Source organism: Glycine soja, chromosome 13, assembly GCF_004193775.1.
Source record: "Glycine soja cultivar W05 chromosome 13, ASM419377v2, whole genome shotgun sequence".
NCBI classification, from domain to species: Eukaryota; Viridiplantae; Streptophyta; class Magnoliopsida; order Fabales; family Fabaceae; genus Glycine; species Glycine soja.
The window spans coordinates 31,398,561-31,522,529 of record NC_041014.1 but is presented as its reverse complement, the minus strand read 5'-3'; the positions used below and the strand labels follow the sequence as shown (position 1 = coordinate 31,522,529).

Genomic DNA, 123,969 nt, shown 5'->3' with positions numbered 1-123,969 from the left:
AGGGTTTATGGTTCCTGGTGTAGGGTTTTGGGTTTTGGGGTTATGGTTTAGGGTTTATGGTTTAGGGTTTAGGAAGAAATTTGGGTGTTTTATCTTTGGATACAAAATTAACGCAATTAGAGGCGTTTTTTGGGAAAATTGTAGGAGTTTATGGTTACTTGACAAATTGGACTTTATGGGTACTGGACTAATTAGGATTTAGTGTTACTTAACTAATTTGGGTTTATGGTATTTCAAAAATTAGATTTTAGGTTTACTTTACTAGTTATGGTTTAGGAGTATTTGACAGATAAGGGTTTAGGGTTACTTGACTGGTTGGTGTTTAATGGGTATTTGATTAAATAGGGTTTAGGGTTTCTTTACAAATAAGATTTCAGGATTTAGGGTTTAGGGTTTAGGATTTCATGTTTAGAGTTTAGGGTTTAAGGCTTTAGGGTTTAGGAAAAAATTTGGGTTAAGGGTTACTTGACTGACTGGTGTTTAATGGGTATTTGACAAAATAGGGTTTAGGGTTTCCTTTCAAGTAAGATTTCAGGGTTTAGAGTTTAGGGTTTAGGGGTTAGGGTTTAGGATTTAGTGTTTTGGGTTTAGGGTTTAAGGTATAGGAAGAAATTTCGGTGTTTGATCATTGAACGCAATATTTAGGTAGTTAGAGGCGTTTTTAGTGTTTAGGGTCTAGGGTTTATGGTTTAAAGTTTGGGGGTTCGGGATTAGAGTTTAGGGTTTAAGGTCTCAGGTGTAGGGTTTAGGGTTTTTGGGTTTTGGGTTTACGGTTTAGGGTTTAGGAAGAAGTTTGGGTGTTTTATCTTTGGACACAAAATTAAGGCAATTAGAGGCGTTTTTTGGGAAAGTACTGAGGCCAAATGATGTTTTTTACTCGCATTTTGTACGGTTTGAAAGTCATAGGATCCAAAAAAAATTATATTGTGCACCAGTTTCATGGTGTAAATCCTCCAAATAGAAGCACGGAATAAATAAAACTGATTTGAATCCTTGCAACTATGGTTAAGTGCCTACGTTCTGTATTTTTTTAAAATTATTTTGAACACATTAATGATATTTGTGACTCTCTTTTTCTATGGTTTGAACGTCAAAGAAAGCAAGAAAAGTTATATCATGCACCAATTCCATGGAATAACACCTCAAAATAGAAGCACAAAATAAAAAAAAACAATGATTTGAACCTTGCAACTATGGTTAAGTACCCTTGTTTTGTATTTTTTTAAAATTATGTCGAATACATTGATGATATTGGTGACCTTCTTTTCCTATGATTTGAACATCATAGAATAAAAAAAAATTATATCATGCACCAGTTTTATGGAATAACAACTCAAAATAGAAGCACAAAATAAAAAAAAAAATATGATTTGAACCCTTGCAACTATGGTTAAGTACCCGAGTTCTGCATTTTTTTAAAATTATGTCGAACACAATAATGATATTTGTGACTCGATTTTTCTATGGTTTGAACGTCAAAGAAAGCAAGAAAAATTATATCGTGCAGCAGTTCCATGGAATAACAGCTCAAAATAGAAGCACAAAATCAAAAAAACTATGATTTGAACCCTTGTAACTATGGTTAAGTACATATATTCTATATTTTTTTAAAATTATGTCGAATACATTAATGATATTGGTGAGCTTCCTTTTCTATGATTTGAACCTCATAGAATCCAAAAAAAAATTATATCATGCACCAGTTCCATGGAATAACACCGCAAAATAGAAGCACAAAATAAAAAAAAAAAACAATGATTTGAACCCTTGCAACTATGGTTAAGTACCCATGTTATGCATTTTTTTTAAATTATGTTGAACACATTAATGATATTTGTGACTCGATTTTTCTATGGTTTGAACGTCAAAAAATCTAAAAAAAATTATATCGTGCACCAGTTCCATGGAGTAACACCTCAAAATAGAAGCACAAAATCAAGAAAACTATGATTTGAACTCTTGCAACGATGGTTAAGTACCCATGTTCTGTATTTTTTTAAAAATTATGTCGAACACATTAATGATATTTGTTACTCACTTTTTATATGGTTTGAACGTCAAAGAATTCAAAAAAAATTATATCGTGCAGCAGTTCCATGGAATAACACCTCAAAATAAATAAAAAACTATAATTTGAACCCTTGCATCAATGGTTAAGTACCCATGTTTTGCTTTTTTTTAAAAATTATGTCGAACACATTAATGATATTTGTGACTCGCTTTTTCTATGGTTTGAACGTCATAGAATCTAAAAAAAATTATATCGTGCACCAATTTCGTGAAAAATCACCTCAAAATAGAAGTACAAAATAAAAAAAACTATGATTTGACGAGCAACAACATGACTACTAAAGAACCCATAATAAGAGATAATGTTAGCGACTTCAGTGATGATGAGCAACAACATGATTTTGATGAACATGGTGAACCAAGCAATTATGCGTTTTATTTGTATTGTGTGTATTATATTAATGTATTAATTATGTTATTTTTAATTTTTATTGATAGATTATTTAAACTTTAAATAAAAAACATTTAAAGTAACCTATATTAAAAATATATATATAACATGTTTTAAATAATAAAACATTAAAATAAAATAATAACATATCAAATAAAATCACAAAAAATATACTAATAAAATCAACTTAATATTATTTATTATATATTTAAATATATTTTTTAAATTTTTTATTTAAAATAAAAATAAAACCATAAAAATATTAAATTTAAAAGAAAAAACAGATTTACGAAAAGAAAAAAAATAGGTTAACATAACAAAAACATGTTTACAAATAGTAAAAAAGCATTTAAAAAATTTAACAAAAAGAAAAAAAAATAGTTTTACAGATTTTTAAAGTTGTAAAACAAAATATGACTTTCGTTTTAAAAAAATGACTTTAAAATCGTAAAAAAATAACATTTGCACTGAAATCGTACATATTTTTACGACTTCAATTAAAAAAATAACAAGTCGTAACAGGTGTTACTACGTTAGAAGTCCTAACACCTTTTTCGACTTACCCCGTTTAGGATAATTTTTTAAAATATATTTCCGATTGGAAAATTGAAATTTTTTTTTACCCGTAATTGATAAAAAAAACCCATAAATAGACTCTTTTTCTCCTATTTTTACCTAATGTCAATACTATATAAGATGTTCAATTTTATAATTATGTTGATAGTTTTCTTTTTTTTATATATATAGATAGTGAGTAAAAGGTAAATGTAATAATCTTCTATTCTTACCAATATCAATAATATAATGTTCAATCTTATAATTATGTAGGGGTTTTTTTATATATAGAGAATGAGAGTTTGGTTTTATATCCGTTAGAATATCAATAATATAATGTCCTTTGACGGTTTTCTTTTATATATAGGGAGTGAGAGTTTGGTTTTATATCCGTTAGCATTGGAGGAGGGACTTGAGAAACTGAAGGAGGCTCTCCAAATCTTGAATTCTCCTTCCCCTTCTTCCCAGCTGGATTCCTTAGGTTTCAGGTGGCGCTCCCTCCCAGTCCTAAGACCTTCACTTTGTTTTGCTCCCAACCCCACTCCTCCTCGGTCTTTCCTCTCATTTATGTTTCCAAGAACGACGCCGACTCTAAATCACTCTATGTCAATTTGGATGATAATGTGAGTCACCAGAAAGAAAGGTTCTTTTTGGTTTTTCATACCTCAGGTAAAGGTTCAACAATCTTATTGCCATTACTTTAATAACTTTAAATACTAATTCTTTAGCCGCTCCCAGATTGAGTTAGATGAGCTGGAAAGTGTTTCCATTCTGTCAATGACCCTTGCATGGGATGAATTTTCCTTCTCTACTTTTCAAGAAGCCCATTATTCGCTTCAAGATTCTCTAGACCAGGTGCCTGACATGCCTTTTTGATATCTTTTCTGTTTTTGTTGTTTTATTTACCATCATTCCCTGCTTCTATCATTTTTCATGTAATTTGGAATATTTAACGTTAAATGGTCAATTCTTTTTTGTATCTTTTACACCTTTGTGAATAAAAAAAGGGAATCTTTCATTACGGTTTGGTTGGGCCTTTCTCTTTGTTTCCTATAATCTAGAGGATCCGTATCTTCTTCTTGGGTTCTGAAAAAATAAAAACATCAACTCCCTCCTGTATTTATGCTTGATGTTATTTCCTACGGTGTGGGTTATGTGTCATGTCTGGTATACGATTGACACATGTAAATCCAAATGCACTAGAGCTGCCCTCAAAAAACTCAATTTGGTAGAAGATAGATCTATTCCAAGGGTACAAGCTCATTTCTTTCCTAAGAATATGTAAGTTTTACTTGCAACTAGTTGTTACTTCCCTGAATTCCTTGTCCAAAAGTCAATGATGAATGTAACCATGGTTTTCTTGAACTGAGAAGCGTATTGGGTCAACATTTTGTCTGAGTTAGTGTGTAAAGCAAAAGAACTAGTGCAAGCATACAAGCTTCAAAATGTAGTTAAGACTGCAGACAACTTCTGTTCATGTTTGAAGCTTGATAGAAACACAGATGTTAGCTATAGTAATATGAGGAAGGCTGCTTCTTGAGAAGATTTGACTGACAACTATTTATTCTATCCAAAAGCTGTAGATCTTCAGTACAAGGATTTAAGGCATTTTCAGTGGCATTGGGAAAAGGGGGAGCTTGTCATTGTCAGCAATGTGCTTGAATGTACATCTGGTTTAAGCTGGGAATCGCTTGTCATGTGGCGTGCATTACGTCATGTAACTAATACCAAGCATGGCCAACATTTGGCGAAGAAAACAATTGATTGCTTAGATTGGACTGAGGTTTGCTTAATTTCCCAATCTTTAACTTTATTGACCATGGAGAGCTTTTTACACAAATTTCATTCTTCACCTTCATTCTCATGAAGATTATGTTTAATTGTTTAATGTTGGTACTTATTTTAACTGGAACCACTGCAGTTATGGCATTTGGAGAATTATTTAATATTAGCAATTTTTATGTTGTTGAATTTCCTACATGTTTCCTGAATTCAGTAACTCCACCTTTTCTGGATTGAGACTTGAGAGTTATTTCAGTGCATTTAATATTGTCAGTTATTGAATTCCATAGAGTCATCAGAACAGAATGTCCTTGAAATATTTTATGAAGTACTGAAAAATTACAATTTTTTGGTGGATGGTTCCACTTTAAGAAACAGTTTGTAGATGTTCTGCTATCTGGGTCATAAAGAGATACCGGCCTAAGGTGGAATGTTGGTAAACAAAACGCACATTAGGGTGATAATTAGAAATCATTTTTCTGAGTGTAGTTTTTATATTAGTCTCAAATTTTAAGCCCTTGTTTCATGCTTTATGCTGTCTCTCCATCATTCTCAAGAAATATGGCTAGTGTGATCAATTTATCCTGCTACCATCATCATCATATTCATCTTCTTAGTCCTAGGTTTTGCTCCTTATCTTATCATCTTAGAAAATTTTATCTCAATGTTTGGCTGTTTCTTGTCCCTGCCCCATTTTGCTGTTTTTGCTTTGCCTGCCCAGACCTTTCTTGTTGCCCTTGCATCCTTTGGTATGTTTGTCTAGTTCTTAGACTTGCAGCATCTAGCTGATGTTGGGTAAAATGTACTTTTTAGTTTTTTTAGATTGTTGAAAATGTTATTTTCGATTTGTACTCATTCTGTTTTTCTGTTTAGTAATCAGACTAGAGTAAATCATATCTGCTTTATTTTACTGATTTAGTAATTCTTTACTGCTTTTACTGGACTTGTTTATTCAGTTGCTGCTGATTTCTGCATTTCTCTTTTGAGGTATCGGTGAAATGCAGGGGGAAATTAATATCCACCAACTTTTTACTGGCTATACAAATGGTCGTAGGGATTGGCTTGCTTGGCCACAGATATTGAAATTAAAAGATTGGCCTCCTTCTAATTTATTTGAGGAACAATTGCCTCGTCATTGTGCTGAGTTCATATCTTCCTTACCCTTCAAGGAATATACTGATCCTCACAAAGGTTCTCTTAACCTTGCTGTGAAGTTGCCTAATGGTTCTCTAAAGCCAGACCTGGGGCCAAAAACATATATTGCTTATGGATTTCCTCAGGAGCTTGGACGTGGTGATTCAGTGACTAAGCTCCATTGTGATATGTCTGATGCAGTATGCTCTATTTGCTTATTTCTTTCCTGGGCTGTTATTTTCAAGGATTTCTTCTAAATTATTTGAACTTTTTAAATAGATTTCATATTGGATGGTGTATAGTTTGTAGGATGTATAAAGTGTTGTCTTTGATAAGCCATTGCATTTCTCTGTTCTGTTTCTTATGAGTAGTTTGTGGCTTCAGTTCCATGTCAGTTTTTAAGTTCTGTGCATTGTCTTCAATTCATAAACTCTCATTTGATTCTATATTTGACGAGTTATTTCCCTGGTTGTTATAATGATTGACTGATAATTAGAAAAACTACTCTTGTTATGATAGTAGAATCATCACATTAGTATGTTTAAGGACTTGAAATGAATGATGCCTTTGGCTTAGAGAAGGCTTTAATTTGCGTATATATACTTATGTCAGTTGCATAGATTTTCCTGATCAAACATTTGTTAGTGTTTTGTATATTTTGCTGTATGTGGCCCTGAGTGCATGCTTATCAATGAAGGAAATGAAGCATTTTTTTTTTAATAATTTGGCTGTTTTAGGTAAATGTGTTGACTCATATTGCAGAAGTGAAACTGGATTCTGATCAACTTACTGTCATTGAGAAGTTGAAGCAAAAGCATCTCGAGCAAGAGAAAAGGGAGCTACTTGGTGATGATCAGGATGGAGAAACTAATGTTGACATGCTTAATAATTCATCTTCTACAATAAATGCTTTGGACAGGCAAAGTAGTGTTGAAGTCATGGAACAAGAAGGTGGATTATGTGATGGGAAAGAAGTTGATCAGTTTCATCAACCGTCTGGTAGTAATGAGGTTGCCATTGCTAATGAGGATGGCATTTCATATGGATCAGAGCTCCTAGAGGTTGACAAAGTAAAAATAAATCAAGGTGATTTGTTGTTTGGGGGGGGGGGGTGCTTCAGATGGTGCTCTCTGGGATATTTTTTGGAGACAGGATGTCCCTAAGTTGCAGGAATATCTGAAGAAGCATTTCAGAGTGTTTAGGTATGTCCATTGTTGTCCTTTAAAGCAGGTAAATTAGTAAAATGATTCAGTAATCTGTCTGAGTACTCCTTATCAACCTGAGTCTTTTATAACAAATATTTTCACCTTTAGGTTAAAATTTTTTATATTTTTAAATTTTAATATTTGGAGCTTTGCACCCTTATAACAATGACATTCTCCCATTCCCTTATTTTATTCTGATAAAAATTTCAGTAAATATGCATGTCATAAAGGATTGGGTGAAGGATCAAGCTGCTAATAAATAGTTATTTAGAAAATAAAAAAAATGTTTCTTTGCTTATTTTATTATGTGGTAATGAGCTTTTCATTAATATGACAATAGATGCCATGCAATTGCAACTGTGTTCGTTCTTTAAACAAAGGCTGGGAATAGCATTATAGTGCAATTACCAGTCCAAAATATTCATTAATTTTTCAAATAAATATGTTTTATAATTTGCAAAGTGAGAGAGTACAACTGGGAAATTGAGTGTATCCGACTAGACCGAGTTTCCCAGTTCTTATTGGTTCAGTGTTGGGTTGATTACATGGCACCGGGTTAGATGCATATCCGATTTGATATGTGACCCGAACCGGTGCTATGCCCGGGTTCCGGTTTAACCGGTTGGACTGGCTGGTCCAGTCTGAGTTTTATAACACTGCACACAAGATCCCTTTGGTCTTGAATCACAGACAGTACACTGCCCACTTACCTTGTACTGAAATTCAACATTTTATTAAAAGAACGAAGACAGCACGTTTGAACTCTATTCATGTTACATTAGGTAAAGTTTATGAATTGTTTTTACTCTTTTTATTACAGCTCTAACAAAAAAACTAATTCAAATTCAATTTATAATATTTTTTTTTTTTGCAGGATGATTGACTTTTGGATGTATAGGTCTTTACGCCTTTATCTTATTCTGCAATGACTCTGTGAGAGAGGAAGAATAAAAGGGAATGGAAGTTTGGAAAATTTTAGACTAGAAGAAAGCCAACTTAGAGTTGAGCTTTTTAAGAACAAATTCTATCTCAAAATCAATTATAAGATGAACAAGATTTTTAAAATTTAAATAACCAAATGGTCTAGATCTAAAAATAAGCTCTATTTCACCTAGATATCTAGCTTTGATGGTTGCCGAACACCTTAGATTTTGGGAAATTTAATTCATGTACCATAGAAAAAAGAAGAAAATTATTCATTTGCCAGGTTATTTCTAGTTGTTATGTTTATCTGTTGTATTTGTCTGAAGTTTGTCCTTGTTATGTTTGTCTCTTGTATTATCAGTTGGATCATGCCAATGAATTACCAAACTCCCTGAAAGAAAGTGCCAATATTAACACTGTTTGGGGATCGCTTATTGTTGAAGAATGCACAAGACTTGGTTTGATGGTGAGATGATCTGATAAATATTACATATGCACCAATATTAATGCATGATTCTGATTTATTCTTTTGTTTAGTATTTGTGTATTGCTCCTGATCTAGACCTTCCCCTGTTGCTGTTTCTGCTGCAAGTCACAAATTAATCACATGTATTTCATGCTTCGATGAGCGTTCACTTGCATATCATGCTGTTGGATATGGAAGAGGATCTCACATTCCAGCAGTAGCCATTACATCATCAGGCACTGCAGTTTCCAACCTTCTTCCTGCTGTATGTTTCATTATTTTCATGAATTTATTTTAGGGTAAAATACATTTTTGGTCCCCCTATAATGCTCAATCTGCAATTTTGGTCTCCTAGATACTTTTATTTTTCACTCAATGTTTGACCATGGATAATCAATTAACGGTCAACTAACAGAAGAACCAAAATCGCTGATTTTGAAAAATAGGGGGACCAAAATTGCGGATTGAGCATTATAGGGGACCAATAGTGTATTTTAGCCTTTATTTTATTTTGAATGTGTGATGATTTATTAATTTCATTCCTGTGACTTGGTTTGTTGTCATTCTGTATGCTGTTGCTAATACATGCATTATTGGAGTTCAATTGGTTGCTTTGCTGGCTCTTTTTTTGCACTTAGTTTTTACTTTTATTTCCATCAACTTGATTTGTAGTTTTCTCTTAGAGTTTAATTCCCCTCAAGGTTTGAATTGTATTTGCTTTTAGAGTTTAATTCAAATTCACTAACTATGATAATAATCTGATCATAAATTATCGATTATGATAAGAGTATTGATTTTTATAATAATTATTTAAAAATCGTATCTAAAATAATTTTTTAGAATAAATAATACATAGTAAATAATTTATGCACTGAAATTTTATAAAAACTTTTTACACTTTTATTTAATTATAAATTATCATATATAATAAGTCTGTTAACTTTTATAATAATTAATTTAATAATTTTTTATATGTCATCATTTCTAGTTAGTTGATTGAAAGTGTAAAAAACTTTTACACTATTATTTAATCACAAACTGTCATATGTGTGATAAACTTATTGATATTCATGATAATTATTATTAAAGTTATATGATAAATATTTCTAGTTGATTGATAATATAATTTTCTTGCACAAACAATGCACATGCCAATTAATTAACTCAATATTAAATTAATTTACAATTTTTTTTTACATTTGACAGTATATCAAAATAAAACTTAATGCACGTTGGTTTTATATTTTGTTATATTGTGTTCGTGTATTTTTTTATTTTTTTTTATACAGTGTTCATGTATTCAATATACTTAAAAATGAAACACTTTCATGCATTCAAGTGTACCCAACAAAATTCCAACACTATATTTTGGAGAAATATGGTTTCAATGTGTATTCTTTTTTAAATTTGTAAGAAGAATTTATTACTGTTTATGGTTAATATGGGCTGATATATATTTTTCCTGTAGGGACTGCAACCTAATCTACTAACTACTACTGAACTCTAATGTAGGTCAAGTCTGATCTGGCTAAAAATATCCAATCATTAGAACCAAACTCTAAATGTTATGTCTTGTAATGAGTGATTCTCTTACACTCTGAAGTATAACAATTTTACCTTATAAGAAGCCCATTCAATCATTAGAACCAAACTCTAAATGTTATGTCTTGTAATGAGTGATTCTCTTACACTCTGAAGTATAACAATTTTACCTTATAAGAAGCCCATTATTCGCTTCAAGATTCTCTAGACCAGGTGTCTGACATGCCTTTTTGATATCTTTTCTGTTTTGTTGTTTTATTTACCATCATTCCCTGCTTCTATCATTTTTCATGTAATTTGGAATATTTAAAGTTAAATGGTCAATTCTTTTTTGTATCAGTTTTTACACCTTTGTGAATGAAAAAAGGGAATCTTTCATTATGGTTTGGTTGGGCCTTTCTCTTTGTTTCCTATAATCTAGAGGATCCTTATCTTCTTCTTGGGTTCTGAAAAAATAAAAACATCTACTCCCTCCTGTATTTATGCTTGATGTTATTTCCTACGGTGTGGGTTATGTGTCATGTCTGGTCTACGATTGACACATGGAAATCCAAATGCACTAGAGCTGCCCTCAAAAAACTCAATTTGGTAGAAGATAGATCTATTCCAAGGGTACAAGCTCATTTCTTTCCTAAGAATATGTAAGTTTTACTTGCAACTAGTTGTTACTTCCCTGAATGCCAATATTTGTTTGACATGTTTCTTTAGTTGATATTTGTCTTTTGCATTTTCTTTTCCTTGGGTCTGGTTAAATGTTAATGCTCAAAAGGCTATTTTCGTTATTGTTGTATTTTTTTTGTATTATATGCTAATATTTTAAGATTTAAATACAATGCAGTGCAAACTATATTTGGGCCAAGCCCATATACTTTCAATAGTCTAATTCTAACTCAATCCATAATAACTCTTTAACATTGTTCCCAAATCCCAAGTTTGAGCATAAATATTAATCATGCCTAGCTTGTTACAAATGAAATAACAGTGTTTTCCGGTCACAACCTTTGTGAACAGATCTGTTAGTTGGTCACTTGCCCTTATGTGGGAGGTAGATATAAGATTTTGTTGAACCTTCTCTCTGATAAAATGACAATTTATATGCTTATTCCTCTCATGAAAAACTGTTGTTGAAAGACAGAAAAACAAATACAACAGACGTTGGAACTGTGTCTTAACTACACAACAAAGTCTGCTTTATACAGTATGATTGCAATAAATATAATTATAGGAGATTTTATTCTTATATACATGATTTGATATGCCTATAAATCACATTCTAATCAAACGTGCCTATAATTACAAAGATCCTAATTAAATAAGGGAACAAATCATAAAAAAATATAAAAAGAAGAATGATTCTTAAGAGATCATCTAGGATATTCTAAAAATAGGGGGACTGAATGTCTTGATTTGGAAGAGGAATAAATTATTCAAGTTTGTTAAGATACAAATAATATTTTTGATCTCTTTAGGTGACTAACAAAATGTGCAGGTTGTGGAGGCAAGTCAAGATTTTGTGCCACTTATTTTGAGGCAAGTCAAAATGTGCAGTGGCTTTTAATATTTTAGAAAACTTAATGACCTTGGTTCAAATCCTATTTTGTGTTGTCGTCGACGATTTTAGACTTCTAGTTTTGAATATATATACCCTAGGGTATTATTGTATACTACTGATGCTGTGTATTTGATACAGAAAATCGAAAAGAAAAATTGGATTCGAGGCCAGCACCTCCAGACAAGGTAAGAGTGGAAGGTAAGCTTAAGTTTTCATATCTCCATTGTGCCTTACAATTGCTTTATTTATACTAATTCCTTGGTAACATAATTTGACATTTTGTGCAAAGGTATATCTAAGGAATTATTGGCTAACAATTTATGGGTAAGCTTGTCTCCCTAAGGCAGGACCATCAACCATCTAGCAATTCTTCATTCCAGGTCAGCTTCCTTTCTCCCTTTCTTTCTTATACATAGTCTTATGGTGTACCCCTGGCCATCTTTGATTTTCCTTTTATCTGCACCCCTGGCTTCTGTATTTGGACCTCTGGTTTGTGTTCTCTGTTAACTGCCCCTTGTTCCTCAGCTTTTGTACCAGTATTCCGTATGGTGGTATAAAAATTAGAACAAAGGGAGCATAATGTTGTTTGTTCTTATTATGTTGTAGTTTTGAATTGTATAATGGTTTTTTTTAAGAGTGTCTATTATGCTAATGAAAAAGGATACGTTCACTGCACATTCAAAATTCATTTATGTTAATCACTAAATATGCATTATAATATTCATAATTAAATTCCTATGCTGCCATATAGTGCTCATCCAAAGTGATGGATGATGCTTTATTTCTAGCTTGGTCTTGGTTAAAAGCTAGAGAGAAAGATTTCAACACTCTTTTTAACCACTGGTCTACCAATCTTTCGGAGTCTTTTGGTTGAGTTGGGTTGGGTTTCCTGTATCTTCTGTGGTGTGGGGTCTTGGTTGGGTTCTTCTCTTTTTTGGAGGGCGGCACCATAGGTGTCTTGTATTTGTTCATCTTTCATCCGTACCTCTGGTACTGATATGTTTATATTAATACTATATATTTTCTGCCTTCCAAAAAAAAAAATTCATAATTAAATTGTGCCTTCCTCAATGTGGGAAAGAGGAAGGGAAAATTAATCACAATGTGGGAGGATGAAGTGGGGCCAGAATATGTAATGGTAATGGTCAGCAGACAAGTTATTTAGGAGAGACAAGATTCAACAAAGGCTGGAAAAGAGGAAGGGAAAATTAATCACAATGTGGGAGGATGAATTTGTGCGATGTAGCCAGTTTCCTTCTTTGATCCTTAAGGACAAGGCTGTAGCTCCAAGAAAGGGCCATGTTAGGACACATGGTTGAGTCATGGAGTAGACAACATAAGAGTTGGTCAGGAAATAGACAGATCAGGAAGCTGGTTAGCAGGAGTTAGTGAGTAATGATGAGTTGGAACTAGTTAGTTAGACTTGGGCATTGTTGAGAGCAGGCCAGCCAGTCATTGTGAGTGGTGCCCTAACATAAATTAATTCACTTATTATTGATAGATCCTTCACTTAATTTTCTACTCTCTTTTTGAAATTTGAAAAGAAGGAATGATTGTTTTCTATCCTCCTCCATTTCCGTCCAACCAAGCACACTGTAAGTGGAATGCATTATTATAACACATCTTTATTTGCCAAAAAGTCTTGATGCAGAAAAATGACAATATAGTACATACCATACAGCTATATGCAACATCACACATTTGGTTACCAAGGGTAGACAATTCCCAGTCTAGTATTCCAATTACTTGATCCTGCAGCAGAATGAAAACTTATCAGGCATAAGAACTGGCTTCTAAGATGCCAATGAATTATTATAAGTCCTAAATGCTAAATGTGTGTCTTGACACTGTCCAAACTCCAGAGTAAACTATACATGGCATTGAGAACATAAAGTTCTGTTTTTTTTTTTTTTTGATCCATAGGAATTGAACTCAGATACAGGAGGGGGTATACAACAAGTCACGCACATTGCTCAACCAACTGAACTAGATCCGTTAGTATTTCTGTTTTTAAATTACAGCAGTTATGATACTCTAATTTTGAGCATGACCAGATCAAAATGCTATGCATTAATAGTAGAACAAAGAAAAATACTTTTCAGCCAATGGAACTTTAGGAAAGTGTAAAATTTTATTATATGCACCTGCCATGATTGTTACTTTATGGACATGGGTCAGACACTTTATGGACCTGTCATGACTGTTACTTTCTTCTCCTGGAATGCACGTTTGCAGGGTATGTTCAATTCTTTTTGCATAATATTTATCATGTTTTGATTTGCTTGGCCTTGTATTTCAGATTGTGATGCTAACAAGTCTGAATTGCAACACAAAAAGGCTAAAGATTAGGGATGTTAATAATGTAATGATATAATTGATGAAGTTGGGGGGTGGGGAGCCTTTGTGTCTACAACTTTTTGGCTGCCTGTTTTTTTGTCTGTATTGGATTAGCCTTTGTGTTGCACCTTACCATAGTATTTGGCTGGAGAGGAGAGGTCTTTTAAAGAATAGCTTGTTTGGTTCAATGTTTGGTGGGGAAGGGGAAGTGAAGGGGCTATCATCCATCCCCTCATTATTTACTCCCTTTCATTATTTGAGGATTTGGGTGGACAGAAAAATACTTAAATCGTTTAGACTGTGAAGGAGCTAATTTTCTGACATTCCAAGGGAAATATGAAAAATAAAATGTTGCATAGAAACCAAACCTCTTCCAGCATTCAGGAAAACTTGAAAAGCTCATCTTCTTGCATGACTATGGTCCTCAAAGTAGTCATGCATATCTCAGGGAACACCAGTTTGTTTACATAAGATGGCATCTTTGTTTGACCACCCCAACTATAGTTGCAAACTTTGTCAACTTTGCCCTTGTTATTTTCTCCACTGTTTTGGGTGCCTATTGGAAACTATCCATTATCCAGCAAAGTTTTGGGTAAAAGACATCTCATTTCAGCCTTCTGTAAACATAAAACAAAGAAACAGAAAGTGTAATTACAGAAGGATGAAATTTCAGTATACATAACCAGTCTTCCTTTTGTGTTTTCTTCAGGGTGACTGTATTTCCTGGGAATCTCACTTTTGATATCTTAATCATAGCAAAGCTCAAGGCTTACAATCTCTCCTAGAATATGTCAATCTTTCATTTGTCACAGTTAGGAGAATTTGGATTCTGGACCTTTCTAGTGGTTTCTCTAATTTGGATTCTTTCATGTCTTAACTCATTTTCCTAATTGAGAAAAGTTCACCATTGATAAATTTATTTGAAAATTCGAAGTTCCTTTTATGGAGAAGGCTTTTGCTTGGACTGAGGGATTGAATGGAATCAATAGTAGTGATTCTTGCATGATCAAATCTGATGTAGTTATATTTTTAATTTTACATTGTTTGATTGCTAATCTTTTGTAGAATAGCTATGAAGCATGGATACCTCTTTTGTTCAAAGTGTTGCCATGTTGGGCAAATTCATCTGAGGAAACACCTGTTTTGTCACCTTTAGTCCCAGTTTCATTATTGGGTAGTTCAAAAGGTGAAGACCAGAAGCAGAAAGTTGTTACTAAGCAAGTAAAAGTTCAAGCGGTATTAAAGGCAATAAAACATGTTTGAGATGCCTTATCACTGATCGTGATTGATTGCTTTTGGTTTTCAAGTTGGTTTTCTTACATTAAGGGCATGCTTGATAAACCTGAAAAGTTATACATTGAATGTATTATGTTTGAAAAAATTCTAATTTTAAGTGTTGACAAGTGCAGCAAAGAAAACCTATAGCATTTTGTATATCAAACATGACAACCAAAGTTTCCTATAACACTGCACTAAATTTTAATTTATTTTATTTTATCTTATTTCCTGTTTGTGACTCTTTGATATGTGAAATCACAAGGAGCTCTAACTAATCCAACTCAAGTTAGGTGGACCCATTTAAGGGGATAAAACTTTCCTAGTGCCTAATTTTTCTATTAACAAAGCTCAAACTTAATACCTTATTTAAATGAAACTAATCTTTTTTTCTTTTGCACGGCAAAAATCATAATATATTATAAATAAAATTCAGTACTAGATGTACTGAAATATACAACAAGAAAAAGCATAGGCATTTGTCACTTGGAACTAATCTTGTCACTTGGAATAATAGATGTTAACTTTTGGTGTTATCTTGATAGAGCATTTATTTTATTTAATTTTAACTTGCTAATCACATTTCTAGTATGCATGCTAAAGTGAACATAAGTATCATCACAAGTATGTTCAGCTTAGCAATAACATAAATATTGAAAAATTACAATGTTTTGTTACATTTATGTGGTGCCACTGCCTAGCTACTTGCTAAGAAACTTCTGTGTTTTAACCAACATGTTATTTTGCAGAAAAGTTGGCATCTAATTTTTTAGCCATTGAAATGCCTTCCCTGGTTTGCTGTGGAAAATGTCTTAATTTATGGTTTAAGAAGGATCTGATTAATATATGACTAGTTGCACTTTTTACATACCTTGTTTTCTATGGTATTTTAGAGTCCAAAGAAGGTCAACTTGGTTGCTGCTCTGGTTCGTGGTATGCTTGTTAAAGATGCATTGATGCAGTTGGAATTGACAATAAAACGAGCAGCAAAAACTGTATATCAGGTAGTAACACTAGGTATTTTCATTGTCACCTCATTCGACAAGCTTGCAAAATCTATAATTTTAATTGCTTTCAAAGTTCCTCTGTGAATGCATCAGGTTTTGGTAAAAAAAAATAATTTAACTCATTCTTTGCCCCCTCCCCTAGCTCTTTTACTTTTTGTCATTGATCTCAAGGACCAGGTTTTCAATGAGGTTATATAATTTTTTACATGGGACAATGTCATGACAGTGAGTAAGAAGGAATTGCAAATTCATTTCCTTATTATATTTAATTTTCTAATTTCATGATTTTTTCCTACGTATAACACCAATATCAAATTCTCTAGGATTCTTGCTCTTCCATGCTTTATGGTGGTATTTAACATAACCATTTTTTGATAATTTAGTATTTTTCTGTACGATTTTATGGTGACAATAACATTTTTTGTTTCATGATTGACATTGGAAGCAAGCTGCGGGATACAATCAAATCTTTTGGATGTGTGCAGGGAATTCTGATCTCAAATTGTCCACGGCTATGCAGCGAAATTCTTGACAAGTTGAACCACCCTTTTCTACCTGCATTATCTATATGCTTCCTTCCAGGTTTGTAACTCGAATACTACTTTAAAATAAGTAACAGAATGATTAGTATTGATCAATTAGAATAACTGGTAGGAACATTAGGATCTCTTTAGCGATGACAGAGTTCCAATATGTCACATCACAACCTTTTTATCATAGATATCCTTGTTTTATAGATAATGATTTCACAAATTATATTGTCTTGAGCTGGACTATTGCCTTTATTTCCTATTACATTTAATTCTGAAGCTAAAGAGTAGCAAGGATTTTCACGTGGCTCCTTTACTATTTAATTTACTAAATTTGTTAAATATTTCAAACCTGCAGACCAAAACTCACGTTTGTTTGATTACTAATTATTGTCCTGGAGGAGAACTATTCCTGCTTCTTGATCGGCAATTCTGAGTTACCCAATTCCGAGGAGAACTATGTCCTGAAAGAGGAATGCCGAGCTTCAATTCTGAGTTACCCAATTCCAATTCATGGTAAATTTTGTCTTTGCAATAGTTCTTGGATTAGGGTTAGCATATGTGGAGAAATCTTGTTTATTTGTTCAATCATTTTCTTTACTTTCTGCTGAATTTTCGTTGTGAATGCTTTGTTTTACTTATTAGTTGCTCACTCGTGTGGTACATAAGATGTTTGTTGTGGTTTTACATTGAGATGTTTTTATTAGCCCTTTAATGATGTTGGATGATACAAAGAATATTTATAACATTGTGATATTTGTGGTTGCTTGGTTTTCTTTATTTATGAATAAGAATAAAATACTAAAAGGGTGATACTTAGAATTTTTTTTTTTTTTGTCAGCAAAAAAAGAAAAAAAAATAAAAAAAAAAAAAAATATATATATATATATATATATATATATATATATATATATATATATACAGAGGTACTGTGATTACAATAAAATCCAGATAAATGGTTCCCAAGCCAGACTAGACAGTTGACAGCAGTCTTGCTGGGAACCAAACTAGACAGCTTGGTTATACAACTATCAATACACTATGACTGCTACCCTTGTCTAAAAATGAAAGCCTCTCTAAGGTTAGATGACCACTGATTGTAATGAGATATAAAATCTTTCTCATAGTTTCTGAGCCACGTCCAAAGTAAAAATAGGGAGTCCTCCATTAGTTTGTTTCCGTTGAAAGTCCCACTTGAAAATATAATCTTGTTCCTCAGCTGCCATACAGACCATGTAAGAGCCACCCACCAGGACCTCCATCTAGAATATTTATAACATTGTTGTATTTATGAACAGGGTTGAGGATGTTGCAAGAGTCTGGGATCCTTGCTGACCAGTACCCAGGGTTGAGGATGTTACCAAGAGTCGAAGACCGTTGCTGCTAGAATGTATGCAGCTTTTCTTTGTAAATGAATTTGAGCTAGTTGTAAGATTGTCACAATAGTTTTCTTAGCTATAGGAATTTGTTGGTTTTGAGCCAATTGATGACCAATCATAATCTTCCAGGCTGAGAGGTAGTTGATTTGTTGTCTCTTTTGATGTGTAGGTCAAGGTAAAGAGAAATGTTGTTAGTTAGTATCCTTTTAAGGTAAAAAAAAAAAGGAAGATTTTACGTATAAGCGGAGCTGCACAAAGGTACGTAGCATTTATGATTTAACTGTTTGTTGGGTTGACTTGGTTTTCTTCAGTTTTGTAGAAGGTACTAAGATGTAGGCATGCTAGATCCTTATTGCTTGACTGTTGACTGTCCAAGCATTCTGGTAATACTGATTTGATATGGCTTATACTTATTTCAAGCTTTCTGGTAATACTCATTTCATAACGGCACTTAAAATTTTTTCAGTTGGATGGAAAGGCTACTTGTGTTTTACTGATTTCATATGGCTTATACTCATTTCATATGAAATTAACAAATATCTAGAAATTTTGTTAATGAAAGTCCGATGACATTTTAAATCCAATGTACATCATTCCACAGGAGACAAAGCTATTGATATAAGGAGTAAGCACTACATAGTATAACCTAGGATACAAAGCTATTGATATTAGGAGTAAGCACTACACATTGTGCTATGAGGAGCACTTCATGGAACAAGAAAGAATTGCAATAAAATTCCATTCTTAGCATGTAAGTCACTTTTCTGATCCATTCTATGTTAGTATCACATCACAACGTAGTCTGTAATACAGATGAATAGGAAAGCAGGTAACTTAATTTCCCAAATGCTAGAGAGTTGGAAAATTTAGGGCTGGCTCACCTTTGTCTAGGAAGAAAATGGCATTCTTACTTTTAAGTATGCAAGATGTTATACATAAATAATAACTCCAAAGAAATACCTTTAAGATCTCAATGTTTGTTAATTCATTCGCCCTGTCGCTAAGCAATCTTAGCATCTGAATAAACCTCTCAGCGTACAGATTCACCATTAGCTGGAATATGTCGTATCTGCCTGAATTAGAACAAATAAAACATGTACATAAAGAAACCCTCTACCAATAAACACTTGTTTAGATTAAGTGAAATGTGTAGTTTGACTCAGATAGGCTCAAGCATGGGTTTAGAAGAAATTTCAATTGTTGAAATGTATAGTAAGTCGTTCATCTAGAGACAACATAACAAAGTCACAAATTTATGCTGAAGAGGTCATTTAAGTCTGCAATATTGATAAATGAATGATAACAAATTCTCTCCCCAAATCATTTCTAAGAGATTTAAAGAGGATTAGGTGATTGAAAAGCGTAGTAAATTCAGTTTCAGATGGCAAGTTTTCAAAATTTCATGACTCCTGACTGTGTGAACTGTGACTCCATTTTGTATAGTGCGTACTTAAGGTAAGGTTCATAATTTTTTATAATATTTGTAGATGGGGTGATTCTTTTAATTATTTGTGAAAAAATAAATCAAAAGTCTAAGAAGAGATTACTTTGTCTATCCTAGTAATTATTTGTGAAAAAATATTCTTGTTATAGCCTTTCTCTCAATTCCCTTGCTCAAAATATGAACAAAACAATACAGATGAGTTGTGTAACTTTATAAGTCATCGGTATTTGAATTTTAAAGTTCTTCAGTTTCTTATTAGTTGTTACATGTCTGGAACCGGCACAGTGGGCATAAGGATCTGAAATCTGGTGTAACTAAATTAGAGTATTCTTCATCCATCTAGTTTAGCTTGAAGTTGGAAGTAACTTCCAAAGGCACCAGGGTAGAGACAAATTTGCATCAATGCATGGCATCTAGCATAAGTACTTCTCTATACAGTTTACTGTTTTGCATCAATGCATGACATCTAGCACAAGTAAACTTCTCTATACAGTTACTGTGTTGTATACTCTTTCTCAGTGCATGAAGGCAAAAATTGGAATTTACTGTTTCTTGCTTTATTTCATCTGTAGATGAGGACACCACATCTATAAATTGAAGTTCTTGCAGAGTTATATGCAAACCAATGAGGTTGTGAGGACCATTGTTATATGAAAGTTGAGGTAAGGATTTTTTGCATATTTCTTTCTGTTCTTTATTTTTTGGGTTTTTCTCATACATAGTAGTATGAAGAATGATATCATGTGAATTCATGTCCTGGTCTTCAACCTTCGTATATAGTGATTTATTCACCCTCTCCTCCAGTTCTTAGTTTGCTTATTGAAATAGAAGGTGCTACTATCATGTTGGGGTGTTGCATAATCATGAACCAGAACCATGATATAATCCATGAGTGCATGGTCTCCAACATCGTGCAACAACTACAACCATGACATAATCATGTGAATTCCTGTCTTGGGCTGTTTTCTCCCTCTATAATTACTTAAGCATAGTGTTTTTTTTTTGGAAGGCAGAAAATATAGTATATTTTATTAATCAAAGAAACAGCAGCACCAGAGGTACTGCTGGTGACTTATACATAAGTGCAAGGCACCTTATACCACCCTCCAATACATGATTAAAAAACCAAACAATGACCCTACCGGATAGTATCCTGACCTTTACTTTATGGGATCTGTAGTAGCATTAAAGTTGTAGTGTTCAGAATTTGTGCAGGCTTTCAAGTAGAGGTTTTTTCTTGATCATTGGGGATAGATCACAATAAGTAGATATGAAGTTCATGAAACTTGGAACAAGGCCAGATACTTTCTACAGTGAACAAGCTACCAGGTATTTATTTGATCTTTGGCCCAAGAGTGGTACAAAACCTATTAAAATGAGTATTTTTTAGATATAAGGACTAAAATGTATAGATACAGAGACAAAATAAATAAGGAATTGAGGGGAAATAAATGTTCAATGTGTTCTTTTTTTTTTTTCTTTTTTACTTTACAAATCTCCTAAAGCACCATGTACTATGTTATTTCTTCATTTCCATATCTGAACATTCAGAACCTACTCGCAGATGATATGGAGGAGAGAGAGCCGCTAAAATTCCCGACAAAATATAACATTCAAACGGGCAAGAGGTGGCTGATTCAGGGTAGCCAGTCAAGGGATTCATTGGTGTTAATTTAAGTATCATTTTAATCATTTTTAGATTTTTAGATTCTTAAAAGGGAGTATAGATGTTTTGTGTTTTACATTTTTAGTACAATTAATGTGTAAGCCTGACTGAGTAAGGCTTTGTTTGTTATTGTTCTTGTTGTTGTTTGTCGTGAGTGATCCGTGTTTGGTAGATTGATGAATTTCAGTTGCCTGCTGATCTGTGTAGTTAATGTCATCCGGTAAGATAAATAAAAGTTGTGTTGTTGTGTGTGGTAGAGTAATTGGTGTAAGTGATTTTTGTGGTGAAAGTTTTGTAGCTCTGGCTAGTGTACATACTTTTTGTTTTAGTTTCTGAATTTTGAAGTGTGACCAGGTGGTTTAAGTGAACTTGTGTAAGTGATGTTTTGGGGCAAGTGTTCCTGAATTCTAAACGCTAGTTTAGTATTGAGTTTGAGGAATGAATACTGGTTTAAGTGCATGTTTTATGTCTCACCTTGTGCCTGTTTTAAACCATTTATTGACTACTTATTTTGTTCTCCAGATTGTTTAGGTAGGCGGTTGGGACCGAGGCTTCTTGGGAGGGCTGATGATTCAGGGGTAAATAACAAGTTGGTCAATGCTTTATTATTTTGGTTGTCTGTGCAAGATTTACATACAGAACTACTTCATACCAGGATCCTGTTGTAGAGGTAAATTAGTTATTACCCTTACATACATAACTATAGTTATTGATTATTATTTTGGTAAAACGTATTTGGCCGCCGTTCATGTTGTAATCATCCTTGAAGGCCAAACTGAACCCTAGCCTTCTCATCTTGTAAGCTTTATTTTTTCCTCTCTCTTTGATTTTTCTATGTGTTTCGTTTTCCCCTCTCTTTGCTACCTCTGTGGTTGGAGATACAACATTCTTGCAGTGTTCAGTTAGTAGCTTCTGAATTCTGATATTGATCACTTGCAGTGTTCATGTTGCCTCTGTAGTTTTAGAGATATTTGTTATTATGCATAATTTATTTTTCTTTAAATTCATCAGATCTATCTTCTTTCCCTCACTCCTATGTTGGAAATAGAAGTCCTGTAAAGCTGTTTAATCTGTTTGCATGCTCCTGATTATGAGATGTATACTGAAATTATAACCTAGATTAACTATGAACGTGCTGATATAATCATCTTGAAATTGAAGATGACCATAGCAAGTTGTAATTCATTGTGATCAAGGATCATGTGAATGATTTGAATATTTCCTCTACTTCCAGTGAGCCCTGATTGTCTTCTCCAGCAAAGCTCAACTGTAGAAGATTCAATTTCTTTCAAATTTTCTGATGGTATAACTGAATCAGTTCCATGCTCATACACTGAATTTGCCAAGCGACTGGTGTTGCCGCAGTATAAAAATTTACCTGACACAGTGGTAAGCATCATTCTTTCTTTTCAACATCAGCTTTCAACTTTTTATCATAATTCTTATCTTTGGTTGTTGATGATTAGGACTAATATTATGACCAGTTTTTTTGGTTACTGGTGAAACTGTGGACTACTTTAAGAATTTGAATGACCTGCTAATATAATATGTATTGTAAGACATTTTTATGAAGGATTTGTTGATCCTTGTTTCGTTTTTAACTAATGGAGCAGGTTAAAGAGTTCCATAGAAGAGATGGTTTTGAGGTAGCAAGTGCTGACAAGATGGCTAAGTCATGCATGGTTTATTTTGAAATGCATCTATCCCTAAGGAAAAAAATAATTACAAAAGCTTTTCATGGTAGTTATAGTATCTACAAGGAAACTTTTTGTAACCAGGTCTATTGCCTTTTTGTTTGAGTAACTGGACATGCAGGTACGATAATTGGTAATGAAGATATCGATAGTATTAGGTGGCTAGGTTCTGCATGGAGACGTCTCAAGGTAATCAGATTATTTTCAAGTCTTTAGATTTAGTCACTTAAACATGAAGACTTGTCAATTAGAAGCTCAAACCTAGGATTGGTTTGTTCTATACTTGTTTCTGATTCTGTTTTGCGTTGTACTAGTTCTGAGAATTTCTTAGTAGTTTGGTTTTAACTTTACCGAGGCAGCTACTTTGTTGTTGAATTTGTTGTTTGTTTTGTGTTAGGGGTTTTAAGGTTTTCATGTTTTGTTGAGGTGCAGGGGAATTGATGATGTGGTGGTGAGAATGATGTATGGGGAGTACAACTACCAGGAGGATTGTTGTTGTTGAAGATGACAAGGGAGCTGAAAGGGGAATGTCGAGCTTCAATTTTGAGTTACCCAATTCCAATTCATGGTAAATTTTGTCTTTGCAATAGTTCTTGGATTAGGGTTTGCATATGTGGAGAAATCTTGTTCATTTGTTCAATCATTTTCTTTACTTTCTGCTGAATTTTCGTTGTGAATGCTTTGTTTTACTTATTAGTTGCTCACTCGTGTGGTACATAAGATGTTTGTTGTGGTTTTACATTGAGATGTTTTTATTAGCCCTTTAATGATGTTGGATGATACTTAGAATATTTATAACATTGTGATATTTGTGGTTGCTTGGTTTTCTTTATTTATGAACCAAAATATGTCGTATTTAAGAAACATGGAGAAGGATTTCACCATTCATTTTAATTGATGGTCAAGTCAAATTCGACAAGGATTTTTGTATTAGTAGGGGGTAGCTTTTCTTGGATTTCTAGCAGTTGTTCTACTTATTAGCCATATTTTGGTTCCTAATCAAACTGTAGCAGTTTCACTAAGGAACCATGTGTATGGTATTCTACTTATGTACATAGTACCTCTAGTACTTGTATCTATTCAGATATATAACTATTTTTGCTGATAAAAAAAAAAAACAAGAGTCTGGGATCCTTGCTGACCAGTGACCAGGGTTGAGGATGTTACCAAGAGTCGAAGACTGTTGCTGCTAGAATGTATGCAGCTTTTCTTTGTAAATGAATTTGAGCTAGTTGTAAGATTGTCACAATAGTTTTCTTAGCTGTAGGAATTTGTTGGTTTTGAGCCAATTGATGACCAATCATAATCTTCCAGGCTGAGAGGTAGTTGATTTGTTGTCTCTTTTGATGTGTAGGTCAAGGTAAAGAGAAAAGTTAGTTAGTATCCATTTAAGGTAAAAAAAAAAAAGGAAGATTTTACGTATAAGCGGAGCTGCACAAAGGTACGTAGCATTTATGATTTAACTGTTTGTTGGGTTGACTTGGTTTTCTTCAGTTTTATAGAAGGTACTAAGAGGTAGGCATGCTAGATCCTTATTGCTTGACTGTTGACTGTCCAAGCATTCTGGTAATACTAATTTCATATGGCTTATACTCATTTCAAGCTTTCTGGTAATACTCATTTCATAACGGCACTTAAAATTTTTTCAATTGGATGGAAAGGCTACTTGTGTTTTACTGATTTCATATGGCTTATACTCATTTCATATGAAATTAACAAATATCTAGAAATTTTGTTAATGAAAGTCCGATGACATTTTAAATCCAATGTACATCATTCTACAGGAGACAAAGCTATTGATATAAGGAGTAAGCACTACATAGTATAACCTAGGATACAAAGCTATTGATATAAGGAGTAAGCACTACACATTGTGCTATGAGGAGCACTTCATGGAACAAGAAAGAATTGCAATAAAATTCCATTCTTAGCATGTTAGTCACTTTTTTGATCCATTCTATGTTAGTATCACATCACAACGTAGTCTGTAATACAAATGAATAGGAAAGCAGGTAACTTTTTTTTTATCAGGAAAGATAACGTACGTGTGTGTGCGTGTGTGTGTGTGTGTGTGTGTGTGTGTGTGTGTGTGTGTGTGTGTGTGTGTGTGTGTGTGTGTGTGTGTGTGTGTGTGTGTGTGTGTGTGTGTGTGTGTGTGTGTGTGTGTGTGTGTGTGTGTGTGTGTGTGTGTGTGTGTGTGTGTGTGTGTGTGTGTGTGTGTGTGTGTGTGTGTGTGTGTGTGTGTGTGTGTGTGTGTGTGTGTGTGTGTGTGTGTGTGTGTACGGGAGTGCGAAATCCTTCTCGAAATTCTTCATCCACGTCCAAAGTGTAAAAATAGGCTCCTCCAGAACCTTATTGCCATCAAAAATGCCATTTGAAAAGATTATTTTATTCTGATGCTGCCACACCGACCATGTGAAGGCCAGCCACTAGCACCGCCATCTATTATCACCTTTTCAGTTAGGCACACATGTCGCATGCTGGGAGAAGTGTTGCCAAGGTTTATGTGGGAAAGCTCCAAGAGTGTTAGCCCAAGACATGGATTCCCACCATAGGGGAAGAATTCTATCACAGAGAAAAAATAAATGTGCTTCATTCTCCTCTGATCTTCCGCAGAATGAGCATAATATGTCATTAAGTGCCACCTGTCTCCTCCTCAAGTTTGACTTTGTTTGTAATCTTTCTTTTAGTAGCCTCCATGCAAAGGTAGTAATTTTAGGTGGGACCTTAATCTTCCAGAGTTCCTCAAACACCCGCACATTATCCCCCTCCACATCCTCACCTTGTAACACACCATAGGCACTTCTAACTGAATATTGTCCGCTTGATTCTGGTTTCCAAATCCACTCATCCCTGCAGTGAGGCAGGATACGTATTCCAGCAACATCAGTTAGAAAGCAATCAGCCATGGCCAACTCACTATCAAAAAGGTGTCTTCTCCACTTAAAATTCCACTCCCACTCATTGTCCGCCTGTTGTCCCATCTGCTGCATAGTATGGTTCTGCTGACAGGAAATTAAATACAGTTTGGAATATTTTGCTAAAAGTGTTGCCTCCTTGACCCCAGTTGTCCTCCCAAAAGTTGACTTTATTTTCGTTCCCCACCTTACATGCTATGTTTTCCTGTAAAACAGTTTGGTGTTGGGGATGATGAAGTGCTAATTTTAGATCTGCCCACCATAAGGATGTGTTATTGTCGCTTGTTGCTGCATCAAGACCCCTCCACCCTCCATATTTTGAATCCAGAATCTTTGCCCATAGTTCTCCATTGTGATGGAATAAATTCCATTTTTATTTGGCAAGCAATGCAAGGTTAAATTTGGTGATTTGTCTTTAGGGAGGCATACCGTTTCCCACTTCACCCACGCAATCTCCCCACAGAAAATTTCTCTGTATGCGAATTAGTTTTTCCACCACCCTTCTAGGGATCTTGAAAAATGACAAAAAATAAGTTGGAATTGAAGTTAGGATCGACTGAATAAGAGTGACTCTCCCCCCCCCCCCAAGGATATATTTCTCTGTTTCCACTTTGCTAGTCTCCTCTCACACTTTTGAATGATCAAATCCCACGTCTGACACTTCCTCGAGTTTGCCCCTATAGTTATACCCAGGTAAACAAAAGGAATAGTCAATAAGCTACAATTCAAGAAATTTGCTGCATTTTGCTTCCACGATTCAGGCATGCCAATAGCTTCGAAGTTGCTTTTAGCAAAATTTATTTTAAGGCCAGATACCATTTCAAAAGCTCTCAATATGGCCTTGATTGCTTTAATGTTCTCCACTGACGCCTCCACAAAGAAAATGGTATCGTCCGCATACTGTAAAATGTTAACATCCACTTTATCTTTTCCCACTGAACCTGTGTATAGTCTTCTATCAATAACTTCCCTCATCAATCCTTTTAGCCTTCTGCTACAATGTTGAAGAGAAACGGCGCAAGGGGATCACCTTGCCTTAGTCCTCTAGTGGGTGTAAACTCCTTCATTGGGCTCCCATTCACTAGTATCGAGATGGACGCAGAGGTTAAACAACCTTCAATCCACCGAATCCATCTATGGCAAAAACCCATTCTTCTCATCATGTAGAATAAGAAATTCCATGAAATCGAATCATACGCCTTTTCATAATCTACCTTGAACACCATGCAAGGCTTTTTCCTCCTCCTAGCTTCCTCAACTACCTCGTTTGCAATTAGGACACCATGTAGTAAGTGTTTACCTTCAATGAATGCAAACTGTCTACCATCTATAATGGATGACATCACCTTCTTTATTCTTTTAGCTAAGAGCTTGCTGACAATCTTGTAAGTACAACCTATTAATGAAATAAGTTTGACAACTCTTGTGGGTCACCTTAGGGATCAAAGCTATGAATGATGCATTACCTCCCTTGGGAAAGATCCCGTTTATGTGGAATTCATCAAGGAAACGAAGGACGTCAGGCTTGATGATTTTCCAAAATTTCTTAATGAACTTGAAATTAAGACCGTCCGAACCAGGACTTTTATCACTTCCACATTCCCAAACAGCCTCTCTCACCTCCTCCTCCCTAAAACTCCCTGTCAATATGTCGTTCTGTTGTTGATTTAGTGTCTGAAACCTAATTCCCTCAAGAGTGAGTCTGATAAGCACTGGTTCATGAAATCTTTTTTGAAAGAAATCTTTGACTACCTCCTTCACCTTTTGGGGTTCATCCACCCATCCACCTTCACTCATGATGCCTTTCAGTAAATTATGTCTGCGAGAGGCATTCATCATTAGATGAAAATACCTTGAGTTGCAGTCGCCTTCTTTAATCCATCTAGAGCGAGCTTTTTGCCTTAGTAAGGACTCGTGTGAGTGGTTAACCACCCACAAATTTGCCTGTAGCTGCCTTCTAACCCTTGTCTCCTGGGATGAAAGTTGTGTATCCATTGTCATCTCTTCAAATCTGTTCAATTCATCTTGGATCCGCTTGACCTTCTTGAATGTGTCCCCAAATTTCTCCCTATTCCATACCTTTGAGTAAAGAGTGTAATTCAAAGGACGTGTGTCCTACTAACTCTTTTCCAAAGCAGGTTTCTTCTTTGTTGCTAGATTTTGAAGATGTCTTTCCCAAAGAAGTACCTCAAGGTCTACCTCCTCTTAGGGGCATTGAGCATGAAATTGATCTCAGTCCAGGAGCTTCATTGCCTAATAGGCCAGCCTATCGGAGCAATCCCCAAGAAACCAAGGAGATTCAAAAGCAAGTTGAAGACTTGATGTAAAAGGGGTGGGTTAATGAAAGCTTGAGTCCATGTGCAGTTCTAGTCATTCTAGTCCCTAAGCAATATGGAACTTTGAGGAGGTGGAGAGATTATAGAGCCATCAATAACATCACGGTAAAGTATAGACATCTCATTCCTAGGTTAGATGACTTATTGGATGAATTGTATGGTGCTTGTGTCTTCTCCAAAATTGACTTGAAAAGTGGATATCATCAAATTAGAATTAGAGAAGGAGATGAGTGGAAAACAACCTTTAAAACTAAATATGGGTTGTAAGAATGGTTGGTTATGCCCTTTGGGTTAACCAATACTTCTAGTACCTTCATGAGATTAATGTATCATGTGTTGAGGAAATTTATAGGAAAGTTTGTTATGGTCTATTTTGATGATATTCTTATATATAGCAAATCTTATGATGGCCATGTTGCATTTGAAGTGTGTTTTGGAAGCACTTAGGTGTGAGAAATTGTATACTAACATGGACAAATGTGTTCTATATGGACCATGTCATTTTTCTTGGATTTATTGCTAGCTCACAAGGAGTGCAGGTTGATCCATCGAAGGTGAAAGCCATTCAAGATTGGCCAACCCCCAAAAATATAAGTGAGGTAAGGAGCTTTCATGGCTTAGCAAGTTTCTATAGAAGGTTTGTTAGAATTTTTTGCACTTTGGCTACACCTCTAAATGAAATTGTTAAGAAAAATGTTGTTTTTGAATGGGGTGATCAACAAGAGAAGGCTTTTATTGCTTTGAAAGAAAAGTTAACTAATGCTCATGTTCTTGCTTTGCCTAATTTTGCTAAATTCTTTGAGCTTGAATGTGATGCATCTGGGGTAGGCATAGGGGTTATGTTGATGCAAAAGAGGCATCCCATTGCATATTTCAGTGAGAAACTGAATGGGACTGCTCTTAGTTATTCTACATATGATAAGGAATTGTATGCCTTAATTAGAGCTTTGCATACTGGGCAGCATTATCTCTTGCCCAAGGAATTTGTTATTCATAGGGATCATGAGTTTTGAAATACTTGAATGGACAAGGAAAGCTGAACAAGAGGCATGCCAAGTGGGTCGAATTTCTTGAGCAATTCCCCTATGTGATCAGGCACAAAAAAGGTAAGAATAATATGGTCTTTGATGCATTCTCCTGCATGTATGCATTATTGTCTACCCTTGAAACTAAGTTCCTTAGTTTTGATTGCATTAAGGAATTGTATGACCATGATGCTGACTTTTCTGATATATATCAAACATGTTCACATACTGCATCTAATTGGTATTTTAGGCATAAGGGACAAAAGACTTTGTGCCAAAGGGTTTAGTTAGGGACTTACTTATTAGAGAGGCACATGAAAAGGGCTTAATGGGGCACTTTCAAGTACAAAATACATATGACATCTTGCATGAGCATTTCTATTGGCCTCACATGAAGCATGATGTGCATAAGTTTTGTAATAAATATCTTGTTTTCAAGAAAGCTAAACCCAAGGTCATGCCACATGGTTTGTATACTCCATTGCTAGTTCTTGAACATCCTTGGATTGACATTTCAATGGATTTTGTTCTAGGTTTGCCTCGGCCTAAGGGAGGAAAGGACTCGATTTTTGTGGTGGTTGACAGGTTATCTAAGATGGCTTACTTCATAGCCTACAAGAAGGTAGATGACGTTTTTCATGTTGTTGATTTGTTCTTCAAAGAGGTGGTAAGAATGCATGGTTTACCTAGGTGTACTATAAGTGGCCGAGATTCCAAAATTTCTTAATCATTTTTGGTGGACTTTGTGGGGGTAAGACTAGAACTAAATTGTTGTTTTCAACTACATGTCATCCCCAAACTGATGGGCAAACTAAGGTGGTCAATAGAACTCTTTCTACTCTTCTTGGAGCCATCATTAAGAAAAATCTTAGGACTTGAGAAGAGTGTTTACCACATGTTGAATTTGCTTTTGATAGGGTTGTACATAGTACTACTCAGATGTCACCCTTTGAAATTATTTACAGTTTTAATCCTTTGACTCCTTTGGATTTGTTGCCTTTACCTAACATTTCTCAATTTAAAGATAAGTTTGGGCAGGTTAAAGCAGAATATGTCAAGAAGTTGCATGAGAAAACCAAGGCCCAAATTGAGAAGAAAATAGAAAGGTATACAAAGTATGCAAACAAAGGAAGGAAAAAGGTAACATTTGAACCAGGTGCCTCGGTATGGGTGCATTTAAGGAAAGAGCGGTTCCTTTCTCGAAGGAAGTCAAATCATATGATTAAGTTGATTTGAGAGCAAATGCTTTTCAAGAATGAGGGAATGATGAGGACATCAAAGACCAGATCCAAGCCCAAAAGGAAGCCCAAGGCATAGGAGGGCGCATCACAAGAGCAAGAGCAAACAAGACCCAAGAAGCATTGCAACATATAGTGGCTAATATGAGGGCAAACAATAGTATGAGGGGACCCAACATCTAAAGGCCTGCCTACCTGGGTTGCTAGTCACATGTATTGCTTGCTTGGAGTGAGAACAAAAGACAATTATTAACTAAGGCATTTAATAAAAAATAATAATAATAATAAAGTGCTTGTAGTTAGTTTTGAGACTTGGACCTCAAGCTTAATTATGTCTCACTTAACCACTAAGGCATTTTAGTTATGCTTCAATGTTGATATTTTATGTTTCTTTTATTTTCTACCAAGTACATGGGAACTGATTTGTATAAATCAATTGTGAAGTGAATGGATAGGGGCTTTTGGCTGGTTTTATCATTAAAGGGAGAGAATTGTCTCTGCTAGGGTTCTTCCTTGAACCATTTGATCTTATCAAGAATTGCTCAATTCTTGTGGCGATCCTTAAAACTTATTAGACATCATTATTTGTGGCGACTATCTTATTCTTCCTTTCGCATTTTTTGTGTCCTTGTTTAATTTCCGCAATGCTAATTCTGTAATTCAATCCAAATTTTTTATTTGCATATCTCTCATTTTACTTAAACTTTTTCAGTATTTTTTGTGCTTAAATTGCATTTCAAAACGTCCTTTTTCACCTCGATTTGGAATCGTCACAATCTGAGTTTTGTAGGTTGAGAAACGAATAAAAAGTAAAATATGTTTCTGGCTTAATTGGTGTGCAAATTCCATCCTAGAATTAATCTGAATTGAAGCAAGGCAAGGGGGATTCACATCACAAGAGGACACTACGGAGGTTGGCGGCTAACTTCCTTTTGAATGGGGACGTGCTATACAAAAGAAACCATGATATGGTGTTACTCCGGTGCGTGGATTCAAGTGAAGTTGAGCAATTACTAAGGGAGCTGCATGAAGGCTCATTTGGCACCCATGCCAATAGGCATGCCATGGCTCGAAAGATTCTAAGGGCTGGATATTTTTGGCTCACGATGGAGAATGATTTTTGTATTCATGTAAGGAAATGTCAGAAGTGTCAAGCTTTTGCAGATAATGTTAAGGCTCTGCTAGTTCTGTTGGGCGTGTTGTCCGCACCATGATCGTTTTCAATGTGGAGCATGGATGTGATTGGGGCTATTGAGCCCAAAGCTTCAAATAGGCATCATTTCATCCTAGTCGTTATTGATTACTTCACTAAGTGGGTGGAATATTTGTTGCGATTTGTTGTTGAATATTTCCAAGGGCTTATTAGGATTTTCATGTTTATGCTATTATTGTAAAAAACAATCGCAACGTTAATAATATGGATGAATTTGATGTCGTCACCTCTTATTCTCTCATGATCATATTTTTGCATGTTTATTTAACTTTCACGGGAATATGAATGTACGTTGTTTGTTTGTTTGCTCGTGTGACCTGTGCTTCAGAGTTGATTTTCAAGTATGCCCAATAAAAAAATTGTGCATTCTACACACTTGGTTGGGGTGTCATGAGCAACAAGTAAAATTGACTAAACATTTGATTGACTATATTTCAAATAAATAAATAATAAGCACAGACATTCATGCATCCTCATTTTATCTTTCTTAAAAAAATGTGAAAAGCTTAGTCAATTGGCTTAATCTGTCAATTGAAAATCCTTCAAATATTTCCTGTCTTTGAAAATTCTCTTTCGAGAATCTGCATATTTTCTTTCATTTCTTCTTTTCTTTCATTTCTTCTTATTCTCTCACGATCATATTTTTGCATATTTATTTAACTTTCACGAGAATATGAATGTATGTTGTTTGTTTGTTTGCTCATGTGACCTGTGCTTCAGAGTTGATTTTTAAGTATGCCCAATAAAAAATTTGCGCATTCTACACACTTGGTGGGGGTGTCGTGAGCGACAAGTAAAATTGACTAAACATTTGATTGACTATATTTCAAATAAATAAATAATAAGCACAGACATTCATGCATCCTCATTTTATCTTTCTTAAAAAAATGTGAAAAGCTTAGTCAATTGGCTTAATCTGTCAATTGAAAATCCTTCAAATATTTCCTGTCTTTGAAAATTCTCTTTCGAGAATCTGCATATTTTCTTTCATTTCTTCTTTTCTTTCATTTCTTCTTATTCTCTCACGATCATATTTTTGCATATTTATTTAACTTTCACGAGAATATGAATGTATGTTGTTTGTTTGTTTGCTCATGTGACCTGTGCTTCAGAGTTGATTTTTAAGTATGCCCAATAAAAAATTTGCGCATTCTACACACTTGGTGGGGGTGTCGTGAGCGACAAGTAAAATTGACTAAACATTTGATTGACTATATTTCAAATAAATAAATAATAAGCACAGACATTCATGCATCCTCATTTTATCTTTCTTAAAAAAAATGTGAAAAGCTTAGTCAATTGGTTTAATCTGTCAATTGAAAATCCTTCAAATATTTCTTGTCTTTGAAAATTCTCTTTCGAGAATCTGCATATTTTCTCTCATTTCTTCTTACTACCAGGACATGACAAACGATAGCAGCAGATACCTCTCTGAACCCTACGTTGGGGCAATGGTAGGCACCATGCATGAGCTTTCAAGCGAACTTAGGGGGCAGATATAAGGTTTTCACCTAGTAGGTTGAAAACCCAAAAGGGCGGCTTAGGCAAAAGTTAAGGTAAATAAAAAAAAAAAAGAGAAAAACAATCAAGAGCATGTTATCAGAGGTTTTGTCCCAAAATCAAAACTGTAAGAATCTCTAGTTAAGATTTGAAATGACACATGGTCGTGTTTCTTCATCCCAAACACTAATTTATCCCTTGTTGTCCCCTCCGAGCCAAAGTATAATTGTTTTCTAAAAAAAACCTAAGTAGGAACCACTGCTAAAATGGCGGGAAGAGCAATGAAAACAACACATGCATGAGGTTTACTAAGCTTTAGGTTGGGCAACAATGAAATAAAAAAAGAAAATAAAAAAAATCTGCTAAAGGCGAGTGAAGCAAAAAAAAGACAAAAGTCCTCCTAATTTTACAAGGAAGGTGCAAAAGTGCAATAAGGATTAATGTGTAAGACAAATGGAGTAAAGACCAGCCCAAAAAGTTGAAATGAATAAAAGTACAAGCAAGGCTTTCAAGGTTCTTACTCAATATCACACTTAAACACTCTTTGAGCCTCTCTAATCCTTTCTTTCATAACCCTCTTACCCGCTGACCACGTTATAAGCCCAATAAAGCCCATGTGGATCAAGGAATGATTAATTTTGCTTTTGAGTTTGGATTTTGGAATGGAACTTGCACACGCTTGTGATTGTTAAAAAAATAAAAATAAAAAGTATAAAAAAATCCTCGACGTTTTCACTTACACATTTAAGAAGAAAAGTCATTCGACTGGGAGCTTTTGGAAGATGCCCAAAGACAATTGTGATAGTAGGGTACATCTAACATTAGTCGCTCAAGCATACTCCTTAGGGCTCCTTTTGAATCCAAGGGTAGCCTTTGTTATATAATTTCTTTTGGGATCAACCCATATCATCAAGTTTCAATGGGATTGACAAACTCATGGCAGCCCTCTATGATCTTAAATCAGAAAGTTTAACTTGGTCATATACCAAAGCATAACAATCCATGACCATCCTTCAATGGTGCACGCGATCAGTACCAAAGCCTTATATTTCCTTGTTGTGCAAAATAACCAAAGTTTTTAAACAAAAAAGGAAAGGCGTGAACCTTAGGATCAATATTTCAGTTCATTGACTAAATGTCAAATGACTCCATTACCGTCATCCAAATTGTCAAGTGATCAAATCAAACAAAACATACACTATGAAGGAGTCTCTGAAGAGATTTACAAAAAAATAGGATGAGGTTGCATGAATTATCACATTTTTAGAAAGAGACAGTCAATTTGTGTTTTTCACAACAACAAAAAGAAGTGTAATAAGAGAGAAAGAATGTCATGAGCATTGCACAGTTTTCATGATTTGAAACCTTTTGCATTACATTGTTGGGTACAAAGCCTACATTTACTGCATTTCAGGGAGAAGGTTGCATGCCTATTTTCATTCATTAGAAGGCGTTCTAAAACTCATATGCTTCATATCAGGCTATAAGAGCATAGATTTCTCCTTATATGCCAGTTTCCAAAATCCAATGTCCTATCTTTTGAGTTTGGGATGAATGGCCCTCTTAAAGAGTCAACCTTTTGTTTTCTTATAAGGTTGAGCCCTTGGGTACTAGTACCTATTGGTATGTTTCACAGGACTCAATATCCTTTGTTTCATCTTTTCATAGGACTCAGCGTCCTCACCTTTATGTTTCACAGGAGTCAACGTCCTTTGCTTTTTGTTTTATAGCACTCAACGTCCTCGTCTTTAAGTTTCACAGGACTCAACGTCTTTTGCTATATGTTTCATAGGACTCAACGTCCTCTGTCTTTATGTTTTATAGGACTCAACGTCCTCTATCTTTATGTTTTCATAGGACTCAACATCCTCTATCTTTATATTTTCATAGGACTCAACGTACTTTGTCTTTATGTCTCATAGGACTCAACGTCCTCTGTCTTTATGTCTCATAGGACTCAACATCCTTTGTCTTTATGTTTTCATAGGACTCAACGTCCTCTGTTTTATGTTTCATAGAACTCAATCTCCTTTGCTTTATGTTTCATAGAACTCAATGTCCTCTATCTTTATGTTTTCATAGGACTCAATGTCCTCTGTCTTTATGTTTGATAGGACTCAATGTACTCTGTCTTTATGTTTTGTAGGACTCAATATCCTCTGTCTATATGTTTTCATAGGACTCGACTTCTTATGTCTTTATGTTTCATAGGACTCAAAGTCCCCTATCTTTATGTCTCGTAGGACTCAACATCCTCTATCTTTATGTTTTCATAAAACTTAACATCCTCTGTTATATGTTTCATAGAACTCAAAGTCCAATGCTTTTTGTTTCATGACACTTGTTTCCTTGCCTTGTCGCTGAACTCAAAGTTCTTTATTTTGTTGGTACACCAAATTCCTTTGTCCAAAGATTCTTCATTCTCATGTTGTGATCTTTCGAAGAATCATGCGAACAGAATTAGTGTTTTCATCTTTACTTATCTTTTACTTTCGATAAAATATAAGTAAAGAAGAGCAATTGTCAGACCTTAATTCAGTCCAAGCCAAAAAAAAGAGAGAAAAAAATAATTAAAAAATAGAGAGAGAGAGAGAGAGAGAGAGAATTTATAAAAAGAAGACAAAAAGAAAAAAGAGAAAACGTGTAGAAAAAACAAACAAAAATAAAGAAGAAAAAAAGAACATTAAAAAAACTAAAAAAAGGAACAACAACAAAAAGAAGAAAAAAAGAAAAAAAAAGAAGAAAACGTTTAAAAAAAGAAAAGAAACAAAAAATATACATTGTGACCTATTGGGCTCTCAAAGAGAGCCTACTGGTCAAGAAAGGCAGCACAATGCATAAAAGCGTAAAAGAGGAAGGTCTCTACACTAATTGCAGATATAGCAACACAGATCCCGAAATGAGAAAAGAGACCAACGAAGAAGCAACATTTGGCAACACCCTCGAAGAAGGGAGAAGGGTCTCCAGGTATCCCTTATTCCCTCACTGTCTCATCTTCTTTTCTCCTTTTCTCTCTCCTTGGCTCCCTCTTTCTTCTTCTCCTTCGTTCTTTTCATTCTTATCTAGTTCATTTCTCCTCTTCTTTTCACCTTCGTAGGTTTCTCTTTGATTCGTTTCATCTCGTCGGAGGGTGCTATGGCCACCGACGAGATGCATATAGGTTGGCATTGTTAATTTCCTTGTGCTCTATTTTATTTAGTTATTAGTGGTCCGCGTTTCCTCCATCGTTATCCTTTTGTTCGCGATTCATTCCTTCGTCGCCCCAACACCGTCGTGCTGTTGTCGTCCCCATGGCGACCTCACGCTACTAAGGCCTACACCGGTAGTGCTAGGGAAGCTTACCACCCTCTGTGGTGGCTTTCGCCTCCTTCTGCGATGTTTTGGGGTGAGACACCCTAGGTTTTTCCAACCCTGTTGGCTAATGGCATGTTGTCTAATGCCTGGTTGGGCCCTAGGTGTGGCGTCCCTAAATTAATGACTGGTTTAATAGTAATAATTTAAATAACAAAAACCATGGTAAATTTTTTTTCTTCTTTTTCTTTTTCATTTCTTTCTCTTTTCACCATAACTAGGTTTAGAAGGAAAATCCTCACTATAGAGTCCTGAATGGTCAGTTCACAACTCTATTCGGAGTCATTTCTTTCTTACCGCTCATAATCTCTAAACTATTTTGTTGTTTCAAAAGGAAGAATGTACCAGCCATTACTTTAGGTCGTCACGTGAAAATAAAAGAATAAAATACGGTCGATAAACTCTTTTACAAATAAAGTTGCTAATGCTTTCTTTTCAAATAACAAGATCGATCATAACTGCATTCATCATTTAAAGCTGTCCAAAATATGGGAGTTTTACAAAATACATAGTGTCATCCAGAGCAAAGGTGTCCATAGTGGTGGCTTCAGCCACATGTATACAATCATCAAATTCCTATACATCAGATCTACCCATACGAAAACAAAAGAGTAAACCTAACAGTCAGTCCTAGATACACCCACCCTCAAAAGTATACAAACTAATCCAAAAAGCTGTCCACTAGGATGAAGAGCCTCCGCTGATCGCCATCTCCCCCGGGCCACTATCCTCCATAGAGTCTGCCTCAGATGCCGACATGACTTCCTCGGGAGAATCCACCTCAAGAAGTGGATCCTCATCACCCTCTAAAAAGTCAAGGGCATCCACAGCAGGCTCAGGAGGTAGCTCCTCCAGATCCTCCTCGGGGTCTTCCTCGGATGACGTTACATCGATCACTTGGACGGGCTCCACTAGACGATATAGTGTAGGCGTGGGTAGTATCCACTCCATAATGCGCTGAAGCGTCCGTGCAGGTTCATCTGGATGCACCAAAGAAGTAACCGTAAATCGAATGGTGCCCCGAAATCGGCACCTCGTGTTGCCTTCGAGGGTCTCCCAAGCTCCCTCTAGGCACTCCATCTCCACTCGATCATGGATTAGTTGCGCCGCCATCACGATCTACAAGGAAGAAAAGAAAGGGGTAGACTCTTTCACAAGAATCTAACTATGTCGCCGCACAATACGTTTCATAACCACTACATGCAATTAAAAGGAGTATCTTAAGGCTTTTCATCTCTGGTAATTGATTACACAGCCTTGGTAATCGATTACCAGAGGCTAAACTCGAATTACATAGCCTCAGGACATGAAATATGCAAAAATGCACTGTGTAATCGATTACACATGCCTGGTAATCGATTACCAGTGACCCATCCCTCTGTGTAATCGATTACACAGGCTGGTAATCGATTACCAGAGGCCTCCACAATGTTCCAGTCCCCTTTCTAAGCCTGGTAATCGATTACACCCCCTTGGTAATCGATTACCAGAAGCCCTCATGGCTTCCTGACCTCATTTTCAAGCCTGGTAATCGATTACCCTGGTAATCGATTACACCCCTTGGTAATCGATTACCAGAGACCATCTTAGCCTCCTGTCTTCATTTTTAAGCCTTGTAATCGATTACCCACCCTTGGTAATCGATTACCAGAGGCCACAACCCATATATCACACAAAGTTCACAGCTGGCCAGCCACCACAAGCCTCCTTGCTTTGTGGTCTTTGTTCCTTTTATCTGTTGACTGCCAGGAGCTCGCCTGTTTAGGTACATCACAGGTTCTCACTGACTGACTATGCCCGGGTTAGGTCGGGATTGGTCAAGCTTGGTTTTGGGCAATAGCACCCCACCTGACGTCCCCAAGGTCCCCTGACCCCCGCGACATATCTCCAGGTACCACTCTGTGGTCAACGAATAAAAGCAGGAAGTTTCACCCTTCTACAATTCCTCATCTCAAGCTTGTAGGATTATGGGGTACCCATCACATGTGGTACTAGGTGGCGGTCGGGCGATGGTGCACAACAAGTTTTCCACATCCACAAAGCGCGCATAAACCCACCATCCCCTGTTGCCCACCTCCATCTGAGCTCACGTACTCCCACGTAGCCCATATCCTCGTTTCTCTCAACACCGGGTCCCCATCAATCCTCCCAAGCTTCCACAACATCCAAGCAAAACAACATTCAAACAGCACAAATTACCACAGCCAAGAAAATAGAGCAAGGCAGAAAACTCTGCTCAAAACACCAACCAAAATCACAGCTTTTCTCACTTAAAGACCCCAGTAACAATTCCTTCGATCCAATTCGTTAACCGTTGGATCGACTCCAAAATTTTACTGGAAGTCTATAGTACATAAGCCTACATTTTGACCGTTGGGATCTACTGGCAAACATCCAGAACTCATTCTGTACTACTCTTTCCACAGCCAACCACACACAAGCATTTTTCTGTACAAAGCCAAAATCCTGTTGCACCTATTTTGACAGCAAAATTCTGCATAAGTGCAGATTTCGAAAATCACACTTCCCCTCATCCAATCTTGCCCAAATCAATTCCTACAAGTCCCAAATCATGTATCAATCATGTCTAAACCAAAGTCAAGCTTTAAAGCACAACAACACAGAATCTAGGTGTCCAACACCCCTCAATTCAATGGGTTTTCTAGGTTTGAGAAGTGAAATTGAGAATGAGGTAAATTTGAAGCAAACTCTCACCTCACACAAGTCCATAACATCAATCTAAACTTGCTCAAACTGAATTTACACCTAAAATTCCACCGAATCAAAATTTGACTCTTCAACACCCAATTTTGCCCTAGAAATGGCTCTTGGTTCACTTTGGTCATTTGTTTTTCCCTCTAGCACAGTCCAAGCTTTCTCATAAGTCCTAAATGACATTTCAAGCTAGGATTAACTCACTTTAACCTCCATTTACCACAGAGTTCAGACTTAACCTTCCAACTCTCAAAGCCTCACTCTTTTTCCACTCATAACATCACATTCTCACTTTCTAACCCTAGGTTAACTCTACCCTTCTCCTCTATCAGTTTTCCATAAGCAATTTCAGCATATAAACATCACAAACATCATCACAAAAACCCTAAAACAGAATGGGTATGTCTAACTCATCCAAACATGGCAAGTTCAACAAGCTTTCAACAAGAGTCTTCACAAATAATCATCACACAGCAGAAACCTAGCAAGACTACCCATCATATCTCCCAAAACCCCATACCCACGAAATTCAAGAGAGAAATAAGTCCACCCAAACCTGAAATTTCGAAGTCCCACTCGTAGACACGCACTTCACGACCCCGAAAATGCTCTCCTTTCACGATTTGGGGCAGAAATGATGGCCAAAGGTTGAAGCTTTGTTTGGAGCTTCAATGGAGAATGAAGAAGAAGAAAGCTACGTGAGAGAGGGAGAGAAAAGGCTTCTGAATTTTTCTGCTTTGGCTGAGTGAGGAGAGAGAAAAGCTTTTTGGTTTTAAATAAAAGGGTTTTCTCTTTTTCTATTATTTTATTCAAGCTATGCCACATGTCACCATTTGAGTGGAGCAAAAAGGGTCCACTTTCTCTTTTGATGGTGACTCATACTCAGCCACAAAAAGTAAGAAAATCTGACCTTTGAAACGCTAAAATCCTGCCTCGGTTTGCGTGCCGTTTCTCTGGTTCCAGTTCCTCGTGTTTCTCAGCGTCCGTCGGGGCCAGTTTTCGAAAGTACGCAATATATATATCAAAACGCTCAGAATAAAACCCCGAGCATGGTTCAGAGGTTGGTTTCGTTAAATTCTAAGTCGCACGCAAAACGATGATTTTTAAACTAATTAATTAAGAATTAACCCATAACCTCCCAGTTATGGATTTCTCTTCCTTAATTAGCCTAACCCGCATATCTTGCCCCCACTATTCCTACTTCTACCAAGAACATATAGGCATATACATTGAATAATACTTATATATATATAATCATTCAAAATACATTGTTTCCGAAAACTCCGGGTAGAAATTTCTAGGATGTTACACTAGGGTTTAGTGGTACTTGACCAATTAGGGTTTAGTGTTATTTGACAAATTAGGGTTTAGTGTTACTTGACAAATTAGGGTTTATGGGTACTTGACCAATTAGGGTTTAGGGGTATTTGACAAATTATGGTTTATGGTTACTTGACAAATTAGGGTTTAGGGGTGTATGACTAATTAGGGTTTATGTGCACTTGACTAATTAGGGTTTGGTGTTACTTGACCAATTAGGGTTTAGGGTTATTTGACAAATTCGGGTTATTTGACTAATTAGGGTTTAAGGGTATTTGACAAATTAGGGTTTAGTGTTACTTGACAGATTAGGGTTTGTGGGTATTTGACTATTTAGGGTTTATGGGTACTTAACTAATTAGGGTTTAGTGTTACTTGACCGATTAGGGTTTAAGGTGTTATGAAAAATTAGGGTTACTTGACTAATTAGGGTTTATTGGTGTTTGACAAATTAGGATTTAGGGGTACTTGACTAATTAGGGTTTAGTGGTACTTGACCAATTAGGGTTTAGTGTTATTTGACAAATTAGGTTTTAGGGTTTAGTGTTACTTGACAAATTAGGGTTTAGGGTTACTTCACAAATTAGGGTTTAGGGGTATTTCACTAAGTAGGATTTATGGGTACTTTACCTATTAGGGTTTAGTGTTAATTGACCAATTACAGTTAAGGATTATTTGACAAATTAGGGTGACTTGACTAATTAGGGTTTAGGGGTATTTGAAAAATTAGGGTTTAGTGTTATTTGATAAATTAGGGTGTATGAGTACTTGACCAATTAGGGTTTAGTGTTACTTCACCAATTTGGATTTAGGGTTATTTGACAAATTTCGCTTACTTGACTAATTTGGATTAGGGGTATTTGACAAATTAGGGTTTAGTGTTACTTGACCAATTAGGGTTTAGGGGGTTTTGACAAATTAGGGTTGTAACGACCCGCCTCGTCACCATTCTAAACCGTGAAAATTTCAATTTTTAAATGAAAACTCTATTAATTTGCTTATGAAAAGTGAAAGTAAATTTTTCACGATATACATTCATCAAACAACGCACAATTACTATATATATATATATATATATATATATATGTATATATATAGTAACTCAATACACATTGTCCTTATAAGGGAAAGTAAATTAGCTACACAAACAATTAGGGTTTAGGGGTACTTAACACAAAAATCAAATAACCATAATTAGTAAGAAAATATTAACAAATATCATAAGCATACACAACATCCATTAGTCCAACAAACATTCAATAAGTAGTCATCATCCATCCATAATTCCAATCAATCATGCTCAGTATGATGCATGCACCTGACCTCAACTCTCAAATTCTTTGTGGTACCACTCATCAAGGAAATAACCTAAACGTGTCCACACGACACTCTCACTTAGAAAAACTAAGCAGCAAGTGTCGAGGTCACCCTGTTGTGCACAAGCAACTCCTCCCCCCCCCCCCCATGGTGATCAGCCTAAGTCTCAAGGGAGTTTCAAACCAAATGACATGCCTCCAAGTACAAGTATTTCCCCTCATGAGAAACTACAAGTACTTATTGACCAATTTTATACTATTTTCATGCAATATGAAGTATGAAACATAGGCACCATCAATGCACTGATCATGGATAATTAAAGATTCTAAGTCGTCCCCCTCCAGAGATAATTAAAACTCTTTAATCACTCTATTTCCCCCACTAGGGATATACAACATGGTTACTACACCCCCATGTACATACACATCACACATTATCACAATGACATTTTCAACATCAACAACATCTCATTTCAATGTCATTATCAATATCAACATCATCTCATCTCAATGTCATTCTCAACACCAACATCATTTCATCTCAATGAGATTATCAACAACAACAACAACATCTCATATCAGCATAATCATCAATAACAACATCGTCTCAGATCAACATAATCATCAATAACAACATCGTCTTATATCAATATTATCATAAACACCAACATCGTCTCGTATCAATTATTATCAATATCATCTTCAATAACAACATCATTCTCTGTCAGCATTATCATAAACGTCAACGTCACCTCATATCAATTAATATCATCAATAACAATATCATCAATAAATCGCATTCCGCATATACATACATATATAGTTCATGCCTAGGATTCACACTCTCCAAGTCTTCAAACAACACAAGTCTAATAAAAATAATAATGTCATTTATCAATAACAGACTATCACATCCCATTAGTCAAAAACATTGTTTTTCTTGAAAACCAGCATGCAACAGGGACATGCATACATCCCCATAGTTAGGTTTCCTGACCCTAACTATGGTATCAAAAGCCATAAATTATAATAAACTTCTCTCACCTATCGTGAGCTCTACGTCAGTTCCTTTTTGCGTCACTCGGAGACCTCTCTCATTCACATTTGTCAGTTCAAAAGCAAGGTTCTATATACACAATTGAAGGAAATTTAGTATATATTTCAAAAACAAGGTTAATAACAGCATTCGAGGTTAGTTACCCCTATCAAAACATAAAGGGCTAAGGGGTGTTTCGGATTCTACTAAAAGGAGACATCATTTTGAAATTTTGATCACGCCAATGTGACTGGGGTTCAGTGAAGGTCACGAAAATAACCTCAATTTTATAAAAAGATAACTTTTACGACGTATCATTTTCAAGGATATTTCAAAGGAACTGTAAAAATATCATATTACAATGCCCAAAATACAAGAGACGCTAAGAGAAGCTCAAACTAACTAGGAGAAAGGCTTAAAAGTCAAGATTACCTCAGAGAAGCTACAAAAGAAAGGATTTGAGGAATTTTTCTCCACCGAATCCTTGAGGTGGATTCTGAGGATTCTGCTCTGATTAAAACGTTTCTCTCAGTGTCGTGGTTCGACAACAAGCAACGATGGCTCATGGTGGCCACCGGTGGTCGTGGGTGGTTTAGAAGAAGGTTTTAGGATTTAGGTGGGCATTTGGAGAGAGAAGAATGAAAAATCGTGTTTTTCAGGCTGAAGAACATATTTATAATCTGCAGATCTCGCTTAGCGAGCTCGTCTCGTTAAGCGAGAGTCCACTTTTGGCGCTAAGTGCGACATTTCGTGCTTACAGCAATTCCTCTCAGGTTAGGATTTATGCTGAGCGCGACAGATTATGCTGAGCATAATTCCTCTTGCACTAAGCGCGACAATTCTTACTCTGCGCAATTAAGTATCTGGTTGGAATTGCGCTTAGCGCGCTTCTTGTAGTAATCGAGAAGTCACAAAATGTTATTTTGAAAATACCAATGGTCAGACTGTGAAGACATGTGTTAGGAACCTAAAGTAAGAACTTGATGACGATCCAATGGTTAACATTTCTAGGATCATAGTTTTACCATAACAGATTTAGGTAAAATTTGAAATTTCATAATTTCAACTTAGGTCAGTAAAACTCCACACAACTCAACATCCACATCAAGCAAATCACACATGACCAATTCAAACCATTCCTCAAATCATTCAAGTCAATCATATAATCAAATAACACGATAAATATATTTAAACATTGATTTATAATTAGCAAAATTTCAAGGTGTTACAAGGGTTACCTGACTAGTTATGGTTTATGGGTATTTGACAAATTAGGGTTTATGGGTACTTGAAAAATTAGGGTTTAGTGGTACTTGACCAATTAGGGTTTAGTGTTATTTGACAAATTTGGGTTTAGGTTTATTTCAAAAATTAGGGTTTAGGGTTACTTGACAAATTAGGGTTTAGGGTTGCTTGACTAATTAGGGCTTATGTGTACTTGACCTATTAGGGTTTAGTGTTACTTGACCAATTAGGGTTAAAGGTTATATGACAAATTACGGTTACTTGATGAATTAGGATTTAGGGGTTTTTGACAAAATATGGTTAGTTAACAAATTAGGGTTTAGGGGTATCTGACTAATTATGATTTATGTGTACTTTATAATTAGGGTTTAGTGTTACTTGACCAATTAGGGTTTAGGGTTATTTGACAAATTCTGTTTACTTGACTAATTAGGTTTTGAGTTATCTGACAAATTAAGGTTTAGGATTACTTGACAAATTAGAGTTTATGGATATCTGACTAATTAGGATTGATGAACACTTGACTAATTAGGGTTTAGTGTTACTTGATCAATTCAGGTTTAGGGTTATTTAACAAATTTGGGTTACTTGATTAATTAGGATTTATGGGTATTTGACAAATTAGGGTTTAGTGTTACTTGACAAATTAGCGTTTAGGGTTATTTGACTATGTAGGGTTTATCTGTACTTGACTAATTAGGATTTAGTGTTACTTGACCAATTAGGGTTTATGATTTTTTGACAAATTATGATTACATGACTAATTAGTGTTGAGGGGTATTTGAATAATTAGGGTTTAGGGGTATTTGACTAATTAGGGTTTATGGGTACTTGACAAGTTAGGGTTTGGTGGTACTTGACCAATTAGGGTTTAGTTTTATTTGACAAATTAGGGTTTATGGTTGCTTGACAAATTAGGGTTTAGAGGTATTTGACTAATTGGGATTTATGGGTACTTGACCTATTAGGGTTTGGTGTTGCTTGCCCAATTAGGGTTAAGGGTTATTTGACAAATTATGGTTATTTGACTAATTACTTTACTGATTAGGGTTTATGTGTATTTGACTAATTAGGGTTTACAGGTACTTGACTAATTAGGGTTTAGTGTTACTTGCCCAATTCAAGTTTAGAGTTATTTGACAAATTCATGTTACTTGACTAATTAGTGTTTATGTGTATTTGACAAATTAGGGTTTAGTGTTACTTGGCAAATTAGCATTTAGGAGTATTTTACTATTAAGGGTTTATTTGTACTTGACTAATTAGGGTTTAGTGTTACTTGACCAATTAAGGATTACGGTTTTTTGACAAATTAGGGTTACAAGACTAATTAGCATTTAGGGGTATTTGAATAATTAGGGTTTTGGGGTTTATGACTAATTAGGGTTTATTGTTGCTTGAACAATGAGGGTTTATGACTATTTGACAAATTTGGGCTTAGGGTTACTTGACTAATTAGGTTTTAGGGGTATTTGATAGATTAGGGTTTAGGGTTACTTGGCAAATTAGGGTTTAGGGGTATTTGACTAATTAGGGTGTATGGGTACTTGACTAATCAGGGTTTAGTGGTACTTGACCAATTCGGGTTTAGGGTTATTTTGACAAATTTGGGTTACTTGACTAGTTAGGGTTTATGAGTATTTGACAAATTAGGATTTATGGTTACTTGAAAAATTATGGTTTAGGGTATTCGACAATTTAGGGTTTAGGTGTACTTGACAAATTAGGGTTTAGTGTTATTTGACAAATTTGGGTTTAGATTATTTTGAAAATAATGGTTTAGGGTTACTTGACAAATTAGGGTAGCTTGACCAAATTACGATTCAGGGTTGCTTAACAATTTAGGTTTTAGGGGTATTTGACTAATTGGTGTTTATGGGTACTTGACCTATTAGGGTTTAGTTTTACTTGACCAATCAGGGTTAAGGGTTATTTAACAAATTATGGTTACTTGACTAATTAGGGTTTATGGGTATTTTACAAATTATGGTTTAGTGTTACTTGACAAATAGGGTTTATGGGTACTTTACTAGTTACGCTTTAGTGATACTTGACCAATTAGGGTTTATGGTTATTTGACAAATTAGGGTTTAAGGTTACTTGACAAAGTAGGGTTTATGGGCATTTGACTAGTTAGGGTTTATGTGCACTTGACTAATTAGGGTTTATGGGTTTTTGATAAATTAGGGTTTAGGGTTACTTGACAAATTATGGTGTAGGTTTAGGGGTTTTTGACAAATTAGGGGTATTTGACTAATTAGGGTTTATGTGTACTTTACAATTAGGGTTTAGTGTTACTTGACCAATTCATGTTTAGGGTTATTTGGCAAATTTGGGTTACTTTACTAATTTAGGTTTTGCATATTTGACAAATTAAGGTTTTGTGTTACTTGACAAATTAGCATTTAGGGGTATTTGACTATTTAGGGTTTGTGTACTTGACTAATTAGGGTTTATGAGTACTTGGCTAATCAGGGTTTATTGTTGCTTGAACAATGAGGGTTTAAGGCTATTCTAGATATTAAGGTTTATGGGAATTTGATAGACTAGGGTTTAGGATTGCTTGGCAAATTAGGGTTTTTGTTACTTGACCGATTATGGTTTAGGGTTATTTGACAACTTTGGGTTACTTGACTAATTAAGTTTTAGGAGTTCTTGACAAATTAGGGTTTGGGGTTACTTGACAAAATAAGGTTTAGTGTATTTGATTATTTAGGGTTTATGAGTATTTGACTAATTAGGGTTTAGTTTTGCTTGACGAATTAGGGTTTAGTTTGTTTTGACAAATTAGAGTTACTTCACTAATTAGGGTTTAGGTGCATTTGACAAATTAGGGTTTATCGTTACTTGACAAATTAGGGTTTTGTGTTATTTGACTAATTAGGGTTTATGTGTACTTGACTAATTAGGATTTAGTGTTACTTGATCATTTAGGGTTTATGGTTACTTGACTAATGAGGGTTTAGGGGTATTTGATAAATTACGGTTTAGGGTTACTTGGCAAATTAGGGTTTATGAGTATTTGATTAATTAGGATTTAGTGTTACTTGACCAATTAGGGTTTAGGGTTATGTAACAAATTCTGATTACTTGGCTAATTAGGGTTTAGGGGTATTTGACAAATTAGAGTTTAGGGTTACTTAACAAATTATGATTTAGCGTATTTCAATATATTTGAAAAAAAAAACAGAAACTGTTAACACATACACCTTCTTTCATTTTGGGCTAGCGCATTTTTTTAGGTCTAAAATAAACTAGAAACAACTATTTGCAATCTTTTTATTAACACATGCACCTTCTTTCATATTGGGTCTATTCCTTTTTCACGTACTCTAAAAATAATAAAAATCACTATTTACACCCATTTTTAAGGCATGCCCCCTTTTTAACGCATGCACCATCTTTGATGTTGGGCCTAGCTCGTCTGAAATAAAATGAAAACCTCTATTTACACCCTTTTCTTTAACACATGGACATTTCATTTTGGGCCTAGCCCATTTTCCTGAAATTTATAATCAAATGGAAACAACTATTTGAATCCTTTTTTTAACACATGCACCCCCTAAATAAAATGAAAGCCTCTATTTACACTCCTTAATTTAACACATGCACCTTTCACTTTGGGCCTAGCCCATTTTTCTAAAATCTAAAATAAAATGCAAACCACTATTTGAACCCTTTTTTAAACACATGCACCTTCTGTGATTTTGGGCCTAGCCCACTTAAATAAATTGAAAACTACTATCTATATCTCTTTTTTTTCACACATGCCCGTCTTTTATGTTGGGCCTATTTGAAATAAAATGAAAACCTCTATTTACACCCTTTCATTAACACATGCACCTTTCGTTTTGGGTCTAGCCCATTTTTCTAAAATCTAAAATAAAATACAAACCACTATTTGAACTCTTTTTTAAAACACATGCACCTTCTATCATTTTTGACCTAGCCCGTTCTGAAGAGAAATAAATTGAAAACAACTATCTGCACCCTTTTTTTTAACACTTGGACCCTCTTTTATGTTGGGCCTAGCTCATTTGAAGTAAAATGAACACCTCTACTTGCACCCCTTTCTTTAACACATGCACCTTTCATTTTGGACCTCGCCCATTTTTCTGAAATATGAAATAAAATGCAAACCACTATTTGAACCTTTTTTTTAAACACATGCACCTTTTGTCATTTTGGGTCTAGACCATTCTTTTGAAGTCTGAAATAAATTGTAAACAAATGTCTGCACCCTTTTAATAACACATGCACCCTCTTTTATGTTGGGCCTAGCTCGTCTAAAATAAAATAAAAACCTTTATTTACACTCTTTTCTTTAACACATGCACTTTTCATTTTGGGCTTAGCCCATTTATCTGAATCTGGATGAAAATAAAAACCACTACTTACACTGTCATTTTCAACACATGCACCTTCTTTTGTTTTGGGCCTAGTCCATACTTTTTATCAAGTCTGAAATAAAATAAAATTGATGGTTACATCTACCTCCTTTATATATGCACGCATGCCACTTAGGACGGTGCCTAGGCCCGCCATGTCAGCATTCCGTCAGTGTTGAGTACGTTAAAGTCAACCCTTTGACTTTGACAAAAATAAAAGGACAAAAAATAATAATAAAAATAATTATAAATATTAGCAGACAACTCTTTATTTTATTTTTTTATTGTCTCTATCGTTTATTTTATTCTTCAATGTGATTTTCTTTTTATCATTGCCTTGCTAGTTTAATTAATATTGTATTGTAAATATCTCGCTATTCATCTTATTTTCCCCACGTATCAATCCTGCATCCTTAATTACTAAGTGTACTCCCCACTTCTATTATATCTCTTTCTATTGCCACTCTATACATTTGATTTCCTATCACTATGTCAATTTTTTTATTTATTTTTGCAAATCTGCATTAGCATTCTTTAGTACATGCTTATGCTCTGTGCACTTCATGCTGAGTCTCTAACTTGCTTAATGGTATTTCAATAACATGTGAGCAAATTTTGTAAATTTTGTGAATGACATGTTAGGTCTCCGATTTGCTTGAGTTCACAAAGTTTACCACAAAAATGATTTTTTTCCCAAAATGGTAACATTCTCAAATAAATGATTACTCGATTCTTCTTTTTCATGTTACACGCACTTCGAGCTAGGTCCCAAACTTGTTTAGCGGTATTTCAATAAAGTATGAGAAAATTTTGTAAATGTCTTGTTGAGTCTCCAACTTGCTTGATTTCACAAAATTTACCACAAAACCAAAATCTTTCAAAAAAAATAATAAAATAAATAAAATCAACCCAACACACAACCTCTTTTTCTACAAAGAATTACGTAAGTCTGATTTTCTCATTGCACCTGGGGATACGTAGGAGCGAGGACAAATCCCTTGTCGACAAAAAATAACTAAAAAGAAATAAAATTCCCTTTTGTTTCTAAAAAAATTCGATTTCCTTTTCTAAATAAAAGAAAATATAACAAAATATAATTCATGTTTTTAAGGGATGATAAATAATTAAAAGTCACATCACTCAATTAAAGACTGTTATTTTCATGATGGACGCCCAGGGTGCTATCACCTTCACCCTGCGTAAACAAATCCTGAATCCTCTTTTTCCAATTATAGACCATTCCTTGTCTTTGTGGTTTTCATGACGGTTTCCTTAAATAAACGTTGGTGGTGACTTCCCAAGTTTTCCATTTTTGGAAAACAATTTATCTTATCTTTTTTACTTCGTTGTCCTGTCGTGGCCAATGTTGGAACAATGGGTATTTGACTAATTAGGGTTTAGTGTTACTTGACCAATTAGGGTTTAGGGTTACTTGACTAATAAGGGTTTAAGGATATTTGACAACCATGTCAGCAAATATGGCCAGCATGCATCGCTAAAAAGTAGCTGGTGCATTACATAACCCGAATGACATTTGTCTATAGGCAAAGACACCAAAAGGCCAGCAAAACAATCTTCTCTTGATCCTTGGGATCCACTATGATCTCATTGTATCCTGAATATCCATCCAAGAAACAATAGAAGAATTGTCCTGCTAGCCGCTTCAACATCTGATTCATGAATGATAGAGGAAAGTGATCCTTCCTTGTGGCATTATTGAGCTTGTGATAATCTATGCACATCCTTCATCTAGTAACTGTTCAAGTTGGGATGAGGTCATTCTTTTCATTGTGGACCACAGTCATCTTGCCTTTCTTGGGTACCACTTCAACTGGACTCACCCAAGCACTGTCAGAAATGGGATATATTAAGTCCAGCCTCAAGTAGCTTGAGGACTTCTTTCCACACTTCTTCTTTCATAGATGGATTGAGTCTCCTTTGTAGTTGTCTCACTAGTCTATAGTCATCCTCCATCATGATCTTGTGCATGCAGTAGAAAGGACTGATTCATGTTAGATAAGAGATATGTCACCCAACAACTGCCTTGTGCTTTTTGAGTGCTTCTATCAATCGTGCTTCTTCATTTGAGGATAAGTCATTATTGATCACTATTGACTTGGCTTTATCTTTTTCCAGAAACACATACTTCAGGTGAGTAGGTAAGGCTATCAACTCCACCTTGGGCTTCTCTGCTGGGTTGTTTTTCTTCAATTCTTCAAAGGCATACTCCCCTAAGGGAATCTCCTTTAATCAGTATAAGTCCTCTAGACAGGCTCTGAGATCCTTCTCCTCCTCATTGGTTAGGCAATCAACAACATTTATCAAGGCCTTTTCCAATGGGGAATGAGTAGTCAGGGTACTGCATAGCGAGGTCAGCTTCTCGCTCAATTTCCTCAACCTTGAAGCAAGCTTTACAATCACTTGGATTTTATCGCCTCAAACAAGTTGAAGGTTACTTTCTGGTCTTTCACACTCATCTCTAAGTTGTCACTCCCCATGTCCACCACTCATTTTGCAATAAGCATAAATGGTTAGCCCAATATCGAGGGGATATTAGAATCTTCATCTATGTCCATGATCACAAAGTCCACTAGAAAGGTGAATTGGCGAACCTTAACCAAGACATCTTCAACTACACCATATGGTTTGGTAATGGAACGGTCTGCTAGTTGAAGAGTCATTTTGGTAGGAGCAATTCTCAGATTCCCAATTCTCTGATACATAAAAAAGGCATTAAATTGATGCTAGCCCCTAGATCAATAAGTGCTTTACCCACTGGCACATCCCCAATGGAGCATGGGATGGTTACATTTCCTAGGTCTTTGAATTTTTGTGGTAGAATCCTTTGGATTACAACACTGCAATTTCCTTACACCATGATGCTTTCATTGTTGATGTATTTCCCTTTTTTTGTGAGGAGGTCCTTCATAAATTTGGTATACAAGGGTATCTGTTGTAAGGCCTCTCCAAAAGGAATGGTGATCTCCAGCTTCTTAAAGATGTCAAGAAAATGAGCAAAATAATGTTCCTTCTCTTTTTTTGACGGTACTAAGGGATATGGGGCTTCCTTCACTGAGATTGATGGTATCTCCTTTTTAGCCTCTTGAGCCAACTGACTTTTGGTCTTAGAGATTAAGACCTCATCACCACTCTTATTTCTCTCGTTTTTTTCTTTTTCATTTTTTTGAATTTTTCTCTCTTTATTTACATCCTATTCTCTCTTTCTATCCTCTCTTTCCTCATCACTCACATCCTCCAATATTCCCCCAGCTCTCTTCTCCTTCTCAACACTCTTCTTCCTCTGGCTTCTAGTGAGAACTACCTTGCATTCCTCCTTGGGATTCTTCTTAGTGTTGACCGCAAAATTGCACATGGACTTTTCAACTAATTGCTTATCTAATTGGCCCACTTGTACCTCCAGGTTTTTGATAGTTGACTCAGTGCTCTTGTGATTTGACAAAGAGACTTGCATAAACTAAGTCAAGGTGTCTTCTAGCTTCGTGGTCCTCTCATATGGACTTGGCCCTTGATTGGGAGGCCTATTAGATGAACCTTCTTGATCTTTGTTGAAGTTATTCCCTAGATGAGATCTCCAACCTTGACCTTGATAGAAATTTCCTCTCTGCTGGTACCTTGAATGCCCTCCACGATTGAACCCTTGATGATTTGGATTGGCCATATAGTTGACCTCTTTAGATGTATCATCTCGAGCCTAAATTATCAACTATTTTTTTATTACAAATTATTTTGTGATTAATTAGTTACGAATTATTTGCTAACATTTTTGTAGTTAATTATAATTGATAGCATTACTCATATTTTGATGGTAAAGACTAAAAGGAAATTAAAATATAAAATATAGAAACTACCACTTTCAAACCATAGGAATTAAAAGAGAATTAAAATGCAAATGGTAACACTAAAAAAACCATTTTCAAATGACATGACTAAAGAGAATTAAAATGTAAATTTTAGAGACTAAAAAAACCACTTTCAAACTATAAAAACTAAAAAAGTATAAACCATGAAATTATAGAAATCAGATTAATCATTAAAAAAAATGATTTATACTAGACTTATCAGAAAAAAAAGACTTATTAAATTACTTTCTACTTAATTATATGTTACATTTTATTCTTAATATTTATTTTAAAACTAAAAACCCTAAGTAAGTTCAGTTTTTTTATTTATTTATAATTTTACAATAAAAATAAATTTGAAAAAATAAACTATATAAAATTTATTTTTAATTAAATTAAAACTTCATGGTAAATATAATTTATTATCGAAATACTTTTTCCCTCCTGATCGAAACAAGCACTCGGTGGGATCAGTGGTGCAATCTGAATCAGATTCGGAATTTTCGAATGGAATGGGGCGCATTTGTGGTTGGTTTGTGCAGGAGCAAAAGCAAAAGCAAGTAAACGTATCATAAACCCGCGTCCCATTCTTAATCCTCCTAGGTCGGAGTCTTAGTCTGACACAACACAAACAGATCGACCGTACGGCATCATTTACAGCCAAACCCTAATTCAATTTCACTGAAGCCTTCATACCATATTCCAGATATGTGGACAAATGTTTTCAAAATCGTAGGGTTTTCTACTTCTCACTTTTTTTTTGGGTGATTACTTTTATGCTGCGACTTAATATGATTAATTTCGTTTTACCCCTTTTCTTATCTCGTAAGCTGACTTTGTACTGTACTCATCTCATGAATAAGTTAGTGCAAACATGTTTAAGGACTAAAAGTATTGTAAATTATCGCATACTTAGTCGATACAAGGTGTTTATTTTAGAAGTAAGTTTGGTTTGTGAAAGCATATAATTTTAACAAGACATCTTTGAGCACGTTCTATCTTCCCTATTTGATCGAATACTGGAATTGTGGTTTTTCCAATAAGCATCATAAGGGTTGACTGGATAATTTTTTAACTATACTATACCTGCACTGTTGCTCTGTGCTGAAACACAAATGTTTACATGTTTCAATCCCCCTTCCTTAGTGGATGACTAGTTTCAATATCTGCCTGCACATGCTTATAATTATGTTTGGTGTTGCAGTAGGGTACTCTAGCCAAGGGTTACCTGTATCACCCTAATTGCCTGGACTAGTGAATCACCTGATCTGAAACTCAACTTATCTATAAGGCTTTCTTTTTCCTTTTTATCCCCATTAGTAGAACAAGATGATAAGGCTCTTTTGAAAGCTAGGCTAACTAATTTTTTTTGTTAGTTGCTTGATCATATCAATCAGTGGCATGGATGGACATCAACCTGAGCTTTAGCACCTTTTTTCATAAAAGAGCGCAAAATAACCAAGACTTAAAACTTGCTGCTCTTGTGAGAGAGATATCAAATAAAAAGAAAATGACCTGCTAGTCTATTTAGAGATCTCAAGGTCAAATCTCCCTTTTCCAAGGGCAACATCATTAAAATGGGAACACCAAGTTAAAGCTCAAAGATGCGTTTTGGTTACTTTTACCAATTACCACAAATTAATATATCCCTAGCTGCTTCACTTCTGTTATGAATTGCTTGTATGTCTTCATATATGTGTCTATATTGTTGGAAAATTGTACAGGGAAGTCTGCATCAGATATCTTGGTTTCAGTTTCTTCCTCATGAACCTGACCTGAACCCTCTACCTGACAAAAGGTTAGATTGAATACTTTTTCTTTATATTTTGTTTGCTGGTTTAATAATACTGAGGCTTCCTCCTGTTCAAACAGTGTAAAAGTGGACCAAAAGGATGCCGCAATGTTACTGGTGCTTTCATCACATCTGCAACTTCAGAAGGAGGGGTTTCTCAGCACATGGACCAATTCCTTTGTTGGACCTTGGGATCCATCCCAGGGATTGCATAATCCAGGTAGACTGTTGACTTAGTGGTTTTGTTATCATTTGCAATTATGTGTCTTCTTACAAGGAAAGGGTGGAAATGGTTACCCATTTTCTAGTTGCCTAAGACTTTGTTTGGGGTGGGAGAGAAAGTAAGAAGAAAGAAAATAAAAGGAAAGAAAATGAACAGGAAAAATATTGTTCTTTTTATTGTCTTGATACAATTTATTGTACTGTTATATGTCTGACTATATTCTATAGTAGTGAATGTTGGGCTTTAAAGGGACAACAAGAGAAAAAGGTGAGAGTCACAAAAATGAGAATAATGTTAAGATGGATGTGTAGCCATAAGGAAGGATGGGATATGAAATGATTGTAATTGTATACAAAGAGATGTTGATGTAGCACCGATTGAGGAAAAGGTGACAAAATCAGTTAAGGTGATTTGGACATGTACCAAGAAGATTACTAGAAGCACTAGTGAGGATGATTGCATGGTTTTTATTTCAGTAAAAAGGAGAGAGAGACCAAGAAGGACATTAGAGGAAGTTGTTAAGAGGGATCTTATGATAAATGATATCTTTGAGGATTTGGTCTTTAATTGAGCTGGATGGTGTCATGTGATCCATGTAGCTGACCTAGCTTAGTGGCACAAGGCATTGTTGTTGTTGTTTTTATTGTTCTGATGTAAACAAAAAGGAGAGAAATGTGACAAGAAATCAATGTTGTTAATGGCAGATGGCGGTTCATGGCGGAAAGCCAAAAATCCGCCATAAAATATGGCTAATGGCGAAACCGAAAATGGCGGACGTCATGCCGGACAAAAAAAAATCTATGTATATATATATATATATATATTTATTTATTTATATATACATATAAATGAGGGCGAGCCCTGATGCAGCGGTAAAGTTGTGCCTTGGTGACTTGTTGGTCATGGGTTCGAATCCGGAAACAGCCTCTTTGCATATGCAAGGGTAAGGCTGCGTACAATATCCCTCCCCCATACCTTCGCATAGCGAAGAGCCTCTGGGCAATGGGGTACGAAGTTTTATATATACATATAAATATTAACAAAACAATAGTTAAAAAATAAATATAAATAAAAAATTAAAAAAACAATGGATTGCATTCAAATAAACTATAAAAGTTTCATGAGTTCACACAATAACCAAGTACCAACACCAAATAAACTCATTCAAGAGTTCAAAATAACAAAATGGTAAAAGCATAATGCAAAGTGCAAAGTAAAGGTTGAGGCTCTGATCATCTTCTCCAATCCCAACATAATCATCTTCGTTGTTATCATAAGGTAGTGGAGCATCTCCCAATCCATCTTCTCCATCGACGCCTCAAAATTAACCATGATTTCTTCTTCTTCAGATTCAAGTTCAATATCCTCAAACTCTAGATCCTCATCATTTTCCTGGACTGTTTTTTGCTTCCTTGATGAAGATCCAACAACCATTGCCCGTTTTTTAGAAGTGCGGGCAGCAGCAGTAGTAGGACTAATAGCAGCACTTGTTGGTTGCTTTCTTTCCCTTTTTTTCCGCCTAGTATACATCCTACACTCTCCAACCCCCGAAGTCTCATACACAGTTGCCCAATTTAGTGCATCATCATCTTCAAATACCAAATCATTTTCAGCATCATTATCATCATCTTCATCCATCTCTCCCATGAGCCATTCATTGCACACATCAATATCATTAAGAGAAATTGGATCAATTTCATCTCTTGCATTATATCTTTGCTTCAATTGTTGGTTGTATTTGACAAACACCAAATCATGCAACCTCTTGTGCTCAAGCCTATTTCTTTTTTTTGGAATGAATCTACAACATAACAAATAAATGTTGATCTCAATCTCAAATACACTCCAAATAAAACTTGACCATCAAAATTAAATAAAAATTAAAAAGCATAGTTAGAGTTTTGTCACAATTACTTGCTCAAATACACTCCAATTTCATTCACATCTTGAAGCACTGCAAGTCAAACTCAAAATTTTAATAGCTAGCTTCTACAAATTTGGAGTTTATGACCCAAACATTCGTCACCAATATGCTGCAACACCAACCAAGAGCATAACTTAGAATTCTGAATTATAACATTAATACGTAAAAAATAGTAATATAGTATTTGTATTTGTTATTTGGTAAAAGTTTCTTACTAGGAGAATGGGTTTTCCTTTGAGCCATTGCAAAGTCAGAACCAAAGTGTTTAGCACCAATCTTGTAAAGATGCAACTCAGTTAGAATTTTTTGTTGCACATCACATCGTGGAACCAACTTCTTAATACAATCAAACAATCCATTGGTGACCTCAAAATCAAACTTCAAATCAGTGTTGTCATAAAAGAACTCTAGATTTAAGAAGTGGGCATCTGCATGCAATGACCTATGAAGTTGACAATTCCATCTTTTATCAATGATTGCAAACACATCTTTGTACTTGCTTTCATTGTTGTTGAAAGACTTGATAATTGTTTCTTTTGCCTTGTCCATTGCTTCATAAATATAGCCCATGGCTGGTTTCCTTTCACCATTCATAAGACGAAACACTTTGACAAGTGGAGTCATGACTTTAAGAGTGTAAACCACACTATTCCAAAAAGAAGGCACGAGCACTACCTTTGCTGCTTCTTTCCCCTTAGGCTCCTTAGATAACTTGTTTAAGATCCATTCATCAGAAATAAACATCTTTCTAATATTAGCTTTCTCTTTGTGGAGCCTTTCCAAGGTTAGATAAGAAGTGACAAATCTAGTAATAGCATGTCTCACCAATTCCCTGTTGTTTGTACAATTTCTCAACAAGCTTAAGGTACTAGAATGGGCATAGATAAACCCAACTAGATTAATTGCCCTTCTAATTGTCTTCCTTATCAAGGGAAGCTTCCCAATGTCTTCAAGCATTAAATCAATACAATGAGCTGCACAAGGAGTCCAATAAATGTTTCCTTTTGTCCTCTAACAACTTACCTGCTAAAACATAGTTGCTCCCATTATCAGTTACAACTTGAACAACGTTCTCTTCCCCAACTTCCTCCACAATAGCATCAAGCAACTCAAAAAGCTTTTCACCTGTCTTTACAAAATCAGAGTCATCAACAGACTTCAAAAACATTGTACCAACTTGAGAGTTAATAAAAAACTAATGATGCATCTTTGTTTCCAATCAGTCCATGCATCGGACATAATAGTACAACCATACTTGACCCATTGCTCCTTGTGGCCTTTCATCAAATTTTCAGTGTATTCAACTTCCTTCTTCAGGAGTGGAACTCTGATGTCATGATAGCTTGGAATAGGAAAATGTGGCCCATATTGACCAATGGCTGCAACCATATTCTCAAAGTTTTTCAATTTAATGAGGTTGAATGACAAACCAGCTTGGTACCAAAAGCGAGCAATATATTGATGCACCTTCAATACTTCATTCTTATCCACTGACTCTCTTATGTTCATTTGCCTCAACATTTCTATTTTTCTCCGATTGATTGCATTTTCTAGATTCTTACAAAATCTGTCCATTGGTCCTTTTTTAGTTCCACACTTTGTCTTTGCAGCTAAAGCAGTAGCATTGCAAGAGTCCGCAAACTCATCTTCACTTTCATCACATCCAATTGGTTCACCAAATTCAAAATCTCTAATATTTGCCACATTACCATTGCCAGAACTACTGTAAGTGGTCCCACTTTTTTCCACTTTTTTTTGTTAGCCATATATTCCTTTAGCTCTTAAACTACATTTGGTGAAGTTTTCTTGCAAGATGCAATGTTACCCGACTTCCCAATCAAGTGTTCTTTGGCTCTGGTTATTCCTCCCTTTGTGATTTTTCCACAGTAATTATAAACAATGGTGTTTGTATCCCCTTCCATAAGTGGATGACAATACTTCCAACCAGGGTTTGTCTTATTTTTCCTTGTTGCAGTTGCAACATTAGATGATGGTTGTTGAAGTTAAGGACTACATTGTTGAAGGGTTTGAGACACACATTACATTAGAGAAGTGCTGAGTTACTTTTCTCAGCCACACATTGTATATATTTATATAAATCAGAAAGAGTACAATAAGAAAGAAGAAAAGACAGGTTCGGACTAGGGAACCTGCTCCTACTTAGGCTTTTCAGAATCCACACTAAAAACAGCCTTTTCTAAACCTGTCAAGACTATTCTTACAAAGATACAACTAGTACACAATACAACTGTCTACATACAGCTGTCTACAAAATATAATACTTTAACAATTTTCAGCCATTTAGAAGAGGGCTGAACAGAAAAAAAAAAGCAGAACCAAAAATAAAAAAGGGTGTCAAACAGAAAAAAAACCAAAAAAAAAACAGAACCACGTTGCTGTCGCAGACTGTAGCCGTTGCCGTCGCCGTCCGTTCGTCTTGTGCGTGGTGCTCGCTTGCGTGGCGCGCTGGTGCGGGGCGCCGTCGTCGCTGGTGCGTGGTGCTAGTGCTGTCGTCGCACTGGAGTTTGCCGTCGCCGTCATCACTCGTGTCGTCGTCGCGCTGGAGTTCGCGTGGTGCCGCTGGTCGCACTGGAGTTCGCATGTTGCTGTTCGTGCTTGCGTTGCTCATCCCATTTTCATGCGAAAATCGGGTTAGGGTGTTGGGTCGGGTCACCCCAACACGACCCAATCTGTGTTGCAAAAATTTCAAAAAAAAAAGGTGTCTTCTGCCATAACCGCCATTCCGCCACCACTGTTAAGGTTATGGCGGCCGCCATATGAAACCCGCAACGCCACCGCTATTTGGTGGCATTTTCCCAAAAACCCGTGATGCCATACCGCCATGGCGCCGTCATAACCGCAATTTAACAACACTGCAAGAAATAATGTATTCATGTTAAATACTTAAATGACATTTAAACCTTACAATGTAACAAAATATAAATATAAATGAAATAAGGATGTACCTGTGATTTTGCTACTTTTCTTCTGGTTCAATGTGTTTTCTTTTCCTATTATGAGGTGAAAATGTTTAACATGGGATTCACCCATATTTTTTCTTTGTTTCATGCTTTCTAGCATTCTAAGCAGAAGAAAATGCATTAAAAATCATTTTTCTCATTATGTTTCCTTTCTTCAACTTTTCAATTGTTCCAAATGATATTTCTTCCTTCTATACTGAACATGAAGACGAAAAGATTAAGCTGTGGCTTTTTCTTCCGGGCCGTCATTCATCAGTTGTTGAGACTGCTCAGACAGCAGTATCTGGATTAAGAGGTATTGTAGATATAACTAAACCTTTGTAATGGTTATATACAGTCCCTTCATCAAAGGTTATGGGATTGGAGTTTTCCCACTTTTGTGTTTCCTGATTATATCTTCACGTTGGTTTTTTTTTTTTTATTTCATTGAAGTTGTTGCTTCTGGGCTTTGGTTGGCTCCTGGGGATTCAGAAGAGGTTGCAGCTGCTCTCTCTCAGGCTTTAAGGAATTGTGTAGAAAGGTTTTTTTTCTCTCTCTAAACTCTTGTAAGTGAAATTAATATTGTTCATATCTTGCCATTTTATCTTATTGAATTTGGCAGAGCTTTGTTTGGGCTTTATTACATGAGATTTGGAGATGTATTTTCAAAGTTTCATCAATTTCAAAGAGAAGAACTTTTCAGGTATGATTTTGCTATATTTAGATTTGTTAGAGTGTATAGTAATACTTGATGGAGTGCCTGTGCGATGCATGGGACAATATTATTATAAAAAATATTCGATAATATTTTTTAATATAATATAATTTATAAAATATGAATGAAATCATTTCATAATTACTTGAATATGAAAATTAATAATAAAATTTGTTTTAGAAAAGTTGTGTTTTATATAATCTTAGAAATTATATACTTGTAATCATAATAAAACAAAATCTAAATATTGATCTCACAAAAAGTAAAATGCTTGAAATTCCTAAAAAATAGAATTAATGCTTTACAAAACAGACCAATAATTGAAACTAAATCATTTAGAGAGAGAAGAGAAAGAGTAAGAGAATTCTGTTATTGGGGAAATTCAACCCAATTGAAACTGATTACAAACCTTGCATGGTCTTCAAAGTGGATTATGAGAAGACATATGACTCTGTTAGTTGGAATTTCCTGATTTATATGATGAGGCGTATGGGCTTTTGCACCAAATGGATTAGGTGGATGGAGGGATGTCTAAAGTCAGCAACAGTTTCGGTGCTGGTCAATGGTAGCCCTTTAGCAGAATTCTTGCCTCAGAGAGGGCTAAGGCAAGGAGACCCACTATCACCTCTACTTTTTAACATAGTTGCGGAGGCTTTGAATGGTATTATGAATCAGGCGCTAGAGAAGGGGCTGTTTAAGGGATTTTTGTGTGGCAAGAACAAGGTGGAAATTTGTCTCCTTCAATATGTGGATGATACTATTTTCTTTGGAGAAGCAACAATGGCAAATGTCAGAGCTATCAAAGCAATGTTGAGGGTTTTTGAGCTAGCATCGGGGCTCAAAATCAATTTTGCTAAAAGTGGATTTGGTGCTTTCGGGGCAATGGAGTCATGGCAGAGCGAGGCAGCTGATTACCTCAATTGTAGCTTGTTGACACTCCCTTTCATATACCTTGGTGTTCCTATTGGAGCAAATCCGAGAAGATATCAGACATGGGATCCTATCATCTCTAAGTGTGAGAGAAAACTAGTGAAGTGGAAACAGAGAAACTTGTCATTCGGGGGGAGAGTGACTATTTTAAAATCAGTGCTAACATCTATTCCTATTTACTTTCTCTCTTTTTACAGGGTTCCTTAGAAGGTGGTGGATGAGTTAGTAAGACTTCAGAGGAATTTTCTATGGGGTGGTGATCAGCAGCAGAGGAAAATAGCTTGGGTCAAGTGGGAGACGGTATGCATGCCAAAGGAAGCTGGGGGTTTGGGAGTCAAAGATATTAATTCCTTTAACTTATCTTTACTGGGTAAGTGGAATTGGAACCTATTTCAGCGACCAGGGGAGTTGTGGGCTAGGGTGCTGGACTCGAAATATGGTGGTTGGAGGGGCCTAAGTGAAGGAACTAGAGCACAGGCATAATCTATATGGTGGAGGGACCTAAAGCTTGTGGTTCAACATCCACAACATGGTGTGATAATCAACAACTCAACACTATGGAATGTGGGCTGTGGGGACAGGTTTAAATTTTGGGAGGATGCATGGATGCGTGGGGAGGAATCGCTGCTAGCAAGATACCCCAGGTTGTATAGTATATCTTCATAGCAAAATCAATACATACAGCAAATGGGGGCCTTTAGAGATAATGGATGGGAATGGGATTTCAGATGGAGGAGACCTATGTTCGATAATGAAGTAGATATGGCGGCCTCTTTCCTAAGGGAGGTCGAGTGTCTCAGGATTCAGGCTCAGCAAGGTGACTAGTGGGTGTGGAAGGCAGATCCGAGTGGCCAATACACGGCCAAATCTGCCTATTGCGTTCTACGGGAGGAGGAGGCTGATGGGAACCTGGATGGGGCTTTTGAGGAACTATGGAAGCTTAAGATTCCCTCAAAGTGGGTTAGAGAGAGAAACAGAGACAGAGACAAAGATGGAGGAGAAACAGAGACAGATACAGAGATGGAGAGAGAGACAGAGAACGAGAGGGAGACAGAGATCGAGAGAGACACAGAGTCAGAGAGAGAGACAAAGAGAAAGGGAGTGAAGGAAGAAGAGAGGGAGCTTGTGCGAGAGAGAGGCCGTTCGAGTGCCAGAGACCTGACAAGGAACCTATATGGAAGGGCTCGATACAGTTTGAGTAAGGAGTGTAGGGGGAGAAGATGTCAAGTCATGGCTGAAAGAAATTCTACCGGAGAAGATGACAATCACAGAGTCACTGATAATAAACACCAGGAGGATCCTTGGATCGAAGTAGGAGGTAGGAGGAAGCCTTGGAGACAGACCAAAACTGAACAAGGAGCTGATTCATGTAGACAGAGACAAACTTACGTATACCAGACAAGGGGAAAACACAGACCCCAATCATGGAGGAGTAAAAAGGACATAACCTCCTTTTATTTCTCCCATTTCCCAGATTCCGTTAGTGAGTCATTTCTCTGGAAGTTATTCCAGGAATGGGGAAATGTATGGGAAGTTTTTGTACCTAGGACTAAGAACAAACAAGGCCACAGATACGGCTTTGTTCGTTTTAAAGGTGTAGAGGAGGAAGGTAGATTGGAGAGACAACTTGACAATAACATATTCATAGAAGGTATGAAGTTGTTTGTTAATAAACCAAAGTTCCAGAGAGGAGGAAAAAGAGACATCCAGAACCTGGTGGGAGAAGGTAAAGGAGATAGGAAGCAACTCACGATCCCCATGGAACCCAACCAACGGAGACCCAACAGTCTGCCATCCACCAACATGAAATCATATGCGGAAGCTGTTAAGCGCAATCCGGCGATGAAAGAGAAGGAGTCTATGATGCCTTTGTCGGGGAAGTATAGCTCAGAACCTCCTGTTACATCTGTAACTTTTCATACTTCAACGGAGGACAACAAATGGTTGGACCAAGCTTGGGTGGGTCGTATCAAAAACAGAGGTATGTTTGAGAGGGTGGTGGAAGAGGTTCAGCAGGTGGTAGGAGAGGAGGTGAAGGTATCCTACTGGGGGGACGACATGATTATCCTTTTTGACATGGATGAAGCCAAAGCAGGAAAGATCAATCTCAGAGAACAATCTAATGGAGACACACCCTTATACTCAATCCAGAAATGGACACCGGAGATGAAGACCGAATTCCGTTTAATATGGATTCACATTTGGGGTGTTCCCTTGGAGATATGGGGTGCGGAACATTTTGCGACCTTGCTATCGACATATGGAGAACTTATCGAGCTCGACGAGGAGACGGAGGATCGCTCGAGACTCGACGCCGCGCGGGTTCTGTTACGTACGGAGGTGAAGCCATTTTTCTTCAAATCCATGGTGGTTACGGTGAATGGTACAAAGCATCAGTTGGTTTTAAGGGAGGACATGCCTTGTTTTAAAGGAAAACGACAATGGCGACCGGAATCGGAGATTTTTCCACCATCGCCGTTCACAACAGCGGTGGAGGATTCGGATGACGGCATGACAGTTTTCACTCCCGACGGAGCTTCGTCAAACTGCCTCAGGGACAGACGCCGCCGACGGTGGACCAGGGCCATCAACCTGTGGCGCACGGAGTCCGATGCCCATTGTGACGACGACGCGTCATTGCATCGTTCGGAGGCGCCATCTGCTGTGGGCCTATCGCCTCTCCCCGCGCGACACGTGGACTACAACGGTCCCCTCCATAGCCACTTGCATGGACATGGTATTCTAGAACGTAGGGATTCCTCCCTTGGCCAACAGCAGATGCTTCTTAAGGAAAAAGCAGGTGAAGGTCCCAATGAAGTTGACTCTGGTAAAGGGGCTGACCTTTGGGTCGTACAGCATGATCCAGAGGATATTAACCTAGTGTCATACCCCCTGGTCAAACCAAATTCAAATCTCTCATACAAAGAGACTTTTGAAGTAAACAACACCGTTCAGAAAAAGGCATGTAATGCGGAGTTACAGGATTTGGGCCTCATTACTAATGGCCCAACATCAAAGGGAGAGGAATCTGTCCTCAGCTTAAAGGTCTACTCTAGAAGAAAGGGGGGTGTAGGAAGAAATTTCTTGGCCCACTTAAACAGCAACTCTGCTGCAAAGGCCAAAAGGGACGTATATGACACCTTTTCCCTGGATCTTACAGAAAATGACACGCTCAATAAAAAAGATGACATGGCAGGGGATGTTTAGGTAGCGGAGGTGGCTTCATTTCAGCACCAGCAGTGTCTCAGCCCTATTCTTTCCAGTAGTTTCAACAAAGCTCCTCTAGAAAACGAGGAAGACTTCCATCTTCAATTAGCCAGAGATTTGGGCCTTTCTTTTGAAGAGCATAATCACAGTTCTGTAAACATGAAGACTGCTAAGGTTGCTAGTGAACATACAGCAGAGGTAACAGCTGTGATGGGAAAGGATAAGATTGACTCATGAATATTCTATCCTTTAATTCTAGAGGGCTGGGTAGTGGTATCAAGTGGTCAGCTATCAGAAAACTGACCTTGACCAACAATCTTGATATTCTATGTATCCAAGAAACAAAAATGGAAGCCATTGATAGGAGGACTTGTCAGTATTTATGGGCTGATTGTAATGTTGCTTCGGAATGCGCCCCTTCAATTAATGCTGGTGGTGGCCTCCTCTGCATCTGGAATAATGATTCATTTTCAGTTGATAGAAAGGTAGTGGGGGCAGGATTTATTTTGTTGGAAGGAATGTGGATCAAAGACAATAAGAGGGTCTCCATTATCAATGTGTATGCTCCGTGTGACATCCATAGGAAGAGACAGCAATGGGATGAAATTCTGCAGCTGAAGACATCCTCTCAAGAAGGTCTATGGTGTGTAGTAGGTGATTTCAACTCTATAAGACACCAAGATGAGAGAGTGAGTGCAGCCCAGCTTGTGGGTCCTGACCCCAGCATTTCTGAATTCAATTCTTGGATTTCAGAGATGGCATTAGAGGAGGTTAGGTCCATTGGAAGGAAATTCACTTGGTTCAGACCCAATGGCAGTGCCATGGGCAGATTGGACATGTTCCTCTTATCTGATGAGTGGTTTCTGCAATGGCCAGATTCAACTCAGTTTGTGCTTGATAGGGATTTTTCTGATCACTGCCCTATTCTCTTGAAGTCAAAGAACATTGATTGGGGGCCAAAACCTTTTAAGGTTATGGATTGGTGGTTGAAGGATAAGGGGTTCCAGCAGCTAGTGGAGCAGAAATGGGGCAATTACCACCCTCCTGGTTGGGGAGGCTTTGTCTTGAATCACAAAATAAAGCACCTTAAGCAGAGTATTAAGAGCTGGAGTTTGACAAATAGGGAAGCTAATGCTAGAACAGTCCAGAATATTAAAAAGGAGCTGAATGATTTGGAGACTGGCCTAATTGATAGAGCTCCATCTCAGGAGGAATTGATTCTTAAGAAATCCCTTCAAGGTCAATTGTGGGATGCAGCTTATGCTTACGAATCTATGCTAAGACAAAAGTCTAGAGTAAAGTGGTTAAAAGAAGGGGACAACAACTCTACTTATTTTCACAGATTGATCAACCATAGAAGGAGAAAAAATGCCATCCAAGGTATCTTCATAGATGGTGTGTGGGTTCACGAACCCTGCACTGTTAAAAATGCAGCTATCCTTTATTTCAAGGACAGATTTTCAGAGGAAGCTCCTAGAAGACCAACCCTTGATGGTGTCCAGTTCTCTACTCTTGATTCAAGAGATAAAGAAAGCCTTGTGACTAGATTTTCTGAAGTGGAGATCAAATCAGCAGTTTGGGACTGTGGTGGGGACAAAAGCCCTGGTCCGGATGGGCTAAATTTCAACTTCATTAAGCATTTTTGGGAGATCTTGAAACCTGACTTCATCAGGTTTATGGATGAATTCTACATCAATGGTTCCTTCCCCAAAGGAACTAATGCTTCATTCATAGCCCTCATCCCAAAGATTAATGATCCTCAATCTTTTAATGATTATAGACCCATCTCCCTCATAGGGTGCTTCTATAAAATCGTGGCTAAAGTTCTGGCCAAGAGGCTGGCCGTTGTTCTACCTCACCTTATAGATGATAGACAGACAACTTTCATGAGAGGAAGACACATTTTGCATGGTGTCTTGATTGCTAATGAGGTTATAGCTGAGGCTAAGGCTAGAAATAAACCTTGCTTGGTTTTCAAAGCGGATTTTGAAAAGGCGTATGACTCGGTTTCATGGGGCTTTCTCGACTACATGCTCATGAGGATGGGCTTTTGTGATAGGTGGAGGAAATGGATTAATGGTTGTCTGTCTACAGCAACCATATCCATTTTAATTAATGGAAGTCCTTCTAAGGAATTTGCTCCTAAGAGAGGTCTAAGGCAAGGTGATCCCCTTGCACCCCTTCTCTTCAATATTGTAGCGGAAGGCCTCACAGGTTTGATGAGATCAGCTGTGTCCAAGAATCTATTTAGCAGCTATAGAGTTGGAATTTTAAAAGAAGAAGTGAACATCCTCCAATATGCTGATGATACCCTGTTTTTTGGAGATCCCACTCAGCAAAATGTTAGATCTTTAAAATGCATTCTGAGATGCTTTGAAAACGTTTATGGCCTCAAGATTAATTATTCTAAAAGCCATCTTGGCTGTCTGGGCAAATCTGGAAGTTGGTGCAGGGCTGCAGCTCAATTCCTTAACTGCAATCACATGGATTTTCCTTTTTCTTACCTCGGAATGCCTCTAGGGGTGTCCTCGAAGAGCTGGAGTGTGTGGCAGCCTATTATAAGGAAGTTTGAAGATAAACTTGCAAAGTGGAAGCAAAGAAGCCTATCTATGGGGGGCAGAATCACTCTCATTAACTCAGTTTTAGCTGCCTTACCTATCTATCTTCTTTCTTTTTTCAAGATTCCCAAAAAAGTGGTGCACAAGATTGTCTCCATCCAGAGAAAATTTCTGTGGGGAGGTCAGCAAGAGGCTAGCAAGATTTCTTGGGTAAAATGGGGTTCAGTTTGCCTCCCCAAGAACAAAGGGGGCCTTGGGATCAAAGATTTATCCATCTTTAATGAGGCTTTATTTGGCAAATGGGGGTGGGAGCTGGCCAATAACCAGAACCAGCCCTGGGCTAGAATTTTAATCTCCAAATATGGTGGGTGGAAAGAGATGATCTCTGGTGGTAAGAGTAAATTCCACTCTCAATGGTGGCAAGACTTAAAGGCTATCTTCCAGCAGCAGCACAACAACTGTTTTGTTGATAACCTCAAGTGGAGAGTGGGTTGTGGCACCAAAATCAGTTTCTGGAAGGACAAATGGCTGGGGGATAATTATAATCTTCAAACAAAATATCCTACTCTTTTTTTAATAAGCAATCAGTAGACCTCTTCAATCAATTCTATGGGGAATTTGGTGGAAGAGAGATGGGAATGGAAGCTAACATGGAGAAGGAACTTTTTTGACTATGAAATTGACATGGTAGCTGACTTCCTAGCTGACATTGAGTCAGGCAACATCAATCATTCCAGCAGGGATTTCCTTTGCTGGAAGCCTGATCCTAATGACCTATATTCCACAAAGTCTGCTTATAAAATGCTGCAGGAGGCTCATGATAATGCTAATGAGGACAGGGTTCTTAAGATCATGTGGAGCCTGAAAATTCCCCCAAGAGCTAGTGCTTTTTCATGGAGATTATTCAAGAACAGGCTCCCTACTAGGGATAATCTCAGAAGGAGGCAAGTGACTCTGCATTCTTATAGCTGTCCTTTATGTGACCTTGAAGAAGAATCTGTCAATCATCTTTTTTTCAACTGTCCCAAGACTAGGAGTCTCTGGTGGGAGCCTATGAGATGGGTTAATAGAGTGGGTCCTCTCTCCACTGACCCAAACAATCATTTTCTGCAATTCTCTCAATGGAATAGACCAAGCAGCACAGTCAAGAGATGGGAATTTCTCTGGATAGCTCTGTCATTGTCCATTTGGCACCACAGAAATGGCATGATTTTCAATAATCAGCCTTTCGAGGGCTTCTAATAGAAAGTGGAAGATTTGGTGGATAGCAGCAACAGTATCTATCTGGAACGCTAGAAATGATATGATATTTAAAAATCAACCGTTTGTTATCTCTAAGTTGGTGGATAATGCAATCTTTCTCACCTGGTCTTGGTTGAGGGGGTGGGAGAAGGACTTTGCTGTTCCTTTTCAGCAATGGTCCTCATCCATGTCTCTTGCCTTTATCTAGTGTGGGATGGTTGACTGGGTTCTGTAGTTTTACTTGTTGGGGTGGTACTTTGTTGTCTATGTTTTCTAGTCTCAGGAAATGGCATCCTATAGGTATCTTTGTAGTACCTCTGGTACTATTAATATCTAATATATAAATACTTTTGGCCGTTCAAAAAAAAAAAACATAATAAATGCAGAAAGGAAAGTAAATAAAAAGGGATCAGATCAAATCAGAGAGATTTGATTCTGACCCAAAATAATAATCAAATCAGATCAAATCGGAATAATCTGATCTTGATCCTAATTATTCAATTTTCTAGAAAATTAATTCCAAAAATAAACATCCAGCTGTCTAATTAATTCTTAATATAGACATACAGCTGTCAACACTTTTTTATATGTTTCTGCATTGCAATTTTATTTCTATGTATATGTTATTTTTATTCTGTCCACCACATGTTGCAATGCCATCTCAGATTTTGGGTTGACCACCATAATCTCCCATTAATAACTCTGAGTATGGGTAAGTATAAGTTATAACTATTTATGATTAATGCACCCCAATCTCACTCAACATATTCTGTGGTGGAGTAATTATTTTGAACTGCAAACTGTATCATAACAGGCTTCTTTCGTTGTAGACCTCAAGTTTCCTATAGATTTAGTCATGTTTGCTTTGACCTTGAAATTGCTAAATCCAAAATCCCACCAGAGCTGTTTGACTGTTCAATGCAATTTGTATGCATTGTGTGAGATCTAGCTTGTTTGCTGTTTTCTGACTTGTGACCCTGCTACCTTCAATGCAAATAAAATGATGGAGGATGCAGTGTTTTTGTTATGGACTTGGCTGAGACATTTAGAGAAGGGTTTTCAATCTCACTTTAATCACTGGTCTTCAAATATTAGAGAAGGCTTTCGATGTAATCAAGGATAGGAATCTAGACCATATTAGCTACTAGTTTTGTTTTCTTCAGTTTCTATAGAGTGGTTCCTTCTCAGACTATTTTGTCTGATTACGGAACCATTCCCATGGCAACTTCCTTTCTGTATTTCAGTACCTCTGGTACTATATATTTATTTAATCTATTATCTTTGCTGACCAAAAAAAAATTGCATATTTCTGATATTTCCAGAAGAGGACAGCCTGCAGTTGAGTTTGTCTTTGCTGCAACTGAGGAGGCAATCTTCATACATGTCATAGTATCCTCAAAGTATGACAGTGCTATTTTTTTATAGTTTGTCAATAGTGTATCTTGCATTGAAATATTTACCTATTATTTTCCCTCCTTTTTATCAGGCATATCCGAATGCTTTCCACAGCTGATCTGGAAAAAGTATTACAACATTCTATGGAGTTTACATATAGACTTCCAGGTTGGCATGCTCTGTGCGCATAAAATTCTGTTGGTTCAAAGTCATTTGTCAGGATTATTCTTTGATATGCTATCTATCTATCTTTTCTTGTGCTAAAATATTTGTATTACGCTGGCTTTTGTTTGGTGTGTAATGATGGAGAGCAATGCTAGGATTTTCAAAGAATCCTTGATAAAGATTCCTGTCCTTTGGGATAGCGTTTTGAATTTGCATATCTTTGCTAATGTGAACACGGTCATTTTTGGCCTATTATATAATTTACGAGGGTTTGGGGAGTTTCGTTGCACTGAGAACTGAATTTTGCTTAGAGATTTTGTTACAGTTAATTGCTGATATTTGTTCTTTCTCTATCTATGTGACATGTCCATGTCATGTTATTGTCACTATCTTTGTCAATGTTAATCCCTGTTTTAGGTGTCATAATGTCATAATGTTAAGACGGGGGGCGGGGTGGTTAATTAGGATTGTTAGAATGTTAGTTAGAATGAGGGAAGGAGTTAGAGGAAGTTTGTGACAGAAATTAATAGAACTAAAGGGAGGGGAATTCATTCAGATCAGTTATCATTTATAATTTTAGCAATTGCTCTTTGATAAGGAGAAATCCTTTGTAAAGAGGAATCTCCTTTGTTCTGTTCAATTCAATCTTTTTCTTTGCTCTATTTTCTAAGCTGGGTTTCTAACAAATATCATATGTTCATGCATGTTCATTACTAATCAGTAGTTAGCAATATCCAAAAGGGTTACTAAGTTCATCTTAGTCCTCCAGGTGGCTTTTCTTGGCACCGTTTGATTTTATTTTACATTTTTTTGCGTCAGTGATTGTTTCTCCACATGGAATTTGTGGCAGCTTGACTGGTTGTTCTCCTAGTGATCTTGTCAAGCAAAGCTACTTCAGGTCCCTTTTATAACCTTTTATGTAGACATTTGATATATCAAGATATCACCCATGACGAAATTCCTTTTTTTTTTCTCTTTTCTATTTTTAATAGCAGTTCTACCAAATTTAGGGTGTCCAATGGAATTATAGGTCTCCCATATCATGTTTCCCAGGGTGTTGGTTGCCAGCTGAGGGGGCAGAATTGTTATGTTGAAGTAAGTCTTGGCTTCCCTAGATCTGGAACTGACAACACGTTGCAGCCAAACAAAAATAGTGTTAGGAATTTACCCAAACTTCATGTTGCCGAATCTCCTATTGTGGGACGAAGTGATCACAAGGGATCACCAGATCATTTGTTGGATTATGATAAAACATTTCTCTATCCAGCTGAGGCAGTGCTTGTGCCAGTTTTACAAACATCATTAGCAAGGTCTTCCTTGAGAAGGTATTTTTTTTCCATGGACATATGCTATGCTATTTTCTTCCTTTCTTTGGTTAAGAGCTTTGTGTATAACTGTTAAGACTCACTAGTCTAGCTGGTTTTCCTGCTTGATTTTTGTTGATATATACTTTTTATTTTAAATAATAAAAGTTCATTTAGACAGAAGATAGTTACAAGGAAGTTTAAAAATAAGGGATTATCCATATGAAAATAAAAGGAAAATTAGAACAAGAAAAAAAAAATGTCACTGGGGAAAAATTGCCCAATCCCTCTGCATATTTATTTGGAAAACCTCCTTGAAAAGACCACATGCTTGATTCCCAATAGAAGCTAATCTCTGAATCATATCCAAATAAGCTACATAGAAAACAAATCTCATCAACATTACTGGTTTATGCACTATTGGGAAAAACCCAAATCCCACATCGGTTAGATATAGTGCCGAGATATAGTATATAAATGGGGGGCAACCCTCACCCTATGAGCTGGCTTTTGGAGTTAAGTTAGGTCCAAACCCACATTCAAAGATGGTATCAGAGCCTATCCTAGATTCATTAACGGGTCACCCACCATATTATCCACGTACCAAGCCCAAAAGTGCTTGAGCGTGAGGGGGTATATTGGGAAAAACCCAAATCCCACATCGGGTAGAGATAGTGGCAAGATATAGTATATAAGTGGGGGGAAACCCTTACCCTATGAGCTAGCTTTAGGGGTTGAGTTAAGCCCAAACCCACTTTATAAGATGCACCAACAATATGCAGCAAATAGTGGCTTGAATTGTGCAAGAGTAGTTAATGATGGGTAGAGCAAATTAGAGTACAGCGTCCCTGCCTCCCAAATGCTCATGTTGGTTTGATTCACCATCATGGTGTTTCGCAATAGTGTCCTGTTGCCACTTGAATAGCAGCAGTCATACTGTCATAGTGAGCATATGTTCTGCATGACCCCTAGATAAAAGAACTTCTGAAATATATGTTTTTAATATGATTGATTGTATAGCTGAAATTAGGGATTTCCTTCTTAGTCATTATTAGGTTTCTGTAGTTATGTATCAATTCTGCTTATAAATAAAGGTATTGTGTGTGGTGAAGAACATACAACACAGTAAATTCCTTTCTTACATGGTATCAGAGCCTGGTTCGATCCTGGGACCAGTGGGTTATGGGTCCACCATGCTTCCGCTGTGTCTGAACTCTAATAGCTGGCCTTTAATCCACAAGCTACCGTGCCTTGTCTTCTCTGTTTTCAATGGCCTCCTCTGTTTTGTGTGCGCTACACCCATCTTTACTTGTTTTCATTTTACTCTTATTTATTTTTGGACACAATTTCTTACACTATTAATTGGTTTCACCTAAATTACAATTCTTGGTGTCACTTTAGCTGTAACAAATTTATTTTTGTCAGATGAATATGCTGTATGTGCATTGTGATTGTCCTGTCATATGAACCATTATACTTCAATTCCCAGAAGAGCCCTGTGATTCATATACTCTATTAATGTGAAACATACAGATTTTGGCTGCAGAATTGGATGGGACCATCCCTGCCTGGTTCCTCTTCCTTTATTCACTGGTTTGTGCTCTCTTTATCGCTCTCTGCATTCATGCATGTTTTTGTCTGAGGTGTTTCTTGATTCTTACATCTTGATTATTATTAAGATTAATTGTGAACCCCTAGCTGTACTTTAGCACCTCTGGTACTCAATTTATCAATACATATTATATGTTTGCCGATCCAAAAAAAAATTGTGAACCCTGTACTACTTCTGTCTTCTGCTGATGGCTGTCTGGCATACAGAGACTATGCAGTCTGTTGCATTTTTTTCCCATGTTTCTTGAGTTCTTGTTGTGTCTAGAATTTTCGGTATTAGTATCTATCATATTTTCTCCATAGTCTATAGTCGTACTTTTCTTCTTTTCTGGAGAAAAAAAAATTGTTGTCAATAGGTTTTTTGATAAACCTTGTCTCACTTCTATTCCTCTTTCAAAACCTTATCCCTGTAATTTATTGGTTAATGTTTTGAGCACATAAATTTGTTTGAGTACATTTGTTCTGGTTTTAGCTAAAGCCTCAATTTTCTTCGGCTTTCTGCAGTGCTGGTAATGTGGATTGTACTGAAGATCCTTGGACCGAAATCAATGGAACCCGCACACAAAATAGTTATGATAGTAGTAGCAATAGCAATAGTAGCAGTATTAGTAGCTTAAGTGCCAGCTCTAGTGATAGTGATTACAAGACTACAAGACCAAGTGAACTAGAGGCAGATGCTGATTCTTTGACGTGTAGACAGTCTATGGTATCTTCTGCTGATCAGTTGGACAGTGATGGCCCCAAATTGGTATATCATTATTTACTTTTGAAAAATAATATTGAACTTTTTTTACTTTAAAAGAAAGTTTACCATGATGAATAAAAGAAAATTACAAGGAACTTGGAGGATAATCAATCATCCAAAAGGAAAATCTAGGCAACAAAGATGAGAAAACCAATGGAACAAAGCTGCCAATCACTCTGCACATCTGCTAGGGACCTTTTAAAAAACCACGTGCTGTACACAAAATAAGAGTCAATTGCTGAATCTTATCTTATATCATTAGACAAGCCTATCGACCTCCTTAAAATATGAACACTATCCTTCAACCAAATGAATCAAATAATAGCATAAACTGCACATCGCCATAAAATTTTTAGTCTTTTTACTTCTACCCAAACTACTAAAGCTAACTACCATAAATTTCCCACCTTTTTATATTCTTTGGGATAAAGGCTTATAATATTTTATTGGATTATGAAAAAGCAAGGTGGTGGTGTAGCATTTTGCTAAATGTAATGTATTGCATGCATAATGCACCAATTCTGGTCAGAGTAGTTACCATACCCATAGGTACCTAATGAGTACATGATACACACACACACACACACACTCCCACAGTTTAAATTTGAATGTAAAACTGAGACCATCGATTCTGGATACGGGTACTTGGCCAGTTTAGCTTTAGCTGTACCCTTACAACATAGTGATACACATACTTCTCACTTCATAACCTAGCCACGTTCTGGATTGTATGCACATGAAGAAGGCTAACTTACTGCAATTTAAAAGTAAATTGAGAAAAAATGAAAGATTCTTTAACAATATGTTATGCAGTATTTTTCTTGAAAATATGAAAGATTCTTTAACAATATTCTGTGTGCTCTTATTGTATTGTATTTTTTTTGCTGGAAGGAGTGTTTTTAATTTTTGTGTTTGCCGATCTAGTTTTTGTGCAATTGAGTATTATAGCTGCTCTTATTTCTCTGCAGGGCTCTAAGCGGTCTCGAACAGGGGTGACAGAGTCATTAAGTACAGCTACAAACATTCCTGTGCAAGATGCTTACATGTCTGATTTTGGTTCCATGGAAGTGAACAATTCAGCCATTACAGGAGTAGGAAATGATCCAATTGGGTCTTACTGGGACTGGGATGATGATGATAGAGGCATGGAAATGGATATTCAAGCCCTTCTATCAGAGTTTGGTGATTTTGGTGACTTCTTTGAAAATGATGTTTTGCCTTTTGGAGAGGTATCTGAATATTTATACTACAATTTAAAGAGGATTTCTTCTTTTGATTTCCACTTTTTTCTCCTCTATAATCCTGAGTTTTAGTTAGAGCCATTGAGTTGTGACTTCCATTTCTAAACAGGTGCACAACACAATTAAACTCTTAAATTGTAAATTAGACATCCAAAGAGTTATGTGTTACTCTAAAATTATGCATTATGTTCGTTCTAGCAGTTTATAAATTGGAACAGTATAAGTTTGGTTTTCCTATGGATAAAAATGCATATCCTAACTATCTAATGTAACTAACTAATGGGTAGGTCGAGAATGATTTGAGAATGAGAGAGAGAAACTTCCATCCGAGATCGTGGGAGAGAGACAGTGGGAGAGAGAGAGATGGTAGACTGAGACATAGAGTGTGGGAGAGAGACAGGGGGAGAGAGAGAGAGGGTAGACCGAGAGAGAGAGTGAACACAAAGAGAGCAACAAACGGCTACAGGAACGACTTCCACCAACGGGGATTTCGGAGCAACACAAGGAGGTTCTGGAGGATTGATGACTCTTACTTGCGAACTCAACGAGACTCCCCCTCACGGACCGCATACGAAGAACAGGAGCAACAGAAACTTGATGTTAACAATCATGGAGCCTGGGTGGAAGTAACCCGCAAGAAGAAAAGGAACGAGAAGGATAATAGAGGCAGACCGGATGGAGGCAGTCATCAACGGGAAGAAAAGAAAGTGACATGGAGAGACAAGGCTGATGTTACGACATATTACTTCTCTAGATTCCCTGAAGGGATGATGGAGAAAGACATGTGGAGGATCTTCCAGAAGTGGGGAAAGGTGTGGGAAGTCTTTATTTCCAAAACCAAAAACAAGTTGGGCCATAGGTTTGGTTTTGTCCGATTTAAAGAAGTCATGGATGAGAAGAGATTAGAGAGGCAGCTAGATACTAATATCTTCATTGGTGGGGTGAAAATGTTTGTCAATAGTCCGAAATTCGACAGGGGGAAGATGATAGGCAATCGTGAAAGAAGGATCTTGAGTCACGGTGAGGGAGCTACTCAACAGAAGCACAAAGCTGGGTATGTGGACGAAGGTGTAAAGGAGGAAAATAAAGTCAATACTAAAACTCGATCATATGCTGTGGTGGTGAAGGAGTCTGTATATGGTGAAACGAATCATATGAACCCGCTGGTAACTATGCCCGGGGCTGAAAAGGTGAACCATGGCCCAGTCACTCTGCATTCAAGTAAGACGAAACTTGAGTGGCTCTCTAAGGCATGGGTAGCTAGACTGAAAAACAGAGGCATGTTTGAGAGGCTGGACGAAGAATTGAAATGGGTGGCTGAAGATGATATCAATCCATGCTACTGGATTGATGATTGGGTCATCTTCCCTGACATGGATGAGTCCAAAGTTGTTCGACTCATACACCAAGAGAACGAGAACGGGTCTACCCCCATATCGGAACTCCAGAAATGGTCCCCGGAGATACGGCCCACACACAGGCTCACCTGGGTTCTCCTTTGGGGTCTCCCTCTGTCAGTTTGGGAAGAGGAGTGTATGGCGAAGGTGTTGGCTGAAGCTGGGGAGGTGATTGAAGTAGATGAGAACGTGGAGGTCAGACGGCGTTTGGATGTGGCGCGTATCCTGGTTTGGATGCAGCTTAAACCTTCGTTTCAGGTGACGATTCCGGCCACCGTTGACGGAGTTGAGTGCGTCCTCCAAGTTGTTGAGGACATGACGAACCTGGGCGGGTCGAAGCAGATGCCATGCAACCCATCGTGGCTCCCCCCTTCCCCTTTCTCGACCCAGCCAAACACCCCCGTAACAGGGGGTGTTCTCCACCCAAAGGTCTTTTCCGGCGACGGGTTTCCCGACGGGGCGTCCGACGACACTTTCGGCGGGGACTCCGAAGATCCCGATGGGTTCCTTCCGCATAATCCTCGCAGAGACCAGTGGGTAAAGACCCTGGCTCGGAGTTGCAGGGACTGGTCCGTTAATCCTGATGACGTGGAAGCATTTCATAGGGACATTGTTCAAAATTCACAGGACATAGGGACAGAGATGGCGTTGACAGCCTCCAACGGCCATCTTCCCCGAAATGGGTCAGCATTAAATGGAGATGAAGAAAGTGATAAGCAGGATATCATGTTTAAGGAAAAGTTTTCTGTTATAGACAGCCTTGTAGACCAGGCCCATTTGACTTACGGGCTTGAGGAAATTCAATATAGGTCAGAAAAAGGAGTTGCAGGGGATAAAGTGGATGTTATGCCCCGTGAGGAAATTACACCTCACGTTTCAAATGCCAGGGACAAGGATAATGGTACAGCTAGTCAACTTTTTTCAGAGAAGGTAGCTGAGGAAATGGGCCTTCCAAATGGCCCAACTTCTTCAGTCAATAAGGGGTATGTGAGAAGAAAAACAGTGTTGAAAAGTAAAACCAAGGCCCAGTGGGGGGAGGACTCAATCGTGGACTGCATTTCAGACCATAATGCTCTTCCTTTGCCTCTTTTACAAGAGAAGACAGATTCAATACCAGGCCCTAAAGATGATCCTTCGAATTCGCAATCAGAGGACCCTATACATATGCAATATGCCCTTCTAAAGGAAATGGGTCTATCATGTGGGGAAGATGACAGCAAGGTTAAGGGGATGTTATTAGACATGGAGAACAAGGATGTTATGTTGACAGCAGAGAGGGGAGCTAAAAATCACAATTATGATAATTCTGTCTTACAATTCCAGAGGTTTAGGGAGGGGGGTTAAGTGGACTGCTATAAGAAGGCTGATTTCAAAACACAAGGTGGACCTTGTGTGCATTCAAGAGACTAAAAGGGAGAATTTTAACAAGATTATTTGTAATGCCATTTGGGGGGATTCCACTGCTCAGTGGGATTATGTTCCTTCTGTGCAAGCTGCTGGTGGGCTGCTTTGTATGTGGAATAACTCCATTTTTGAGGTTGAAAGGAGGGTGAAAGGAAGAAGTTTTTTAATGCTTGAAGGGAGATGCACTTACAATAACCAGAGGTTGATAATTGTCAATGTTTATGCTCCATGTGATTTTGCTGAGAAAAAAGCTTTATGGGATGATATATGGCAGCTAAAAGTCTCTAACTCAAGGGGTTTATGGTGTGTTCTTGGGGACTTTAACAGTATTAGAAGTTCAGAGGAAAGGGTTAGTCTATCTCAAAGAAGGGTAGAATCACAAGACATCTCAGCTTTTAATCAATGGATCTCTGATATGGAGCTCCAGGAAATTAAATCTGTGGGTTCTAACTATACTTGGATTAGGCCTAATGGTTATGTAAAGAGTAGGCTTGACAGATTCTTGGTCTCGGATCAATGGTTATCTGTGTGGCCTGAGAGCTGCCAACATGTTTTGCAAAGGGATTTATCGGACCATTGTCCGACCATTCTGCAAACTAATATGGTGGATTGGGGTCCTAAGCCCTTTAGGGTTTTTGACTGGTGGTTGCAGCAGAATCAATATCAGAAAATGGTGAGGGATACATGGTGTAATGATCAGCAGGGAGGTTGGGGGAGTATTGCTTTAAAAAATAAGCTGAAAAACTTGAAAGCTGCTATAAAACAGTGGAGTAAGGATGAGGGGAAAATTGATGCTAACAAAATATCCAGCATCCAGCAGAAACTAAATGAGATGGAGGACTTAGCTTCTAATCGTATTTTATCCGATCAAGAGCTCAAAATCAGAAACTCCCTTCAGCAGGATTTATGGAATGCTTCAATTGCTGTGGAATCACTTTTGAGACAAAAGTCTAGGATATCATGGTTGAAGGAGGGGGACTATAATTCTGGGTATTTCCATAGAATAATAAATCACAGGAGAGCATATAATGCTATTCCAGGTATTACTATTGATGGTGTGTGGGTGCAGCAACCAATCTTAGTGAAGAATGCAGCTGTTAATTATTTCCAGGCCAGGTTTACTGAACATGATTATTCTAGGCCTTATTTGGATGGGGTCCCCTTTAAATCTATTTCTCAAAGACAAAGAGAGCAGTTGATTGTCCCATTTTCTGATCTAGAGATCAAGGAGGCTGTGTGGAGTTGTGGAGGTGATAAATGCCCTGGGCCAGATGGCTTTAACTTCAACTTTATAAAAAAATTTTGGGATATAATGAGTCCAGAATTTAGAAGATTTGTGGATGAGTTCTATGCTCATGGCAGCTTTCCTAGAGGAAGCAATGCTTCCTTTGTGGCTTTAATTCCTAAGTTGTCTCATCCTCAGTCTTTCAATGACTATAGGCCTATATCCTTGATAGGTTGTATGTATAAAGTTATAGCCAAGTTGCTGTCTAACAGACTGAGGTCTGTAATGAATGGGTTAATTGATGAAAGGCAGTCAGCCTTTATTAAAGGAAGGCATATTCTTCATGGTATTGTGATTCTCAATGAGGTGGTTGAGGAAGCCAGGAGGAAGAGGAAACCTGTGATGATCTTCAAGGTGGATTTTGAAAAGGCCTACGACTCAGTTTCTTGGTCTTTTTTGGACTACATGCTGTTCAGGTTGGGATTCTGCTCAAAATGGAGATCATGGATATCAGCTTGTCTCCACTCAGCATCTATATCTATTCTGATTAATGGCAGCCCTTCTAAGGAATTCTCCCCTACAAGGGGTTTGAGACAAGGGGATCCCCTAGCTCCCTTACTTTTCAATATTGTAGGTGAAGGTATTACTGGTATGATGAGACAAGCAGTCCACAAAAACCTTTATAGAAGCTTCTTGGTTGGACAGAAAAAGGAGCCTATCAACATTTTGCAGTATGCTGATGACACTGTCTTTGTAGGAGAGGCTGTGTGGGAGAATATTCTTGTTATAAAGGCCTTATTAAGAGGCTATGAACTAGCTTCTGGTTTAAAGATTAACTTTGCTAAAAGTCAGTTTGGGATAATAGGGGGTGGAGTCAATTGGTCTTTGGAAGCAGCCAATTATTTGCACTGTCGACAGCTGGATTATCCTTTCCTTTATTTAGGCTTACCTATTGGGGCTAATCCTACTAGCCAGCTGGTGTGGGAGCCTCTTATTTCTAGATTCAAGTCTAAATTAGCCAAATGGGCTCAAAGAGATATATCCATGGCTGGGAAGATCACTCTTATCAATTCTGTCCTTAATGCCCTTCCAATCTATCTCCTTTCCTTTTTTAAAATTCCTCAAAGGATAGTCAAAAAGCTGGTATCCCTCCAAAGAAATTTTCTGTGGGGTGGGGACAATGATCACAAAAAAATTCCTTGGGTCAAATGGGATGATATTTGTTTGCCTAAGACAAAGGGAGGCTTGGGGATAAAGGATATCTCTAAATACAATTTAGCTCTGATGGGTAGATGGATTTGGGCTTTTGCATCTGATCAACAGCAGCTCTGGGTCAGAATTTTAATTTCAAAATATGGTGGTTGGTCAGAATTCCAAAATGCTAGTGACAAAAGGGGTTTTTCCCATTGGTGGAGAGACATTAGAAATCTGTATCACCAGTCGGACTGCAGTATTTTTAAAGACAACTTGGCTTGGAAGGTTGGGAGTGGGGAGAATATTAAATTCTGGACTGATAAATGGCTAGGGGACCAGCACATTCTGCAGCAGAAATATAATCAGCTTTTCCTCATAAGTAGACAGCAAAAGGACCATATTTCTCAAATGGGATATTTTAATAATAATAGCTGGAGGTGGGACATGAGGTGGAGGAGGAATCTCTTTGATCATGAAAGCCAGTTGGCTGTGCAGTTTATGGAGGAAATTAGTTCTGTTCCTATTCAACGGCAGGTGAAAGATAATATGCTATGGTTGGCTGAATCTAATGGTCAATATACTACTAGATCAGCTTATAGCTTATGCTTGAACACCACTTCAGTAGTTTCTGATGGCAATATTTTTAAGACTATATGGCAGCTGAATATTCCCCCTAGGGCTGTGATCTTCTGTTGGAGATTACTTAAAAATAGACTACCTACCAAGGTCAACCTTCTAAGAAGAAATGCTATTACTCAGGAAGACACCTGTTCCTTATGTGGCTGTGTGCAGGAGGATGTTTATCATTTGTTTTTCAACTGTAAGCTGACAAATGGCCTGTGGTGGGAATCTATGCGCTGGGTTCGAGTAGTAGGTCCCCTTTCCATTAACCCGGTTCACCATTTTTATCAGTTTTGTGAGGGGTTTGGGGCAAATAAGAACTACAGTACAAGATGTGGGTGGTGGGTTGCGTTAACTACTTCTATATGGCAGCATAGGAATCTTTTTATTTTCCAAGGAAAACCTTTTGATCCCTGTAAAGTTATGGATCATGCTATTTTCTTAGCTTGGTCATGGTTAAAGGCTAAGGATAAAAAGTTTAGTACTAGCTTCCACTACTGGTCCTCTAATATTCCCAATTTTGTTGCCTAGTTGGGGGTTGGATCTGGCTGTTTTCTGACTTGTGTTGTTGGTCTTTTTGGAGGGTAGCACCTTGGTGCTTTGTATTTATACTTTCTGGTACCACTGGTACTGGTTGTTTTATTAATAATATATATATTTTCAGCCTTCCAAAAAAAATAAAATGCATACACTACCCTCTACACTTTTTGGTTTGTTTACTATACCATAATATGGGCCTCCTTGAATATAAAGAGGGTTTGAAGATCCTTATTGCACTAATGAAGTTGTTTAGATTGTTCTATCTTTTCTTTGTTTGGGAGTGTAAGGTGTTTCGTAATTTCTTATGCCTTGTCTCTTCTTTCTTATGTGTGTGTGTAAAATAATGAATTTTATTTCATTTATTATTTTATTTCTTGATGATTCTTCAAATTAAAATTTGGATATAAGATATGGTTGACTGTATAGATTGTATAATTTCTATAAATTTACTCAGAATCTTTTTGTTTAACTCATGAATACTTCAAATTTATAAGCTCTTCCTCTTTATTATTCTAATATTGTTTTTTTCTCTCTGCTTCTTGGTCTCTTGTATATTGGTTTCTTATTGTGTGGTCATTTTCTGACAAAGCCCCCAGGAACTGCAGAATCTCAGGCACTTATGCTTTCTGCCCCGGATTGTGGAGATGTCAACAGCAGTCCAGGTGGTGTGATAGATGTTCCAGGTCAAATACTTTTGCCTGTTGGGTTTCCTTCCTTTGAGAGCTTTAACCCCCCTCCTTCAACATCCATAGAGGAATGTCTTAACAAAAGTCAAGATAACTTGAATAACTCCATGTCTTTGTGTCCAACCAATCAAACTCAACTGTTGTATACGAGGGAGTTTGATCATATTATGAAAGCTGAAGCAATGATGACATTTGCTCCTGAATTTGGAGCTGTTGATACCCCTACTTGTGAGTTGTCCACAACATTATTCAGAAGCCCATATTTTCCAAAATCTCGAAAAGCAAAGAGTTCAAATTCAAGTTCAAACAATTATTTATATGGTGCAGCACCACCCACTTCTCCTTGCACTGAAGGATCAGAGGGGAAGAATGGAATGTCTGCCAACACAAAAACAGGTTCTGGAAAATATGATGCTAGTACTACGAGTCTCCACTCGAAATATTACTATACTTTTGTGGAAAGTAGGAAAGAAAAAAATGATAAAAATCCTGCCACATGTAATGATAACAGCATAACTAAATCTGAGGGGATACCACCACTCTCAAACATTGGTTCTAATGCTATTGTCAAATCTGCCATAAGGAAGACAACTGAAGGCACACATGAAGCAGAGCATTTCCTTCTATCTGCAAAAACTTTATTAGCAACTGATATCACATGTGTTACGTTGCAAGCTTCCATGTGCAGGTTACGCCATATTCTCTTATCTTCAGGTAACCTAATGCCTGTTGGTTTGAGTAGGTCAACTGGGGTTTCATTTTTGAATCAGCTTCCTAGTGATCCAAGTATGACAACAGACAACATATCTGGCAAGTATGATGTGAAGAAGAAAGAAAATATACCAATTAGAATTGCAGGTGATATTGATGGTGGAATGCTTGATGGCCACCTTAATGCCCCTGTTGGTGTTTGGCGCACATTAGGAGCTTCAAAAGTTGTAAAACCTTCAAATTCACCTAACATGGAAGTTGTTCCTTCCTTTCCTCATAATTCTTTCAATGAAGAGGGTATCCTTTCTTATGGTCTAAGGAAACCACTTCAGGAGCTTCTTGATGGGATAGCATTACTCGTCCAACAAGCTATTTCCTTTGTTGATCTGGCCTTGGATGCGGATTGTGGTGATGGTCCTTATGGTTTGCTTGCAATGCAAGAACAGTGGAGGCGTGGATTTTGTTGTGGGCCTTCCATGGTCCATGCTGGCTGTGGGGGAAGTCTTGCCTCTTCTCATTCATTGGACATTGCTGGCTTGGAGTTAGTGGATCCACTTTCTGCTGATGTAAGCTTTTGCTGTAATGTTTTTAAATGCTCCTTCTACTGCATGTTGTAAATCTATGAATCATTTGTCTCTTTCCTTATGGGTATGGATTTAGGATTTGGTCTTTGATGATAGAAGTAAAATGAATTTCTACAATTCTAACATAGCATGGATGTTTTGAAGTTATCCTTGTTGAGGTGCGTAGAAATATTCAGGCGAAAGAGGGAAGATACAATTAATTTGGAATCCTTGATTTGGTGTGGATATACCACCTTTCACTCTTGGAAGGATTTGCATGTCATTTAAGGTTATGAAATAGACAATAAATAGATACACTGAATTTACTAATAAATTTTGTGTGTTGAAAACATGTAAATGTAAATTTTGTGTTCTTGCAGAATTATTGCATGGATAATAATAATAATAATAAATAAATAAATAAATAATCCTTGCATACATTGAACTCATCTAAACACAGTAACTAAGCTAGGAAAATAATATATTTTTTTAATCAGCAAAAGTAGTATTGTATTATATATCTAACAGTACAAGTTGTACTGAATGATTACAGAGTGGCCAGTTTAGGTAGGACTATGGTGTCCTAATACATAGTTTACAACATGAATTAAGAAACCATAGTACCGGCGATATGCTAATCTCACCATTACCCCTACTAATATTGTTATCTCCCCTTCATCCCATGAAAGCCTCCTTCATATTGCTGGACCAGTGATAAAAAGGCATGTCAAAACCTTTAACCAGATTTTTAGCTAGGTCCAGCAGAAAAATATGGCATCCTCCAACAGCTTGCTGACATTAAACCTTTCCTCTTCAAAAACAATCTTATTCCTATGCTGCCAGATACTGCATGTCAAGGAAATCCACCAACATTGCCATTTTTGAAAGCTATTGCCATTTCCATTCCCAACCATATGCTGGAGGAACTGCATATGCGGGTTCTCTAGAAATGGTGTTGAGGTATTTGTCCATGATAATGATTCCCACTAAAGCGGCATGATTTTGCTGCAACTAAAAAAGAGATGTGTTGCATCCTCTTCTTTATTTTTGCAAAATGGGCATGTAGGATCATGTATTTCCACATTCCTCTTGCGCAAATTGATTTTAGTTGGTAATCTATCCCTGATTAGTCTCCACGCAAAAAAGGCAACTTTACTAGGGACCTTGACCTTCCACAGCTCTGTAAAAGCACCATCCTGATTTTCATTAATTTGATTTGACATGAGCAACCTATACTCGTTCCTGGCTGTTATAAGCCTGAAACATCCTCTTTCCAAATCCACTTATCTTGTTGTTCCGGATGAATGCTGGTACCTTCTAGGTCTTCTAGAAACCTCACAGCCATATCCAACTTGTTGTCAAAGTTAGCGTCTCCATTTGAAATCCCACTCCCAACCTTCATCTAAGAAGTTGCCCATTCGCTGAATGACCTGATTTTGCTGCTTCGAAATAGAGAAAAGTGTAGGGTATTTCTGCTTAAGTGATACTCCATCCTCCTTCCATCCATCCTCCCAGAATTTGACCTTTGCTCCGCACCCCACTTTCCATTGTATGCCTTTAGCTAAACATCTTCCATCCTCACCAGCGAAAACTATGTTGTTTATATCCTTCCACCAAACTGATACTCTACTGCCTCTACATACCCCCTCCAAGTTACACCAATCACCATATTTTGAAGTTAGTATTTTAGTCCACAATTCTCCTTGGTTATGAAAAAGGCTCCGTTTCCACTTTTCAAGAAGAGCATATTTAAACTTCCTAAGATCCCTAATTCCAATTCCTCCTTTCTCCTTTGGTATACATACTGACTCCCATTTCATCACGCTATCTTCTTATGCTTTGCCCCTCCACCCCACAGAAACCGCCGCTGCAACCGCACCAATTTATCCAGAATGCTTTTTGGAACCCTGAAAAAGGAAAAGAAATATATAGGAATAGAGTTTAGGACAGCCTTTATGAGTGTTACCCTTCCCCCAAAAGATAGTAGTTTTTGTTTCCATTTCGCCAATTTCCTCTCACATTTGTTGACAATAGGATCCCACAATTCAGAGCCCCTTGGGTTTGCCCCAATCAGAATACCCAGGTATTGAAAAGGTATGTCCAGTAGCTTGCAGTTTAGGTAGCTGGTAGCAGACGCCTTCCAACTCTCCGACATCCCAATTACCCCAAATCTACTCTTTGAGAAGTTAATTTTGAGGCCTAAGGCTAATTCAAAGCTTCTCAAGATCACCTTGGTGGCTTTCACTTTTTCCATGGATGTTTTCCCAAGGAAAAGTGTGTCATCTGCATACTGCAGTATGCTGACTTTGACTTCGTTTCTGTCCACACTGAAACCTAGAAACAGGTTTTTATCCATTGCTTCTTTCACTAGTCCATTTAGTCCTTCCACAACAATGTTAAACAAGAACGGAGCTAGAGGGTCTCCTTGTCTTAGGCCTCTTTGGGGAATGAACTTAGATGTAGGACTACTGTTAACCAATATGGATATAGAAGCAGACTTTAGACAGCCTTTGATCCAAGATACCCATTTTCCACAAAACCCCATCCTCTTCAACATATACAATAAAAACTCCCAAGATACTGAATCATAAGCTTTTTCGTAATCTACTTTGAAGACCAGACACGACTTGTTCTTTGTCTTTGCTTCATGGATCACTTCATTCGCAGTGATAGTGTTGTGCAGCAGGTGCCTACCCTCTATGAATGCTGATTACGTCTCATCTATTAATAGTGGCATCACCCCCTTCAACCTCCTTGCTAACACCTTGGCCACCGTTTTGTATATGCAACCTATAAAAGAAATAGGCCTGTATTCATGTAGGTTCTGTGGGTCCTTGATCTTAGGGACAAGGGTTATGAAGGATGTGTTACACCCTTTCGAGAAAGATCTATGAGCATAGAACTCGTCCATGAATCGAAGCACGTCAACCTTGATAACTTCCTAGAATTCCTTAATGAATATGAAATTTAGGCCATCTGGGCCAGGAGTCTTATCACTCCCAAACCGTGTCCTTAATTTCTTTTTCAGTGAATGGCCCCGACAATCTGACGTTATGCTGCTGTCCAATTTCTTTAAATCTGACCCGTCTAGTTTGGGTCTCACCCATTCAACCTCCTGAAATCTGTTCTTGAAAAACACGTATGTCTCCTCCTTCACCCTTCCAGGTTCATCAACCCATACATCATTTACAACCACTCCTCTCAAGGTGCTGGATCTGCATTTTGAGTTTGCAAATCTGTGAAAAAACTTGGAATTAAAGTCCCCCTCTTTGATCCATCGTGACCTTGCTTTCTGCCTCAACAAGGACTCGTGAGATTGGGCTGCTGACCACAACTCCTCCTGAAGTTTTTTCCTACACGTTAATTCTTGGGTAGATAGCTGTCTTACATCACCTTCAGCTTCTAATTTATTTAGCTCCTTCTCAATAGTTACTAACTTCTGCCGGGGGTCTCCGAAATGATCCTTATTCTATGCTCTCAGGGTAGCCTTAATTCCTTTTATTTTTTCTCTGAGAACAAACCCCCCCCCCCCCCCCCCCCATCCCCTTACCTGATTGTTCGACCAAGATTCTTGAACCACCCTTCGAAAAGATTTATCATGGAACCAGCAATTTAAAATCTGAAAAGGGCATGGTCCCCAATCAGCAATTTCTGATTTCAGCATAACTGGGCAATGATCCGAGAAATTTCTTTCCAGGATAAACTGTGTCGAGCCTTGCCATTTCTGCAACCAATCAGCAGTGACAAGAAATCTGTCCAGTCTGCTTTTTGATGTTCCGTTTGGCTTAATACCAGGTGAATTTTCTCCCTACACAAGGCACATCTTCAACCCGAATGTCCTCTATCCATTCATTAAAATCATCCATGGTGGTATCATTTACCCTTCGTTGGCTCATCCCTACTCTCTCCTCTGCTGTTCGAATGCTGTTAAAATCACCAAGTATACACCACAACACGCCTGGGTTTAAAGCTTTCAGTTGAGTGATTTGGTCCCACAAATTCCCCTTCTGAATCATGTCACATGGCACATATATGTTGACTATAACCATCCTTTGCCCGTCCGGGACCCATATTCCCTCTAGGTAGATGAATCCTTGCCCACACACCTTCCTGTCCAATCTGAAAGAGCTTTCATTCCACAAGCATAGCAGGCCTCCTGCTCTACTGATGACAGGTTGCATTTTCCATTTGACATTTGTATCTCCCCATAAGGCATGGCAAATATAATTATCTAAGTGTTCCTTCTTAGTTTCTTGTAAACACAGCATGTCTGCTCTCTCCTTTCTAATCATTCTTCTGATTGCAGCCCATTTCACTCCCCTCCCTAGCCCCCTTATGTTGTATGTAATAATCTTCATTATCCAGGCCTCCTGTTACCCAACTTGTTGGCCTCCTCCTTATCCGTCACCTCCATCTTCATAAATTTTGTGACCACTGTTGCATCTCCTTCCTCGCATGTAACTCCTAGGTTTTGTGCCATCTTCCATTGTGCTGAGGCTTCCCTTATTTGAGCACATGTCTGGTGGCTATCTTTTTGCAAAGGAGTCTGAGTTTTAAGCTGTGCTTCGACTGGTGCTGTTGTCTCTGCCACTTCTTCCGACCCACTGCCTCTGGTTCCTGGTGAGAAGTTCTCCTGGTTCTCAATAACACTACTGACTTTGTTCTGGGCGTTATTATCTGTTTTTCTTAACAACCCAGCAGTGTGCTCTTGGTCCAGTTTCTTTCTACACCCTCAACTTCTTGAGTACACCTTTCCCATGTGCCTTGGGCCTATTTGTTCACAATGGGTATTTCTTTCTGCACCCCCTGGTTTGTCACGTAGGTAATCTTTTGAGAGGCCCATTGAGGGCCCACCATCCTCCACATTTTGTAAGACAACGCATGGAGTTGTGGCCTCTAATTCAAAATTTGCTAACATCACTAGGTCCGCCTCATTCCCACTAACCTTGCAATTTTCTGATTCCATTAAAAGTTCCTTTTCCGAAATTACAGCTACTACCTTTCCTACCTCCTTAAGCAATTCCTTCTCCATCTTGTCTCCATTTGTTTTATCCTCTTTCCGTAAATGGCTGCTAGGGGTGCGATTTGACTCATCAGCAGTCCCTTGTGCCTGTAATATTTTACTTTTGTCAGGCCTAAGGTTGCTTCGGTCAGTTTCTCTTTGAACATTCCAGGTTTCTGGTATGGCCAACTCACGTGTTGTCGACAGTGACCTCTGGTTACTGACCTGTGGGTTGACAGGCTGGTATTGTCCTTCGGTCCGTTGTGTCACCGTGACTACTTGATCTTTCTCGCCTCCCGTTGCACTTGGCCGAGCATCCTCCGGTGGCAGTTAAGTATCAGACATCACGTCTCCATTCGTCATTTGTGTTCCTGCTTCATTGTCACTGTCGACGGAGCGTATTTCCTTCGATGATCCTATAAATCTTCTCCCCCAACATTTGCATCTATCCTGGTTATAATAAGTTTCTTCAACCATGTGCACGGTGTACTCTACTCTGTTAATCCATACTGAGACCTTATGTTGGATTAATGGTGGTTGTGGTGTCTTAACTAGTATCCGCCTCCTATCCAGCCTGTGGAGTTCGTCCATGTCATCATCCACCTCCACCACTTCTCTGACCGCTGTTGCAATCTGTTTAATGTGCTCCATGTCCCAGGCATGCAATGGTATACCCCAACATAAGAGCCAGACCAGACGGTGCCCAGTCCTCAATTGAGGGGTCCACTTTTCCAACGAATAGAATAATGCCGAATGTTGTTCATTTACTTCCTCCGTCATTTGTGCAGCTTTGGTCTCTGTAAGGCCCATTAGCAATACCATATCATCTCCGATATATTTCGGTGTGATGTCGTCTTACCCAGTCCACATAAGGCCGTCTTCTATCCTGTCAAACAGTGTGAGGTTCCTCAGTCTTCCCACCCATGTCCTATTTAGCCATGTCTTTTCGTCCGCAGGTATGTTCATCTGCACCGATGAGTGAGATACAGGTCCGGCTGAACTCAAAACTGTTTGATTCCTCCCTGGGGCTAGTTTCTTGTTGTGGTGGTTTTGACTTTTCCTGTTGTCGTTCTCTACTGTCTTCTCCGCGTACCATCCTCTCTCTGCCATGCATCTTTAATCCTCTTACTACCAGGTTGTCCAGCTTTCTCTCCAACGTCGTGACATCCTTCACCCCCTTAAATCTAACAAAGCCATATCTCTTTCCCACTTATTACGATTTCTTGCGATGAATACCTCTCGAACGTCCCCCCATTTTTTAAACATGTACCACAACTCGGTTTCATTCATATCTTCAGGAAATCTTGTGAAATAGAATGAGTTTAGTCAGATGCATCCCTCCAGTTTCTCCTAATTATGCGCTGCTGGCCATACCCATCTCTGTTGGGGTACCGTTGGGATCCTACAGTCACCCACTCTCTGTTTCTCTCACCCCCCTCCCCCCACTCTCTCTCTCTGTTTCTCGCTCTACCTGTCTCTCATCTCAGTTTATGAATATAACATCAAAAAGAAAGTGCTAAGGTGAAATATAAGCTAGGAAAATAATAATCATTAAATGCTCCTATTTCCAACAAGATAAGATGCTGATCCCCTTGTGTAAGATATCACCTTCGATTTTCTGTTCTATGCTTATATTGACTCCATGTAATATTCTCAATATTCTGATTTATTGAGTTGTTTAGTCATTAATCAGCTCGTCTGTCTATGTCATAAGGATTTGACGATATTTTACAATTTTTGTTGACTGCCTAACACCAGCCTCTTAGATTGACTATGTTAATTGACAACTGGTGAGAGGCTTTGTTGTAGTTTATCAAATTAGAAATCTGTCTAATGATTTGTGATGGGATGTTATGAATTCTTTGTCACAGTCCCCTCCCACTTACTAGTTACTACTTACTATTATTGGTTATCTCATGGGGTTGCTTATTTTAGGGCTTTACGATATTAGATAATAGTCAATGGTATTGTTGCTTGGTTTCTGTTCCATTTTTTATACTTATATTCCAGTATTTTGAATTCTCAGGTTGATGCATCCACTGTCATTAGTTTGCTGCAGTCTGACATAAAAACGGCTTTGAAATCTGCTTTTTCCAATTTGGAAGGGCCATTATCTGTAACTGATTGGTGCAAAGGACGCAATCAATTGGTTGATACTGGAAGCATAGTTGATGGAGTTTCTGCTGAATCCAGCATTAATGAATGTAGGGATTCTTCAGAACCAATGAGTCCATCCCAATCATCTGTTGGTGGATCTTCCAGTATTAAGGGTAGAAGTTTGTGTCGACATTAGTGGAGGTTTCTTGTTCATTATTATACTACTACTAATTATACTAATACTGTAATACAATTTGATTGCTATTGCAGTTTCCAACTTGATGGATAAGGTGGATGAGACTTCTCAAAGGAGATCTGGCCAGGATTTATGCAGTACAGAGTTAGAGCAGCTATCATGTTCCCGGCTAAAACCTACTCTCATTGCTCTTCCATTTCCTTCTATACTTGTAGGGTATGTACACTTGTTGTCATTTATGTTTATAGAAAAGTAAGTTTGAATACATAATTGCCTTATGGTGCAAGGCTTTTCATAGTATTTGAGTGCATTGGGTTGGGTGGTTTAGATGATTATGATGCTGCATAGGGTTGTTCTTATTACAAGATAAATAAATGGTGCTCGGGATTAAGCTTAATTTGAACATGCATTGCATAAGCATGGCTCATACAAATAAACTAACGGAGAATGACCAAGTGAAAAGAGTTAGGCATCGATAACGATGGGTAGGGTTTGGATATGATACTATAGTATCTATTCCCAACCAACTTTTAAAAGAACTTTTTCCTGCACTCATATTTGATCGGATAGCAACTTCAGTGTCCATCCCCATGTCTTATATCTACCTATATACTTGCTTCTATGACATGCATTTTAGTTAAATGAAATATGTTTTCTTTTTAATGTACCTTATTTTTTATAATCAACTAAATCTAGTAAAACAAAACTGCTGTTTAATATTAAACTAAAATTCTATTTCTATGATTGGTTGGATTGGGGAACAGCTGACTAATCTTAACTAGATGAAGATGAAGCCACAAAGACATTAGATGACAAGAGTTAGGACAAAGTTTTGAAATGAGAATACAGTGTGTGGAGACTGATAAGTCACCAACTAATTTGTGTTAATTGTATAATATTTTTTAATTTCAAATTTATATATCAAATAACATGTGGCTGAGGCAAGATGGGTATTAAAGTAATTAGATTTGCATCTGTTGAATAAACTGAGAGAGAAGGAAGAGAAAACTTGTTGAACATAAAGGCTAATTTTATTGATTATCAAAAGTTAATTACAGAAGTTTATAAAAGAGGTATATATAGACCTCTGTTCTGTTATTGTAACAAATTGTAACTAACTAACTGAACCTAACCAACTCTAACTGATTCTAACCAACTCTAAGATAGGTGCTGTCAGCAAAAGCTAGCAGCCCTTACAATTAGTTTACAGAACTGTTTTCACAGTTGACTAACAACATACTCTAATACCCTCTCTCAAACTCAAGGGGAAGAGTTTTCAGGAGAAACACTCTTCACATTGAGTTTTCCTTGAAGAACTTCAAATCGTGATGCAGAAAGAGGCTGGGTGAGAATATTAGTCCACTGATCTAGAGATGGAACATGGACAATAGTAAGCTGCTTGGCGAAAATCTTCTCTCCTACAAAAAAGACATCAATTTCCATGTGTTTGGTACGGCTGTGAAAAACTAGATTGTGTGCAATAGAAACTGCACTCTGATTATCACAAAAAATAACAGGAGTAGTGAATGAAATTTGCAATTCTGTTAGCATAGTATGAATCCAAGTTAATTCAGTGGAAGTCTGAGTTATACTGCGATACGATACTCAGCTTCTGTACTAGACCTGGCAGTAACTTTCTGCTTTCGAGACCACCAAGAGATTAAGTTTGTACCAACAAAAATAGCAGTCCCTGAGGTAGAGCGCTCGTCATCCACATCTGATGCCCTGTCAGCATCACAAAAAGCTCGAATAACTAAGGGTTTTGTAACAGATGTAGGTTGAAGAAGCAAACCATGAAACAAAGTGCCCTTCAGATACCTTAATATCCTTTTTACCACTGTCCAGTGAGAATCCAAAGGAGCAACCATAAATTGGAAAACTTTGTTGACAGCAAAACTTATCTCAGGTCTAGTAAGGGTAGCATACTGTAATGCACCAAACCAACTATAGACCTGTATAAGGTTGGATCATGAAAAGCATTAGCACTATGTCGAGAGAACTTGTAGTTGGATACCATTAGAGAAGAGAGAGTGAGCTTCATCCATGTTAGTCTTGTGAAGTAAATCTCTAATGTATTTGGTCTGAGTCATAAGGATAGAACTGTTGGGTAGATACTTGATTTCCAGACCCAGGAAATAATCTAGATGATCAAGCTGCTTGAGCGAAAAAGAAGGGTTTAACTTGCATGTAATCTGCTGTATTTGTGAAGGTGAACTACCTGTTAGAATGATATCATCCACATAGACCAGGAGATAAACAACATGCATCTGTTGGCAAAAAATGAATAATGATGAATCACTTTTGCTTCCAATAAAACCAAATTGCAGTAAAGTAGATTTTATCCTGTCAAACCATTGCCTTGGAGCCTGTATTAAGCCATAAATGGCTTTGTTGAGTTTGCATACCAATAACTTATCTGTAACTTCAAAACCAGGAGGCTGAGTCATGAAAACAGTTTCTTCAAGTGACCCATTCAGAAAAGCATTATTTATATCAAGTTGAAATAATTTCCACCCATAGACAAAGCCAAAGTAAGGATGATCTGAATAGTAACAGGTTTGATTGTAGCGCATGAGTTGAGTTTCATGTCCATAGAGCAACGCTTCAATCTCTGCGATGGACAGAGTTCGCTTTTTGCTTTCGATAACAGAAACCACCGACGTGTAATCTGACGATAGTCCTTCAAGCAGCGTGTCAACGTATTCCTCATGACGAACAGGGACACCAACACCAGCAAGTTCATCCACAAACCCTTTGATTTTTCGCAAGTACTCAGTTGTTTTGCCGTCAAGAGTAACTACTCTCATGGCAGTGCGAAGTTGTCGTGCTCAAGTTTTCGTGTGAAGGCTAAAATGCTCATGAATTTTATCCCAAACCTAATAGGAATGATCTGAACCAAGAACACGCAACAACACTGATTTAGGAAGAGTTGACTGCAACCATACCAAGAGTGTTTGATCTTGGACTTCCCAGGCTTCATAATCAGGGTTGATATGATTAGTAACACGATCATCTTCTGTGAGATAACGAGGAGGAATAATCGGATTAACCACGAAACGTTGCAATCTGTGTGACTTAATAACTGGTTCAACATGTTGACGCCTGTGAAGATAGTTGGAATTATCAAGTTTTTCAGCCACAGAGTTGGGAAATGATTGGGGAATTGAACTGGAAGGAGCAGAAGCCATGAACACAGAACATTGGACCTTGTAAAGGAACTAGGAATTCAAAAAAATGGCTCTAGATACCATGTTGAATAAACTGAGAGAGAGAAGGAAGAGAAAACTTGTTGAACATAAAGGATAATTTTATTGATTATCAAAAGTTAATTAATAAAAGAGGTATATATATACCTCTGTTCTGTTATTGTAACTAACTAACAGAACCTAACCAACTCTAAGATGGGTGCTGTTAGCAAAAGCTAACAGCCCTTACAATTAGTTTATAGAACTGTTTTCACAGTTGACTAACAGCATACTCTAATAGCTTCAAAGCTTTTTCAGGTAAATACCTGGATCCAAATCCTTTTAGTGGGTAATTTTGTCCCAAATTACAGGATATCAGATTGCGTTGTTGTATTGTTACCTAGAGTTCAATGCGTGAACACTCACATAAGGCAAATCAGGTAAGATGGTAGGGTTGCTGCTTTATGCAATGTTATCAAAACCAGACCGGATTGGCTGGTTCAACCAGAAAACCTGCCTGGTGTCTGGTCCAATACACCCATATAACCAGAGCTACTAAAAACTGGCCAAACCAGTGAAAACTGACGGTTCTATGGGCTGAACGGGTTTCTGGAAACAAACCAAAAAAACGAGAAGATAAAAAATGAAGCGGAAAAAGATGATGTATAGAGAAGGAAGGACTAGTGTAAAAACGAGAGGCAAGCAGAGTAGTGCGACTATGGAAGAACTCTGGTGGGCTTGCAATGGCGCAAAACGAAATGGTGGCTGCAAATGGCACCTCTTGGCATCATCTGCTGGTGGTGGGTTAGAATTGTGGCTTTGATAGAGGAAGAAGAAAAGACACCATTCATGTATCTTGAATTTCTAATAAAAGCTCAATACTCTACTGAATAAAAGACAAAGGGTGAAAGACTCAATGAGCATTGCAACTCATGAGGCACATTGAAACTTACCAACACACACTTGTTGCCTATCATCTGCTTTTTACTATTGCATTTCACTTCATATAATTAATTTTTATAAATTAATATTTTTTATTTTAAATTATCCTATATTAATCCTAAATATATACTAGTACTTTTCCCTTAAAGTAATTATTATCGTAGATTATTATTTTGAAAAAAAATTAATGTATTTGATGTTTGGCTAGGAAAAATTAAATAATAATCCTATGAATAATTTTAATGTTATCAAGTCTATATTATCAGTTAATATATTTTCTTGTAAATTTAAAAATATTATTTAATAACATAACTGGTTCAACCACGATTCAACTATGGCTAAACCATTGAAGCTTTAATCAGTGTCTTGACTGGTTCAATGACCGGTCCGGGTTTAAAAACATTAGTTTTATGACCTAGAGTTCATGCATTGAAGTCCTGGAAACAGCCTCTCTGCTTGTGGGGCATAAGTCTGCTTACATGTACCTTCTATATACTGTAATATGGTATTAGAGCTAGGTTATTCTTAACAGAGGAATAACGAAAGTGGTTCTCCACCGAGGACCTATTGCCCCCAATGAACCTTTCTGCTCGCTGCATATCTTCCAGCGACCCTTTCTCCTTTTCCAATGCTTCTCCAGCAACCGCTATCACATGCCAAACAATTTTCTTTTCTTTCTTTCAGCATGCGTTTTTCTGTTTGCATGAACAGTAACATGAAGCGCTGTGAGCTTCCGTTCACCATTGCTGAGTCTTCTTTCTCCAGCGCAACCACACTCACGGAATCGCCCCCCTCTGGCAAGCAAAACTCTGCTGCACACGAACCCATGCAGGGTCCTGGTCCATGAACTTCACGCACATAACACGTGACGCATCTCCGGCTAGTGTCACACTGATCTTCTCTCCCTCCACCTCAAGGCATCCTAGGGGGATCTTTTTGCTTTTTTCACCAGTGAACAGTACCTGTTGCCATCACGGAAGATTGCCACGCCGTCCACGTGCGCAGCCAACTCAAAACACCACTGCATGCAGCCCCACGCAGGGCCCTGGCATGTGAAGTTCACGCACATAACGCGTGACGCATCTCCAGGGAGCATCACACTGGTCTCCATCGTCACAGCAGGCCTTCTTTTCTATTGGGTTTACCACATTTGTAACAAGCTTGGTTCATATCACACATATGCTCCAACTTGAGGGGGAGTGTGAGATTATGTTTTGATAGTATTCCTGATATCTATTTCCTATTAATCAGAAATTGATTGATCTTGTAATCAATACTGATTTTCTTTTCTATATTATAAATAGCATGAGGTGTGGTCAACATTGACACACAACATTACACACTAAAACACTATTATAATTATATATGAAATTCAGAACTTATTCAAGTTATCCGTCCTTCTTAAAAGCTTATGCTTGTTTAGTAAAAGTGCAAGCTCAGCTCGGCATTATAGCATATGTTGAATATAGTTGAATGTCATTAATTTTCAGGAATTGAACACTTAAAATACTATATATAGAATAGTCTTAGTTAGTAGATTGAGCAGTAATATAAAAATGGGATATGTTTGTATTTATTTATGTATAAAAATACACACTACGATTTGATTCTCATGGAATTCAGCCATAAACAATATCAGGGTGCTAAAAATAACCCAATAGATTAATCACTTGCTTATTTGCTGGTATATTGTCCATCATATATTGAATATGATAAGAATGCTAGCACAGCAGGCATCTGGTACTGTAAAGTTTGGTATTTAGTTAACCACTCATGCAAAACATGCCCAATAGGTATCAGGATGATTGGCTCAAGACATCAGCAAACTCTTTGCAGCACTGGGAGAAGGCTCCTCTAGAGCCCTATGCTCTACAGAAACCTGTAAGTTCATTATCACTTATGGCTGCTGTTACTAATGGAACCTTGTCTATCATATAGCCTGACTTAATTACCCGATGGGTAATGAACTTAAGAACTTGCTTTCATTTAAATCATTATATGCATTGTTGGTTGCAGATTACCTATCATGTTGTATGTCCCGACATTGATCCCCTTACTTCTGCTGCTGCTGATTTTTTTCAACAACTAGGAACAGGTAAATAGTGGTAATTATGCTTCAATTAATTTATAAGGACTATTTGATGATGATTACAAAATGCATATTTGCAACGTATTATGCTTTATGATGGATTTGATAATTTTTGTATTTATGTCTACTTATTTATCATGTATTATTGACAGTAAAAAGGATGGAAGAAAATGTGGAGAAACCATAGCTAAATCCTGTCTCTTAGGAAAGAAAAGTCATATCTTTTTTATGGATGTAGATGCTATTTGAGGTGCTTAGAGCATTTTGTGTTTCTGGACTTTCTTGTGTGTTGTACTAGTTGAACTTGAATGCAACAATAGCTGATTGCTGTTGCAGAGCAGAATGCATCCAGATTGCTATGCATTGTGACTGCTGATTTAAGTTTCACCTAATTTTTTTCCCTTCACTCGGATTATGTATTGATTTGTTCTTTTAGTCTGATTTTGCTTTTATTCTTTTCAGTGTATGAGACATGCAAGCTAGGTACTCATTCACCTCAAGGCTTGGGGAATCAGATGGAGATAGAGTCCGCAAAGTTGTCATCTTGTGGTTTTGTTTTACTTGATTGCCCCCAATCAATAAAGATTGAGAGCAGCAATGCATCTCTTGTTGGTTCAGTAAGTGATTATTTTTTATCTTTATCTAATGGTTGGGACCTGACTAGTTATCTCAAGTCTCTTTCAAAGGCACTTAGAGGTTTGAAAATTGGCTCTTGCTTTTCTACAAACCCCGGCGAAGGAAGTAACAGTTCATGCTTGGTAAGTGACTTGTTTAGTGGCTCAATTTTGTAGATTGAATGGTTATTTTGTTCCCTAAGTGCTAATCAGACCAAATTATGATGAGGCTTTAACAGCCTAGTTGGTTGTTTGAAGCATTAATGACATGACACTGTTCATAGAAGAAAATAGTTTTCTCAAAGCATATTTCTCTTTTTTTTTTTAAATCGTAGATCTACGTGCATTGATGCTTTTGATCTCATTTTTTCCTTCTTACATTTAGGTAATCTATGTGGTGTGCCCATTTCCTGATCCCACTGCAATTTTGCAAACTGTAATCGAATCTTCTGTTGCCATTGGATCGGTTGCCCAACAGTCAGATAGAGAGAGGAGATCTAGCTTGCACAGCCAGGTTGTGAAGGCATTAAGTGGCTTGACCACTGTCGATGAAGCTTCAGCGTCTAATATCCTTGTGCTTTCTGGGTTTAGTATTCCAAAATTGGTCTTGCAGATAGTTACAGTGGATGCCATTTTCAGAGTCACAAGCCCATCTGTTAGTGAGCTTGTCATTTTAAAAGAGACTGCCTTTACTGTATACAGCAAGGCTCGTCGCATTTCACGTGGAATCTCTAGTGATTTTGCTCAATCTGCATTTCCTAGATCTCATTCTGTTTTGACACAAATGCCTTCTCTCATCTCTGGGATGTGGAAAGACTGTGTTGGTCCTCGAATGGCAGGACATTCTCTTCCAAGAGAGGGTGACATTGATGCTAGCTTGAGGCCTGGTACTTGGGATAATTCTTGGCAACCAACAAGGACTGGGGGGTTAAGCTGTGATCCAAGTAGAACTGGAGATAATTTTCTTTATGATGAAATTCGTTACATGTTTGAACCCCTTTTTATTCTCGCAGAACCAGGTTCTCTTGAAAATGGTATTTCAGTTATTGGTAGTCCCACTTCAGAATCTTCCAAGGCATTGGCAGATGACAGTAGTGGTAACTATGCACAGAGTACAAGTACAGCTGGAAATGCGGAGTCTGCTTCAAGCACTGATGGATCTGGGTCCGATCCGGAGACTCCTCCAAGCCTACATTGTTGCTATGGATGGACTGAAGACTGGCGTTGGCTCGTATGCATCTGGACAGACTCAAGGGGAGAATTACTGGACTGCAATATTTTCCCCTTTGGTGGAATAAGCAGCAGGCAGGATACAAAGGGTCTGCAGTGCCTATTTGTTCAAATTCTTCAGCAAGGTTGTCTGATACTTCAATCTTGTGATCCTGGCCTTGCAAAGCCTCGAGATTTTGTGATAGCACGCATTGGAGGTTTTTATGAGCTCGAGTACCTTGGTAAGTCTGTCTCTGCCTCTCTCTTGTGAGATATATGATATATAAATCAGTTTTGGGGCATGGTACATCCCCTCATGTAAAATGGCATGGCTGATGACATTGGCTAGGACATACGGTGTAATTTTCTGGAAGTTAATTGAAAAACACTTCTACAGTCCTAAAGATAATGACCAATTCACACATTGTTGCATACATGTGTGCATAAATTCCCTCTGGTACTATTTCATCTATCTAATACATATTTATTTTTGCTGAGCAAAAAAAAAAGTGTTCATAAATTCCCTGATATTGGCCATACCTATACTGATACCGGTGTCAGTTGAGACTGTTGAGTGAGAATTATTGCATAGTACCCAATGGTGATGTTATTTGCATGGTTATGAAGTGGTTGGTGGGTCATTTTTTCAAATTCTAATATATTATACACCACAGGACTTCTTAAAAAAATCGTGAAGTTTAAAACCAGTTCCATTGAAATTTGGGTGGGTCCAGTGTAGGTTTCGATAAGTTCAGTTATTGCCAATCTGTAATGTGTAAATGTAGCAGTGGTGTGCAAAAGCTTCCTTCTGAATTGTGTGAAGCAATATCTCACAGAACAAGTGAGCATCTTACTTGTAATAATGCAATTTAGCTGGCTCCATTTGTTTTAGTACATTCACACAAAATATTTTGGATTAAAAGCACAGTCACTTTTAATTCTCTAATTTATTTCATCAAATTATCAAGTGATTTCATGTCAGAAAATTCAAGAATAAAAGAAATTAGAAAATTCATTATCTCCTCTGTCATGTTATAACTAATTATTATTATTAGAGAAAATTACATTGACACCCCATGTGGCTTCTTCAAATTGCACACAATACCTCTGCCTTTTTAACGTTCACAGTGACCCCCCTTAGAGGGGTACACATGCAATGCATTTATTGAGAAACAGGGCATGTCACTACAATGTATTTCAAACAATTAAGGGGGTTATTGTAGGGGTTAAAAAGGTAAGGTATCATTTTCATCTTGAAGAAACCATAGGGGGTGTCAATGTAATTTTCTCTTATTATTACTATTATTGTTGTTGTTGTTTTAGCCTGTGACATGTAAGTTAGAACTGATTCTTGCATTTTATTATCTATATATGATTCCATTCACCGTTTAGTTTATCAAAATGAACTTTATTTCTTGTTGATAATGATGAATTTTGCCAGAAGTTTGAGGTGTAGTCCCAGATTTATTTGAATTTTGAACATGTGGGTTTAGACCATATTCAAACTGTTCCAACCTTAAAGTTATACACACAAAGGTTCATGGTCGGTTGTTGGCATATTTACATACATCAAAACATACATCAAAAGTAAATTGGCTTTATATTTACAACACTTTAAGTTGAGAAGCTAGTTGGTGTACATTTGCTCCTTATGTCTGCATCTATACATGCTTTCTTACTTTGGCATTTTATTCAAACAGAGTGGCAGAAAGCCATTTATTCAGTTGGTGTATCTGAGATGAAGAGATGGCCTCTGCAATTGCGGAAATCTATGTCTGATGGGATGTCTGCAACTAGTAATGGTTCTTCTTTGCAACAATCAGATATGAGTTTGATCCCCGAAAGAACTCTTCCTTCCTCACCTAGTCCTTTGTACAGCCCTCATACTAAATCCACTAGTTTTATGAAAGGCAGTTTAGGGCAACCTACTGCAAGAAAGCAGCTTATGGGTGGACATTCTATGGTTGACAATTCTAGGGGTTTGCTTCATTGGGCACAAAGCATTAGTTTTGTTGCAGTTTCCATGGACCATACGTTACAACTAGTTCTGCCAGCAGATTCATCAACTCCTGGTGAGTTATCTTTACTAGAATAATTTTAACTTCTATGTTCTTTTCTTCTTTCATTAAAGAACACTAATTTAGTACCCATCCTCAACTACAATGGTTAGGGTTTGGGTAGGGTACTATAGTATTTGTCCCCATCCTCACATTTTATAAAAAAAACTAGTCCCCAATCCTGCGTGGATAGAAAATTTAGTGCCCGTCTCTGTATCTTGTTAATACGTAGATACACTTACCTAGACCCAGTAGTCTAGTACCCATGCTTAGTTAAATAAAAGTGTTATGTCATATCCTGATTATAAAACATGACAATCAAAATATGTAGTTAGATTCATATCTATAAAGTAATTAACTATAAAACATAAGTCCAATTATGTCTAATAATTTTATATTCTTTGACTTTTCAAATTCATAGAGATTGGTATCTGTAATTTTAGGAGAAGAAAATTATCTTTATTTTTGTACATTAATCAAAATTACAAGAGAATTATATAGGCAGAGGAGGCTAGGAGAGACTCTACCACCCTGTTTACAAAAAAAATATAATGAGAAGATAGGGAGAAATAAAGGAGAATCAAATCAAATCAAATCAAATTTGAATAATCTAATCTTGATTGATTTTAACAAACTAAATATTCTAGAATAAAGGAGAATAAAATCAAATCAGAACTGAATAATTTGATCTTAATCTTACCTACTTAAATCTTCTAGAATTCTTATTTGAACTTTAAATTTAAAGTAAAACACATACAACTGTCAATACCCCCTCAAGTTGGTGCATAGATGTCCTACATGCACAACTTGCTTATAAAGAAATCAAAATTAGGTCTGAATCCTTTTTTAAGAATGTTTGTCACTTGCTGTGAAGTAGGAACAAATGGCATGCAAATTAGGCCTACATTCACCTTCTCTTTTATAAAATGTCTATCAATTTCTACATGCTTGGTCTGGTCATGTTTAACTGGGTTCTGGGAAATATTAATTTTAGCCTTGTTATCATAGTACAACTTCATGTGGAGTCATAGGAAGTTGCAACTCTTGTATTATTTTTTTTAGCCATAAACTTTCACAGACTCCTTGTGCCATTGCCCTACATTTAACCTCTGCACTACTTGCCACATCATTTTTTTTTCTTTTTTTGCTTCTCCAAGTAACCAAATTTACCAAACCAAAAGTACAATAGCCAAATGTTGACCTTTGGTCAGTAATGGATTCAGCCCAGTCCACATTTATAAACTATTGGAGTATGTAATTGTACAATTGTGAAAACAGTTTTGTAATCTAATTGTAAGAGCTGTTAGCTTTTGCTAACAGCACCCATCTAGTGTTAAACAGCTGTAGTATGATGATAAGGGCAGTGAGCTTTGACTAACTGCACCACATTAGGATACAAGGCTATATTCTGTTAGTTTTTGTTAGAGTTAGTTAGAATATGTTTTCTGTTATGTTAACAGGACACAGGTCTATGTACCTCTGTATGTAACTAACTGCAACTAACTTTTCTGATCAATAAAAATCAGTTTCACTTTTGTTCAGTTTTCTCTCTTTTCTCTCTCTTAGTTTGTTCAACCTGGTATCTAGAGCCATTTTTACGTAATCATGGTTCCTTCGCAAGGTCCAGAGTCCTGCGTTCTGGCTTCCGCTCCTTCGAATTCAGTTTCAGTGGTTTCCCAACTCCATTGCCGAAAAACTTGATGATTCCAGTTATCTTCACTGGCATACATGTTGAACCAGTTATTAAATCACATAGGTTGCAACGTTTTGTCGTCAATCCAGTTGTTCCTCCTTGTTACCTCAGAGGATGATCAAATTGCTGATCGCGTCAACCCTGGCTATGAAGCCTAGGAGGTTTGGCTGATCGCGTCAACCCTGGCTATGATCGAATTGCTGCTCCTGGTTTGGCTGCAATCCACTCTTTCAAAATCGGTATTATCGCGCATTCTTGGCTCCAGTCATTCCTATCAAGTTTAGGATAAAATTCACATGTACTTTAGCCTTCATACGAAATCTTGTGTGCGATAGCTTCGCACTGCGATGAGAGCAGTTACTTTTGACAACGAGACGATTGAGGAGTACTTGTGCAAAATCAAAGGGTATGTTGATGAACTTGCCAACATCGACGTTCCTGTTCGTCACGAGGAATGCGTTGATGCGCTCCTCGAAGGTCTACCGTCTGATTACGCGCCGGTGGTCTCTGTTATTGAAAGTAAAAAGCACACTCCATCCATCGTAGAAATTGAAGCTTTGCTCTATGGTCATGAAACTCGACTCGCGCTACAACAGAGATGCCCATGTGATAAGTTCTGCTTTGTTAAACTACACTCAAGGATATTTGCATCCAAACGCTTATAAAACTGGTGATTCTGGTAGTTCTTGAGGTTCGTATGGTCGCGGTGCCTTTTCGGACTGAGGTGTTGGCCGTGGTGGTGGTGTCTTCGGCAGAGGATGCAGCAGTGGACAATTTGCAAACTTCCAATGTCAAATCTGTCTTAAATATGGGCACACTATCAATGTTTGTCATTTTAGGTCTGATGTGAACTTTCAACCTCACGAATCTCTAACTTTCATTGATCCTACCATACTTCGACCCATCCCCTACTCTACTGGTTCAGTCAGAACCTCCAACACCTGGGTTAATCCGAATTCTAAGAATCCTGCTCCAGGTCACAGCCAACCCAGTGCAATGCTCACTAATTCATCCTCTCATGGGAATGGTCAAGTTGGTACCACCTGGATTCCAGATTCTAGAGCGAGTTTTCATGTGACTGGTGACACAGAATATTAAACAATTCACCCACTTCGATGGACCAGATCAGATATTCATAGGCAATGGTGAAGGTTTAAGTATTTCTAACATTGGTTCCTCATCATTTGTGTCTCCTAATGATGTTGGCATAACCTTTAAACTTCACAAATTATTACATGTTCCTTCAATTTTGAAAAATCTGTTATGTGTTAGTCAATTTGCCAAAGTTAATTCTATTTTCTTTGAATTTCATCCTCATTTGTGTCTTGTTAAATCTCACGAGACCAATAAGATCCTTCTTAAAGGAGTTTTTGGTGTTGATGGACTTTACTCCTTTCATAATCTCAAGCTTCAAGAGTCCTTCACTGCTGATGTCTGCATCTACTATTTCAAATGCTGACTTCTCTAGTTCAGCTCTCACTGTTAATAATAATAGCTCTACTGTAATGTCTAATTCTGTTGTTTCTTCTTTCAATGTTGCTAATCTCGGCATGCTAGGTTAGGGCATCCTAATGATCATGTAATGAAAGTTGTTCTCACTCATTGTAACATTTCTTCATTGAATAAAAGTTCCACAGGATTTTGTTCTTCTTGCTGTATGGGCAAATATCATAAATTACCCTCTCATAGCTCTACTTCTGTTTATTCTCCTTTTTAGAGCTTATTTTCACAGATTTGTGGGGACCTTCTCATATTACCTCATATTCTGGTTATAAATATTATGTCTCCTTCATTGATGCTTTCTCTAGGTATACCTGGATATTTCCTATGAAGTGCAAGGTTGAAACCATTTCTGTTTTCCAAGCTTTCAAGTCCATGGTTGAATTGCAGCTTAACACCAAAATTAAGAGTATTCAGTCTGATTGGGAAGGTGAATACAGACCTTTCTCTACTCTTGTAGCCTCCTTTGGCATCTCTAACAGACTGACTACCCACACTCATCACCAAAATGGTGTGGTTGAAAGAAAACATAGACATATAGTCGACTTGGGTCTTACATTGTTGCATCATGCATCTTTACCCTTGCAGTTTTGGGATTATGCCTTTACTACAGCTGTATACCTCATTAACAAGCTTCCCACCACTTCCCTCAAATTTGCTATTCCTTTTGTTACCTTGTTTAATAAGAATCCTGATTATCATTTTCTTAAAACATTTGGATGTGCCTATTTTCTTTTATTGAGACCATACCAGACACAAAAACTGAATTTTCGATCTCAAGAATGTTTATTTCTGAGGTATTCTTCTTCCCACAAGGGATACAAATGCTTATCCTCATCTGGTAGAGTGTACATTTCTAAAGTTGTTTTGTACAATGAATTAAGGTTTCTCTAATCTGATCTGTTTCCCCTTCCACTAATTCCATCACCAGCTTTTCCTACTTTAGTCTCAATCCTAATCTTTTTCCACCTTTTGTCACATCGATACCTCAATCATCTCAAATGTCACCTGCTGATACAGCTTCTATTCCCCTTGTTCTCCCTGGGTTTTCTCCTTTACCAGCTCATTCTCCCATCACCATTGTTTCTGTACCTCAAAATTCTACTTCCTCTGCACCTGTCTCTGTTCAGCCTCTAACTTCAGAGTCAACTACACTTGCTACATCCTCTTCAGAGTCTGTTTCTGTACCAAATTTTGTACCAGTAAATACTCACCCTATGCAAACTAGGTCTAAATTTGGAATTCACAATCCTAGGTTACATCCTTCTCTGTTTCTTACCCATTCTGAGCCTAAAACTGTAAAACAAGCTTTGGCAAATACAGACTGGCTTACTGCTATGCAGTAAGAGTATGATGCCTTGCTGAAGAATAAGACTTTGGGACTTATTATCATTGCCTCCTAAGAGACAAGCTATTGATTGTAAATGGGTTTTCAGGGTGAAGGAAAATGCTGATGGTTCCATTAACAGGTTCAAAGCACGGTTGGTAGCCAAAGGATTTCATCAAGTTCATGGTTTTGATTTTCATGAAACCTTTTCTCCTATGATCAAGCCTGTTACTATTCGGATTATTCTTACTCTTGCTTTGTCTAATGGGTGGAAATGATTTCAACTTGATGTAAACAATGCCTTTCTGAATGGGTCACTTGAAGAAACTGTTTTTATGGCACAACCTCCTGGTTTTGAAGTTGCAGATAAGTCACTGGTCTGCAAACTCAACAAATCTATCTATGGCTTAAAACAGGCCTAAGACAATGGTTTGACAGGCTAAAGTCTACTCTGCTGCAATTTGGTTTTGTTGGGAGCAAAAGTGATTCATCCCTATTCATCTATCGGCAATAGATGCATGTTGTTTTCCTTTTAGTCTATGTAGATGATATAATTCTAATAGGTAGCTCAACTTCTCTGATTCAGCAGCTTACATACAAACTAAACACTGCCTTTTCACTCAAGCAGCTTGGTCATTTAGATTATTTCTTGGGTTTGGAAATCAAGTATCTATCCAACAATTCTATATTGATAACTCAGAGCAAATACATTAGAGATTTACTTCACAAAACTAACATGACATGGCTGAAGCTGACTCTATTTCTTCCCCAATGGTGTCTCCAACTGCAAGTTGTCTAGACATGGTGCTGATGCTTTTCATGATCCAACTCTATACAGATCTGTAGTTGGTGCATTACAGTATGCTACCTTTACTAGACCTGAAATCAGTTTTGCTGTCAACAAAGTTTGTCAAGTTATGGCTGTCCCTTTGGATTCTCACTGGACATTGGTGAAAAAAATATTAAGGCATCTGAAGGGCACCTTGTTTCATGGTCTGCTTCTTCAAACCACTTATGTTACAAAGCCCTTGGTTATTTGAGCATTCTGTGATGCTGACTGGGCATCTGATGTGGATGACAGGCGCTTACCTCAGGGACTGCTATTTTTCTTGGTCCAAATTTAATATCTTAGTGGTATCGCAAGCAAAAAGTTACTGCCAGGTCTAGTACTGAAGCTTAGTATCGCAGCATAGTTCAGACTTTCACTGAATTGACTTGGATTCATACTTTGTTGACATAATTACAAGTTCCATTCACCACTCCTGTAATCTTTTGTGACAGTCAGAGTGCTGTCTCTATTCCACACAATCCAGTATTTCACAGCCGTACAAAACACATGGAAATGAATGTTTTTTTTGTAAGGAAGAAGATTCTGGCCAAGCAACTTTCTATTGTCCATATTTCAGTTCTGGATCAGTGGGCTAGTGTACTCACTAAGCCTCTTTCTGCATCAAGATTTGAAGTTCTCATAGGCAAACTCAATGTGAAGAGTGTTTCTTCTGAAAACTCTTCCCCTTGAGTTTGAGGTGGGGAGGGGGGGACCTCATTAGGATACAAGGCTATATTCTTAGTTTCTGTTAGTTAGAATCTGTTAGTTAGTTAGAATCTGTTTTTTGTTAGGTTAACAGGACAGAGGTCTATATATACCTCTGTATGTAACTAACTGCAACTAACTTCTCAGATCAATAAAAATCAGTTTAACTTTTCTTCAGTTTTCTCTCTTTTCTCTCTCTTAGTTTGTTCAACATAAACACTTCAATGCCTTGCTGCTCAGTTTTCTTAAAAGATAATCATCTGCTCATAGCACTTTTTAATTACCTCAATCCTGTAATCTACCTCAAGGTATTCTCCATGTGGTGAGTGCATGAATTGACTCACTAAACTTACTGCAAAGGCTGTCTGGCCACCATCGGATATGAGATAAATAAATTAATCTTCCCTATTATCTAAGGTATCGAGTTGTATCTACTGAATTTTCTTTGTCTTCACTTCCATGTTTTTGATTAGGATCTATAGGAGTTTTAAGCTTTCCTGCAACCCACTTACCCACATCTCAATTTCTTTGAGAAGGTCTAGAACATACTTTCTTTGTGACTCAACAATTCCTTTCTTTGATCGTCCAAGCTGTCCCCCAAAAAATATTTTAAGGACCCAGGGTCTTCAATCTGAAAATCAGCTGAAAGGGAAGCTTTCAACTTATTTATTTCGTTGAAACCATCCCCAATAATGGCAATGCTGTCCATATAAAAACAGTTGGCACTGCCCAGAAATTTTTTGACAAACTTACTGTCACTTTGACATTGAACATACCTTTGCTACAGCTACAAATTTGTGACGATTACATTTTTCAAAGTTGCATTGCACTAATATACTAAAATCCTGTTTTGGCATATGACATAAATAAAGGAAATTCAGACAAATATCCTTCAAGTACTTGAATCTATTATGGATTTTCAGTATGGATAGACTTCATCATTATTCTTGTTGAGAATCAGTATTGATATTCTGCATTCATTGTAATAAATATAGTTTATAGGCACATAATCTCTTATTTAGAGGAAATCAAATATCCTTCATTTATTTGTAACAAGTGCAATAAGCCTATATAAACTCATTCGTGCTGTATTCAGACACATGGTTCCAGTCTCAATATGCCTCTGTCCTTTCTCTTTAACAATTTTCAACTTAGGATTTCTGGATAAAAAAACTTATAGTTGTACAAAGGAATTGGAGAATGGACTCTCTAGAATTTCACAAGCAACCAAGAAACAAAATTTTGAATTTGCAATGCTGCCTCATATTTTAATATTGTTAATGAAGTAAATCATGTAAGTATTGATAGCAATTCAGACACATGGTTCCAGTCTCAATATGCCTCTGTCCTTTCTCTTTAACAATTTTCAACTTAGGATTTCTGGATAAAAAAACTTATAGTTGTACAAAGGAATTGGAGAATGGACTCTCTAGAATTTCACAAGCAACCAAGAAACAAAATTTTGAATTTGCAATGCTGCCTCATATTTTAATATTGTTAATGAAGTAAATCATGTAAGTATTGATAGCAAAAACTTTTTGGAGGAGGAACTGAAAGTGGTGGTGGTGGTGGTTTGTCTATTTCAGGTTACATAGAAGGTTTCACTCCAGTGAAGTCTCTTGGTTCTACGTCTTCTGCATATATTCTAATTCCTTCTCCTAGCATGCGGTTCCTTCCTCCAACAGTTCTTCAACTCCCCACATGCCTCACAGCAGAGTCACCACCACTAGCTCATCTGCTTCACAGCAAGGGTTCTGCTCTTCCGCTCTCTACTGGATTTGTGGTTTCAAAAGCAGTACCTTCCATGAGGAAGGACTATAGAAGCAACCAAAAAGAAGAATGGCCCTCTATACTGTCAGTGAGCCTCATTGATTATTATGGAGGTACTAACATCCCCCAAGAGAAGATTGTCCGAGGAATTAACAAGCAAGGTGGTAGAAGTTTAAGCTGGGAAGCTAAAGATTTTGAAATTGAGACCCACTTGGTTCTGGAGTCTCTTGCAGCAGAGCTTCATGCCTTGTCATGGATGACGGTAAGTCCCACGTACTTAGAGCGGCGAACAGCACTTCCTTTCCACTGTGACATGGTTCTAAGACTAAGAAGACTTCTTCATTTTGCTGATAAAGAGCTCTCCAAGCAGTCAGAGAAATCTTGACTATGATTTATATATATACAATGGTTGCGACAAAACTCTTATCATTGATTAGAGAGGAAAGACAGCCAAACTGAGCTGAGTAGACTGTATCATACTAGATACACTGTGATTACATGTAAATTAAAGGTAGAAGCTGATGTGTTCCTGGATGAAATAGATTTAGCAATTGTTGGGAATGTACATGAGCTTTTCTAGAACAGCTGATTTTAACACAGATTAGCATGATTGATAGAAACTGTTGATTTTAGCATAGAATACCGTATTTTCGCTCTTTGTAGCATGTGGGTCTCCGAAATTTCATTTCCTTTGTAATTAGATATTGTAAGACAATAATGTGCTAGTAACTAATTTTATGCTTAATATTGGTTTCCTAGCTATAATTAATTTGTGTTGAACAATATTTGGCGCGCTGTAAATGATTGGTAGGTTCTCGGTGCCAACGTAGTTGGTATTTCCTTTTCCATAGTGATGCCTTTGCACTCCCAACTTTTATAAAAATGTGAACTCTTGCAATGAACGGATTTTTTTTGTGGATTTTGTCCTAGAAACATTCCCCAATCCCAATACTAATTGATTGCAACATTGGCTTTAAAAGGTTTGAAAATGGTTATATATACATTCTTCTTGGGGATTACTAACGTGACTATTCCTTTATTTACATGTCATATTCTTAGTTAATGAATTGTGCATAATTGGCTTGATATTGTGTAAGTCTCTTGGGAGATGACTTGGAAACTTTATATATCTTCGAAAGATATTATATTAACTAAGGGAAATATAAGCGTTATTGCGTTTGTGTGTTTATATTTCTATTTTGCTATTGAATTTTATTGCATTAAATCTTGCATATTCAAATAATTTATATTATTATAAATCATGTATGTTAATTCTTGTTTTTTTAATATATGTTATCTATTTGTAATTTTTAGCTTTAATGTCTCTTATGTTTATGGTAATATAATAATTAATATATGAGAAAAAAAGATTATAAATTAGAATGTAAAATTTTTTATCATTTTTTAATCACAATCATGTATGATAAATTTGTTGACTTTTAAAATAATTATTTTAAAATAAACTCTTAATATATTTCCATAAGTAATACAATTAAAATTAGTATCAATTTAATTTTTATTTTGTCTCTAGCTTGTAACTTTTACTTCTATTTATTTTTAAAAAAATATTTTATGAGACCAACACTAATTTTTATGAGAAAAAAATGAAAATTATTAAATATATTAAGTATAAAAAATTTCTCTCACAAGATTGCATGTGCATCCGCCTGTAGCCGTAGGAATGGTTCCTAAGTTTGAGTTTGTATAGATTTACGAGAATGAAGTCATAATAATTATAATATGGTGTGACATTAATTTTCCACCTTACAAGGTAAATCCTTGAAATTAAAATACATCATGCGTATCACATTAGAAAAAGTTTAAATATTATTTTCTTTTTTTACTCTCATAATAAAAAGTTAAAAGTAAATATACCACGTACTTCTTACAATATAAATGAATATAAAATTAAATAATGTGGAAAATTTATTATTCAATTCATTTCTGGCTACAAAACGAAAAGTTTTTTTAGTGAAAATTCTTTTGGCATGAAAACATTTTCACCAGGGGTCAATTAGCCACACTTGTAAAATAATCATGAAAACTCAGGTGTAAAATAATCATTACTCCAATAATAATTAATATGGTAGCATTCTCTGTATTGGGAAAGTAATCTAATAATATGCCACCCCTCTAACTATGACTAATATAGTAATATGTCACTCCTCTAACTATAAGAACAAAAATTGCTTTGACGGAGAAAACGGAAAAGGCTGAAAGGAAGTACGCATTCCAAGGAGCATAAAGTAATGGAAAGTGAGAGATGTTTCCGTGTAGTTTGCATGGTGGCAAAATCAGGAGGAAATATACATAAGGCAAGCTAGGGTTGCAGGGTATATATTGACGAGGATGTTAAGAGGAGGAGTCTTGTTCCACTGTGGAATAGCGAGGGAAGTAATTAATTGCAAAGGAACCACCTTTGAAGAGAAAATATTAAAATAAAGAACAGAGACCGGTCGAGATCAAGCGAGATGAAAAGGGTAATGTTACTGGTATTGTCATGCCTATGGATCGAATCATTATTGACCGTGGTCCGGGGTGAAGACCCGTATCTCTACTTTACATGGAATGTTACTTACGGCACCATCTCTCCATTGGGTATACCCCAACAAGGCATTTTCATCAATGGCCAATTTCCAGGACCCAATATCAATTCCACCAGCAACAACAATCTAGTTATCAATGTCTTCAATAATCTTGATGAGCCATTCCTTTTCACTTGGTACATATAGATATATATGTGTGTGTGTGTGTGAGAGAGAGAGAGAGAGAGATTTAATGCATGGTTGTTCATTTTAAACTAATTTTTGCAGGAATGGCATCCAACACAGAAAGAATTCATGGCAAGATGGGGTTGCAGGAACTAACTGCCCCATTCCTCCAGGGACAAACTTCACGTATCGTATCCAGGTGAAGGACCAAATAGGCAGTTACTTCTACTACCCAAGCACAGCCATGCATAGGGCAGCTGGTGGTTTTGGTGGCCTTCGTGTAAACAGTCGCTTGCTTATTCCTGTGCCTTACCCAGATCCTGAGGATGAATACACCGTTCTCATTGGTGACTGGTACACAAAGAGTCACACCATTCTGAGGAAGTTATTGGATAGCGGGCGCTCTCTTGGTAGGCCTGAAGGTGTCCTTATCAATGGCAAAACAGCTAAAGGTGATGGAAAAGACGAACCACTCTTCACCATGAAGCCTGCAAAGACCTACAAATATAGAATATGCAACGTTGGCCTTAAGAACTCCCTAAACTATAGGATCCAAGGCCATTCCATGAAGCTTGTCGAGATGGAAGGCTCCCACGTGGTGCAAAACATGTACGACTCTCTTGATGTGCATGTAGGGGAATGTTTTTCTGTGCTTGTTACAGCGGACAAGGAACCAAAGGATTACTACATGGTGGCTTCCACACGTTTCACCAAGACTGTTCTAATAGGTAAAGGTATCATTCGTTACACAAATGGTAAGGGTCCTGCCTCACCCGACATCCCCCCGGCTCCAGTGGGTTGGGCTTGGTCTCTTAACCAATTCCATACCTTCCGTTGGAATCTCACTGCTAGTGCCGCCAGGCCCAACCCTCAGGGTTCCTACAAATATGGTCAAATCAACATTACTCGTACTATCAAGCTCGTTAACTCAGTTAGTAAGTCTAACGGTAAGCTTCGTTATGCCCTTAATGGTGTCTCACATGTCGATCCCGAAACTCCACTCAAGCTAGCTGAATACTTTGGAATTTCGGACAAGGTTTTCAAATATGATACTATCCCAGACAACCCATCACCTAACATTGGAAACGCTGTAACCGTACAACCAAATGTTCTTAACATTACCCATCGCAACTTCATCGAAATCATCTTTGAGAACCCTGAAAAAACAATCCAATCATATCACTTGGATGGTTATTCGTTCTTCGTACTCGGGTGAGTAAGCATTCATTCATTCTTTACATATATTGATTGCACGAGCCCCACCCACCACTTACATAAATATCATCGTGCATGCATTTTCAACAACGAATATATATGAATGAATGCTTAATTAATTAATTAATTATATTTCTTAATTTCTCATTTTTTATATTTACAGCATAGAGCCAGGCACTTGGACCCCAGAGAAGAGGAAGTCCTACAACCTTCTAGATGCCGTGAGCAGACACACAGTTCATGTGTTCCCAAAATGTTGGGCCGCCATCATGTTGACATTCGACAATGCTGGGATGTGGAACCTAAGATCGGATATTGCTGAAAGTCGCTATCTTGGCCAGCAGTTATACATTAGTGTTTTGTCCCCTGAGCATTCTCTTAGAGACGAGTACAATATGCCAGACAGTAACTTGCTTTGTGGTCTTGTAAAGAATTTGCCAAAACCAGCACCATACTCCTAAGAACAACGTTCTACATTTTTTTTTTCATAAGGCAAGAACAATGTTCAACATTAAGAACTAGCCAATTTAATTTTAATAGAATAGCGTAGGATAAAGGGTTGGAGTTGATCAATGTGTATAAACTCGTTTGGAAAAGCGTTCAAAGTTTTCAACTTTTACACTTCTTCCGAACAAATATAGAGTTGATCATATGTATTTTAAATAAACTGAATATACATATGGAAAATAATATTTGGACCGCCAAAATCCTTCTTTTTCATTTATCTTAGCTTTCATGTTCAAAAGCAAAAATGAACCCTAATTAATCTGAAATTCAATTGAGAGAATTAAATAAAATCTAATCAATAATTATTTGTCATTAATTAAACTCAAATAATATCCAAAATAGTAAGAAACACCAGTGAGAGAGAGAAATATAGATATTTTTAGGTATAATATAAAAAAAAGAAAAAGAAATGATAGGCTTTAGCTAGGTTGAAAAAAAAAATAGATGTTCAAATATCATTGTAGACGTGTTTGAACAAGTTAGATATTATAATTAATAATTTATGTGTGCATATTTTAAAGTTTAAGTAAATTTCCAAAATAAACACAAAAAATATCATTATTTAATAATTAATAATAATAATCTATAATAATAGATAAAGGCGATATAAATTGTTGTAATCACTCCTTGTTTTTTATTTTTATTTGTTCATTTTATCCTTGTTGATGGATTGACAAGTGCACAAATTCGTCTCAAGTAGTAAAGTTAAAACAAGTCTCAGTGTCAAATCCACTAAAATTGTGTTTATACTTAAGAAGATGAATATTTGATTAATAAAAGAAGTTAAAGAAATTAAATTGATTTGAAAAGAGTATGAGAAAAACAGAAAATTAAATTGGTAGAAATTTAAAATAAAGAAGAGAATAAATTAAACATGAATTTAAATTAATTACTTGAAAACAGAAAAAAAAATGAGAAAAGCTAATATTATTATAGAAGTTAAATCCAAAAGATGAGAATGTTGGGAACTTAGCCTACCAAAGCTACTCTTGATGTAATATTAATGTTTTTTTTTATTTACAATTATTCAATTTACACATGCATCTACTAATATACTTTAACCAAGATCGCTCTAGTGAAAGAGTCTAGTTTATCTACTTGTCTCCCAAATCTTTTTGCTGAGATAAAATAGTAAATTGCATTAAGAAGAGATGTATAACAGGCTAAATAAAATCAACATATCCTTAGTGATGACTTTATTTAGATGTCATTTTCCAGTTTTATTAGAAAATAATATTTTCCAACGCTACTCCTAAAACTTATCATGCAAATGGGTGATCAAGTCATACCATAAGTAATAATATTAAGCACAAGAAAGGATAATACAAAAGTAACATTATTAAATAGATAAGAAGAGAAAATTACATCAAAAGTAGTTAGTTGTCAAGTTCCCAACAAAGAGAGATTTAACCTTTTATTGTCATATGAGGTATTACAATTGCAAGAGGAGAATATTTAGTAAAGGGAGGAATAGATAAGAAAGGAAATGGAGGGAAGGAATGACTCCTAATGTTTGTTTCTCCTTCTTCTAGCATTTGTCTTCTATAAAGAATTGTATAATCTTAAATTTTCTTTGTTTTTTCCTTCTTCTCTCCTTCTTTTATAGGTGTAGATCAGCTTAGTTTTCACGTAACCTTCATGATGAGTGCACTTGTCGCACTTAGCGAGTATGACGGTATTCGTGTTGTAATCACAATGAGTGCACTTGTCGCACTTGTCACGTGACTCGCGCTAAGCGCGACTCTTTCCTGAATTAGTCTTGCTTTCTTGAATTATCCTGTTGGCACTATGTGTGTTGTTCCCACTAAGCCTGAGCCTCACACTGAGCACCTGGGACGCGCTAAGTGCGCTTCTTTAGATTTTCAATTTTCTCTTTTGGGCTTTATTTTACCCATTAAGCATCATAAATTCATCAACTTTTAATATTTTTTGCACAAAAACTTAAATAATGTTAAAATAATAATTATTTGTACAAAAAATAAGAGAGAAAAAATATAAATTCTTATATACTTTAACTCCAAAATATACTTATAAATCGCAGTTAGTCAGTTATCAATCCTCAAATGTTTTTGCATGTTTAAAACAAAAATAACAACATGTACAAATAAGGAATAAAAAAATGAAAAATCTTGATGTAAAGGTTCCCTTCATTTGTGAAAAGTACATTCAGACTAAACAAATAAAATTCAAAAGACTTTTGTAAACAAGTTTTCCCACAAAACAATGCTAATTCACTAACAAAAGAGAAATTCCCACATTGTTACCTTGTTCTACATGCTAGGCTTAATCATTAACAATTAGGGAGCAATTGAGTTCAAGCTTCCATCAATTTTAAAGTTGCTTCCCCCCCCCCCACATGTTCATATGATGGAATGGATCATATATACCCATCCTTTGACTAGTTGAGTTGATGAAGAGTTCAAATACTATAAATCATGCAAAAAGAAAATTCACATCTCAAATTGGAGATTTAATGCAATGTAGACAAGGTAAAATGGGAAAATTTAGACTTGGTTCTCTATATAACTAGCGATTGATTTGAAAACTGGAATATGGGTTTGCTGGAAATTGAATGAAACCTCAACATCACAAACAACAACATTGAACTTTTCACATGGTTTATGTTCTGTTATCTTTATATAACTTTTCACATGGATTCAACTTGCAAGAACCTCATTTATTTAGGTCATATAGTGGATTTGGAATCTCAGGCTACAGACAAAAACAAGGCAAGCCATTTAACATTTTGTGTCAAGTCTTTAAACCTCAAAAATGCGCAAGAAATAATGCATTTAGCTTTGAGGGACGTTATGGAAAGGAACAAATATACCCTTAACATACTCACACTGCTACATATAATTAGAAAAACATTGAAAAGAAAACTAGTTCAGCAATTTACCGTTCCATTTGAAATGCAGAATTACTTGTCGGTTTACATAACAGACCAAAGACTGCAAACATGGATAATACAACAGGGAGAGGTCCACTTTTTTACTTTCATTTGGTTTCACACTTAAAAGCAGAAAAAGAGTTCACAAGATGAAATGATTCATACATTTCATTCCATGATTTTGAATTAATTAAATAACACAAATGTGGACAACGATGAATATTATAATCAACTATACTAAAGCTGATATGCCCAAGTCCATTAGCAAGATGCAAACCAATATGGACAGCGAGCAATTGGACAACAAAATGCGAAGAAGGCATAAAAGGACAATTTTAGCACCAAAGAAATGGAAGGATTATGTGTCTTAGACCTTATAGTGTTATCCTTTATGGTTCTATTTTAGTAGAATCATCACTCAACATGTTCTAGAATGTTCTTATCATGCATTTTGTTAGTGAGGTAGGCGTTAATGGCAATTCTGTTAGGATTCAGATCTGGTGACTGAATTATTTTTTCTATTTTGTGAATAATACATGGAGTTATGTGGAGGGAAATGGATAGATGGCACTACCTTGTTCGCTTAGTTGATCTACAAACAGTGTAAACTAGTCCATGCCCTAATCTCCCTTTTAAGGGTCTATTTATTGTTCCTCTTTACAACTGTCCTAACAGTTGTAACTAGCTTAACAATATTTTACTACCAGTGTAATCAAGTCAACATTTTTCTATACTATAGCATTACATCACCGCACTCCTTCTGGTTATTAGTCATCAGCTTCTGAAGTATGTATTTATTTGTGACACTGTTGTGCTTATTACATGCTTGTTGATATATGAGTATTGTATTAATTAGTAGTTACGTGCATTGTGAGTGAACTTTAGTTTTCCTTTTGAGATTCAATACATCGATTAATACAAATAGTTTGGATTAATCGATGTATTGAGTCTTGAATTATCTATTTGGACAGTTTGAGAAGACTTATTTCTATAGTTGATTCATACGTATAGGTAAATTTTCTTTTCTAAGATTTGAAGAAATTTTGGTATAATGCATTTCACTTTGCTCTTCGGGTGCATACTTGACTGTAGTGGATGTGGCACATGTCACTGCTTTCATGTTGTGTTCCCGGAGATCAATAAATGTTGTTGAAATTTTGTCAAATCTAAGAAAAGAAAAGAAACCTTTACATATGAATCTACTATAAAAATGTTTTCCTTAATGGGATAGGATCACACCTTTAATGAAAAAAGTGAGGTTATCATGCATGACGGATAACTTAATGAAGTGTGACAACAAAGGGGAAACATGGATCAAAGTTGGATGAAAGCATTACGCATCAGTGAAGAATATTAGACTAAGGTTGAACAATTCTTATAATTTACTTAACATAATGCACAAAGTTTGGGGGGAAAATTTTTCTATCCATGTGTTAAATGTGTAAACGGAAGATGCCACTCAGTGAATGAAATAAGATCACATCTTATATGTCACGAGATCGTTCCGAATTACACAAAATGAATATGGCATGGGGAACTGCCAACAATTTGTCGCACTAAGCCAATTGATGAAGACATCGGAGATCGTATAGAAGACATGATTTGTGATCTTGGACAAGACTGTTTTTATCAAGCACATGCACCTTTGTATGAGAAAATAGAAAGTGATTCAAAGAAGCCATTGTATGAGGGATGCACAAGTTTTAATTACAAGGTTGTCAGTGCTGTTAGCTTTGGTGAACTTGAAGGTAAGATTTGGGTGGAGTGACAAAAGCTTCACTGAATTCCTTGTGTTATTGAAGAAGATGCTTCCAGAAGAAAACACATTGTCGAAAAATCAGTACGAGACGAAGAAGATTTTATGTCCTGTGGGAATGGAGTTCAAGAAAATCCATGCATGCCTTAATGATTGCATATTGTACAAAAATTAGTTTGCAGAAATGCGTAAGTGCCCCACATGTGGGGTATCACGGTACAAAGTCAAGGATGACGAATGCAGTGATGATGCAACCACAAACAATAGTCGTCCAACAAAAGTGTGCTGGTATCTTCTAATAATATCAAGGTTTAATCGATTTTTTGCTGATCAAAATGATGTAAAAAATCTTACATGCATCCAGATGGTAGAAAAAATGATAAATTGCTCCGACATCCGATCGATTCTCTATAATGAAAGACGATTGATCGTTCGGTGAGTACTCATCAATGAAAATTAAGTATAATAATGAATATTATCAACAATTTTTTAAGTTTATTGGAAGATATCAGTTAGTATTTAATATGTTTTTGAGCTATGGAAATAAATTAATATTTATATGTAATATAGAGAAAGAAAGAAATTAATAATGCACTTGTGTTTTTTGAAAATATTAATTACGTGTTGCCTCAATCACCTTATAATTAATATGTTTCATTTTATTGTTAAAACTTCAAATAAAATATGTTAATTGTTTTATAATTAATGTTTTATTTTTTAAAAGGATAGTTAATGTGTTATAAAAATAGTCTACATGGAACTAACAAAGCATTAAAAAAATATTCACCAACAATAGTAATAGAAATTAAACAACAGATAAATTAAAAGATAAAGATAGTCGTGATAATCGTTTCCTTACTTTATGTTGAGTTTATACAATTTAAGAAAAGTTTTATTTAAAGCTTAATTTGTATACTTGTGGGAGGAGAATTTTTTTTCTTTTCCAAACAAAAAAAAATAACTTCAAAACTTAGATATGTCTTTTTTTTAAAAAAAAAATCACTGTTGTTTTTCATCTGTTAATTAATATTTTACAATCAAAGTAGCTACTCAATACTAATAAAAAGAATTTATGGTTTGACTTACTTCTCTTTTTCCTGCATGATATCTCCGATGAGAAGATGCCTATACATTCTAGGAAGGAAATAGGCATGAAAATAAAATTTGAACTCCTAAATACTAGTCTAATCCCGTATTGAGTTAGATGAAGAAAATCCATTTGATCGAAGTTGGGGTTAAGAATTGGATTTTCCCCAACTTGAAAAAGTGGGATTAGCATCAGGTATGTATCTCCCAGTCCGTGTACCCGTTCACTAAGTAAATATAATTCTATTCATTATACAGATGTTCTGTAATTGTTAATTATTTAATTTTATTTTTTTATAATTATTTAAAATAATTATTTTAATAAATAAATAAATAAATAAATAATGTTAAAATTATAAAACTAATTATAAGAAAATAAAAAATTATAGATCTAACTCTTAAATATTTAAGTTATTTTTTTATTAAATTTTATATATATATATATATATATATATATAGAGGTCAGCGGAGTAGGATCAAACGGACAGATAGGAAGTAAGAATGCAGTATGATTAATGAAATGAAAATATAAACTTGAAAACAGATATCATGGTCACACCGGAGACCGGCTTACAAAACCCAGGTTTTCATAAACAAAGAAACCGAAGCGGCGGCAGAGCCGCACAGGATCGGTGAAGGGAGAAGAGAGAAAGATGAAAAATAGAAATTTATTGAATCTAGAAAGAAGCGCTTACAAAAATCTTGTTTCAGAGCACCTCTCTTCCGAAACCTGAAAAATGACTAAATGAAAGGGTGCCTCACAACATACTTGAGGACTCCTTATATAGCCAAAAATCTAAGACCGGTAGTTGCCGGTAGTTTTGACCGGGACTATTTGACTGTTTGTTACAAGACAAGTAGTTTTGACCGGGACTTTAATGGCTACAGGACAGGTAGTATTGTCCATCATTAATTACACATTAATTACAAACAGACGGTTTTGTGACCGAAATTAAATTAAATCTAAACAGATACCAAAACAATCATCTTCGTTTTGGTAAAAGGGATCTTCTTCGTCTTCTTCGGCAGAACTTGTTTCTTCCTTCTTTGAGGATGAAGCTTCTTCTTCCTGTTGTAACATTTGTAGAACTTCCTTCAAATTTTTAGCTAAGACCTCCTTTGATGTCGATCCTGCTAAAAATGCTGCCAGATGAGACTTTTGGTTCAAAAACACAGAAGTCTCTGGATCAGCCGCTTTGAGGAATTCTGGATGGGATTTGAACCATAGTTTTACTTGTTCTGGATCCGCTTTGGATGAGTCAAATTGTGTCCACCATTTTACAAATGCGTGTCTTTGTAGTGATGGATATTGGTTTGTCTTTTCAGTCTTGTTGTAACGATATTGCCATGAGAATATCCATGACAGTGCAAAGCTTGAAAAGTATTTAAGATCTGCTGGAATTCGTGATTCCTGCGAATTGTATTGTTTCTTAAATTGGGAAAATCCTTGTTGGACCGTTTCTGGGAATATCTCTGGGATTGGTCCAAAGAAGTCCCACCATTGCAAAAACCAATTGGGAAAATTGTAAATTGTGTTAGTCTTGAAATATATCAGCCATGAATGCTTGAAGCGGGTATTTTGGTGCCAAAACACCTTGGTCCAAGCATCAACGTAATCCCAATAGGTATAACCTACCGGATCAAATGGAACTAAAAATCTCTTTCCTTTGTTCAAGTCCGAACCAAAGTGTCTTGGTTGAAGAACTTTTAGTATTTGGATGGTTGAGTGGGTGTTTAAGGTTTGGTCTTTTGGATCTTTGAAATGTTTGATAGATACTGAGTTTGAATCTACCAAAATCAATTCATAAAAAGTTCTTGTCTTCAGGATGGTGGTTGGTTTGTAGTGAAATCCTGGTGGGAAAGCCTTGGCCGTCGCCTTGAAGGGATTTTTGTCCCAAAATTCAGGTTCCATCTGCAAAACAGTTAACAATTTATTTTTATAAATATAATTGTTAGTTTGTTTGGTAGGTGGTGTTTGAGCTTTGGCTAGAGGTAGTTTTCCTTTAGTATTGGTGGCTGTTTTGGTCATTGACGCATTTTGGATCATTGTTTGTAAATTTGATTCAGATTCATCATCAGATTCTAAGGCAATGTCTGCCCAAGATTTTTTGATTATTTTTGGAAATTTGGTCAGACCCATGTCTTGAAGGGCCTGAAGGGTTTCAATTGGCCAAGCATAGTCGGCCGATGTTTGTTTGGCGGTTGCCGGTTTGGGAGATTCCTGAGTGGATGGCTCAGGTTTGGTTGAGGCAATCTGGGTTGATGACCCTTCTAAATTGGTTTTCTGGGTAGATGACCCAGCCTGGGTTGGTGACCCAGAAGAGGTAGATGATTTCTTCATGGTTGGTTCTGGAAGAGCCAGCCTGGCTCCTTTGCCTGTACTCCTTCCTCCCCGTAGGGAGATTCCCGATGCCTTAGGAGGCATTACCACTTTTCTGTAAGAATTCACGGGTAAGGTAGTCAGGTAGTGAATTTGAGGTGCCCTTGATGTATTCTATGTCAAAATCAAAGACACTTAAAATTGCTTGCCATCGTGCAAAAATTTGTTTTGAGGCAAGGTTTTTAACATCTTTTTGTAAAATATCTTTGGCTGATTTACAATCAACCCTGATTAAAAATTTTTGGTTTAATAAATCCGATTGAAATTTGGAAATGCACAAAACAATTGCTAAAACTTCTTTTTTAACAGTTGAATATTTTAATTGTGCAGGATTCCAATGTTTTGATGTATATGCAATGACATGATCTTGGCCATGGACTCTTTGTTTGAGGATGCCACCATAACCTATGTCTGAAGCATCAGTTTCGACAATTTTAAATGCCTGTGGAATAGGAAGATACAGACATTTAATGGATTGGACTTTGACTTTGATTTCTTTAACCGTTTGTGTATGGATGTCAGACCAAGGAGGCGGATTTTTCTTCAGCCTATCATGTAATGGCTTGACAATATTATTTAAATAGGGGACAAATTCTCCTACGTAATTTAGACAACCTAGAAATCTTTGTAACTGGGTTTTGTCTAAGATTTGGTTGGGGAATTTGCTAGCAAATTCTATTGACCTTTCGATTGGAATGATTGTACCTTGATATATATTGTGACCAAGGAATCGAATTCGAGTTTGGAAAAGATTGATTTTTGATTTGGAGACTGCCAAACCATTTTGTTTGATGATATGTATGAAGGTTTGGAGATGTTTGAAATGTTGGTCAATGTTTTGGGAAAAGATTAAAACATCATCTATGTAGACAATGACAAATTTTGAATAAGGATTAAAAATATCGTTCATAATTTTTTGAAATTCTGAAGGGGCATTCTTCAGTCCGAATGGCATCACGTTCCATTCATATTGCCCGAAAGGTACAGTAAACGCTGTTTTGTACCTATCTGATTCTTGGATTTGGATTTGCCAAAATCCAGATTTCATATCAAATTTTGAAAATATCTTTGCAGAATTTAATCTGTTAAGCAAATCTTTTTTGTTTGGAATAGGATATCTAATCCATTGTAATGCTTGATTTAATGGTTTGTAATTTATGACTAAGCGGGGTGTTCCACGCTCAATCTCAGATTGTTTGTTAACATAAAAAGCCGCACAAGACCATGGGCTTTTGCTTTTCCGGATTAGGCCTTTATCAAGCAAATCCTTGATTTCCTTTTGACAGTATTGAAGAAGTTCTTCATTCATTTGGATTGGTCTGGCTTTTGTGGGAATTTGTTTTTCCCTAAAGTCTTTCTCATAAGGGAGATCGACAATATGTTTCTTTCTATCCCAAAATGCATGTGGCAATTCAGAACAAACGGTCGATTCAATATGATTTAATAAAGATTGAATTCTTTCTTTTACTTGGGATTTTCCCAGTTGTATCTGAATATTATTAAAAGATACTTCTTCTTTTAAGAAGTTAATTTGATTAATCTTATTTTCTATAAGATTTATATTTCTGGAAATTGGTTTAGTAGAAAAATTAAATATAATTTTTCTTCCTAAATAATTTGTGGTTATTCCTTCATTAGATATTTGGATGGGAAACAGGGCTCTAATGAAGGGCGTTCCTAAGATTACTTCATTCTTAAGGTTTTTTACCAGAAGAAAGTTTGTGTTAATCTTAAGACCTTGGTTTTCAATTATTGCATTTGATAGCTTAAAATTAATTTTTAATTTTGAGCCGTTTGCCGTATTTAATTTTTCTGAGGTTTTCTCAAAGAATTTTGTAGGAATTAATCCTTCTAAAATGCAGTTTGAATCAGCCCCTGTATCAAATAGGGCCATTGTTTCTAAAACGAAATTATTAATAATTATTTTTATGTTTATGTAAAATTTTTGGATTTTAATCTTGTTGATTAATCCCATAAACATATCGTCTTCTAAATTTTCTGGTTGGTTTTCCTCACTGTTGTTGGTACTTTCAGAATCACTATCCTCCTCAAGTTGAGAAAGAATGATCTGATGAATTTCTTGTTGTTGACGAAGTTCTTTTACTTCTCTTTTTAGATTGTTTATCTCTGTTTGGAGATCTTGGATTGTCGTTGGTTTGGTTGAAGAATTTTCTAATCTCTTGAGTATGTTACTTACATCAAATTTGTTGTTTGTGATAAAATCTTTTTGTCTAGGTTTTACCTCTAATGTTTTCTTGAGTTTTTCCAGAAAAACCTTCTTTTCCTGGGGGTCAGGTATGGAATTGATTGCTTCAAACAAGAGATCTTGTTCTCTCGTTAGAGTATTGATTTGCCCATCATCATCATCTGTTGATGATAGTTGGTCATCTTGTTGGATTAGGTTTAGGTTTTCATCGGAAAGTACGGAGGATGAAGTTTCTGTTTCTTCCTCCGAGGTTTCTATGAGCAAATTGTTTATTTGCTCTTCAATTGCGGGTTCTAGGTTAAGGTTTCTTAACTTCTTTTTTAGCCTACAGTATTTGCTGATGTGGCCTTGTTTTCCACAATTGTAGCATGTTATTTTTTATTTTGTTTTTTGTCTAGGATTTTCCATTCCTCTACTGGTTGATGGTTTGTGTGAGTATCTCCTCCTTGGAAATCTCTTTGTATTGACCGGTTTATTCTCATGGATTTCTTTTTTAGAGGATTGTTTTTTCTTTTGTTTTGGACAAGCCGGTAGACCAAATTGTTCGCAGAAAGAACCTAAATCTCTCTTTGTTTGAGCCTTTTCTTTGGCTAATTGCCTCTGAATTTTGTCATCCTGACAAATTTTTAAGGCTACCTTTTGGACGTAAGAAATTAATTGACCATAGCTTAAACTTTCATATGGAATATCTCCATTGGCAGATTGACTACGGATTTTATCTCTAACCTTGTCTCCTAATGATCTGGGAAGACCAGCTAGAAATTTTTCTTTCCAAAAAGGTTGTTGACTATCTTCTCTTGTGTAAACCCTAGTTAGGAAAGTATCTCTATACCACCTAAAATCCGCTAAGGTTCTACACTTAAGATTTGACAATAATTCTGCAGACCTATCTTTCCACAAGGATGGGTCTCCAATGAAATGTTGGGCTATTGTAAAAATTAATGTGTTAACAGCGTCAGGAATCTCTTTATCATCGTCATTAGTAATGACTTTTCCATTGAGATCCGTCTTAACTGCGCTGTAAATTTTTGATTTCTCTTCGTTAGTGAGATAATTATCCCACCATCCTTTTAGTTGTCCAGAAAATCCTGCCACTAAGATATCTATAATGGTCTCTTCTGAACATTCATGGGAGGTTTGATAAGCCGTGGCCACCATGGTCATATGTTGGAGTGTATTCATGATGTTATACTCCGTTTGTGCATCTATGTTCCATTCATAGATGTTGTTTGCACT

General features: G+C 36.8%; 3 protein-coding genes and 2 long non-coding RNA genes across 11 annotated transcripts; all 5 read left to right on the top strand.

Moving 5' to 3' along the window:
* The first annotated feature begins 3,462 nt into the window (after window positions 1-3,462).
* On the top strand, window positions 3,463-11,552 carry LOC114382555 (lysine-specific demethylase JMJ25-like). Of its 4 annotated transcripts, XR_003660259.1 has the most exons (7): window positions 3,463-3,685; window positions 3,755-3,871; window positions 4,594-4,799; window positions 5,803-6,132; window positions 6,670-7,134; window positions 8,012-8,792; window positions 10,040-11,552. XR_003660259.1 is itself a non-coding variant. In XM_028342061.1 (6 exons), the coding sequence occupies exons 3-5, from the start codon at window positions 4,713-4,715 to the stop codon at window positions 7,093-7,095; spliced, it is 843 nt and encodes a 280-aa protein (XP_028197862.1). In that variant the 5' UTR covers window positions 3,463-3,685; window positions 3,755-3,871; window positions 4,594-4,712; the 3' UTR covers window positions 7,096-7,134; window positions 8,012-9,131. The 4 variants fall into 4 exon arrangements, 1 of the variants encoding a protein (XP_028197862.1); XM_028342061.1 differs by lacking the exon at window positions 10,040-11,552 and having other exon boundaries at window positions 8,012-9,131; XR_003660260.1 differs by lacking the exons at window positions 3,463-3,685; window positions 3,755-3,871 and having other exon boundaries at window positions 4,692-4,799; window positions 5,786-6,132.
* Window positions 11,553-11,754: 202 nt separating this feature from the next.
* LOC114382556 lies at window positions 11,755-24,985 on the top strand. Of its 3 annotated transcripts, XR_003660263.1 has the most exons (14): window positions 11,755-11,819; window positions 11,911-12,001; window positions 16,127-16,237; window positions 16,726-16,822; window positions 17,129-17,286; window positions 18,069-18,160; window positions 18,319-18,324; window positions 18,461-18,532; window positions 18,751-20,255; window positions 20,798-20,922; window positions 21,158-22,648; window positions 22,873-23,142; window positions 23,351-23,521; window positions 24,308-24,985. It is a non-coding gene; the product is annotated as an uncharacterized LOC114382556 (long non-coding RNA). The 3 variants fall into 3 exon arrangements; XR_003660262.1 differs by having other exon boundaries at window positions 11,758-11,806; window positions 18,319-20,255; XR_003660264.1 differs by lacking the exons at window positions 11,755-11,819; window positions 11,911-12,001 and adding an exon at window positions 14,623-15,215 and having other exon boundaries at window positions 18,319-20,255.
* A 245-nt stretch (window positions 24,986-25,230) lies between these two features.
* On the top strand, window positions 25,231-30,952 carry LOC114381803. The gene is made up of 2 exons (XR_003660077.1): window positions 25,231-29,313; window positions 29,766-30,952. It is a non-coding gene; the product is annotated as an uncharacterized LOC114381803 (long non-coding RNA).
* A 21,905-nt stretch (window positions 30,953-52,857) lies between these two features.
* Window positions 52,858-108,747, top strand: LOC114381894 (mediator of RNA polymerase II transcription subunit 13-like). Of its 2 annotated transcripts, none has more exons than XM_028341119.1 (22): window positions 52,858-53,146; window positions 54,139-54,212; window positions 54,287-54,426; window positions 59,543-59,629; window positions 59,767-59,854; window positions 59,936-60,016; window positions 69,288-69,365; window positions 69,452-69,528; window positions 70,345-70,423; window positions 70,521-70,850; window positions 72,363-72,422; window positions 72,945-73,188; window positions 74,154-74,414; window positions 81,397-82,770; window positions 89,796-90,039; window positions 90,137-90,278; window positions 95,983-96,070; window positions 96,206-96,284; window positions 96,741-97,036; window positions 97,278-98,343; window positions 99,802-100,173; window positions 107,799-108,747. In XM_028341119.1, the coding sequence occupies exons 1-22, from the start codon at window positions 53,123-53,125 to the stop codon at window positions 108,365-108,367; spliced, it is 5,853 nt and encodes a 1,950-aa protein (XP_028196920.1). In that variant the 5' UTR covers window positions 52,858-53,122; the 3' UTR covers window positions 108,368-108,747. The 2 variants fall into 2 exon arrangements, with proteins under 2 accessions (XP_028196920.1, XP_028196919.1); XM_028341118.1 differs by having other exon boundaries at window positions 70,518-70,850.
* Window positions 108,748-110,453: 1,706 nt separating this feature from the next.
* LOC114381896 (L-ascorbate oxidase homolog) lies at window positions 110,454-112,604 on the top strand. The gene is made up of 3 exons (XM_028341120.1): window positions 110,454-110,704; window positions 110,796-111,905; window positions 112,072-112,604. The coding sequence occupies exons 1-3, from the start codon at window positions 110,454-110,456 to the stop codon at window positions 112,367-112,369; spliced, it is 1,659 nt and encodes a 552-aa protein (XP_028196921.1). The 3' UTR covers window positions 112,370-112,604.
* Window positions 112,605-123,969: the final 11,365 nt, after the last annotated feature.

What these genes read in the sequence shown, in the direction of transcription:
- LOC114382555 (XM_028342061.1), top strand. Translation starts at nt 4,713, where the DNA reads ATGTGGCGTGCATTACGTCATGTAACTAATACCAAGCATGGCCAACAT. An exon ending in ATTGCTTAGATTGGACTGAG is followed by an intron (nt 4,800 to 5,802) that starts GTTTGCTTAATT and finishes GGTGAAATGCAG; the next exon opens with GGGGAAATTAATATCCACCA. An exon ending in ATTGTGATATGTCTGATGCA is followed by an intron (nt 6,133 to 6,669) that starts GTATGCTCTATT and finishes TGGCTGTTTTAG; the next exon opens with GTAAATGTGTTGACTCATAT.
- LOC114381894 (XM_028341118.1), top strand. Translation starts at nt 53,123, where the DNA reads ATGTGGACAAATGTTTTCAAAATC. An exon ending in TTAAGGAATTGTGTAGAAAG is followed by an intron (nt 59,855 to 59,935) that starts GTTTTTTTTCTC and finishes TGAATTTGGCAG; the next exon opens with AGCTTTGTTTGGGCTTTATT. An exon ending in GAAGTAACAGTTCATGCTTG is followed by an intron (nt 97,037 to 97,277) that starts GTAAGTGACTTG and finishes TCTTACATTTAG; the next exon opens with GTAATCTATGTGGTGTGCCC.
- LOC114381896 (XM_028341120.1), top strand. Translation starts at nt 110,454, where the DNA reads ATGAAAAGGGTAATGTTACTGGTATTGTCATGCCTATGGATCGAATCA. An exon ending in GAGCCATTCCTTTTCACTTG is followed by an intron (nt 110,705 to 110,795) that starts GTACATATAGAT and finishes TAATTTTTGCAG; the next exon opens with GAATGGCATCCAACACAGAA. An exon ending in TATTCGTTCTTCGTACTCGG is followed by an intron (nt 111,906 to 112,071) that starts GTGAGTAAGCAT and finishes TTATATTTACAG; the next exon opens with CATAGAGCCAGGCACTTGGA.